We start from the raw sequence: 144,179 nt of genomic DNA on the forward strand, positions 1-144,179 counted from the left end.
TGAATGTCTCTTCACATCGCCTTTGGTTTTTAATGATTTTCCACATGTAGAGCACTTGTAAGGTCTCTCCCCTGTATGAACCAATGAATGTCTCTTCACATCGCCTTTGGTTTTTAATGATTTTCCACATGTAGAGCACTTGTAAGGTCTCTCCCCTGTATGAACCAATGAATGTCTCTTCATATCGCCTTTGGTTTTAAATGATTTTTCACATGTAGTGCACTGGTAAGGTCTCTCCCTTGTATGAACCAATGAATGTATCTTCAATTCACCTTTGGTTTTTAATGGTTTTCCACATGTAGAGCACTTGTAAGGTCTCTCCCCTGTATGAACCATTGAATGTCTCTTCAATTCACCTTTGGTTTTTAATGATTTTTCGCATAATGTGCACTTATAAGGTCTCTCTCCTGTATGAAACAAGGTATGTTTTTTCAAATCCCCTTTGGTTATAAAGGATTTTCTACATGTAGTGCACTTGTAAGGTCTCTCCCCTGTATGAACCAATGAGTGCCTCTCTACTTGCTGCTGTCTGAAAAAAGTTTTTTCACATACCAAACATTTGAAGGGACGCTCTCCTGTGTGATATAATATATGAGCCTTCATTTCGGATATAAATGAACAGCATTGCCCACATATTGGACACTTGAGAGGAAAATGTTTAGTCTGAGTTAACATTTCTACTCTTGCACTTTTTATTTCCGTGTAACTTATCACATAAATCTAGTAACTTATCAATAAACTCAACAAATCAGATGGATTTGAATGCATTCTATAAAGTAATCTTGTTTGAAGGACTTGTTAAATGTATAGCAGTTAGGCAGTTACATGATAGACTTCATCTCTCATTCAACATTGTATCGTCTTGTAGTCAAATCTTGCTATGCACAGGGATTTTCCTTTTTTCTTGTCTTTCTATATTCTTCTATTATATTATATTAATTCGTAAATCAATATAATCTGCTGTTTTAATTCCTTTTACTGTTTCAACCTACAACAAAAATGTTCAATGTAATTTCAGTTCTAGTATAAACAAATCTATATAAATAAAATTAGAGTTTTGTCTGTACATTGCTCGGAATCATAAACTTTTAGGTTATTTTTACGTTTTATTCATTAAAGAAACCGAAACAAGTCTCATCTAAATTTCTGTCTGTCTGTCTGTCTTCCTGTCTGTCACGACCCAAGAGCCATTTTACGCAGGCTTTTTCTGAAAACAAAGAGTACCTATCAAGTTCCAAATCATTTTAAGGTATTTAATGGATTGGCGAGATTGTCTTTAGCCATTAAAATGTGGCGTCACTACTTTGTGAATAAAATGACGGACATTTAAAACCCAATTTTGTGCGATTTTTTGTAGTTTTCTCCCAACGTTTATCACATTCATCTATGAAATAAGGTACAGCTGTTCCAATCAAGATTATTTCTTCTAGCTGTCACTGATATGTTTACATTGAATGTTGTTTACAAACACCGCAACCATTTCCGATCACGTTTTGAAGGCAAATCCAAACCAAGTAAGATTAAAAACGTTTTTCCTTACATAACGGATTTAATTAATTGCAAGTACAATAATTTGTAGGGTAACCGTAAATGAAAATAGAGATTCTTTGTGTAATTGTTTTAAGTTTTGATAACCGGGAAAAAGACCTTGAATCAGTGATGTATATGGCTGGGAAACTTACATTTTTTAAATGAGCGTTTTCAGTCGAGACTCGGCACATGACCGACACGCGTCTACATGTCCATAGTAAAAATAAAAGTAGGCCTACCGTGTATTTATGTTTTATTCGTCATGTGTTCAAGTGTACAGTTTGTGTATGTGTTTCAAAAACTCCAAGACGCACCTAATGGGGAAGCTCAAGACCTTATATTAGGACTGATAATGGCGATTTAATTTTGCCGAAATGCATCTCCTGTAATAGGATACATTAGGATCGAACGGCGGACACAGGTAATTTAACCTTTTATTGATTGTCATACTGATCCGGAACAACAACAAACAACATAAAATGAAGTTATGTATAATAGTTTGGCCAGGATATCTGAAAATATGCAAGCCGACTGCTGTTCTTTATAGGTTTCAAATGAATACTATAAGATCCCTGGACGTAGAACGGGTACACAGCTAGTAAATTACTAAATTTAATTTGTGATTGGGGAACACATGTTAAGAGTGATCCGTCAAATTATTACTTCAGGGATAACCTTAATTAGTATTCTTACGGTAACCAAGAAGCTTGGCACCCGCTCTCCACCTTCCGTTAGGGACGGGGTCTCTATGGAGAGGATTTTAAAGTCCCTTTTCATGACTCACACGCTGCGCCAATTGTGGGAGTTCGCAAGTTGATCCGTTCCCGACTGAATTCAGCCGTGGTTGCTGCAGGAAATCTGTCCCCTCGTCAGTACGGTTTCAGGAAGGGACGGTCAACGGTTGACGCTATTGAGGAGGTAAAGCGTCAAAGCGAGCCGTAATGAGAGCTGAGGAGTTTAACAACTATTCTCGTCGGGTTGTGCTGCTTGTAACGCTCGATGTGCGAAATGCATTTAACTCCGCGAGGTGGTGCGATATGCTGTACGCTCTGGAGAACACTTTCCACTTCCCGGCATACCTCATGATAGAGGACTACCTCTGGTACTGCCTCATCATTTATGACACTACAGAAGGCCCCAGGACAATGGATGTAACTACTGGTGCTGCTCAAGGATCCATACTGGGCCCGAACCTCTGGAACGTCGCCTACGACAGCCTCTTGAGATCCGAGATGCCTGAGGAAACTGTCTTAGCTGGGTATGCAGATGACGTTGCGGCTTTAATAGCTGCACGTAGCATTGAGCTTGCCCAGCTGAAACTAAATTGAGTCATGCGCACCATCCATTAACGCATGAATGGCAGAACATGGTCTCTCGTAATGTGACAAACAATCCCAGGTCTGTGTCCAACAGAGCAGAGGGGGTTTTTTAGTGAGTAGTCTGATAAATTCAGGAGTCTCACACTACAGGCTGGCTACCTGTGTGGGTAAAAGCATTTTCCCTCCTCACCCCAAAGAAAAAGTATTCTTACACTTAAATTAGATTCTCTTTTCTTTTCGGACGAGTTCGTGAACCATTATGATCGGACTATGGGAACAGGGGTTTATGGGGGGTTCTATGGGGCATAAACTGGTTTTTTCCCATTTTTTACAATAAAAACTTAAAATTTAGTATTTCCTTTCCAAACCATTTTGTAGAGCTTAAAAAAATAAATAATTTAGTATATTGAAGCGTTATTATGTGCCTAATGGTTACGGAGAAAATTCCAAAAAACTATAAATTTAAAATTCCCATGTTATTCTTATGGTGAATAAGTAAACTGTTGTAGTTTGCTTGTTTAAGATCATATTGGAAAATGCATTCATTCCATACTAAAATATTACATTTTACAAAAAACACCTTTTTACCCTCCCTAAGCAGCAAACGTAAGTACTCGTTAAACTAATGTTATTTAAATAGGGAATAAATGTGATATTTTTAAGGAGACGTTTTTAGGGTAAATCCAATCAGGCAAATGGAAATTCACTTAGTTTGCAGGTTTGCTGCGGCGGGTGTATTTTTTTCTCTGTAACTGTCACACATACAGCGAATGCTTTAATAAACTAAATTATTTGTTTTTTTTTATGCTCTACAAAATGGTTTGGATAGATAATGCAAAATTTTATGTTTTTAGGGTCAAAATCGGGAAAACCAATTTTTACTCCCATAAACCCCTGTTTCAATAGTCCGATTATGCTACTGTAGTTTGCAAACTCGTTCGAATAAACATAGGATTACATGTTTGTGCCAGATTTAATCAAAATCGGATCATTTTAGCTCGAGTTATTGTGCTAACGGACGTATATATGAATTCGGACAAATGGTGTTTTTGGCTTCTATCACAACACCTCCTTCATATTTAAATTAATTTGTCACATTTCAAAATGGCGGATCCAAGATGGCCACCGAAAAAAATACATCCGTCATAACCAAGTGAAAATGGGTCGACAATGAATGGTGGTGTATATTTATCTTTATCTAGCACTATTTTGAGATTATGGTCTTAGTTTTGTAAATGCATAATGTTAAAATGGGCTAAAAAAAAGTTATAAAAAGTCCTTATAACTTTAGAACCGATCAAGATTTTTAAAAACTATTTGCGGCATTGTAATCAGCGTAAAATTTTAGTTTGGAATAATGGGTCACAACTCTACCTTTGAAAACAACACTTACATTTGAAAAAAAAAACTTTGTATCCAATATGGAGGATCCAAGATGGCGGCCACAAATTTATACCCAGTCAAAATGAAGTACTTACTACTTTACAATGATCTGACGTGGACCGGAGTTGATATCTTAAGAAATGTAGAAAAAAGTATGGGGGGGAACTCATTTAAAACTCACCCTGTATGTTAAACTGCATGTTTGTCAAAAACTAAAATTCAATACAGTAAACAAACCTACTATTTCATAGCTATAATATCTACAAAAAATTTATATTGAATTCAAAAACATAAATTAGAGCTGTAAAAACCCTGGCAGAGCTGGAACAACTTATTATATTTCATCCCTTCAAAAATTAAAATCACAGACAAAATTGATATTCTAAAAAATATTTAAGTAATACCTTATAGATTTCTTCCTTTAATCTCTGAAGGATTTAAAAATGTGTTTGAAATTAAGTGAGAATAAAATTCTTATAACTATTTTCTTGTAGGTCACTCAGATAAATTAAAATGTATATCAAAATGATTTTGAATGCTAAATATTTGTCCTTAATGTTCCTTAATTTAGTTTTTCATGAAAAGGATTTTCACATGTATATTTTTGTAGTGCACTTACAAGGTCTATCTTCAGTATCCAAACCGTATGTACTGTACCTTCATATGTTTTTGGAAGAAAAAGGTTGCTGCAAAAACCTACTACACTTTATAGAGTCTCTGAGTCTCTCTACTGTGTGAACCCTTGTAATATGTGTTCTGATACAGCTTTTTAATGCAAAAGATTTTTCACATGTTGGGCACTTTTAAAGTCTCTTCCCTGTATGAACCAATGAATGTCTCTTCAATTTGTCTTTGGTAGTAAAGGACTTTTCACATGTAGTGCACTTAAAAGGTCTCTCTCCTATATGCACTAATGAATGTATCTTCACATAGCTTTTAGATGTAAAGGATTTTTCACATGAAGTGCACTTATAAGGCTTCTCTCCTGTATGAACCAATGTGTGTTTCTTCAGATGACTTTTTGTTGCAAAGAACTTTCCACATGTAGCACACTCGTAAGGTCTCTCCCCTGTATGAACCATTGCAATATGTTTCATCATAACAGTATTACGTGAAAAGGATTTTTCACAAAAAGTGCACTTAAAAGGCTTCTCTCCTGTATGAATCAAAGTATGTCTCTTCACATCCCCTTTGGTTTTTAATGATTTTCCACATGTAGAGCACTTGTAAGGTCTCTCCCCTGTATGAACCAATGAATGTCTCTTCAATTTACCTTTGGTTTTAAATGATTTTTCACATGTAGTGCACTGGTAAGGTCTCTCCCTTGTATGAACCAATGAATGTATCTTCAATTCACCTTTGGTTTTTAATGATTTTCCACATGTAGAGCACTTGTAAGGTCTCTCCCCTGTATGAACCATTGAATGTCTCTTCAATTCACCTTTGTTTTTAAATGATTTTTCACATATAGAGCACTTGTAAGGCCTCTCCCCTGTATGAACCAATGAATGTGTCTTTACTTGCTGTTGTTTGAAAAAAGTTTTTCCACATTTCAAACATTTGAAGGGACGCTCTCCTGTGTGATATAATATATGAACCTTCATTGCGGATAAAGTTGAACAGCATTGCTCACATATTGGACATTTGAGAGGAAAATGTTTAGTCTGAGTTAACATTTCTACTCTTGCACTTTTTATTTCCGTGTAACTTATCACATAAATCTAGTAACTAATCAATAAACTCAACAAATCAGATGGATTTGAATACATTCTATAAAGTAACCTTGTTTGTAGGACTTGTTAAATGTATAGCAGTTACATGATAGACTTCATCTCTCATTCAACATTGTATTGTCTTGTAGTCAAATCTTGCTAAGCACAGGGATTTTCCTTTTTTCTTGTCTTTCTATATTCTTCTATTGTATTATATTAATTCTTAAATCAATATAGTCTGTTGTTTTAATTCCTTTTACTGTTTCAACCTACAACAAAAATGTTCAATATAATTTTAGTTCTAGCATAAACAAATAAATTACTAAATTTAATTTGTGATTGGGAAACACATGTTAAGAGTGATCCGTCAAATTATTACTTCAGGGATAACCTTAATTAGTATTATTACGCTTAAATTAGATTCTCTTTTCTTGTGTGTGATCTACGGGGAAGTATCACCTTTCAGCAAGACCTTTCATTCAAGTATGCAGTTTATAGGTGTGGCTTATGGTTTTCTCAAAAGTTCAGATTCTTCTTAGCTTTATTTAGCCTAGATGAGTAACTATTTAGGTTTGCTGCTACAGGGAAGGAAATGATGATAGTGTAGTATAAAATAAACAAATTTGCAAATTTAATTAAAATCTTACTAATTATACTACTAATTACTAATTATAAATGTGAAAGTTTGTGTGTTTGTTTGAAGTTCAATCACGCATTAACTACTGGACGGATTGGTCTGAGATTTTGCATGATGATAGCTCACATTCCCGATTAACATATAGGCATATTCTTATCTCAAAAATCCTTTCCGGCTCCGCCCCTGTGGCTCTGTAATTCCCCATGTTAACCTTATGAGTATCTATACTTATTTAATACGCAAGCAGATTTTTTGTGACAATTACTCCTCCGAAACTACTGAACCGATTGACATGTTTTTGGTGTCATTGGAAAGAGCGTAACGTGAAGTTGTGCAGGAAACTTCCTTTTCATGGAAATAATATAGAGAGTGAAGCCCTGGGGCCCTTTAAAGTTTTGTATTTCTCCATAAGATTAACATGGGAAACAAACATTGTTATGAAACTCCAGCTGTTGTCAGAAATGCTGTTCTGCTATTTAATTTAATTTGTTTACAAGGAGAATTGTTTCTTGGTGCCATGTTGTCAATAAGTTATACTTTTGCATATATTTTAAATGATATACACTATATAAAATGATGGTACTGTAATACATTAAGAGATATTCATTTAAATAATCAATAGGTACGATTGAGCCTTTGCCTATATATGTTTCCTGGTAAGTGTGTTTTAACTGTTCCTTATACGGTAGTATATTATAGTATCTTAAAGTAAAACCAAATTATTCTTTTCTGCATTTTTACCCCGTAGCGAAGCACGGGCAGAGCAACTAGTTCATATTTAAAGGGAATTAAGGGGATACGCCACTATCTGTAGGCCATATTTTAAATTTTTTTTACATTTTCCAAAAGTTCCATTTTTAGATAGGTCATTTAAATGTGAACATTTAGCTAAAATTGTTTGCCAATCTGACAACTCCTTCTAGTATAAAAAAATAAAATATAAAACGCCGCAACCAGCAATTTAACAAAATTTTGAACTATTTTTTTTTGTTTCTGATATGTACACTTTTAATTGTGTATCATAATTATGTATTATGAAGGTATAAAGTAGGGTACATTTATGTAAAACAAAATAAGTACTTTGCTATTTTTATATATAATATAAAATAATAAATTAGTGTAGTTATGGGAATTTTTCTCCTGCCAACCACCTGTTACATCACCTGCGATTATCTCAATACCGTGTTTTTTAGGTTATTATTGTACAAAAGTTTGAATAACTCCGTTAGTACTATACTTATAGTATTCAAATTTTCACCAGACCTTCTTTATATAGTAATAAAGGATTGTGTGTATAGTAAGCCCTATAGCATTACATTTACTAAAAATATTTATGTTTACGCAAAAATTTTAAATATTTTTTTCAGCTTTTTTATATTTTGAATAAAATGTGTCCTAAAAATTTGGTTTTTTTAGTTACCATAACGATTATACACAGAATTACTCATTATTTCATCCTGAATCAGGAAATAAATAGAATATGTCATTCTGATCAGTAGTTGAAAAGTTATTCTCAATAACGAATTCTTAAAAATTTTGGTGAAAAAAACTAAAAACGCATATAAATTTAGTAAATAAGTTATAAATTCAATATTTTTGTACCTAAATCTTCTAACTAAGTCTAGTATAAACAAAATATACTAACTAGGTTGACAAAAATAAAATAATAAAAAAAAAGTTGGAGATAGTGGCGTATCCCCTTAAAGAATTTAGTCAGCTGTTTCAACTTCAAAAGTTGGTTCTATGATATGCAAAAGCATTAAAAAGTTATAAGATTTACTAACAGGGTGCACCACTATATTTTTTTGCATTTATGAAAACAGCTAATTTGAACCAAGCAGCAATACAAAACTGTGATAAGCAATGAGAACTAGCTGTCAAAGTATGATTGTTTACAGTTATGTTTATGTTTTTAATTTTATGAATAATTTGTGATATTTTGCGAATTTTTGATAATTTATTCTTCTCTATTGTTTAGGTGAAGTGGTAGAACATTATGGTTATGGTAGATGTGTAATACTATAGAATACTGTAAATTTAAAGAAGCAAATGTTATCAAACTATTTGTCCTCCCTCATTGCAAACGCAAAGCTCGAGTATAACTACAATAAGCATTTTATACTTATATGCCAACCCCGTACGAAGGACGGGTACTCTGCTAGTATATACATAAAAAATCAAAATACAAAATTTTTATTTTCTCCACAAGAATAAAATGGGAATTTTAATTTGCCCTTTTTTATTTTCATTTTACCTGTCAATCATACAACAATGCTTTAATAAACTAAATTATTTGTTTTTTTAATGCTCTAAATGCTCTACAAAATGGTTTGGATGGATAATGCAAAATTTTATGTTATTAGGGTCAAAAATGGGAAAACCCAATTTTTACTCCCATAAACCCCTGTTTCCATAGTCGGATTATGCTAGTTTGCAAACTCGTTCGAATAAACATAGGATTACATGTATGTACCAGATTTAATCAAAATTGAATCATTTTACCTCGACAGTGCTAACGGACGTATATGAATTTGAACAAATGGTGTTTTTGGCTTCTATCAATGACCTCAAAACGAAAAAGTAAATCGGTCCCAGGCCCAGATCTTTCTATGAAACCTAAGGTAATAGCTTATTCCCTAAGTGAAATTTGCGAAATACCCCTGCCGCAGCAAACCTGCAGACTAAGCAAATTTCAACTTTTCTGATTCGAGTTTTACTAACATATTTCCATATGGAACATTTAATGTGCACTGATGTTGATTGAATATTGTACTAGCAAAAGAAATAATTTAATCCTACTAATATTATAATTGAGAAAAGTTTCAGGGTGTCCACAGAAATTTTGTCATTAATTTCCCTGAATTTCCATGACTATCCATGACCATTAACCATTGATTTCCATGACCCACGAACTTTACTAGAAAATTATAATATACCGTAAACACACGAATAATACTGCCTATAGACAGAAAATATTGAAATACTATTAACAGATAACAATGGCGTACAACAGGTACAACATTGAACTAAATACAAACTCAAAACCCATAAACTAAGACAACTGCATAAATTGAATTGTCGTATATTTGTGAAAAATCCGGAAAAATGCTACAATAGTCGGGGTTACGGCCGACTAGATCATTGAAAGGACCCCTGAAATCCATCCATCATTGGTGATTTCCATGACTTTTTGTCTATTTCCATGACTTTCAATGACCAGAATTTTTTTCCATGACTTTCCATGACTATCCCTGACTTTCCAGAATGTGGACACCCTGAGTTTGGATGTATGGATGTATGTTTGTGACAAGTGAACGTGAAAAATACTGGTCGGATTGGGCTGAAATTTGGCATGATGATAGCTCACATTCCCGATTAACATATAGGCATATTCTTATTTCAAAAATCCTTTCGGGCTCCGCCCCAGTGGCTGTGGAGTTTCCCATGTTAACCTTATGAGAAATGGAATTATTGAATCTTAACAGCTGTTTCAACTAAACAAGTTGGTTCTGTTCTATGATGTTCAATAGCATTGAAGTTACAAGGATTACCAACAGGGTGCAGCACTATTATTTCTTTTACATTTATTACAACAGCTAATTTGCAACCAAAAGGTGAGTGAGAGTAGCGAACGAACTTCAACCTGGAGGCGAGTTAGCGTAGCGAAATTTGCCAAGTTTGATCAAAATATATTCATAAAAAAACAAACATTTTACAATATTCTCTATGAAAATAACATGGAAATTTTAAATATACAATTTATTGAAATTTCTTCATTACCAATAACAAAATCACTTTGATATACTAAATTATTTGTTTATGTAAAAATTGTTATGTAAAAACAGCAATGATCTGTAGTCCGAACTACCCACAGTCCCAATTAGTTTGGATTTAAGAGGTTCTACATACATTTAATATAAGGATAAAACTAAAATGTAAAATAATACAATATTTAAAGCCACAATTCATGGAGGGTTCATGACTCCAGGCTCCATGTCAAATGTTTCAAAATGTTTGCAGAAATGAGCAGTGTAGTAAAGCGCGGAAAAGTAAAATACTTCTCTGTGACAAAAATAAGATTGCATAATAATCAAAGACCCACGATATAAAACTTTAAATTTGTTACCTTAGTTTGTTATCGACGTTATCACTGAATAGGCCAAACAAAATCAAATGTTAATAACATATTATTAATACCATTAATGTTATTACTTGTTCAATACAATTTTTGAATGATTGATAATACATTTCAATAAGAATGAACTCCAATTTTTCCGCCCCAATCGTCTCACAGGCCTCTCTGCACACCAGTTTCCGCTTGCTGTTTCCTGCTCACCGGTTTGTGGGCCTCCTCCCCCCCCCCCCCCCCCCCAACAGTGTTGCTGGCCCTGTAAAGCCTTTTGTTACGCTACTGAAATCTTTGTCAAAATAACCCTGGAAAGTTTGGCTTCAAAGTTTGAACCTGCACCACTACAACATCCATCATGGCTCCAAATTTGACCTACCAGTCCACCGAAGAACTCTTGGGAGAAAAAACCTTCCTACACCGGCCGCAAACTGAGGAACCATCTACCTGACTTCCTGAGAGACCTGACTGGCAAAAAGGTACACCGGGAGTTAAAGAAGTGGCTGATTGCAAGACCTTTCTACTCAATAAAGGAATTTTATTAACATTCTGGAAATTAACAAGCACAATTTACTATTGTATTGACACTATTGTAATTCTTGACAAATTAACAATAAAGAATATTGTATAAGTATTGTATTGTATTCAATATTTTTAGCCATTATTGAGTGGTTTAGTTACATAGTTTTGCATTAGGTCTGATCTCAGACCTTCACTCGCTCCGCTCAACTAAGAAGCTTTATATACAAAAGGATCTTGTATATAAAGCAACTTAAAAAAAATCCAAACAATTTTTTTTTAATACGGAAGCAAGCTATCAGAACTAATAAACTAGAATGATTCAGGGAAAAAAATGATGCAAACAAATACAAATACCGGTCGCTTTTGTATGTTAAACTTAATGTTTGTCAAAAACTAACATTCAATACAGTCAACAAACCTACTATTTCATAGCTATAATATCTACAAAAAATTATATTTTATTCAAAACCATAAAATCACAGACAAAATTAATATTCTAAAACAATCTAAGAAATACCTTATAGATTTCTTCCTATAATCTCTAGAGGATTTTAAAATGTGTTTAAAATTAAGTGAGAATAAAAATTCTTATAACTATTTACTTGTAGGTCACTCAAGATTGATTAAAATGTATATTATAAAATGATTTTGAATGCTAAATATTTGTCCTTAATGTTCCTTAATTTAGTTTTTCATGGAAATGATTTTTACATGTATATTTTTAGTGCACTTAGAAGGTATATCATCAGTATCCAAACCGTATGTACTGTACCTTGATATGTTTTTTGAAGGAAAAAGGTTTTTACCTACTGCACTTTAAAGTATCTGAGTGTATCTACTGTATGAACCCTTGTAATATGTGTTCTGATACGGCTTTTTAATGCAAACAATTTTTCGCATGTAATGCACTTAAAAGGTCTCTCTCCTGTGTGAACCAAGGTGTGTTTCTTCATATTGCTTTTTGTTGAAAAGAACTTTCCGCATGTAGCACACTCGTAAGGTCTCTCCCCTGTATGAACCAATAATGTCTCTTCACATCGCCTTTGGTTTTTCATGATTTTCCACATGTAGTGCACTTGTAATGTCTCTCTCCTGTATAAACGAATGAAAATGATTTTTTACATGTAGTGCGCTTGTAATGTCTTTCCCCTGTATATACAAATGAATGTCTCTATATATCGCCTTTGGTTTTTAATGATTTTTCACATGTAGAGCACTTAAAATGTCTCTTTCCTATATAAACCAATGAATGTCTCTTCAATTTGTCTTTGGTTGTAAAGGATTATTCACATGTAGTGCACTTAAAATGTCTCTTTCCTATACAAACCAATGAATGTCTCTTCAATTTGTCTTTGGTTGTACAGGATTTTTCACATGTAGTGCACTTAAAAGGTCTCTCTCCTATATGCACTAATGAATGTCTCATCATGTTGCCTTTAGATGTAAAGGATTTTTCACATGAAGTGCACTTATAAGGTCTATCCCCTGTGTGAACCAAGGTGTGTATCTTCATATGGCTTTTTGTTGAAAAAAACTTTCCACATGTAGTGCACTTGTAAGGTCTCTTTCCTGTATGAACCAATGAATGTCTCTTCAAATCGCCTTTAGTTTTTAATGATTGTCCACATGTAGAGCACTTGTGAGGTCTCTCCCCTGTATGAACCAATGAATGTCTCTTCAAATCGCCTTTAGTTTTTAATGATTGTCCACATGTAGAGCACTTGTGAGGTCTCTCCCCTGTATGAACCAATGAATGTCTCTTCATATCGCCTTTGATTTTAAATGATTTTTCGCATGTAGTGCACTGGTAAGGTCTCTCCCTTGTATGAACCAATGAATGTATCTTCAATTCACCTTTGGTTTTTAATGATTTGCCACATGTAGAGCACTTGTAAGGTCTCTCCCCTGTATGAACTAATGAATGTCTCTTCATATCGCCTTTGGTTTTAAATGATTTATCACATGTACTGCACTGGTAAGGTCTCTCCCTTGTATGAACCAATGAATGTTTCTTCAATTCACCTTTGGTTTTTAATGATTTTCCACATGTAGAGCACTTGTAAGGTCTCTCCCCTGTATGAACCAATGAATGTCTCTTCATATCGCCTTTGGTTTTAAATGATTTTTCACATGTAGAGCACTTGTAAGTCCTCTCTCCTGTATGAACCAATGAATGCCTCTTTACGTGATTTTGTTGGAAAAAGGTTTTTTCACATATCAAACATTTGAAGGGACGCTCTCCTGTGTGATATAATATATGAACCTTCATTGTAGATAGAGTTGAACAGCATTGCACACATATTGGACACTTGAGAGGAAAATGTTTAGTCTGAGTTAACATTTCCACTCTTACACTTTTTATTTCCGTGTAACTTATCACATAAATCTAGTAACTTATCAATAAACTCAACAAATCAGATGGATTTGAATGCATTCTATAAAGTAATCTTGTTTGAAGGACTTGTTAAATGTATAGCAGTTACATGATAGACTTCATCTCTCATTCAACATTGTATCGTCTTGTAGTCAAATCTTGCTATGCACAGGGATTTTCCTTTTTTCTTGTCTTTCTATATTCTTCTATTGTATTATATTAATTCGTAAATCAATAGAATCTGCTGTTTTAATTCCTTTTACTGTTTCAACCTACAACAAAAATGTTCAATGTAATTTCAGTTCTAGTATAAACAAATCTATATACTGTAAATAAAATTAGAGTTTTGTCTGTACATTGCTCGGAATCATAAACTTTTAGGTTATTTTTACGTTTTATTCATTCAAGAAACCGAAACAAGTCTCATCTAAATTTCTGTCTGTCTGTCTGTCTTCCTGTCTGTCACGGCCCAAGAGCCATTTTACGCGGGCTTTTTCTGAAAACAAAGAGTACCTATCAAGTTCCAAGTCATTTTAATGTATTTACTGGATTGGCGAGATTGTCTTTAGCCATTAAAATATGGTGTCACCACTTTGTAAATAAAATGACGTTTAAAAACCCAATTTTGTGCGATTTTTGTAAAGTTTTCTCCCAATGTTTAGCACATATTCTTCTATGAAATAACGAACAGTTGTTCAAATCAAGATTATTTCTTCTAGCTGTCACTTATATGTTTACATTGAATGTTGTTTACAAACACCGCAACCATTTCCGATCACGTTTTGAAAGCAAATCCAAACCAAGTAAGATTAAAAACGTTTTTCCTTACATAACAAATTTAATTAATTGCAAGTGCAATAATTTGTAGGGTAACCGTAAATGAAAATAGAGATTCTTTCTGTATAAAATTAATTGTTTTAAGTTTTGATAACCGGGAAAAAGACCTTGAATCAGTGATGTATATGGCTGGGAAACTTACATTTTTTAAATGAGCGTTTTCAGTCAAGACTCGGCACATGACCGACACGCGTCTACATGTCCATAGTAAAAATAAAAGTAGGCCTACCGTGTATTTATGATTTATTCGTCATGTGTTCAAGTGTACAGTTTGTGTATGTGTTTCAAAAACTCCAAGACGCACCTAATGGGGAAGCTCAAGACCTTATATTAGGACTGATAATGGAGATTTAATTTCGCCGAAATGCATCTCCTGTAATAGGATACATTAGGATTGAACGGCGGACACAGGTAATTTAACCTTTTATTGATTGTCATACTGATCCGGAACAACAACAAACAACATAAAATGAAGTTATGTATAATAGTTTGGCCAGGATATCTGAAAATATGCAAGCCGACTGCTGTTCTTTATAGGTTTCAAATGAATACTATAAGATCCCTGGACGTAGAACGGGTACACAGCTAGTAAATTACTAAATTTAATTTGTGATTGGGGAACACATGTTAAGAGTGATCCGTCAAATTATTACTTCAGGGATAACCTTAATTAGTATTCTTACGCTAACCAAGAAGCTTGGCACCCGCTCTCCACCTTCCGTTAGGGACGGGGCCTCTATGGAGAGGATTTTAAAGTCCCTTTTCATGACTCACACGCTGCGCCAATTGCGGGAGTTCGCAAGTTGATCCGTTCCCGACTGAATTCAGCCGTGGTTGCTGCAGGAAATCTGTCCCCTCGTCAGTACGGTTTCAGGAAGGGACGGTCAACGGTTGACGCTATTGAGGAGGTAAAGCGTCAAAGCGAGCCGTAATGAGAGCTGAGGAGTTTAACAACTATTCTCGTGGGGTTGTGCTGCTTGTAACGCTCGATGTGCGAAATGCATTTAACTCCGCGAGGTGGTGCGATATGCTGGACGCTCTGGAGAACACTTTCCACTTCCCGGCATACCTCATGATAGAGGACTACCTCTGGTACCGCTTCATCATTTATGACACTACAGAAGGCCCCAGGACAATGGATGTAACTACTGGTGCTGCTCAAGGATCCATACTGGGCCCGAACCTCTGGAACGTCGCCTACGACAGCCTCTTGAGATCCGAGATGCCTGAGGAAACTGTCTTAGCTGGGTATGCAGATGACGTTGCGGCTTTAATAGCTGCACGTAGCATTGAACTTGCCCAGCTAAAACTAAATTGAGTCATGCGCACCATTAACGCATGGATGGCAGAACATGGTCTCTCGTAATGTGACAAACAATCCCAGGTCTGTGTCCAACAGAGCAGAGGGGGTTTTTTAGTGAGTAGTCTGATAAATTCAGGAGTCTCACACTACAGGCTGGCTACCTGTGTGGGTAAAAGCATTTTCCCTCCTCACCCTAAAAAAAAAGTATTCTTACACTTAAATTAGATTATCTTTTCTTGTGTGTGATCTACGGGGAAGTATCACCTTTCAGAAAGACCTTTCATTCAAGTATGCAGTTTATAGGTGTGGCTTATGGTTTTCTCAAAAGTTCAGATTCTTCTTGGCTTTATTTAGCCTAGATGAGTATTTTAAGTTTGCTGTTACAGGGAAGGTAAAAAGGTGTTTTTTTATTGAAATGTTGATAGTGTTGTATAAAATAAACAACAAATTTGCAAATTTAATTAAAATATATACATATAAAAGGAAAATACATTTTTATTTTTCTCCATAAGAATAACTTGGGAATTTTAATTTACCCTTTTAGCGAATTTCCCATATAGGGAATATTACAAAAGCGAAATCCAATACATAAAAAAATCAGACAAATCAGGGAAGAATCTTGCTCATTTACATGATAAAAAATACACCGAACCATTTAATCAAAATTTTATATGAATTCAAAACATATGTTATTAACTATTTATTTATATTTTATTTGTTTACATACTTTTATATAGCTCATACTGTGATCATGGCCTTAGTGCCGAAATACGTATCAGTTTAAATAAAAATGAATTTCAGGGTACTCTGGTTTTTATTATTTCGCTTATTAATTGAAAAAGTAGCCCTAAAAAGTAAACAGAACTATAAAAAAATATATTTATATATGTGTCCATTAGCGCGATAACTCGAGCAAAAATGATCTTGATGATCATCTGATTTTGATGTAATTTGGTACAAACGTGTAAACCTACGTTTATTCGGACGAGTTCGTGAACCATTATGATCGGACTATGGGAACAGGGGTTTATGGGGGGTTTTATGGGGCAAAAACTGGTTTTTCCCATTTTTGACAATAAAAACTTAAAATTTAGCATTTCCTTTCCAAACCATTTTGTAGAGCTTAAAAAAAGAAATAATTTAGTATATTGAAGCGTTATTATGAGCCTAATGGTTACGGAGAAAATAAAAAAAAACGATAAATTTAAAATTCCCATGTTATTCTTATGGTGAATAAGAAAACTGTTGTAGTTTGCTTGTTTAAGATCATATTGGAAAATGCATTCATTCCATACTAAAATATTAACATTTTACAAAAAAAACACCTTTTTACCCTCCCTAAGCAGCAAACGTAAGTACTCGTTAAACTAATGTTATTTAAATAGGGAATAAATGTGATATTTTTAAGGAGACGTTTTTAGGGTAAATCCAATCAGGCAAATGGAAATTCGCTTAGTTTGCAGGTTTGCTGCGGCGGGGGTATTTTTTCCCTCTGTAACTGTCACACATACAGCGAATGCTTTAATAAACTAAATTATTTGTTTTTTTTTATGCTCTACAAAATGGTTTGGATAGATAAGTTAATGCAAAATTTTATGTTTTTAGGGTCAAAATCGGGAAAACCAATTTTTATTCCCATAAACCCCTGTTTCCATAGTCCGATTATAATACTGTAGTTTGCAAACTCGTTTGAATAAACATAGGATTACCTACATGTTTGTGCCAGATTTAATCAAAATCGGATCATTCTAGCTCGAGTTATTGTGCTAACGGACGTATATATGAATTCGGACAAATGGTGTTTTTGGCTTCTATCACAAAACCTCCTTCATATTTAAATTAATTTGTCACATTTCAAAATGGCGGATCCAAGATGGCCACCGAAAAAAAGACATCCATCAACCAAGTGAAAATGGGTCGACAATGAATGGTGGTGTATATTTATCTTTATCTAGCACTATTTTGAGATTATGGTCTTAGTTTGTAAATGCACAATGTTAAAATGGGCTAAAAATAAAGTTATAAAAAGTCCTTATAGCTTTAGAACCGATCAAGATTTTTAAAAACTATTTGCAGCATTGTAATCAGCGTAAAATTTTAGTTTGGAATAATGGGTCACAACTCTACCTTTGAAAACAACTCTTACATTTGAAAAAAAAAACTTTGTATCCAATATGGCGGATCCAAGATGGCGGCCACAAATTTATACCCAGTCAAAATGAAGTACTTACTACTTTACAATGATCTGACGTGGTCCGGAGTTGATATCTTAAGAAATGTAGAAAAAAGTAGGGGGGGGGGAACTCATACAATTCAATATAGTAAACGAACCTACTATATTCATAGATATATTATCTACAAAAATATTTATATTGAATTCAAAAACATAAATTAAGTTTAGAGCTGTAAAAACCATGGCAGATCTGGAACAACTTATTATATTTTATCCCTTCAAAAATTAAAATCACAGACAAAATTAATATTCTAAAAAATATTTAAGTAATACCTTATAGATTTCTTCCTTTAATCTCTGGAGGATTTGAAAATGTGTTTAAAATTAAGTGAGAATAAAATTCTTATAACTATTTTCTTGTAGGTCACTCAGATAAATTAAAATTTATATTAAAATGATTTTGAATGCTAAATATTTGTCCTTAATGTTCCTTAATTTAGTTTTTCATGAAAAGGATTTCCACATGTATATTTTTGTAGTGCACTTACAAGGTCTATCTTCAGTATCCAAATTGTATGTACTGTACCTTCATATGTTTTTGGAAGAAAAAGGTTGCTGCAAACACCTACTGCACTTTAGAGTCTCTGAGTCTCTCTACTGTGTGAACCCCTGTAATATGTGTTCTGATACAGCTTTTTAATGCAAAAGATTTTTCACATGTAGGGCACTTTTAAAGTCTCTCCCCTGTATGAACAAATGAATGTCTCTTCAATATGTCTTTGGTTGTAAAGGATTTTCCACATGTAGAGCACTTGTAAGGCCTCTGCCCTGTATGAACCAATGAATGTGTCTTCATGTTGATTTTGTTTGCAAAGGATTTTCCACATGTAGAGCACTTATAAGGTTTCTCTCCTGTATGAACCAATGAATGTGTCTTCATGTTGATTTTGTTTGCAAAGGATTTTCCACATGTAGAGCACTTATAAGGTTTCTCTCCTGTATGAACCAATGAATGTGTCTTCATGTTGATTTTGTTTGCAAAGGATTTTCCACATGTAGAGCACTTTTAAGGTCTCTTCCCTGTATGAACCAATGAATGTCTCTTCAATTTGTCTTTGGTTGTAAAGGATTTTTCACATGTAGTGCACTTAAAATGTCTCTCTTCTATATGAACCAATGAATGTCTCTTTAATTTGTCTTTGGTTGTAAAGGATTTTTCACATATAGTGCACTTAAAAGGTCTCTCTCCTACATGCACTAATGAATGTCTCATCATGTTGCTTTTAGATGTAAAGGATTTTTCACAAGAAGTGCACTTATAAGGTCTATCCCCTGTATGAACCAATGTGTGTTTCTTCATATTGCTTTTTGTTGAAAAGAACTTTCCACATGTAGCACACTCGTAAGGACTCTTTCCTATATGAACCAATGAATGTCTCTGCAATTTCTTTTTGGTTGTAAAGGATTTTTCACATGAAGTGCACTTATAAGGTCTCTCTCCTGTATGAATCAATGAATGTGTCTTCATGTTGATTTTGTTTGCAAAGGATTTTCCACATGTAGAGCACTTGTAAGGCCTCTCCCCTGTATGAACCAATAAATGCCTCTTTACTTGCTGCTGTTTGAGAAAAGTTTTTCCACATATCAAACATTTGAAGGGACGCTCTCCTGTGTGATATAATACATGAACCTTCATTGCGTATAGAGTTGAACAGCGTTGCTCACATATTGGACACTTGAGGGGAAAATGTTTAGTCTGTGTTAACATTTCTACTCTTGCACTTTTTATTTCCGTTTAACTTATCACATAAATCTAGTAACTAATCAATAAACTCAACAAATCAGATGGATTTGAATGCATTCTATAAAGTAATCTTGTTTGTAGGTAGGACTTGTTAAATGTATAGCAATTACATGATAGACTTCATCTCTCATTCAACATTGAATCGTCTTGTAGTCAAATCTTACTATGCACAGGGCTTTACCTTTTTCTTTGTCTTTGTCTTTCTATATTTTTCTATTGTATTATATTAATTCTTAAATCAACATAATCTGTTGCTTCAATTCCTTTTACTGTCTCAACCTACAACAAAAATGTTCAATATAATTTAAATTCTAGTATAAACAAATGAATTACTAAATTTAATTTGTGAGGGAGAAAAACATCGTTAAGAGTGATTCCTCAAATTATTACTTCAGGGATAACATTAATTAGTTTTCTTATGCTTAAATTAAATTATCTTTTCTTATGTCTGAAGTCATATATCTTCACTCCTGAAAAATATCATACCTTATTAAACACTCGTAACCTATTAATCTATTAAGGCCATTCTTTTGCAATAAAGGAATTTTATGAACATTCTGGAAATTAATATGTACAATTTCCTATGTATTGATACTATTGTAATAATTGAGGAATTAACAATAAAGAATATTCTATTGTATTGTATTCAATATGTTCAGCCGTTATTGAGTGGTTTAATTACATAGTTTTGCATTAGGTCCGATCTCAGAAATTCGCTCGCTCCACTCAACTAACATGCTTTATATACAAAAGGCCCTCGTGTATAAAGCAACCTTAAAAAAAATCCAAACAAAATTGTTTGAATACAGAAGCAAGCCATCAGAACTATATCACAAATAAACTAGAATGATTCAGGGGAAAATATTATGCAAACAAATAAAAATCCTCACAGTTTATGGCTTTTATATGTTAAACTTTGACTTTTGTATGTATTTCAAAAACCAAAATTCAATACAGTAAACGAACCTACTAGATATATTATCTACAAAAATATTTGAATTGAATTCAAAAACATAAATTAGAGCTGTAAAAAACGTCGGAGCTGGAAACAACTTCTTATAATTTGGTTCCTATTTGGTTCCTACATTGTTTAATAGTTTGCCACAATGTATGAAAGAAATAAAAACATACAAATTATTGAAGGTAAAACTGAAAAAATGGTATATGACCAAGTAGTTAACGTTTTTAGAAAACTCTTATTTATTGTTATTGTTAAGTCATAGTATAATACAAGTTGTGTCTTTTGTTGATTTAAGTTGCTGTTATTCTTTACAGAATTTTACATATCTATCTATAATATTAAAACGAAACAGTGTTTTTTTATTTCACGATTCTGAATCAACCACTCGACGGATTTTCGTGATTTTTGTGTTGAAAGAAAGATAATTTTGGGAACTAGGGAATGTCGAAGCCATAATTTTAGTTTAGAGTCCCAGTTTTTTAGAAATTGTGTTTTAATTTTTAAAAAGTCTAGCAGCCGACGCTAAGATTCAAAACTAGCTTTTGGCATAAAATAATTTGCTTAACATAACAGCTGTAAACATTCAGCTTTTGTGTCACAAATTCGGCATATGGATAAAAATGTAAAGACATACTTAGGGTTGACTTATTTATACTATGTGTAATGCTAATCATTGATACGTTTAATTCTTCTGTAAGAGGATGACAGATCAATTAAGTATACATAGTAGGATGTTCAAATTATTTTTAAAGCAATCTTTGTAATCTTCGATTTGTTTTAGAGCAATATAATTTTTTTTAACTAACAGCTGGTTAAATTATAAACTATGGAACTATGAGGTTATTTTATTTACTCTTATTTTGTCATTGATTATAGTAAATAAGTAAGATTAGTAAAGATAATTAGACCACAGTTTAAAATAGTTTACACCAAAATTAATTAAACCACAGTACACATCGAGGCTTACACGAGTCTTAAATAAAAAAGGATAAATGCAAATTATTTTACTGCTCCACTTTTCAAGGAAAGATTAGAAAAATAACAATGTTTACCTGTTTTAATTCTTCATGGTAGCTTTTTGTTTACAATGTTTGTCTGCTTAAACATTGTTTGGATTAGGCCCGCAAATATTGATGTCACAAAAAGAAGATCAAGAATAATCAGGAATCACGATTTTAAATTACCACCACAACCTTAGTCGGGTTTTATACAAAGATAAACAGATGGATGACATAGATTGAACACAACGCCTATATCAGCGCCCCCAAACGTGAAAATACTTTTATTTTAACTATAATTATATTGTAGTCTAAATTAACTAATATGGGAAAGTACGATGTACATTCAATGAGGGTAGATAATTATCAAGGATAGAACTGATAACGGTATGGATAATAAACATTGACAATTACGTCATTAGCTTTATTAACATTTTACAAAAAAAAAAAAAAACAGTTTTACCCTCCCTGATGCAGCAAACCTAAGTACCTGTTAAACTAATTCTATTTAAATAGGAAATAAATGTTAATTTGTAAGTAGACATTTTAGTGTAAATCCAATTAGACATATGGAAATTCGCTTAGTCTGCAGGTTTGCTGCGGCGGGGGTATTTATATTACTGCTACATGTGACCAGTTTTTATTCAAATGAATGTTTTTTGAACCAAACAGCTGTTTCAAAACAAACTGTTATTGTTTTTACTTTTATTTGTTTACACTTATTTATTTAGCAATTATTGCAGTGAAATTGAGGATAGTTGTTACGATTAGTTTTGATGTTAGGACACCAAAGTTAAATTATGTGTACTGTGAATTTTATTGGATATTATCGTTTTATTTTAGGTCGTTTATATTCAGACCTACTGGAAATTGTGTATAGTAGTTGTATTGTGGTGATAATAATGAAGAGGCAGGTATGCTATGGAAGGTAGTATCGTTGACTAGGTCTATAGACTTCTCAATTGACTATTACCATAGATCAAACATACTCCCCTATTACTCTCTCTACTGTAGCACAGAAAACATACTACTATTCTGTGACTGTAGGCTACTTATAATCAGTGTGCGTCTGTGCGAATCGGCTGCCTCACTTAACCCTCCCAGTGTTACTTGACGAAAATTCGACAAGCAGCACACTTTGTGTAGTGTTACTTGTCGATTTTTCGACACGCAGACATCGTTTACGGCGAAGGCTCTATGACTGACTGAATCGGATTGAACTGGATCGAGTTAGGTATCGTTCTTTCCGTAATATTCTAAGCTTTCTCCAGAGGTCTGTCTCTAAGCGCTATTCATTTTAGTTCTGAAAATATTGTAGCAGACAGCTGACGCTGCTGACGTGCGTGTATTTGTAAACAGCTAGGTTACCCTCGGACCGATGACTGATGTGTTTTATTACGTTTATCATTGTTTTAGTGTTAAAAATCAAAAGTAGTGATATACGTGGTGCATTATAAGAAGATTTAAGTGATTTTGAAGTGCTGGTTGATGATCCTGAAGAAGTAGGTAGTGATATTGATGTAAATTATCAGCCAGATTCCTAGCTATGGTTAGGCTATGCATTCTTAGCTAAACGCTATGTACTGAAATCAGTTTTTTGCCCATAACTTATTTATTTGCAAATCTACTTCCTTATATTATTATATATTTGTAATCCTCATAAAATTTAGAACAAAGTGGCTATTTTCAAATATTTATAGGCCTATAATTTATACAATTTCATTGAGCGCAAACTTATTTTTTTTTTTCAATTTTTCCAAAATAATTTTTTTTTACCTAAATAAATTTTTTGAAACAAATATTCCTTATGTTTTATGTATGATATTGAAGCCCATGATTTTCCAAACAAAATGGTATATAGAACATTAGAATTAACATTGTTTTAAGCTTCTCAGATCTGTTTTAATAAAACCTTGCAAATGCGCCAAAAATAGGTGGACATTAAGGCCTAAACTATGGACACTTGGAGGGTTAAACGCTTTTCACATCGTAAAAATTGCAGAATTGCTGTTTTATTGTAAAATTATCGGATTTAAAATGCATATCGTATAGGCCGTATCAGGTATATATATTGATGGAATAAAAACATATTTGGTCACACAACATTTGTTTACAAGATGATTTTTCACATTAAAACTGTAAGAAACTTTGTCTTTATGTGTAAACTAGCTGATCTGAATTGTACACGGTTTTAACTGACTACTGAATTCCCGTACGTAGGACGGGCTAACACCTCGTATCTATAAAAGAGGAACTATGTATGTATATATATGTGTATATATGTTATGGACTCCAAAACCGCTCGACAGATTGTAATGAAACTTTCAGGCATTATTAAGCATCTTTCAAGGATGGTTCGAGTGAAGTTTGGTGCAGATCCGTCAAAAGGGCTCTGCCCCAGAGGGTTTTAGGTGGGCCAATGTCAGACTTTTTGATCTAGAATATTTACAAATAAACTAGCTGTTACCCACGGGCTCCACCCCGTTTTACTACATTAGTATTAATAAAACTATTGATTGGTTAAGTTAAGATCAAATAAACAAAACAGAATACAGTAATGGTAATGCAAACAAATAATAACAGCTGAGGTATTTTTAACATTAGGTAAATGGAAAGTTCCCTTTGGAAAGCAATTACGACCTTATAGGGCAGTTTATGAAATAATGAATAATTTTGCACAAGGTTTCTCGTCATGACGAACATTTTAAGTATATGGTTTATGGGGGTGTGACTTGTAGTTTTCTCAAAAGTTCATGGGTACTTTTGACTTTATATATAGATATAATTTAAAAGCAGATGTTTACTTTCACCAACTGTTTTGTACGTTTGAATAACTACAACATTCTGTATTAGCATTAGTCATGATTTGAAATAGTGCCACAGTGTTTCTACAGATTGCAGCACAGAAAACTATTTTACTTTTGAATAAGTCCAAATGTATTAAACCCCAATCGCAGCACACCTGTGCACTTAACAACGTTTAAATTCTCCAATGTTAAACAATATTAAAACATAAAAACCTTTGTCAAAGTATTATAACAATAAAAGGGATGACTTTTTAAAATTTATGACAACAGCTAATTTGCAACCAAAAGGTGAGTGAGCGTAGCGAACGAACATCAACCTGGAGGCGAGTAAGCGTAGCGAACGAGCTAACCTGAAAACAAGTGAGCGCAGCGAACGATTTCCAACCTGAAGGTGAGTGAGCGTAGCGAACGAACTTCTACCAGGACGTGATTGAGCCATGCGAATACTTATGAAGTTAAGCGGGGCAAAGCCCGCGGGTACAGCTAGTATATATATATATCTTTTATCAACTGTTAAAAATATAGTTCCTGTTTTATTGTATGTTATAAAGTTTGTTTCAGCTGTTATTATTCCTTGTTAGAAATCTATTTGTTTGTTAAATGTTTGTAATCTGAAAGTATATACCCATGTTAAATAATTTTAAGAAGATTCCTTGCATATTTACACTTGTTCTTATTTTTTTACATTTAATTTATTTTTCTACAGTTTTTTTTTGCCCCTTCAATATTTAAATTGTTTGTAATCATGTAAAAATGTTATAAGCCAAATTTATTACTGTTTAAGAAGTAGGAAATATATTTTTGTACAGTTAATAGTTCACACTGACTCAAGACCAAGATAAAGATGTAAAAGACAATTAGTATTAAAAGAAACGCTGCGGACAAGCCTTTTTTTAAGGCTTATGCAGTTTGGTATTGTAAATTCATTGTATATGTGCTGTACTAAGTAATAAATAAAAAAAAATGTATCCCTTTGAAAATAAAAATTACAGACAAAATTAATATTCTAAAAAATATCTAAGCAATAACTTATAGATTTCTTCCTATAATCTCTGGAGGATTTATTTATTTTTGTAAAAAAACGACTTCAAACTCTCTAAAAAGAATGAAATAATTTTAATAAAGTATTAATAATTTTTTAAAGCAAACTTTTGTAATATTTAAGCTCACGTATTTCAAGTCGGCGTCTCTCGCACTTCAATATGAATGAAAAAAAAATAGGGAGCATATTTTGAAACCAAAAACATAGCTGGATAATATAAATAAAAAAAAACATATACTGTTTTGATTAGATATCAAAGGAAGTATGTACTTATATTTTATGTTTACTTCTGAATTAAAGCATTATGAAACTATTCACCAAATTTTTATTTGAATATGAAAAAAAGTTTTATATTATGATAGTTAAAAGAAGCTACTTTAGTATTAAAACGTAACTTTTTGAAATTAAGAACATTTAAATGCACTATCATTTTTTAAAAGATGGGTACTCGTTAATACCACTGTTAGATTATAGTCTTATCTATATCTATATCTATACTATTATATAAAAATCTAATGGTGTCTGTCTGTTTGTGTGTTACTAATAGGTGCAAAAACTACTGAACCAACTGGGCTTAAATTTTACAAAAATATAGCTACCATACCAAGGACCATTATAGGACTATTCACATTTGGTTACTGACCGTAGGCTTTGCCCCTTTGGCTTTAAAAGTTCTGAGGTGAACATTTTAAAAGTAAATATTGATTGGTCTCCATGAGAACACTAACAATGTTTGTTTACATTTGCTTTGGCATTTAAATGTAAACAAAAAGAACTGCTAAATTGCATATTTTACAATTTCAGACAGCTGATACAAAGAAATCTATATCTATAAAAGAGGAACTATGTATGTGTGTGTATATATATATATGTATATACGTTATGGACTCCGAAACCGCTCGACAGATTGTAATTAAACTGTCAGGCATTATTAAGCATCTTTCAAGGATGGTTCGAGTGAAGTTTGGTGATGATCTGTCAAAAGGGCTCTGCCCCAGAGGGTTAAGTGGGCCAATGTCAGACTTTTTTATCTACAATGTTTACAAATAAATATAATTTAAAAGCAGATGTTTACTTTCACCAACTGTTTTGTAGGTTTGAATAATTACAACATTCTGTATTAGCATTAGTCATGATTTTAAATAGTGCCACAGTGTTTCTACAGAGTGCAGCACAGAAAACTATTTTACTTTTGAATAAGTCCAAATGTATCAAACCCCAATCACAGCTTACCTGTGCACTTAACAACGTTTAAATTCTCCAATGTTAAACAATATTAAAACATAAAAACCTTTGTCAAAGTATTATAACAATAAAAGGGATGACTTTTTAAAATTTATGACAACAGCTAATTTGCAATCAAAAGGTGAGTGAGCGTAGCGAACGAACATCAACCTGGAGGCGAGTTAGCGTTGGTGTTTGCCTACATACAATTTCACTTTAAAATGTAGTTTTTCCCTACCGTGAAGGATCTGTGTTATCAGGGAATGTGTTATTTTGAACTAAAAATCTCAAACACTTGCGTTTAATCAAGGGTTGTCGCAAATGCAGTCTGTGTAAGTATTTAGTATATGCTTTGGGAATTTCAACTCATATTTGGGAAATATTTTCTCAGAAGTTTATCACTTAACTGTTTAAGATATAAGTGGTTTACGTTTTGATACTTTTTTTCTGTATGTTTGAGTGAGTATGTCGGCAAACTAAAATTTTGAGAGCGTCAATCGGTGTAGTAGGTCTCTATAAAACTGTCCAATAAGCTACAGCGCGCAGTAGAAACCAAAGTCGACTCATACCATACCATAACTATCCCTGTAGTACTGATGATTCAGAAACATGGGCACTGACCAAAGAACCGAAACCCCTTAATGCTGGGTTAGAGAATGAAGTGCAGAGAAAATATACAGACCCGTTCAAGATGACGAAGGTCGAAATAAAAAAAAACAGAGAGCTAAGAGAAATGTGTTAACACCCAAATATAGTGGTGCTTTACAGAAGTAAAAGGCTTGGATGGGCAGGCTATGCATAAACTTTTAAAAGTATATTCCAAGGAGTACCACACGATAGACGGGAAATACCAAGTTATGACATGCATCCTCAGACTAGCATCTAAATTTTGAAGAGGCAGGGGATAGAAGAGAATGGGAGGCAAGAATCTCATAAGGTTTCAGTGGTCACGGAGGTAAGATAAGGTACGGTAAGTACAAAAGTAGTAGCCTATATGCAATTGGAGGTGGCATGTAGCTACTATACTACACTATCAATCTTAACTCAACTCTCCTGTAAAATGGCGTTTGCCAAGTATGCAATAAATAAATAAATAAATAAAAACCAGTGTGAATCGGTCGCCAATCTCACTTCAAGATTTTTCAAATCGACACAAATGCTGTTTTATGGTAAAATTATCGGATTTAAAATTCATATCGCTATATTATAGGTCTATATTCGGATGGAAGAAATAGGTGGTCTGTTACATTTGTTTATAAGGTAATCGTACCCATTAAACCTGCCAGAATTTTTTCTCTATGTGTGTAAACTAAATGTTCTAAATAATTCCGTTTCAATTGGCAACTCGATTCTCGTACGTAGGACGGGCCACCAGCTCGATATTATTATTTATTGCCTTCTCTGCAAAAATATAAACAAAATAGATGTTGAATATTTGAGGTTTTTAGCATTTTTAACCGATACAAATATTAGACATAAACATAATGTTATATATGGTACCAAAAAGAAACTCTCCTGGTTATATTGGTTGTGGAACCACGCTGATTGATAAAAGAATCACAGAGAAATTGGTGAACATACATATAAAAAAACAACATGCCACAAACAAATTGAGAACCTCCTCCTTTGGGGTTTGGGTTGGTAGTGGGGAAGTTGGTTAAAAAAGTGTTTAATATTAACAGGGCCGTCGCGTGGGTGGGGCGACCAGGGCGACCGCCCTGGGCGCCGCGGTCAGGGGGGCGCTGCGGCAAAAGTAATGCAACAAAATTTAAAAAGTTAGATGCACATAACGTATTTTGGAAAGTTATGTATAACCACGAATACTAGTTCTGTTATTCGTGTGTGTAACTGAATGTTGAATATTACGTTGTATGCCTTTTAGTCCAGGCAAACTAAACAAACTTACATAGGGACCGTTAAAAAAATTGCAAGAAAACGTTTTATGGTTTTATTTTGTAGAGTTGGGTTTGCAGAATGACATACTAAAAGTTGCCAAAAATCGGTGCACGAGAAAACCACTAAAATCACAATTTAAAATGGCGGCTTTTTTCAACATTGGACAAATTAAAAAACATATTTCACATGCATTTGTTATGCACATTTTTCGAGATATTGACTTGGGACCACCGCCTGTATTTATTGAGTGGTTAGTACTTCATTTTGATAGGGAACATGTTTTTGGCCGCCATCTTGGATCCGCCATATTGGACATAGATAATCTTTTTTCAATGTAATGATAGTGTTGTGACGCATCATTACCAACTACATTTTTACACTGATTTCAATGCCGAAATCCGTTTTTAAATATCTTTATTCATTTAGAAGATATATTCAAACGAAAACTCTCCACCATACATTTCTTATGGACGTTTCGTAGTTTGATAATTTTTTTAAAACTATTTTTCTTATATCTCCAGTTCTTATTGACGCTTGTAGTTCGTTCTAGGCTTAAAATATTCAGTAATGTAAGGGCTTTCATTTGAGCTCTTGATCATTAAAATCAGACGAGTTAAAGACCAGCTACAAACCTCAGAACAATATTAAATTTAACTTTTTATAAATATATTTTTATTAAAAGATTTATAACTCGGGTTGTTAATACGTCACCGAGTTCTTTCTGGTCTCAAATTACTCAGTAAATGTTTGGCTTTAATTTTATTGATCATTAAACAAAATCTGACAATTTTAAAATGAGTCATGGGCCATAATTTAACATTAAAATGTATTTATTTTGAAATTTGTCTTTAGTTAAGGACATATACCCCAAACCCTAATAACTCCCGGAAAGTAATCCATAGCTAAAATAAAAGTCAATAATTTGGCGAATTATTTAAGACTATAAAGAGTTTTGGGAGTTATTTATAATTGGGGATATACGTCTTTAACTAAAGACAAATTTCAATATAAATACATTTTAATGTTAAATTATGGTCCATGACTCATTTTAAAATTGTCAGATTTTGCTTAATGATCAATTAAACTAAAGCAAATTATTTACTGAGTAATTTGAGACCAGAAATAACTTAGTGACGTACTAACAACCCGAGTTATAAATCTTTTAATAAAAATATATTTCTAAAAAGTAAAATTTAATATTGTTCTGAGGTTCGTAGCTAGTCTTTAACTCGTCTGATTTTAATGATCAAGAGCTCAAATGAAAGCCCTAACATTACTGAATATTTTAAGCCTAGAACGAACTACAAGCGTCAATAAGAACTGGAGATATAAGAAAAATAGTTTTAAAAAAATTATCAAAACTACGAAACGTCCATAAGAAATGTATGGTGGAGAATTTTCGTTTGAATATATCTTCTAAATGAATAAAGATATTTAAAAACGGATTTCGGCATTGAAATCAGTGTAAAAATGTAGTTGGTAATGATGCGTCACAACACTATCATTACATTGAAAAAAGATTATCTATGTCCAATATGGCGGATCCAAGATGGCGTCCAAAAACATGTTCCCTATCAAAATGAAGTACTAACCACTCAATAAATACAGGCGGTGGTCCCAAGTCAATATCTCGAAAAATGTGCATAACAAATGCATGTGAAATATGTTTTTTTAATTTGTCCAATGTTGAAAAAAGCCGCCATTTTAAATTGTGATTTTAGTGGTTTTCTCGTGCACCGATTTTCGGCAACTTTTAGTATGTCATTCTGCAAACCCAACTCTACAAAATAAAACCATAAAACGTTTTCTTGCAATTTTTGTAAGGTCATATCCTATATTTACCCGACTATTTATTGAACAAATACATATTATTTGATACCAATCACTTTATAATTTGCAATGTTTTCCAAATTAATTATCAATATAGTATTGAATTAAATTTAGTAATAATAGCTTAAACAATCAACTCCACTGTGGAGTTGAAGGCTCTGTCCCAACTTAATTATCTTAATACATTGCAATGTCTTAATAATTAAGATATAGCAACATTGCAATATTAAGATAATTATTATCTTAACATTGCAATATTAAGATAATTATTATCTTAATATTGCAATGTTGCAGTTTGCGGTGTTGCTCTGTACACGTAGCTGCCGTATTCTATTTTTATTTCGCCCGACCAGCCGACGGTCGACCTTGGGAACCACCCCTACCCCAATCACTCCTTTCTCCTACAGCAGTCTCAGCTGAGCTGCCAGCTTAGTTTGATGAATGATTAAGAGCTATTTACATTTAATGTTTAGGATCTCATATCTAAATGTGATAACGTGGTTTTCTTTTATTCTGTATAAAAGTTCTATTCAGAGTAGGTTTGGTTTGAGGTTTTGCATACATTGCATCAATTTCAATTTGCTCTGTATTAATCAATAACATATACAATGTAGTACTTTTTATACATTTTAACATTTTCAGCAACATTAATTGGGATTTGGTTATCATCAATTAAAACAGATTTTCATACAAAATTAAATAGGTAGGTAATTTATCCCTAATAATCAATCGCTGATTCCTGACTCTAAAATTTTTGAATTGTTTGGTGATTCAATTCCTTTAGGTATTTGTTTTTGGGGATTAAAACAAAGATTACGACATCATCACTCATTGTGTGTTGGGGGGGGGGGGGGGCTGGCAACACCCCGCCCCGGGCGCCAAAAAACCACGCGACGGCCCTGAGTATTAAGTGAGAATAAAAATTCTTATAACTATTTACTTGTAAGTCACTCAGATACAAAACAACATACTGTATTAAAATTATTTTAAATGCTAAATATTTTTTCTTCATGTACCTTAATTTGGTTTTGCGTGGAAAGGATTTTCACATGTATATTTGTAGTGCACTTACAAGGTCTATCTTCAATATCCAAACCGTATGTACTGTACCTTGATGTTTTTTTTGTAGTGCACTTTTAAGTTCTCCCCCCGGTATGAACCAATGAATGTCTCTTCAATTCCCATTCAGTTGTAAAGTGTTTTTCACATATAGTGCACTTATAACGTATCTCCCCTGGGTGAACCCTTGCAATATGATTTATCATAACATAATTACGTGCAAAGGATTTTTCACAAAAAGTGCACTTAAAAGGCTTCTCTCTTGTATGAATCAAAGTATGTTTCTTCAAATGGCCTTTGGTGTTCAATGATTTTTCACAAAAAGTGCACTTAAAAGGCTTCTCTCTTGTATGAATCAAAGTATGTTTCTTCAAATGGCCTTTGGTGTTCAATGATTTTTCACATAAAGTGCACTTATAAGGTCTCTCCCCTGTATGAACCAATGAATGTTGCTTCAATTCCCATTTGGTTGTAAAGTTTTTTTCACAAATAGTGCACTTATAACGTCTCTCCCCTGTATGAACCCTCGAAATATGTTTCATCATAAGAGTATTATATGCAAAGGATTTTTCACAAAAAGTGCACTTGTGAGGTCTATCCCCTGTATGAACCAATGTGTGTTTCTTCATATTTCCTTTTAATGAAAAGAACTTTCCGCATGTAGCACACTCGTAAGGTCTCTTTCCTGTATGAACCAATGAATGTCTCTGCAATTTATTTTTGGTTGTAAAGGATTTTTCACATGAAGTGCACTTATAAGGTCTCTCTCCTGTATGAACCAATGAATGTGTCTTCATGTTGATTTTGTTTGCAAAGGATTTTCCACATGTAGAGCACTTGTAAGGTCTCTCTCCTGTATGAACCAATAAATGCCTCTTTACATGCTGCTGTCTGAAAAAAGTTTTTTCACATATCAAACATTTGAAGGGACGCTCTCCTGTGTGATATAATATATGAACCTTCATTGCGGATAGAGTTGAACAGCATTGCACACATATTGGACACTTGAGAGGAAAATGTTTAGTCTGAGTTAACATTTCTACTCCTGCACTTTTTATTTCCGTGTAACTTATCACATAAATCTAGTAACTAATCAATAAACTCAACAAATCAGATGGATTTGAATACATTCTATAAAGTAACCTTGTTTGAAGGACTTGTTAAATGTATAGCAATTACATGATAGACTTCATCTCTCATTCAACATTGTATCGTCTTGTAGTCAAATCTTGCTATGCACAGGGATTTGCCTTTTCTCTTATTTTTCTATATTCTTCTATTGTATTATATTAATTCTTAAATCAATATAATCTGTTTTAATTCCTTTTACTGTCTCAACCTACAAAAAAAAAATGGTATATATAATTTATATTCTAGTATAAACAAATTAATTACTAAATTTAATTTGTGAGGGAGAAAAACATCGTTAAGAGTGATTCCTCAAATTATTACTTCAGGGATAGCCTTAATTAGTTTTCTTTTGCTTAAATTAGATTATCTTTTCTTATGTCTGTAGTCATATATCTTCAATTCTGAAAAATATCATACCTTATTAAAAACACGTAACCTATTAATCTGTTGATGCCATTCTTTTGCAATATTTTGTACTCTCGAACAAAGAATATATGACTATGAGTATCACTATGAAATATTACAATAATTTCTACGAGTTCAAGAATATCATAATGATAAAAAATCAGGGAACCCTCCACCCCACCCCTCTAGAGTAAATAGATTTATCTTAGGCTGCCAAGCACAAGATTGAAAATAAAATTCCGCTAATAAATAGAAACCCCTCAAATCCAAACAACCTGTTGCGGGAATAACTTTGCTGTATTTAAAACTAGCAGAATGCCTGTCTTTTGTTCGAGGTTGGCGTATAAGTATAAAATGCTTATTGCAGTTATACTCGTGCTTTGCATTTGCAATGGGAGAGGACACGGTTTGAGAAAATTTGGTTCTTTTAATTTACGGTACTGTATGCTATAACCTACAGACCTCTTGACTATTAATACGACTTCAGTATCCAATAGTCAATGGTACAACACATCTACCATAGCCATAATGTTCTACTACTACACCTTAACAATAAAAAAGTAAATTATAGAATATTCACATAATATAACAAAAATATTAATAAATTAAATACTCTCGCCGCAGAAAACCTGCAGACTAAGCGAATTTCCATTTACCTGGCTGGATTCCTACTAAAATATTCCCTAAAAATTTACAGATTTATTTCCTATTTAATTGACATTAGTTTTGGTGAGTACTGTACTTAGGTTTTCTGCTACAGGGAAGATATTGAAATGTGTTTTTTTTTATTGCAATGTTGATAGCTTAGTATTAAATAAACAAAATTTCAAAATTTGCTTTAAATATATCCATAAACAAGCAAACTATAACAGTTTATTTATTCTACATAAGAATAACATGAGAATTTTAAATTTACAATTTTTTAAATTATCTCCGTAACCGTTGGGCATACAACAACGCTTCAATATACAATATTTCTTTTTAAGCTCTACAAAATGGTTTGGAGAGGTATTATAAAATTTTGTGTTTTTAGGATGGAAAACGGGAAAATATTAATTTTTACCCAATAAACCCCCCCATAAACCCCCGTTACCATAGTCCGATTATGCTGGTTCGCAAACTCGTTCGAATAAATGTAGGTTTACACGTTTATACCAAATTTCATCAAAATCGGATGATTTTTGCTTGAGTTATTGCGCTAACGGACACACACACACACACATTATAAATATGAATTTGAACGGATGGTGTTTTTGGCCTCTGGGAACCTTAAAACGAAAAAGTAAATCGGTCCCGGGTCTAGGCCTTACCATGAGACCTGCGGTAATAATAGCTTATTCCCTATATAGGAAATTCGCTAAAACATAAACTTAACTGTAAACAATCCTACTTTGACGGTTATTACAGTAGACTCCCAATTATCCGGACTCCTAGGGACCGAGGCCAGTCCGGATAATGTTTTTCCGGTTAAACCGACATCCCCAAAAACTAGTTAAAATGGACCATTTAAATGCATACTGTATACATTTTTTTTACTTAAATTTAGGAGAGCATTGTATTTAGACAAGTCTCAAACCTTTAACTGGTCCTTTAACCTTTAACTTTTAACTGGTCTCAAATCTTTCCCACGAGAACAGTCATTTCAATACTGCCCATATCTTGACAATCTAGTCCAGTTAAACTGATGTGCTGATAAAAATTGTCCGGTTAAAGAGATGTCATTTCCGCCGAGTGTAGTCTGGTTAAACCGTTGTCCGGTTAAAAGGTGTTCGGATAAGAGGGAGTCTACTGTATTGTATATTACAGCTTTTTGTTGCTGCTTGGTTCAAATTAGCTGTTGTCAAAAATGCAAAAAAATTCATGGTGCTGCAACCATTTGATAAACCTTATTAGACCACTAGTTCACCGGTGCTTGGTGATCGGTAGCACCACCGCTCCAAAACAATTATGACAAAAATATGCTTAGCGTATTAAATATATAGATATTTTACACAACTAAGTGGTAGGTTTATTTATGTCATTGATTATAAAAATAAAGAAAGATTCTATAACTGTAAGTTATGAAAATTATGTTATTGATATATATATTAATGTAAACAGTAGGACAATTACAAAGTAGATCATACTTTTTTTGTAAATTTGGTGGCTTTTTGTTTATAAATTCGAACTAATTAACAAGTGTTTGGATTAGGCGGTATAGTACATCTTCCCGTTGCGAAGCACAGGTTCAGCAGCTAGTTTGAAATAAAGTTAAAACGGGTGATACAAAGGATAAATTGGGAAAATTAGTTTATATGAAAAATAATCCTTAGAATTTTGAATATATTACAATATTGTTCTTGATGTAGCCTAATTAGTTTCAGTAATTCAGAGTTAATAATGGGACCGTCTCTATTATTTAGCAAAATAATTTTGGTCACTTTTTTCCATAAAATAAAATTCTTACGCATTAGTCTTCCAAACCACAACCTTAGACCATAGATAAAACCTACTCCACTAGTAGATTTCTCATACTTATGGAACAGCTGAATGGCCAAAGACAATTTTATTGTTAGTTCTTTACGGTGTACTGCTAAGGTTGTGTTTTGTTTGCAATTTGTTTCTTGTTATTTCAGTAATTTAAAACCTTGTTTAACCAAATAATAGATCTAATCATAAACTATAACTCCTCCCCTAGTTATATAACCAAACAGTAAAGCACAAATCAAGAAATTAACCTTAAAAAAATAGAAACAAAATTTTGTCAACACTAGTGCCCAGTGTACATGAACTAGACACGAAAAACGAGCTTCAAAATTTACAATGGAAAGAGAAGTCTCCTTGTGTTAGTCTATGTTTAGTTAGACTGGCTGGTTGAAAATCCTCTAGACCCCTATAGGCTACACAAATTTAATGATTTCTTTGAAACTGTTGTTAGCTAAGTAAGCCTTCAACTTGAATGGGCTGTGTGTTTCCTGATTTTGCATAGTGCATGCAATTTTGTGTGAACTGCATGGTTTGCTTTGTATTATTTTGTGCATGGGTTTTCTTCATTTTTTGTAGATGGTTTGTTACGATTGACTTTTGCTTGGTTTGATTATTTAAGACTTAATTCATTTTATGCTTGCAAGTACACTGCACGATATAGCCTATAACAATGTATTGTTGATAGCGTTAGTAGGCTCACGAAGTATTCAATCACCAAGTTTAATCCTGATAAAACTCAGAAGCCTTTTTATGGCTTGAAACTGAAATCAATGTCCTTATAGGCCTAACCATTGGGCTTTTAACAAAATGGTCCTGGCTAAAGAACCGGCTCATGGCTGATCTTACTCAATACAAAGCTACACAGATCCGTTCTTACCTCACCCTGCATATTCAGCTTAAACACGTAGGCTAAACAAAGTAGGTCTCTATTTTGTAGAGTGATTAAATGATCAAATGCAAACTAACCGATAAAAGATCCACCTGATCTCGAACAGCAACAAAGCAGTTGTTTAACTACAGTATCCAATAATCTTTAACAGCCCTTCAATTATTTTACCTTAGCCTCAAAACATGTCTCTTTGTATGTCTAGGGGATGTTTGGATATAATAAAGCCTAGGCTACTTACCAATTGAATAAGTCTACATAGCTTTTGTGACTGTTGCAGGTACCGTACAGAATATTCTATATTCCTACCTCTGCTTCTTTCAGCCTTGTTAGCAGTGTGATAGCCACTTGGTTTGGTACCTCTACCTCTATCTCTATCTTCACTGGTGCAGTCATTAACTTAAGAGTATTTCCATACGCAGGATTATTACTTATACTGGAAACAGGAGTTTTAGACCATCAGCGGCATTTTAGTAACGGTAGGTAGACTTCCGTATCTGTTGGCACAAACAACCGAATGAAAATTTCAATTGATATATCGAACGAAACAATCAAATAATCAATATTCTCATTCAGTTGTTTGTGCCAACAGATATAAAAGTCTACCCGAAACGGCCCACACAGGATGCAGAATAAAACGGGATTTTCAGCTCTTAACGTCTGTTTTTATTGGTAGCGGTAACTAAGTTAAAGAACTAACTTAGCACGATATATCAAATTAAGGCCGTTTGGCCGCCAGGCTAGTCTGAAGGTGAGGAGGTGTAGTTCTACAAGTCGCCGCCGCTCGCGCTTGGATGTCCGTTTGGTGGTAGCGTTACATGTGTGTGTTTCGTTTGAGCTGTCGGGGGAGGGGTTTTGCGAGCGTGCCCATCCTCACACAACACACTTCATTCATCACTGTATATCGAGTTTTCGTATACGAGAGGCTCGACACGGCCCGTTGTAACCGCGGTCCAGGCTAGCAAGGCACTCACTGTTACAGTAAAACATATGTAATAGAATTGAGTAGTAGTAGTAAAGTATCATTACCTAATTAATTTTTGCTTTGACACGCAATTTGTAACAGCTAAGAGTAATCATCATACTTCCTACTAATATTATAAATGATAAAGTTTATATGTATCCATGTTTGCGACAAGTATAAGTGAAAAATACTGGTTGGATTGTTATTTATTTACCCAAATATATGTATCACACTGAGTTTATTATTATGTCGTTGGTAAAAAATTATTTATCTCCAGAATAATGTCGATGAAATATTACATAGCCATTACTTAAAACAAAGGAATAACATTATTGTTGCCTTTTGAAAATAAATATACTAAGTTATCGTACCTTCGTCAACCAGCTCCTAGAAGTAACAAATGTTTTTTTAGCTGTGTTATAACCTATATGTTACACTACCAAGAGCTGATTGGCGAAGGTAACTGTAGATTTTGGATTAGTCACAAGATCGGTCCAGGGCCTAAACATATGCATTGTAATAGTAACTGAGCCGTGACTATTTCCACCGGGCGAATGTCACGACTCATGATCAATGGTTCAAGTGTTTTTTTTATAGTAGGCTAGTTCAGTGTTTCGTTGTCACTCCACGACCCCGAAAAAGGCTGTGGGTTTTTGTTCTTATTACTCCCACCGCCAAGCACTTCAGAGGTTGCGTGACAATCAACTAGTTAACCTCGCAGACATTTTTCCATCGTTTTACATCGCCCTTTTGGCACATGTTTTTGCAAAGTCAATTGTTTTTTAATTTGTGCTTAGTCTGCGAGGTTATGGAGTAATTCAAGTGCGCCACGCGCGCCTTTTGGGTGAGTTTTGCACATTTTTCTAAAGTTAGGTTAGCTGCACATGGTTGCACTAGGTCTGGAACCTAGTCTTGGGGTCGTGGAAGACTTTTGATAGTTAGTTTCCCTGTTCTCTGTTGTTTTGTATAATTCAGGGCTTTGCCCGAAATGCTAGGCCTAGAATTGACTGAGAAATGTTTGTTGGAAAGCCGCTATTTGAGAGAAACTGCCAAGTCAGTTTTGGGTCCTTCTGACTGTTTTGTGGTAGGCCTAGGCTTACAATTTTTGCTCAGTAAATGTAATTGTCTTAGGCTACTACTCTGGTAGTCTTTTGTTTCTGTGTCCCGTACAATTTTTAGTGTTGTTTTGTCTTGTAAAATGTTCAGTTTGTGTTACCCAGTCAAGTAAGGTTAAAGTCTTTTATTTTGCTTTGTCCTTGCCAAACTAGTTAAATTAAGTTGAATTAACTGCTCTTAAAGTTCCCCAGAAAGTTTGAGTCATTTTACTCAAGTTTTAAGAAAGTTACAGTAATTTTTAGTTTGGCAATTCTCCATTCAGGTTTGAACTGGGTAACCAAAAGGCCTACTGGTTTCAGCCTTTGAGTTAAGGTTTGGAATGGTCTGGAAAAGCTGCTGGAACATTTCCCCCAGCTTTTAAGACCATTCCGAACAAATTCGGATCACAACTTTTGGAGAAATTAGCAAAAATACATGAGTCGTTGCGTTGGGCCTAAATTTTTGTATGGAACGTTTTTTGTCAATTTTAAAGTATTTTTCTGTGTTTTAGTGTCTATTGTTCTTTGTTAACTTGTTCTTCTGGCCACTTTGGACCAGACAATTTAAATATTTTCTCTCTATTGGTGAAATTTACCACTGTCACATACCTGTCTGGCCTGCTGACGGTTTTACCGCAAATATTAATGTTACCATTCTTGTACTGTTTAACCTGTTAATTGTTATGTTTAAAATATTGTTATTGTTTGAAATGTTTTATATTGATAGAGAGCTGTGATAGAGAGACAAACCTTTTAAAAATTTAGAAACTTTTGCAATATGCAATTGTTAGGCCTAAGTAGTGAAATTTTGGAACTCAGTGATACATTGGAACTATATGTAAATGGTGAAAGATGTGACAGTGAACCTTGCGGATATGGACTCAGTCTATCTTTCTTACTACTGTTTCCTGGGTTTTGTCACTCAGGGCCCGTGAGGAGGACTATGCACTGGACCGTTTCGACCTTGGCGGAGGAAATTTGTAACACATGGCTGCCTCGTAGACCTTGGCCCCCTCTCCGCCCTGCTTGGTTCCCCCTCCGGTGCTGAACATCTAGACCTGGCCCAAAACCCAACCGCACTACCGCAAGTTACCCACTGTCGTTATGTTTTTTGATTTTATTTATAAAAAAGAGCAACCCAAGAGACTATTTGAAATTATTATTGTTATAGGCCTATACATAGTTTATTAATTGTTATTCTTTTTAAATTTTAAATTCTTTAGGCTACTTGTTGATCTTTTTTAAATTTTATAATTTTATTAAATATTCTATTGAATTCTAATTTGGGGCCCCTAAAGTTTCTATAGTTACCAGATGAAATGAATTTATTAAAAGAGTCCTTATATATATCATTGTTGTAATTTGTTAATTTAAAAGTTTTTTTTTGAAAGGTAAAAGCTAGTAAGATTTATTTTTGAAATTTAGCCTATTTGAAAATGATTAATGAAATAATTGTAAGTTAGTAGGGTAAACGGGTATCAAAATTTTTTAAAGTTTAATTGAGAGTATTTAATTCATGTATTATTGTTAATTATTGTTGTTGTGTTATTCTTTTAAATGGTTAATTACAGCTCGTTTCTCTCAAATGGCGTGTTGTTCTTGAACCTCCATCCATGGTTCTCATTTTGTTAAGTAAAGTTTTGTGAGCCGCTCCTCGGGCCTGCGCATGGATCACGCTTCCATTTGGTTAGTCTGGGTGCAGGCGCGAGGGCATGGTTCAAACATCAACATTGACAATAAAATAGAGATATAACCATTACATAAAAACATAGCTTATTTGATATTCTATCCTTTGTTGGGGTTGTCTTCGTCCCTAACTACCCAATCAAAAGCATTATGTCATCTATCGTCACGACATATTGCACAGCAGCTTAGCAGGCAGGGAAGGAGCAGCCAGCAGACGACTACTCTCAGTGCCAGTGTATAGCTTGACCATGAATCTATCGCGATATTTCTTGGTTATGCTTCCGTTTTATATTGTCAAATAAAATGTGATTATAAACAATAACGTGGGAAACTCCTATTACAGTAATAGTACAAAATAGTTAAATATATAATGCATTTCAACCCATATTATTAATCGTAATACTAAACCTCTTTTTGGGTATATTTATAAAGTCACAATTAAATTAATTTGTAGTCTAAACAATTGTAAATGAGAAATAAGCAAAATAGCAATATTGGAAATGGTGTAAACTGTTAAAAATTCTGTTATATTGTCAGAAAATCTTCTTAACTTAACACATTTTCTTACCACTTTATTAGCGTAGTTAAAATTTCATGAATACCTAAATCTCTAGTTGTGTACATAAAGGTTACAAATGAAAATGAAAATGCAGGTTTTTAAAGGGGATTTAAATCACAACAAACAAACTGCCGTACGCAACTCGTACACGTGGCCGGTGACAGGTAGACAGTGTTGAGAAGAGCGCGCGGGAACGAGGTGAGAGTGGTGTAGGTGCGGGGGAACGGGGAGGGATGGGCGTGCGCCCGCGCGCCGTTGGTGCGCGTCTGGGCACTGTACACACACGCAACGCCTCGCCACCGTATTTTGCCAACATTTTGTTTTCCATTACACTCCTAAACTGTTTGAGTTTCTTAATGTAATTAATTTTTTATTTATACTTCAATTAGTTGCCTGTCTTATGAGCTAATTTTTGTTGCAATACCACAAACCGCATAATTGTAGTGATTTTTTAAAAAATGTCACATTTTTTATTTATAGCTTTTATGAAAATTGAAATAGCTCATGAAGTTAAGGGGCATTAAACAATGGTTTTTGTAATAGTTGGTGTCTCAGTCTACATACGTTCTTGAGTTTAACGATCAAAGGAGAGTACACTTTAAAGCACTATATCTCACTTGGTAAATGGGGGAAAAAATTTTAAATCCCTTTTTTTCCATTCTTATTAATAGCTTAATGAATTGGTAAGAAAAAAAAATTAAAAAAAAATATTTTTAAAAATGGACCAAACACCCTTAAATGGGTGAATGAACGAAAAAAATTGTGCAGGACAAAACAGGATTTTTCATTATTCAAAAGCAGGATAAAATGGGACTTTCTCAACCCGGTGAGCAGGATTATTTTTTTGGTCGTGTGGATACACTGCAACCATTACTCTTACTCTACTGACTGACTCACAAACAAGTTAGCACCAACAATCCAATAATCATCTCAAACAAACTATAGGCCCTAACCTCAACTAAGTTTACAAAGACTGATATTTCATTCGTAAGAAAGTACTATCAATCAAAACATAGTTTTTAGTTCTCTAAAGATAATAGGCTAGAAAGCCAATTTAATAAGTGTTGACTATTTAACCTTCTCTTTCCTAGTGATTTTAAACCTCACAGCAGCACAGGTGGTTTTTTAGCAATAAGTTATAAGTTACCATTGACTTTTTGAAGGGAGAATATACTTTAAGCTTAGGTAAAACATACTCCCTTGTGTTAACTTACTTAGGCCCGATTTCAGCAAATTCTCGCTAACGATGGTTTAGTTCAATAAAATGGTTTATATTACCTGTCCGTCAGTGATCCTATTGTTGTCGTCTTAGGCGACCGGTTTCAGGATAAAAATCCCATCATCAGGCTGTCAAAAATGTCATGTCACTCAAATTGAGGTCGTCGGTAAACATATAAACACACACATACAACACGAAACACGAAAATACGGATTAACATTGCTAGCTACTGGCCAGTACAGGACACTACGACGCGGCACGGGTAGTTGCGTGGTCATGACTGAGGTGTCCTTGCTCCTCTCCCGTTATCTATGGAATGCCGGTGGTATTGTTGTCCTATTCTAATCGCTGCGTCATAGATAATGTTGGATTTGAAAGAAGTCTGTTCATTTAAAATGTGTTGTGGCTCAATCTTGATGGATTTGTATATCTCGCTCGAATTCCTCTAAACAATCCAAAAACCGTCCTTTTTTAGGGTAACTATGTAAAATGTGTAGGTTATGGTCAAGGCTAGAATAATTATGGTTACTGTCTGCGAGGTGGTTGGCGAAAGCGGATTTTTGCTGGGCTATTGTTTTGGATGGAATGTGCTCTTTAAATCGTTGCTTAAATGAGCGAGTAGTCTGGCCTATATAATATTTAGGGCAATCATTACAATTGATCTTATATACTCCAGTCTTATTGGCTTTATCAAGACTGTTCCTTTTACGCTCTTTGAATATGGAGTTAAGTCTATTGTTGGCCCTGAATGATACACAAACGTCATTTTTTGCTAGTTCTTTCTTTATGGTGTTGTTAAGAATATTGTCATAATTAGCAGAGGCGTACAATTCACGAGGTTTATCAGGTGGTTGGGGTCTGGTGAGTGGTTTGTTTTTATGCTTATGTATTAGTTTATCAATCATACTGCTTTTGTATCCGTTAGCCACAGCTGTGTGTTTGATGATGAGGACTTCTTGTTGATAATCAGTTGGGCTTAGAGGCAGAGACAATAACCTGTGCACGAAACTATTGTAGGCAGCCATTTTTTGGTTGTGAGGGTGGTGAGAAGTAAAATGAATGGTCTGGTCGGTGGCGGTAGGTTTTCTGTAAATGGCAAACTTTAACCTGGATTCACATTTTTCAATCTTTAGATCTAGGAAATTGATGGAATTGTTACATTCAGTTTCAAGCGTGAAAGTGACGTTCTTATGGATTTTATTCAGGGAATTGGTCATCAGGTTGAGTTGCCTGTTGTTACCATTAAATAGTAGCAAAATATCGTCAACATATCTATGGAAAAATATTATGTTTTTACTGTAACGATTTTTATCAGAAAGGATGTGTTCATTTTCAAACTTGTTTAAGAATATTTCCGCTAAAATTCCAGATAGGGGGGATCCCATTGCTAGACCTTCATGCTGAATGTAGTAATCGCCATTGAAATGAAAATAGTTTTGTTTAAGGACCGTTCTGGTTAGGTTCACCAGTTCATTCACAGCTTGTTCTGAAAGTTTGGAGTTGGTTCTCAGATTTTCATTAAGCAAATCAATAGTTTCGGATACTGGAATGTTCGTGTACAAGTTTACTATATCTAATGATGCTAATTTGTGGCTATTATTTATGTGGATGTTCTCAATTTGGCGTACTAATTCAATACTATTTTTTAGGCTATGGTTATTTGTGATGACAATTTCATTCCTAATTATTCTTTCAAGTTTCTTGGCGATGTTATACGCAGGTGAAGGGGTGAAATTAACCAATGGGCGTATTGGAACTTGGTCTTTATGAACCTTGGGCAAACCACGCAGTTCAGGGGCTTTAGGATTGGTGATTTTGCAAAACATGATTTCATGTGGTGACAGTAATTCAGTGCTGTTGTTGATTACTTTGTTTATTTCTTTGGAATATTTAGATGTGGGGTCATTGGGTAATTTGTCGATATTGTTGGTGGAGATGAAGCTGAAAACTTTGTCCAAGTAGTCCTGCTTGTACATAATGACGACAGAGTTGCCCTTATCTGCCTTCGTTATCAGCGCTCCATTGTGTGCTAGCTTCACCTGTATGCTTGTGGCGACTTGTCGACAATATCGACAAATTACCCAATGACCCCACATCTAAATATTCCAAAGAAATAAACAAAGTAATCCACAACAGCACTGAATTACTGTCACCACATGAAATCATGTTTTGCAAAATCACCAATCCTAAAGCCCCTGAACTGCGTGGTTTGCCCAAGGTTCATAAAGACCAAGTTCCAATACGCCCATTGGTTAATTTCACCCCTTCACCTGCGTATAACATCGCCAAGAAACTTGAAAGAATAATTAGGAATGAAATTGTCATCACAAATAACCATAGCCTAAAAAATAGTATTGAATTAGTACGCCAAATTGAGAACATCCACATAAATAATAGCCACAAATTAGCATCATTAGATATAGTAAACTTGTACACGAACATTCCAGTATCCGAAACTATTGATTTGCTTAATGAAAATCTGAGAACCAACTCCAAACTTTCAGAACAAGCTGTGAATGAACTGGTGAACCTAACCAGAACGGTCCTTAAACAAAACTATTTTCATTTCAATGGCGATTACTACATTCAGCATGAAGGTCTAGCAATGGGATCCCCCCTATCTGGAATTTTAGCGGAAATATTCTTAAACAAGTTTGAAAATGAACACATCCTTTCTGATAAAAATCGTTACAGTAAAAACATAATATTTTTCCATAGATATGTTGACGATATTTTGCTACTATTTAATGGTAACAACAGGCAACTCAACCTGATGACCAATTCCCTGAATAAAATCCATAAGAACGTCACTTTCACGCTTGAAACTGAATGTAACAATTCCATCAATTTCCTAGATCTAAAGATTGAAAAATGTGAATCCAGGTTAAAGTTTGCCATTTACAGAAAACCTACCGCCACCGACCAGACCATTCATTTTACTTCTCACCACCCTCACAACCAAAAAATGGCTGCCTACAATAGTTTCGTGCACAGGTTATTGTCTCTGCCTCTAAGCCCAACTGATTATCAACAAGAAGTCCTCATCATCAAACACACAGCTGTGGCTAACGGATACAAAAGCAGTATGATTGATAAACTAATACATAAGCATAAAAACAAACCACTCACCAGACCCCAACCACCTGATAAACCTCGTGAATTGTACGCCTCTGCTAATTATGGCAATATTCTTAACAACACCATAAAGAAAGAACTAGCAAAAAATGACGTTTGTGTATCATTCAGGGCCAACAATAGACTTAACTCCATATTCAAAGAGCGTAAAAGGAACAGTCTTTATAAAGCCAATAAGACTGGAGTATATAAGATCAATTGTAATGATTGCCCTAAATATTATATAGGCCAGACTACTCGCTCATTTAAGCAACGATTTAAAGAGCACATTCCATCCAAAACAATAGCCCAGCAAAAATCCGCTTTCGCCAACCACCTCGCAGACAGTAACCATAATTATTCTAGCCTTGACCATAACCTACACATTTTACATAGTTACCCTAAAAAAGGACGGTTTTTGGATTGTTTAGAGGAATTCGAGATATACAAATCCATCAAGATTGAGCCACAACACATTTTAAATGAACAGACTTCTTTCAAATCCAACATTATCTATGACGCAGCGATTAGAATAGGACAACAATACCACCGGCATTCCATAGATAACGGGAGAGGAGCAAGGACACCTCAGTCATGACCACGCAACTACCCGTGCCGCGTCGTAGTGTCCTGTACTGGCCAGTAGCTAGCAATGTTAATCCGTATTTTCGTGTTTCGTGTTGTATGTGTGTGTTTATATGTTTACCGACGACCTCAATTTGAGTGACATGACATTTTTGACAGCCTGATGATGGGATTTTTATCCTGAAACCGGTCGCCTAAGACGACAACAATAGGATCACTGACGGACAGGTAATATAAACCATTTTATTCTATAAGTGATCCTGGGCCACTAAGCATAATGAGTTTAGTTCAACTTCGGTTAAAACTAACCGATGATTTAAACCACAGTTAAGGAAATCTGGTTTCACCAACGAAAACGCGTCAAAACTAACGCTGGTTTTATAAACGAGAGTTTAGAGTAAAATCCAGGTGGCAGTGGCAGTGAACTGTCATAATACCGGGCTGTTACGGGAGCAAGTAAACATAACCTAGAAAATAAATCAGTGTTTATGAGGTAGTGAAAACAAAACTGGAGACAGCAAGCTTACAGGAATACAATAGATTCTGAGCAAAATAACAACAGAAAGCAAGAATAAATACCTAAACAATTAACATAAGTAATTAAAGGCAAATCAATGTTGATGAAACATATTCGAGGAACAAATTGGTTGAGTTTTGCGGTCGAGTCAAGACTCACCAATCCAACTTTTTACAGGGATGTTCAATATTCTGTTTGTTCGCTAACCAGTTTGGTACATTTGAAGTAGTGAAAAAAAACTGGAGTCAAAAGAATTACAAGAACGAGACACAATGTAGATAACACCAAAATAATTATTTTCTATCAAATACTAGCAGAATAATGACAATTTAGGTTTAGATTTTGGTTTACTTACGTCTGACCGAACGCAAAACAATTGTTTGATTGTTGGGTTAGGGTTACCCAAAGCCGGGAGAAGGAAAAGGGAGCCTATTTTTTCAAACAATGAAATAATAAATTTGATAATGTAGGTCGAAGAGCCGGGACACTCTTTTTAGCCGGGATAAAAGAGTACAGCTCTTGATCGCCAATCAGTTCAATGCGGTCGCTGATCACAGATATACGCTTTAACTAAAAGCCTTGGGGGATAACCTAAAGCAATGCACTATGTGGGATAGCCTAAACACAAACCACTACAGTGGTTTGTATTCATTTCCTAAAGAAAAAGGCTAAACGTTTTGATTGTTCATATCTAATAATAAAATCAATTTCATCTTTGTTATTAAAATCATTAACCCTTTCTCTTATCCACCTAGTTAGGCGAACAACATAGGCTACTATTCATTGCCATCACATCACTTACTTTCAAAAGCTAATTCGTACCGTATTCTCTTCTACCATTTCGCCTTTCCATATACACTTTTAACTTAAAACCAGCTGATATTTACTTAACGAAAGATTAAAGAAGTTAACCGGTCAAAATTGGGCAGTTAATTATCTAACGACGGTTTAGTCTAAACTAGCGCTAACGGCGAGTGGTGAAATCCGATTTCGTCAGTTAAGAGCTAACTGCAGTTAGAGCAAGGCTTAACGGCGGTTTAAAAGTTTGGTGAAATCGGGCCTTAGTCTATGCTTTAGGCCAGGTTAAGTTGTAGCATAGACAAAAAGAATTAAATATAGACCGTCAGCTGTGCTGCGGTTACCATAGGTTCTGGCGCACACCGCTTGGAGCACCACGGTAGTTACGGCGTACGCGCTACGTAAACTACAGCGGTGTGCGCCGGAACCTATGGTAACCATGGCAACCGCAGCAGGGCTGACAGTCTATATTTCATTCTTTTTGTCTATGGTTGTAGTCTCTATTACCATTAAAACTAATTTAATTTAAGAGATATTATTTTAAGATATTTACCTCTGGGGCTACCACGATAAATACAAAATTATTTTCAAACTGCTTTTAAACAAAACAGGTATTACCAATCTGATCCCGACGTGAATGGTCGCAAAAGTGAGATTTTTTTCCATATTGACCTAAATTTTAAGATGAACCCGAAAATGACGTTTTGGTAGGCTATTTATTGCGACGAAAAATAACATTGCCAGGTTCACACAAGTGAACAACTCAAATAAACAAGTTAAATTTGCGTATTAACCGGCAGCTGATCTTAATATCAAGGATATTAGAAATCATCACAGGAACCTGTAGATTTTTATATCACTTAAACAAGATTTTTAGCTGAAAATAACGGTGCAAAAATTTTCCCCCGCTCAATATTAACGGAGTTACGGTTGTTTTAAGTTTGATTTACTTTGTTTTATTGACCTAACCTACTTGTAAGCATCGGCGTGATTTTTAAGCCTACGAAATTTTCTCTCCAGGTACTTTGATATATTACGTTAATTGTAAGTAATTAAAGTAGAAGACTCACTTTTTACCTGGAAATAACGGTGCAAAAATATCTCCGAGTTCCTTGTTTTATCTACCTTCTATTCAATGTCTTCTACTGCTGCAGTGCTGCTTGCCGTTGCCGGTTGCCGCATTACGGTCATTACGGAATTACGGACTAGCCACTCACTAGCCAGCCTTGTAGAAATAGAACTGTACGACTGTACTGACTGAACTCTTCTGAACTGAACTGAATCTTTCACCTTTCACCTTTCTGAATCTGACTGAACTGGACTGAAATGATTTTTTGTTTAACATCTATCTATATATTTAATACGCGACATGAAACTTTGTGAACAATAAGGCTTTTTTGTTTTAAGATTTAACCCCACATATTATATACCAAAATGTTCGTCTATGTTTGTAGATGTGCAAACAAGCTTTAGATTTACGAAATATATCTTTTTAAGGGCATGGCCTGCCCTCAACGTTCCTTTCATAAGGATAACATTGTGACTGATTTGAATGTTATTATATTCTGAAAAACAGATGTCAATAAATTAGTTTAAAGAAAAATAAATCCCAGCTGTTATGTTTGGTTTTGAAATGTAAACAGTTTGCATGTTTTTAAAAACTAGTGAACCTGTGCGGCTCAATGCCCCGCAAAATAACATTTAGAAAACAGATAGATTAGATTAGATAGATTAGAATTTAGAAAACAAATGCATCGTATTAGGCCTATATATTGACTCGACGTCGAAAATTACATACAGTAATAATGAAGCCTTGGAAGGGAAGCTGTCCAGCCATTTTCTAGCTGTATGTGTATTATATTTAGTAAATTAATAAGTGTTCAAGTTCAAGTATGTTATAGGCAGCAAGCAAGGTTGTAGGGTAGTTATTTTTTAAAGATTTTCAAAACACATTTAACAAAACATTTTATCATATCAAACCAATAAGCCTATGTAGCATATTTTGAGGGTCATATAAATGCTGCTTGAAGAAAACACACTTTTAAAAATAAACACTAAAAAAACAATATTTTTATCACAAAAACACTTCCATGAATACTACGATTTTAACCTTAAAGTTACCTTCAGGAAGATTACCCTGGTCAGAGTTTTCCGTAACGAATATGCGTATCCTATTAAAAGATGTAGCCTTACTTAAAACAACATATAATAGCGCTGCAAATGCCAAAGGTAACAGAAATTAGCATCTTTCCATTTTAAAAGGTAAGTTTGTTTCAGACGGTTAATTTTTATCCTCGAAATCAAAATATGTCCCCACTCACTTGTTCCAGTTAAGACTTTACATTCTATTAAGTTGTTAACCATTCTGATCACATGAAGCCTTGTGCTATTAAAGAAGCCCTTTTCGATGTATTAATATTCCTCACCAATAAAACCACTGCCCCCTTTTATTAGTCTAATCTGTGTCTTGGCAATCCACTGACCTCTATATTTAAAAACTCAGTTGGATTTTCTAGATGGGTGTCTCTGCCTTCGTCTGTTTTCAAGGACCCACTCTTCTTCCCCTTGGCATACTGACAATTAATTACCTGACTTGTCAAGTTCATGTAGTAATTCATTAATACTGTTAGTTTATAAAGAAAATTAGATAAAAGTTACTTGGCTTGGTGCTTTCATAACTGCAAAATCAAAATACACCCACAAGTAAAAAAGAATCAAGATATTGGTAAAAAAAAACTATGTTTGTGTAATAACATTATTCACATGAAGTAGATGATTTGTTTGATTTGTCGATCAGCTGTTTAGTTTCAAATGATTTAATAATGTCAACGATTTGTGATTTAAATACCGGTACATAAATTATTATAGTAAAGTTTTCTAAATCATGGTAAAAAATTTTACTATTCCCAGCATTAAAATAAAGTAGTAAGATCCATTATGGGTAAACTTTAAGGTACACAATCCTCGGTGGGGCACACGGGAGGGACTAAGGCTAACATATCTTGTAGTGTCAGCGTTCGCCGCTAGAACTGCTAAGTTGAAATAATTTAAATTATTTTTTTTTTAGTTATAAAATTAACTTTTTAATTATAAAATATTGTTTTAAAATTATAAAATAAATTTTTAATTTTTAAAATTAAACTGTCATAACATAACCTAACCAACCAGACTTGCTGATAATATAAATACTATATAAGATAAAAATCTAATTAATAATTACTTATAATTTTTAATTAATTATAAAATTAATTTTAAAATGTAGTATTATAAAATTAAACTGTCATAACCTAACCTGACCAACCAAACTTGCTGATATGAAAAATTTGTTGACAAAAAGTTAGTGCTACCAGCGGGATTCGAACCCGGGACCTCCTGCACACCAATCCGAAACGCTACCAACTATGCCACGAACGCCGCTGAAATCACATCGTTTCGTAACGGTAATCGTGTCGCCTCAAGAGAAGACATTACCCACTAGAGATATGACGTCACTACACCTTTAGCCTTAGTCCCTTCCGTGTGCCCATTCCCACAATCCTTGATTGAAATGTAGTAGGTATACACATTGAGAGTCATAATACACATAAATTATTATGTAGTAGTCTTTGACTATTTTCAAGTAACAAACATATGTTTTTGTAAACAAAAATTATCTCCCATGTTATCCTTATGGAGAAATACGAAACTTTAAAGGGCTCTAGGGCCTCACTCTCTAATTATTTCCCTAAAAAGAAAGTTTCCTGCACAACTTCACGTTACCCTCTTTCCAATGACACCAAAAACATATCAATCGGTTCAGTAGTTTCGGAGGAGTAATTGTCACAAAAAACCTGCTTGCGTATTAAATAAGTATTAATATATAGATATAGATAATAGATTATAAACCCTGCAAAGAAATTTTACCTATAGGACACGACGGGAGAAATTTGTTATATTATAGTTTCTATTATACATGCCAAGGATCCGACGGAAAAGAAATATTGCCGGTCGGACACGGCGAGTCAACATACGGCAATCAATGCAAAACGTAAGGAGCCCAGACGAGGAGCTGGAACAGTTAGTGGCAACGTGTACTTACAAAATTGTACTGACTAATACAAGAATTCAGCAGCATTCGCTTGGCGAGATGAAGAAATGTGGTGCGCTAAATTTTAAAGAAAAAAAAAGAGGACGAGGCGAAGGATTTTCATCCTGCTGTCATAAAGGAAAAGTGCATCTACCACCATACCGAGAAAGCCGGTATATCCAGACAGGGTGTCCACCAGGCCAACCAAAAAAAAATTCATGAGTAATTCAAGAGAAAAAAAATCCAGTACCGGTAGTACAGACATAGACTAACCTGTTTTATCTATGGTACAGAGTTCGTACTTTTCAAACTAAAATTTCCAACGTGTTCTGCGCCAACTCTCGCATTGCTGTTTTAGCGCTAACACAGCTCGCTATTTTAGTTATCGGATAGAGCATTCTCAGTTAAAGAAACAAAATTTATGATTACTGTAATATTGCCAGACACAAGTATTCAATTTTTACTAGTTTTATTTAATTTACAATCTGTTCAATAAAAATAGAACAATAAGCAAATATGATAAAATTTAAACACAGTAGTTAGTCTTTATCCAACAATAAAGCTAACACACAAACTTTGCATATTGGTACGAAGTTTAAAGTCCATAAATCTCTAAACACGACTACTCAGGTCCAAAACATGGCATCTTTTCAATCTATACAGTTGCTGTTGTCCAACAAATTCAAAGCAAGGTAGTTGGGATGGTACTCTAATTTCTTTAAGTATTTGGCACTTAACCTTGAAATTTCTTCTTTGGCCGTTGGGGTTCGACTCCGACTGTCTCTATGGAGCACTTCGTTGAACCATTCACCATTTACCAGACACGTTCGAACCATGGTGCCTGGAGAATGTGCCTTAGAACCTTGGATTGGAATCTTTGGATGATGTTCAGATTTGATTCACTGGATGTCCCCCACAGTTGGATACCATACGTCCATACTGGTTGTAAAATAGTTTTATATAAAAGTAATTTATTTTCTGTTGTTAATTTAGAATTTTGATTTAATAGCCAAGAAAGATTTTTAAATTTTAAATTTAACGAAATTCTCTTGTTCCAGATGTGGCTTTTCCAAGTGAGTCTTCTATCAAGAACCAAGCCCAAGTATTTAACCTCATTGCACTGTGGGATTTGATTTGAACGTTGTTTAGGGTAACTGGAGGACACGTGTCTAATCTTGTTGTAAAGGTTGTATGGACCTTTCCCAGTGCACGTTCCCAATAAACAGAGATATCATATTCTTTTGGTGGTCATGAAATCTTAGCAAGAAGTTTCATTTTACGATTTTTAAATGTCCCACAAAAAGAGGGGGATTTTGGTGGCAGCATAAATTTGACATAATACTCCTATCAAAAGGGTTAAGGCTTGTTAGATTCATTTACGCTTGGGCGCGTTGGGCTATAGGCGGCCGTGGCTATAGTTTATATTTTATTTTATGCAGTAATGATGTATATGGAGTAGGAGAACTTTTACTTTCTATTCAAACGTCTATGACTCATAATAGGTAATTTTATGCAAATGTCAAAAACCATGTGTGAAATGTACCTTGACAGCTACAGCGCTACAGCCCATTTCCGGAATATTCTTCCTGCTGCTGGTCGATTCTCGACTGTCGATTTAAGATTCTCTAGGTTACGTTACGTTGTTCGTTGTTGCAATAATTCTAGTTTCAGTCGCAAGTCCTTTTTTGAACATAATATCGTAATACGTCATTAAAACTTCAGGAAGTTGTAGGTTGTAGTAGTTTAGTTTGAGTTTCTGTCTACACTCTACTCTGGACTGAGGTTGTCGTTGTAATCTAAACTAAATCTATCTATCAAACATCTACATCACACATCTATCTTGTTGGTTGTAGAACGTTTCTGTAAACTTTTAAAATCAATTTTTTTGTATTCTTTGTTGAAATAGTGCCTTAAATATGGAATTCAATTACAACTTAAATGAAATCTTCCAAAATTATATTTCCAAAGTATGTAACACTCTGCTACCAGCGGATTTCAACGGTGACAGAAAAAGAGCATCGTAAGTCTTAATCTCATATTAGCATTAAGTTATGTTTTAAACTTTCCTATTCTAGGTCAATCATCTTGCCATAGGTCATTTTATATTTTGGCCATTTGTAGGCTAGTGGTTTCATATATTTCGCCACAGAACAGTTGTTTGTGAATACCCACGATTACTAGAAAAAACTTTATTAGATGGTTTTTTCTAGTAATCGTGTGAATACCTATAGGCCTAGTCCTACACACATATAAGTTAGAGGCCTATAGGCCAAGGCCTAGCTGTTTTTGTAGTAAGGTGATTAAAACTTTCCACTGCCAAAATCTGTTTTGAACTCTCTAGTTTTTCAAACAAGCCAATTTCTCTCGCTACATAGGCTAATACTCGCTGAAAATTTTTTTATACATGAAAATGAATCCTCAGAATCTCATATTTCTAATGGTAGCCTATAAGATTTATTGCGATTTAAAACGGTTTTCATAAGTTAATTGATTATAGAAAACCCTGAACCATGTCGTCTTGGTCGATAATCGACTAACGCCACTGAGGACTCACGTTTTAGTGGTCGATTATCAACCAGCGCCAGATCTAGGGTTAAGTTAAACCTACTGGTTGATGAAATACCCACTGTAACTTAGGCCTAAGTTCAGTTGGCCTACCATTAGAACAGCACAATGATAAACATATGAGTCCAGTTTAAGTTACTTAGTAATGTGGTAACTACAGAGACAAATGAATCTTTTGATGATGCAATCATGTGAATCTTGAGTAGGTTGTGCACATTTGAACGTCAATTCAAGGTAAGGTTTAACCCTTTGCGGTCTGTCCTAATGGTGTCTCGCTAATGTTCTTTTAGGTAGCCTATCTTAGGCCACTCATAACTTGGTGCCCAGAATCATTCCTCAGTCAAGTATGGTTACACGCCAAGTATGGACAGACGCAGTTACGCCCCGCGTCTGTCCCTCAGATACGTTAGGCCACTCAGTGTGCCCACTAGCGATATGATCAAACGGTCTCTAGGCCACTCATAGTGCCCAAGTTATGAATTTTTGTCTTTTAAAAACTGTAATTGTGTCTAGCTCCCTTGAAGATGCTGCACTCTGTTCAACGTTTAGCCTATTTAACCATATTACAAATGTGCCATTAAAGCTAGTGTCTAGCCGTCTGTTTAGAAATCACAGTCAACAAGCAGTGGTTCTCATTGGGCCCAACTTATACTATATTAGGATATAGGCCTATATTTTCATTTTCGTGCAGTTAGGATATTGTATGTTTAGTTTGATTTTTATGTGAGTTGTGAAGTTACCTAATTAATAATTTAAGTATGAATTCTGACAATAAAAGGGATTTACTGGATGACGTTTTGGGATTTTATATCAAGTACTTTTTTATTTGTGTTTCAAACTTTTATAGTAGTAGAAACATAGCCTACATTTTATTTTAAACGTAGGCTATATGTTCACTTCACTTCAGCAAACAAGTTTCCAGAAATAGCTAGCCTATACTTACTGAGGACAGCTGTTCAATATGGCATCACACCTGACGCCAGAACAACAGTGGGTACTATAAGAGGTCTAGTGTATCTCTGAATACAACAGGGTAAATTTGATGCCATATCTAGCTTGAAATGGACAGTGGGCACTTTTAAGTGGCCTATAGACCGCAAAGGTTTAAAAATAGCCCCTAAGTAATATGCCTAATTTATTGACCCCCATTCATGAAAGGTGAAACACTTTTTTGCTTACCTTTACAATTATTTGAATCATTGTACAGTCTTACTTAGCGACTTATAATTTCTGACCTTTATCAGACATGTAGCAAGCCAAGTGGCGGATATAGTAGACTCCATGGGACTGGCCTCAGCCAAAGCACAAGGCCTACACCATCCTATCACCAGTGCAGAGAAATCAAGAAACTGTGATCACACTCTCTATATCATGATTGACCCTAGGGAAAACCAGTAAGTACGCTGTATTAGCCTAGTGTTATCTTTCGATATTCTCTTGCCAAAGGTAAAAGATTTGGAATAGTCCTAATAACTTGACAATGTGTCAGATCCTATGTAAAGACAGTGGTGACATCTAGGCCTAACTTAGCTTTAAGTTAATTAACTGTTTTTGTGTTAATTAACTGTAAATGTTTCTAAATGAAATACAGCAGAAACTTGACTACCTCCTCAATATTATAGGTACAGTATAGTCCTGCAAACTCAGGACTCGATAACCCGGCAGTCTGGATAACTCGGCCATCATCTGGCTCAGAAAATTTGTGATTTTTTGAGTCCGAGTTAAACATGGACACAAGCCAGCTTAAGTATAATCATTTGCAACTCATACTAAGGATTTGTTGTACTATATCTGATGACTTAATACTGACTTGTAATACTAATTAAAAAAAGGTGTTTAAAAAGCTTAATAACTGTATTGTTCTTATTTTTAACTCTAGTTCCCAATAACCCGGCATGTCACAAACTCGGCACCCCTCCATTACGCCAAGTACATTACGCCGAGTTTGCTGGACTCTACTGTAATCATATTTTAAATAGAAACTTCTTTAAAATCTATCCATACAAGGTACAGTAGGTTAAATTAGGCAGTAATTTAAATCTACTATCCGGTCCTCAGTTTTAAAGGTAGGCCTATAACTATTCCTGGTATGGTCCATTTCAAGCCAATCATATGTAGGTCTACACTATTTTTAAAGCCCCTATTTTATTTTTTACCTTGAATAAATTACCGGCAACTATTTAGTATGACTACATTGGGATATGATGTAATTTTTATATGTCTTCTTAGCAAACAGATTACAGCAATACAGTGACAGTATCAATTTGGTATTGGTGATGCGCTCATCTTATTGTAGAGACATAGACTCTACTCCTTGTATTTTATGAGAATAAATTAGGCTACATTTACTGATGACTAGCTGGCCCGACAGACGTCGTCATGTCCTAATGTGGTTTTATGTCAAATGTTTGTTTGTTTTCAAGATGAGCTCATTCGCATTGCCTAATCACGTCCTGGTTGAAGTTCGTTTGCTACACTTGCTCACCTTTAGGTTGGAGCTCGTTCGCTGCTCTCACTTGCCTTCAGGTTTAGCTTGTTCGCTACGCTAACTAGCCTCCAGGTTGAAGTTTGTTCGCTATGCTCACTCACATTTTGGTTGCAAATTAGCTGTTGTCGTAAATTTAAAAAAATAATAGTGCTGCACCCTGCTGGTACACCTATTATCTTTTTAATGCAATTGAACATCACAGAATTAAATTGTTTCGTTGAACCAGCTGTTAAGATTCTATAATTCTATTTAAATATAAGTACTCATAAGGTTAACATGGGAAACCCCAGAACCACTAGGGCGAAGCCCTTTTGACGGATCTGCACCAAACTTCACACAAACCTTTCCGGGGGTGTATACAACAACTTGGCCGGTTTGGTAACACATAAAGGACAAACAAACGGACAAGCATACATTGGATTTTATATATATAAGAAGAAGAAGATTAATGTTGACGTTATTAATAGTTGATGTAAGTTATTGTTTTTGTAATACTGTATTTTCGGAACGCCATAGAAGTCCGTTAACTTTTGCAAATTGACTCGGAACAGCTGTTTCCACTCACAAACCTTCCTCCCCTTTCAGTGTTAGTCTCCGCTAGAACTTTGACTCGTCTAAACCACAAATATCTGAATAACTCAACGAAACTGAACCTTGATATTATAATTGTTTAATTGTACGGCCTCTTAGGAATCTCTCCGACAAAAACTGATTGCATTTTTGGATTCAGCGTGAAAAAACTGTAAGTAGACATCTAAAAATTACATCCTATCCCAATGTAGACTTAGGCTACTAAATAATTACCCAATTTTGTTCTTGGGTAATGTTGAGCTGACATTGAAGTTTGAGATGTTTACATCAGTTTGTACTTGAGGATTATTTTCATATACAACTTCAAAGTTGGTAACTGAAGTTTACTAGCCTCTGTAGGGATTTCTAAATCCACTCTGGTCTTTAGGAATCTTTCATCCTGCTTGGTAAAATTTAGTGAAGGCCAAATATTTAGTTTAAACTTGTAATTTGCAGTGGAAACGGAAGCGTTGTCGGTATTCTGAAGATGGGAGTGAAACATTTGTTCCTGTTTGACGCAACTGGCATGGTCCATGAGAAGGAGACGTTGTGCGTACTTGACTTCTATGTCCATGAATCAAAGCAGAGGACTGGACTAGGAAAGATAATGTTTGACTATATGTTGGAGGTATGTTATAACACTGTCTAACTTACTTTACTTTGTAAACAAATTGGTACCTATTGTACTTTTACGTCTTAAAATGTTAGTATTGATTGTGTTTTTATAGAGAATTCTTGGTCACTAAATAGCTCCATGTGGGTTTGGACTTGCTACAATGCAGCGTTGTTGCCGTGTTTCCATCTACTGGACCCTTATTAATATCACAGAAAATATGTCTGTGATAAACCGTTAATTTCATCGTTAAGTTAGAAAAATCTATCAATCATTGGTCAAATGCCATTTTTTGTGGCCAGACATCAAGAATTAACCCTTAACAGGTTCAGTCCCAGCTGTCACACTCCCCTGTATGAAGAGTCTTCAGATAAACGAGAGTGAGTGTGTTAAAGTAGGAACAATCCTAGTTTCTCAAGAAATATTGTTATTAACCATTGAATCATCTTCAAACCAATTTTATTAATCTGAATGTCCTTTTTTAGCCAAATTTGAATTGGTTTTTTTTTTCAGGATAAAGACACTGTGCCTTGTAAACTAGCGATTGACAAACCATCTCAAACATTCTTGTCCTTCCTGAACAAGCACTATGGGTTAGCAAAGATATACCCTCAGAACAACAACTTTGTTCTGTTTGAAGGCTTCTTCGATGAAAAACGTGGTGAGTGTATTAGATTGTTTTAAACCTTGTATATTATGTGTGTATGGATTATTTGTAACTAAATAATCCCAGCTGATTGTTAAGAATCACAATTCTTAGCAGTTTTCTGTTTTAAGCTCATCTGGGGTTGATTTTTGTTTAGGCCTATGCTTCTAACACACGTATGTTTTACAGATGTTTCTTCCTCTCTGGAATCGCTTGAAAACTCGTATGTATCCGAGAAGTCCAGGCATGAAAAGGAGGTTCGCGACAACAATCAATCTGTAACTGACAGACGGTATGTATGTTCTAAAACACAACTACGTTATTTTTAACAAAAAATTGGCTACAGCTGGTCCATATAGGTGGGACGTCTAGTAGAACCTTCTTTGGAAGCAATCAACTTAAATGAATCATTTTTGGACTGTGGGAGGTTTAATTGTTGGAAGTTTAATGGGGATTGACAATTAATCAATCTTGTGGATGTGTGGGTCGGGTGAGTAGTAGACAATAGACAAAAGACAAATTCTTTATTCCTTCAACAATATACTCATATTGTAATAGACATTGTCAAACTTAACTAGCAATAACAAATAACCAGGCAACAAACATTTGTTCTGTCAGAAGGCAAATATAATACATAAATAAATGCCACAAAAATACAATATCTAATCTGTCTACAATAAGGCCATCTTAACTGCAACAAAAACTCACATTTCATAAATTCATCTATGTCATAAAAAGGATTTTTTACTATCTTTTTTACTAGTACATCTTAAATTAATAATCTTAGTCATTAAGTCCTGCCGTACCGATGAAGAATTGGATGGTCTGCTTTGACACAAATGAGTTACCTCAGATTTTATATTTGTTTATTCAAACAATTTCCAACAGCTAGAATATGGAAAGAGATTATGTACACATGTGTTATTTATTTGTTATCATCCATAGTTTTTCTCCCTTTAAGTTTAATGGTCTTAAGTGTTTAACCATGGTGTATGTAAACATAAAGATGTAGATGTATGTATACATGTAAGATAAAAGTGTATCTTGTTAATTTCACACTAATCCTACACTCATTCTCCCTCAATTACCATTGATCTCTATGACTACAACTGGATCGCAGCATGTTATTTCTTACGGTGTTACCAGGTTTGTGCTCTCAGAAATCCTCTCTCTTAACTTCTGTATTTTAAAGTATTTTTTTGTAATTTTTATTTAACTAAATAAATACCAAACCAGATCTTTTTCTGAGGGGAGCGCCTGATCGATACAAGCCTTGGAGCCTAGTTGTTTTGAGCATGATCTTGCAGTTAAAGTGACTGAAGCCAACTAATATTATTACTTCTGCGAGGATTTATTATGTTGATTAGTTAAGTTTGCTCTTGATTTCAGTGAACGGGAAGACTACTTGCCACACCTGTATGGCCGGCACACTGCATTCAAACCGCATGACACCATGGGAGACGTAAGTCATTGCGGAAATATTCAGTATTGTAGTACATCAGTTAAAAATAATGGGGTCGTAGCTGACAACTTTTTTTTTGTTGCCTATGTTCTTAAATAAGATGTTTGTGTGTCTCTCTATGCAGTTTGCCAGCTTGTGTGGGTTTGCTAAGCTATTTTCTATCACTAACACCATAGTCTATTTATTTACACGTCACTGTTATCGTAGTCAGTTTGAGCGAACATCGTGGCGACGGACATGCTTGAGAGTAGAGACACAACAGGAGGTAAATCTTTCTCCATTTTATTTCTTCGCCGTTTTACTTCTTGTTCGCTTTATCCAACTGCTATATCAGTTACATCTGTAAATAAAGAGACTATAGTTTTAGTGAAAAAAAAGATAGCTTAAGAAGACCTTTAAAAGATGCTACAAAAGCTGGAAAAATGCATAGGGTTACACAAACATATTATTCGAGAACATAGCCAACAAAAAAAGGTAATCTTATATAGTTGAAGTTCTTAAACCTGGAATAGCAAAAAAAAACTTGGTAACATAAAAAAATGTCTTGCCTACAAAATAGTAAAACCCATTGTATTTAGGGTGTTAGAACAAAACGTGGGAGCTTTTTAAAGATTTCAATGTGCTATCAAAGGCACTTCTCTTTTTCCAGAATTGTGAATTAAAATCAAATTTAAATCAAGCCAAAGTTAATTCACTTAATTATAGTATTGTTTACCAAAATAATCACCACTGGATTTTATCTAAGTGATAATGCCGCGCCTTCTAGGCTTACCCTGAAGTAATGTGTTAAACGGTTCCAGACTTAAAAGTCTGACTGTAAATTCTATTTATCTTCTAAGATTTCAAATTTGCGCAGTTGCCTATGTCCCTTATCTGATTACAGATTATTGGGGACGGTTCAACTGGTCACAACCAGTCTCCGACCAGGAATGGGTTGGTATTCTGTTTTGGAATTAGAAGCATTTTGCACCAGGGCACGGGCACTGAGCATGTCTATATAGAGTAGTCAATGTTTTAGCTGATAGAAGTGCTTGTGTACGCCATTGCTTTGGTAGAAACGAGTCGTAGGTGTCTCTGACAATGGGTACCAGTAGATGATTCAATATCGTATGACATGTTTAAAAAATTATGGCTGTTGAACGATCGGTTGAAGTGTGATTATACCACAGCTGTTTTGACCACAAGGAATGGAGCATGTGTTCAAGTCAGAATGTCTATGCTATTGAATTCCTCATGGTGGAGTTTGTCAGAAGTTTTAAATTACAGTATTTATTTATTTATTTCCCACGGTTAAACCAATTTTACAAATTTGTGAACATCAAGATGGTAGCCAAAGATGTTAATACTAAATAGAATATTGACTTACAAACTGTTGATATACAGATCAGCAATAACAGTTACACATAATGGTTCAAAAATAACAATTTAAAATTCTAAAATGCAAAGCAATACAACCATAACAATATAACATTCAATGCAGTAGCAACAAATATAAATAGAATATTAGAAATTACGTAACAAAAACATAACTGAATCAACAAATATAAATAGCAATAACAAATAGCAAATAACAAATATAAATAGAACATTGATAATTTTTCAATACAATAGCAACAGATAATAACGAGAATACTCAAAGATAACATAATTATTTGCAGCATTATATTGCATGATTTAAAAAAAAAACCACAGGGTGGTAGAACCCCTATCCAGCCATGACAGGACCAGAGAATGGTCGGAAAGGTTTAAAGGTCGGATATCGGAAGGAGCATTTTTCGCGATATCGGCGACAACAGTAATCGTCTCCCGCGATCCCAGCAACAGAGGATATCTTGCGATATTGGCAACACAGGTTAATCTTCTCCCGTTATCACGACAACACCCGTGAGGATATCCTTTTTCTTGATGACATTGTTTACGTCTCCTACGATCACGGCAACACTTGGAGCATATACAGTGGAACCTCGATAACAAGACCCTCAATAAAAAGTTACCCTTGATAACAAGTGTCATTTTTAAATCCATTAAAATGTATTTTACCCCTAATCACATGTTATTGCAAACCTTGATAAGAAGACAACCTTGCTAACAAGTCTTATTTTATAATCCCCATGAGAGTCTTGTTATCAAGGTTTTAACTGTATTGTGAATTCGCCGGCACCGGTAATTGTCTCCCTCGATCATTCGTCTGCCTCGATTATTGCAACAACCTTAATCAGCCTTTCGGTTATCCAAACACTCTCAGTGCAATCGCCTATCAGGTAACAAGTAGACAGTTGGACACTGTCGGCTATTCCGAGGAGTCGGTTATGCCGAGGTCGGATATGAGGGTTCAACTGTATATAACTTTTCGTTTACCACACCATGAGGGATTTTAATCATAATAACCTAGAGATTCTGAACTGAAGGTGTGCTTTATTTTCCTCATCACGAAACAACTATAGTAGAATCACAGCAATGGATTGTTGTGACAGCCCAGGTAACCTTTATGGGAATTCTGACAATTTAGAGGCCAATTCATCTGACAAGTTTGACTGTCCATTATAGTGTGCTGCTGTTGACTGCAACACACTCTCGGTTGGAGATTTTAGTGATTTTCATTGGTTTAGAGTCGCAGTGAAGAACACAATATTTATTTTAGTTTTTTTTTTTGCACAATGAGATTAAGAGATAGGCTTAATGTGTTGCAGCTTTGTTTCTAAACCTTAGTAGCTATGTTCCGTCCGTGTTTCAGAGTTTGAACTTTTTAAGGAGTTGAATTTATGTTACTTGTACCCTTAGAACAGCAAAAGATGAAGAGATCAAAATGTGTATTTTTCTTGTGTTGTCAGCTAGACATGTTCTTTGTGGTATAGATTTCGTGCAACCAAATTAAGCTCTGTATAACCTAATATGCATTTAAATTCCGTTTCTTAAAATTTAACTGCAGTGAGATTCATCTTAGTTTTTACTGAAACAGTTGCTTTCCTTGAAACTGAAGCAATTATGGAAACAACAGTTGCTACAATACAAAAGGAGATGAACAGTTGACAGTAGCACACGAATGCAGCTTGAATGCTAGGTTGAGAAATATATTTGAAATCCCAAGTTTAAAAACCCAATATTGGTCCAGTATAGATACAGTAGTTAGTTTGATTAGTAGAGTACCGAGTATAATAGAACAGTGGTGGTGTATTGGGTTGATAAGGCGTACACTACTGGCCACCTGCACTACTACTGCAGTTGCCTGTTGGTTTGTTTATATGACTCTTCACTCTCTTCAGATCACTTTTCACTACATAGACTTGTTAGGCAGTTGAGGTGAGAAAAAGGTTAAGAAAAAGAATTAAAAGTGTTGCTCAATGGATATTGTAACAAAATAAGACCAAATACTACAAAGACCTCAGGAAATTAAATTTATTTATTAAGGATTGTTTGGGAGGTTACCATATTTTTGGGTTGGGTTGAAGCCTGTTGGGGAACTTTGGGTAATCACTATAAAGTATAAATATTCGTGTGGATGTTTTGTTGCTAAAACCAAACTTCGGTGTACAGTCGGTATGGATTGAACTTATACAGCCTGTTACATATTATGTTGGCATGTTTGTTATTTTCTGTGTATATATGTGTTTTATGTATACAGTAGAAACCCTCATATCCGACCCAGTGGTGACTGTCTACTTGTTACCTGATGGTGTTAGCATCGAGAGGTGTTTGATTAACCGAAAGGCCGATCACGCGTGTTTCCGTAATCGCAGCAAACACCGGTGTCACCGAGACAACAACACATTCTTGCGGGTTTCTGTGATCACGGGAGACCATTACCGGTTTTGTCGATAATGCAAGGTAATGCTCACGGTTGTTGTCTTGATCATGCGGGATGATTACCAGTGTTGTCGAGACCGCAAGATATGCTCCTCCCGATATCCGACCTTGCCTCGGTCCCATTAGGGTCGGAAATGAGGTATTATACTGTATTGTATGTTTTAAACAGGGAATTTTGTATGACTTTGTATTGTATGCTTAGTAAAGTGATGGGTATTACATTTCCAAGTATTATGTAGCAGGATTAGCTTATGTATCATGTATTTTAAAAGGGTTTAGTTTTTAGTTTTCTTACAAAAGTTCTGGTTAAAATATACCAAGATATCAAATAAAAAATGTTATTTAATGTAATGTAATAAAGCAATACTTCTCTTTATCGGGTATTGGCCAATGATAAAATTTAAATGAGTACAAGGTAAATTGGTAAACACTTAACATATATTACTTCAGGTGACTAAAAGTTTTTTTGTTAAAAAAAATTATATGAAGTTTATGACTTTTAAAATATTTTCCAATGTTTTCGCTGAACACTTCAGATATATTGTAAGTTTTAGATTACATTATAACCAGAGGGAGTCAAAGTTTTTTTTTTACTTAAATTTTAAGGTGTAAAAAATTTGTATGAAAAAAATCACTTTATTTATCTATACAGCAGCGCCGTGATAATCCTAAATACTAAAGTTTAAAAACAGCTTGACAAAAGTATCTCTTTCAATAATTAATTATGGCTGTGATTTTCTTCAAGATTCGTGTTACATTGCAAAATCTGTAGACCTATCTAAATTATTCTAGCCGCCAGATTTAACTATTTTTTTGAAAACAGATAATTATTTTTATTTTGTAACGATATTAAAATAGTTTTATTTTGATTTCCAATTTAATGTTCACTTTGTAAAGATAAAAACCATAAAATTTGGTCTAAAACCTCTCCTACTATTTCAACTTCAAGTTACTAGTTATCAACCTCTGCAGCGTTACTATGTTAGGACTAATAAACTATTAAAACGTTGTTTTTTCAACACATGCAGTTTATATTTACATAAAAATACTCAAAATGTATCCGAATATATATGAATCTTACTGACTTCCAAACTAGTGTACATGTTGCTCGAATTCGAGCAATTGCAAAGTATTATAGTCACCTACAAGATGAAGATTCCTACAATTGACGAACGAGGTCGTTAGCCGAATTGGTTTCTGTAAAAGTCAAGTGATTTTCAAAGAATATGACAATATTCAAGAAACCTTTACTAAAACTTTCATTAAATGATTCAATTGTTATTCACAATTGAGGGAAACGAAAAATCATATGAACAACATCAGGCCTTTAACTTTGCATTTTCTCACGTTAATATAATGATGTTATTAGAACAATCAACCAAAAGACTTAAAATTGTTCAAATAAAATTGTGACAGACAGGCTATGCAGGAAATCAGGTAGTTCTTAAGTAATGTGAAGATATTTAATCACAGCTTTAAAAAATTACTGAAATTTGTAACATACTGGCGACAATTATGGTACCATGCAGGCGATCAATGACGAAGATACACATGGACATCCTTATGCGGTTATGTGTAAGTAGGGAAACATTTGTAGAACACACTAAAATATATGATCAGTTTTTGAAAAATGATAAAATATTTACAAGACATATTGATAATATTGAACCGGTATGGACAATGTGAGTATTTCCATTAGTTACATAATCTCTGAATTTACTCTTTTAACTCATCGAAAATTATGACTGTTATCGGTTTGCAAATCCTGTAATACTTTGCAATTGTTCGAATTCGAGCAACATATACACTAGTTGTAACTTAAATATTAACAGCAATTAAATTATCCAGCTGATCATAATGTAAACAAATATATTCTTCATAAGGATAACATGGGAACTTTAAAAGCCATTGGGGCAGAACCCAAGGAATTTTTTCAAAAATTTAAGGTCAGTTTGCAAATTTAAGCGACACGCTCTTTCTAATGAGACGTCAATGGTCAAAATAGGTTAATAAATGGCGTAGGAGTTCAAAGGACAAATTTCATGTTGGCGTATTAATTATATAGATTTAGAGTAGTTTGGCAAAGGAAATACAGCTACAGTATGTTTGCAAGTGCCTCTTTTTAATTTTAAAGATTGTAAATGTTTGTATGTGCTTTTGTTTTATTTTTTGTTGGTAATACAGTTTGTGTGTGTTTTTTTAGAGAATAACCTGGCTCACTCCGTCCGACATGAACCAACACTCCGCTCTCTGGTAGAGAGAGTTTTCCTGTAACGTTTATTTATTTTTACGATATTACATTTTCACTTTGTAAATAGCAGTTTTTTTACTTACTTTTAAGTTAAAAGGAATTGGTGCGGTTGTTTATATTCATGCACCCATTATGAATAGTTAGTTTGCAAATTTTGGATAGCAGTCATGTTTAACTTAATTTTAGTGAAGGTAAGGTTAAGTTGGTAATCAACGATTAACTGTTTACTTTTAGTTTATTCATTGACGGCTAGAGTACGCCAATGGTTCACTGTACGCTATATGTGATTTAGACTATATTAACGTATATTTAACAAATTTATTAATTTAATTTGGTTTTGTCTCTTTTTTTATCTGTACTTGTTAATATTTGTACGCACAGTTGAAGGCATTGAGACAAAGTGAATTCCCAAAGGTATTCGTTTGATGTGCTACCTATCTTTTATTATTTGTCTCGCTATCCTTTTTTTAATTTCTATATTTAACTTTGAGTCTGAGAATTTTGCTGAGTTTATAAATATATTTTATGTCAGTAAATGTCTGTAATAACATTTTAACGGTGCGCTTAAACGATGCATAGATAACTTACCATTCTATTTATAACCATTTTGTGGTATTCAAATATAATGTTTTACATCAAGCTTTGCTTTGTGATTCTGACATTTATTGATACAGGGTTTTCCCGTTTTCCCCTATAAGAGGTTTGTGCTAGTTAACACGTTTGCTGCAGCCCACCAACCCCACAGCGTACTGCCCCGCTGCGGTGCAGTGTCAAGCGAACCCGTTTGGCTTTAAAATATTTCTGTCTGACGAATAGCAAATTACGTGCGGTGATGTGCTGCATTACGACGAAAGTCAACGTAGTTTGCTGAAACACTCACAGATAGCAGCACTGTCTACAACTAGCCGGTCCCATTGTATTGGAGGGAGAAAGACGTTACAAAAAGTTCATTTTTAAGCTTGCCAGAAAAGGGATTTTAAGGGGAAATTTACTATTAACCTACACCACAATAAAGCACCCATTCCTAGCTAAACGCAGACATAAAAATACCCGTTCCTCCTGGTATGCTGCTGCGCAGAAATTGAATGAAATGCCGATGCCGACACTCACCGGTGAGCATTCAGCGTGGCAGTAAAGAACTAGAGCACTCACCAGTGAGTGGCCCGCAGCAAACGTGTTAAAAAAACAAAGTTGCAAACAATTCATTCCTTCAGGTTATTGTTTTGCAAGTTTTAATAACCATTGTTACGTTGAAATTAAAAAATATATAATATTTCAATTAAGAGTTTATTGCAATTTATATATTTGTTGAATTTTTTAAATGATTGGTTATTGTGTTAATATGTTAAGTTTTTCAAGTAAAGGGATCCAATTTTTACAGGTGAGAAGTAAGCAAACTTCTTTTGGGTTAGTCTCTTATCTTTGTTGTAATGTGGACAAAATTTGAAATAAAACAGCTGATATAATTATTGTGAAAATGATGTTACTTTATTTAGAGTTGTTTTTCAAAATAAATAAACAACGAATACACAAAGCGTCACTGAATGTGATTGTTTTCTAAATTTCACACATAGAGATGAAAGGATTATAACTGGAGTCGCCACTCTGTTTGAAAAGTGTAGCCGCTGTTTATCGTGTTGTTATGTTGGCCAGCTTGATTTTGGTTGGATAGCTGTCAAATTCATTCCAATAATTCTAATCATTGTAATGACTAACAACAATAGGACGATGCCATCTTGACTTTAATTTGACAGGTCCAACCAAACTGAGACAGTGTGACCAACAAAACACAGCAACAAGCGGCTATCTTGAAGCCTCGCTTTTCATTAAATGTTTAACCAGAGAGTAGTGACTCCAGTTATAATCCAATTATCTCTATGATTTCACGCAAGTTAATTTAAACTAACCTATTGATGTGCTACATGCCACAGCTTAACAAGTTGTGCGTTTTCCAAGAAGCAGGAGTGTAACAAAAAACGTGATCAAATTGTTGGAAGTAAAAGTACTATTTTTTATTGTTTTAATACAAAGTATTCTAATTTTTTAAATATTGGAAAATACACACATAGGTGGTGACCCTATCTCAAATAAAAATTGAATATGAATATATTTATTGATTACATTATTAAAATAACATTGTACTGTAAGTCCACTTAAAAATTATTAAGTCTTGCGCATATGCCGTCCTACAGTTGATAATGTATTTACTATGCCATTGGAACAAATTTAGTTGCTAGTTAATTAAATAAAGAAATAACATATTTTAAGTATTTTACTGACATGTCTTACAATTTTAAAATCTTAAACCTCTTTAAGATAAGTGTTTATCCTCTTATTGTGCCTTTTAGAACCAGACTTAATATAAATTGTTTTTATTAACCATCAGTTGTATTGGGTTATATTTTTATATATATTTGGAATATTATTTTATTGAAAATTATAACAAAATTTATTTTTGGTGGAGTAAAACAAGAATGCTTGCTAGTGCATTTATATATTTTTATATTCCCATTGTTTAGGATTTAAAAGGAGTTGAAAGCTACTTTTTATTAATTTAATAAATGTAATGTTTATAATCGTAGCTTTGTAAACATTATGTGGTGAAGTTGACAAAACCCAGTCGCTTATTCTTTTATTGCCTCCAGTATTGATACAAAGACTAAAACAATAGGTTACTTAGTTTGCCTTGTCAATCCACTAGTTATACCTGATGACAGGGTTCGAAGCTTTATGTTCCATTAAAATCTGAATGTCTAAAATAGGCCTACTCAGAATGAAATAAAAAAAGGTGTTCAAATTATTTAGGTAACAGTGATAACTTTTGGTCCCGCCAAATTAATACAAATCCAGATATGCAAAAGATTACAGCCTGGTTGTCTTATTTGTCAAATAACAACATAATTTAGCCAAAGTCCGCCCAAGATAGTCCTCTGCCTACAATAGCTCTTAGTTTAATCATTTTACATGACCACTTCTGTTTCGGTTCAAAATATAAATGTCCTAATATTTTTTTAAACATATATTAATGGGCTGACAACACCAAAGACGTAACCTACTGTTTTAATAACAAATATAATTTCTATAACCCAACAAAACCTTATTCTTGCCTCGTTACCTTGCAATAAATTATTTATATACTTAACGTCTTAGGTCTGCTTATTGTAATTATTAGTAAGCATGAACAGTATTAACTTGACTGTGATTTCTTTAGTCACCTTTTCTGTTAATGCTATCAGTTAAATAAACACTATTAAAACAAAACTGAGAAGTAGTTAGTATTATTACACACACCCAATTCATCTATTTTTGCATGGATTTTTTTCTTTAGATATAATTTTGGGTAGGGTAGTTGCTAAAATGGTGTTAGATTACACTTCTCTGTGAGTACACTTCACTTCGTGAGTGAAAAACCAGCTTGCGCATGTTTACACAAGTATGTTGTAAACATTGAGTTACCAATGTTTAAAATTGTGTTCAACCAAACGGAGATTTTGCTGTCTACCTGCGCACTAACATATTTTCTACAGCTCATCTTTATGTTTGGTTTTTCACTTGCAAAACAAAGTGTAGACATCCCATCTATATGCACCAGTCAATTTATATCAGTGCAATCTGTTGGTGGCTCACTGTACGCCCATTTTGAATCTGGCGACAACCATAACATTGGGATGGAATGTCTAGTTCTCTTAATAGTCAAATATTTGACTTTGAAGCTATCTTGGTTGGTTGGATTTTTAAAGGAAAGTAAATAAAGAGACGTCTTTATAACACTTAAAACATATATTTACGCTTATACTGTTACTCACAAGACGGTAAATATACAAAATACCCCCGCTGCAGCAAACCTGCAGACTAAGCGAATTTCCATTTGCCTGATTGGATTTACACTAAAACGTCTCCTTAAAAATATCACATTCCTTATTTAAATAGAATCAGTTTAACACATACTTAGGTTTGCTGCAACAGGGAGGGTAAAAGTGTTTTTTTATGTAAAATGTTAATAGTTAGTAAGAAATAAAAACATTTTCCAAATTTGGGCAAAATATGTTGATAAACAAGAACAAGCAAACTACAACAGTTTACTTATTCTCCATAAGAATAACATGGGAATTTTAAATTTACAATTTTTTGGAATTTTCTCCGTAACGATTAGGTGCATTATAACGCTTCAATATACTAAATTATTTGTTTTTTTAAGCTCTACAAAATAGTTTAGAAAGAAATTGCAAAATTTTATGTATTTTGAGTCAAAAATGGGAAAAACCCATTTTTACCCCATAAAACCCCCCATAAACCCCCGATCCCACGGTCCGATCATGCTGGTTCGCGAACTCGTTCGAATAAACGTAGGTTTACACGTTTGTACCGAATTTCATCAAAATCGGATTGTTTTTGCTCGAGTTATCGCGCTAACGGACACATATATAAATATATATATATATATATGAATTTGAACGGATGGTGTTTTTGGCCTCTAGGGACCTCAAAACGAAAAAAAAAATCGGTCCCGGGTCCAGGTCTTACCATGAGTACTACGGTAATAGCTTATTCCCTATATGGGAAATTCGCTAAAAGATGGTAAGTGGTGATTGATTTCGATTGGACACTCCAATTATCATCAGACCCAATAGGTGAATGACCTATTTGGTAATGCGAATGACCCATTCGCCTATTGGGTCTGATGATGATTGGAGTGTCCAATCAAAATCGATCACCACTTACCTACTATCTTTATTGTATATTTAGGCCTACCGTCTTGTGAGTAACAGTAGGCCTATAAGCGTAAATATATGTTTTAAGTGTTATAAGATGTCTCTTTATTTACTTTCCGTAAATTTAGTAACACGTACAATGCTGACCAAGAAGTTATTTAGATGTTTAATTTAAATTTGCATCTATTGAATCAGCTGGTACAATTACTTGCTAGGGAATTTCATAGTTCCTCATTTACTGTCAGCTTGGAATACATTAGAGCCTATAGGTATTTAAAGTGAATGGTTCTTTGTCAACACACTCGTGTACTCGATGGTTCTGAGTTGAGGTAGATCTAGATAGACAAGAAACAAATTCAGTATCCTTCTGATTCAAGTTTTACTATTTTTCTAACCAAGAAACAGTAAAGCAAGTTGTAGTAATGCCCTTTTTTAATTATTCCTGCAAACTTGTAAACATTTAATTGAGAAGAGTCGTAAAATCCATAATTTATGTCAAATATTTCTTAATTAAAGAGGGGTAGTGTAGTTTTAAACTGTTATCAGACGCAACAGTATTTTTCCCGAATTATTTATGTTCATGGAGAAATAACATGATGCCATGTTGCAGGGTACAATTTCACCATAAGATGTTTTACATGGACTACAATTTATAGAGGAGAAATATTCCTCTGTAACGTTGTGGAAAATGTTTTATACTACACACTCACTAGTAGTTTATCTTACAATTCAAGTAACAATGTAACTGTAAACAAACTCAAATAAACACACTTTAATCTGTTGTTTGTCAAGTTCCTTACCCAATAGTAATTTCTTTGCTTACTACGACTCCCAAATATGTGTAACTTCTTCCTGTGCAGTAGCATGTAATCATTTTTCAAATGAGACGTTCGATACATACAAAACAATATTGTACTCGTAAAATATTTTCTTGATTTGACAAATTAAGAAAATACCTTAGTAAATACCTAGTTTCTTCTTTAAAGAAGAAACTAGGTACTGTACACAAAACTAGAAATATACGTTTGAGGAAATCTTAAAAAACAGATCAGAGACAAAACAATTAACATCTACACTGATAGTGGAGCTATCTTAAAAGCACTAAACTCATACGAATTCAAGTCAAGGCTCGTGTGGGATTGTCTTGCTTCTGTGTCTGAATTGGATATTAGGAATGATCTACGCTCTACTGGGTGCCTAGATATTCAGGCATTGAAGGAAATGAAGCTGGGGTCAGATTGGCAAATGCTACCTCATCGGCAACAATGATTGGTCCACAACCTTCTGTGGATGAACTCTCTTTTCGTGATATACTGTACGTATATCACGAAAAGCGAGTGCACCTCTATTGTGTCACGGGACAATGAAAAGCACCGAAAACTTGGGTTGAAACTCCCCTTCTTAGGGTTAGCAAGCTTACTATGTTTAAGCCTTCTAAATGGGTTGCCTCTGACTTTTTGACCCTAGTGAAAATATCAGTTAAGGTCAACTGGTCCCTGAAATCAGTTTATGTCAACTGGGCCAAATACCAGCTGATATTAGTTGTTGATGTCAGCTGATAACTAACTGGTTTTAATGGTATTATGCAAGCAAAAATCTGCTGAATTTAAATAGGTTCCCTTAGAAATTCTAAAAGTCACAAATACAATACCTAACCAATGTAAGGTCAGCAGATTTCCCAAAACAGAATAGAAAACTTAAGTCATTGAACACCAGTTAAAATAAATTAAATATTTGTTTTACTAAAAGGAATTAATAAATTAGATTTTTAAGCATATATTAACAGTTGTTATTTTATTTTAGCTTCAGAAACGCTATACATATCCATTTTTGGCAGAAATAATTCAATTACCATCTGGTTGGTTAGTCGTGTTAAGCAACTCGATTGGGGGTCATAATTTTTTCTGTGATATATTTTGTGATATTCTTCATCCGAAGCCTCGAGGCTAGACTGGCGATGAATTAAATTAACAGTGGAATTGATAACTGGCCATGGGCGATTCAGGAAACATTTACAACGGATGGGCTTGTTAGATGGTGAACCGATCTGTTCTGTAGGCCAGAGGAGACAGCAGATCATCTGCTCTTTGATTGTGAAGGAAGTTATTAGTTCTAAACCGAAATCGACTCATTGCAGAAGCTATTTTTGCAGCATCCATGATTCTCTGACATGAGCACAACAACATCGTAAAGATCACATGGGATCGCAGACACACCGATTTCCCGGCCTGGATGGTACCCAGTCAATGTATTTCATTGTACTTGATCAGTTAAATCCGTTATTTAAGTCAAAATGTTATAAATCTCAATTGGTTCTGGATTTGCTTACAATATGTGATCAGAAATAATTGCACTATTTGTGAACACCTTTTGATGTAAACATAATATCAATGGCAGTTTGAATGAATAAACTTTATTCAAATAAAAACTGTTCATTATTTATTTCATACATTTTCTCTAAACAGATGATTGATATATCAATGGCGTAATGTAGTAAATATTAGGGGGAAATATGACAAAATCACACTTAAGTGGGATTTTGAACGTTTTGTTTTATTTCAAAAGTTGTATTAATAGCCAGGTTTTAATAGTTAAAGACATTTTCACTAATTACCGTACTGTGAAAATACAGTAAATGGATCTGCATCTTTATCGGTAGTCTTCTCGGAGTAGGCTACCTAAATTGGTATTTTGTCGTTACAGACACATAGACAGGCAGACAAATGGAAATAAAGAAAGACAGAAATTAATTGAGATAGCACATGTTTCGGCTTTCTTAGATAACAGCTGTGAAACGTAAAACCATAGACTAAGCAACACAAGGTTTTCTAAGGGAGTATGTTTTATCTATGGTAAAACCAACCAAAAACTGCACGATTCTATGCAATGTTCACAGACAAAACCAATTTTATAGATTTAAATAACATTAATTTCAATGAGTAGGCCGTACTTCTATGTTTGGTGATACAGAGAAGAGGTAATAAGGTGCGTTTTTTACTTTCTCCCCCTATACGGAGAAAATATCGCTGTTTTCGTCAAAATTTTCGAGTTTGAGTTTTGAGTGGCTATATCCGTTTTGGGTCCCCCTGGGCCCAAAAAAGTGGTTTTCGAAGTGATGTCTGTGTGTGTGTGGGTGCGTCTGGATGTGTACATAGCTACAGACCACACCTGTAGTCCGATTTTGATGAAATTTGGTATGTAGGTACTAATCCATGTTATCTCCAGGCGTTTTTTTATTTTTTTGAAATTTTGATTTTTAGTGTCAATTTTCCTATAAAAAACCGGAAAAATCGAATTTTCTCAAAATGGCCCTAACGATTTTGATAAAGATTTAGTATGTTGTAGCCCTTTAAATTCTAGACAAAATTGTACAAATCCCATTTCTGTAAAAATTACGGCTCAAAAGTTATTGCAAATTATGTTATTTTCCCATAAAAAACTCCATAAAATAATGAAAAATAGGATTTTAGAAAAAAATTCTGTTATTTAACATAGTAGGTATGTTATGGTCCTTACAATTTTGATAGTTTTTTCATTTTTTTAGAAATTTTTATTTCTAATGGGGGTTTTCCCATAAAACCCCATAAAATAACGGGAAAATACCCCGTTCACAGAAATGGCCCGAACGATTTTGATAAAAATTTAGTATGTTATAGTCCTTTAAATTCTGATCAAAATTGTACTAATCCCATTTCCATATATTTACTCTCACCACTTACACATGATTATGATAAAGGTTGTTGACAAACTTATGGGAGAAAGTATGTGTCAGAATGCTGATACCGGTTATTTATTGAAATTTTGATAGCTTAGTATGAAATAAATAAATTAGGCAAATTAAATCAAATGTCTATGTCAGTGCATAATAATAATTATCAACTCGAATCTAACTCGACTGTAGCGATCCAATATTGCAGTGGCATTCTGTCAAACTACCGGGACTTTCCTTTTCCGGTATTCCGCGTGCCGCATCACACAAGTAGTTCTCCCGCCTCTATTCAAACGCTTGTAAGCGAAGAAAAAGAAACCGAGGCTACGACTGGGTTTCTCAGAATCTCAGCCTCTCTCTCCGTCTGTCTGTCTAGGGGTGGCAATGGTTATAAAACGCGGAAAGTGAAAGGGAATGGAAGGGACGTTCTGACGCTACGCGGGACCGCTGGACTGGCTGTCGTCTGTCGTCATGGTCTGATGGATTTAGACAAGTTCAATTTTTGTGCTAGACGTAAGGCCTACTATAGGAGAGTGTACGACGTTTCTGTAAACTTTTCAAATCAAGTTCTTATCTTAGCCTAAATTCTTTGTTGAAATAGTGCATTCAATTATAGTGCTTTGAATATGGAGTTTAAATATAACTTAAATGAAATATTTAAATATTATATTTCCAAAGTTTCCAACACTCTGCTACCGGCGGATTTCAACGGTGACATAAGAAAAGCTTCGTAAGTATTTCATGTTAGCATTAGGTTTAAAACTAGCCTAGGTTAGGTTACTAATACATCTTACTCTACCTCAGATAAATGTAAGGTATGTTCTTACAACCCTCAAATAAAACAAAATATATCTCAATCCAATGGTCGCATATTATCTTTACAAAATGATGTTAGACTTCTAGGTTTGAGATAGGATGAATTAAGGCTGTGACGTATATGGTCTAGCCTTTATCACAATGTCAATAACAACTTCTCAACATTCGACTTTGAGCAGTAGTGCAATTACACCTTTAAAGGTCCTTATAAATAGGCCTACCCATGTAGCACAGATGGTTGGGCCAACGTTGGTAAATTGTGGAGCCACACAGTTGGCCAACGGTAGAAAATGTCACCTCTTTAAACTGTTTTCCATCCAACCATTGACCAACCGTTTTATTTCACTCAAAATAATAAAGATTTAGTACGAAAAGCATAATTATTAGTTGAGTAAATTGATTAAATAGTTCATAAAAACAAATTTTGAAAAAAAGCTAGAACAAAATTTTTCGGCCCAGACGGGTCTCGAACCCGGGTCCTTCGACTTATGAGCCTCTTACTTTACCACTGAGCTATCTGTGATTGTTGATATAGAGAGTTTTCAAGTGGTGAAAGAGTAGCCGACAGTTGCAATGGTCGCAATACTTCAAACATTTTTGATACTACACAGTATAATATGATTCTGTTAATCTGTTAAGGCATCATAAGTAGTTTTTTTTTTTTTTTTTAGTTAGAGAGGATACTGGTATTTGAATATATATTAATTAATTACTGTTAGATTATTAATGCTATTATAATTGCCTGTTATATGATTAATTACTCTTTCCCCTTAAATTGTTGCAAATAAGTTAAAGAATATTATTTTAAAAAATATTTGCATTATTATAATGATTAAAATTCATTGTTGTAGCCCCGGAACTGTATAAAATATCTGGTTTTACAATACCTTTATCAGTTCCAAAAACTTTTGGAAACTTTTGGAACTGATAAAGGTATTGTAAAACCAGATATTTTATTATAATTAGCTAGACCCAGAGAATGAAAGTCGTGTAAACTCAACTATGGACCATCGTTGGTCCAACAAAAGTATCTTTTGTTGGTCCAACGGAGTGAAAAACGGTTGGACAACGGTTGGCTTGATGTATGATACCCAGCAATGCATATTAATGTATTTCATTAACAATGAACCAATGTTGGTCCACAGTTGTAAATATTGGTTGGCCCAACTACGAGATATACAGTTGGACAACGGTTGGTTGGTTGTGGAAGCTCCAACCAACCATCGACCAACTGTCCCACAGTTGGCCAACGTTGGCCCAACCATCTGTGCTACATGGGTAGCCTAGGCTATTTTTCTGATCTTACTTGTTGTTGATATCCCTAGGATTACGCAGACACTAAAAGATTCCTTCTAAACTGTAAGCTACTTAGATTACCATATAGAATATGTCATATTCTATATGGTGCTAGCTTTAGCTGAATAACTACCTATGAGTGTAGAATGGTATGTTTGTAACTGATTAACTTAGGTTGTTTCTTCAGCAGGACCATTTAAACTTAACAGCAATAATCATAACAGCTGTGTCCAGTTTAGAGAAGTGTTGCATCTTTTGATGATGCAATCAAGTGCAATGACTACATTTAATATGTTGTATGAAAATAATCTCAAAAGGAAAAATTAATCCCAATATAGAACCTGTTATGCCGGCAAAATGTTACAGGCCCTTTGGTATAAGCTGTGTACTGACTGTCAAGACAAGTTTAGATTAAAAATAGCCCTAGGCCTAATTAGCTTATTATATGGTTAGCCTTTGCAATTATTGTACAGTCTATAGTTCGGCCGCTTAGAAAACGACCTGCGCGCTAATGCTAAACCAATGTTGGAGGAGGTCGCTTTCTAAGCGGCCGAACTATAGTGACTGTTTGTTGTAATTTCTGACCTTGTTATTTATTTATCAGACATGTGGCAAGCCAAGTGTCGGATATAGTAGACACCATGGGACTAGCCTCGGCGAGAGCACAAGGCCTACACCATCCTATCACCAGTGCGGAGAGATTAAGAATCTGTGATCACACGCTCTATATCATGATGGATCCTAGAGACAACCAGTAAGTACGCTGTATTTGGCTATAGTCTGTTCACAATATTTAGGCGGTTTGAGGGGAAGTTCACCCACCACTTTCCGCTTAATGTATGTTGCAGCTGCGATTGATGTTTTCACTAGTCTCAGCTGTTGAGCTATATTTTAATGGTAGGATGAAAACGTGGAGGAGATCTATTCCTTCCCCTAAAACCGCCTAAATTTTGTGAACAGAGTATATAGTGTTGTCATTCAACATTCTTTGGCAAAAGGACAAACATTTTGAATTGTCCTAAAAACGTGACAATCTGGCAGATATGTAAAAACAGTGGTGACATAGGCGTAACTTAGTTCTCATTTTTCAAAATGAAATACAACAGAACCTGGACTATCCTGGCTAATATAGGGGGAAGGAGACCATGTATACTGAAAACTACAGATAATCCAATATGGGATAAAAATCAAACCCATACTTTTAACTGAAATGGCCACCATACAAAGGTAGTTATTTTAAGCCAAGTATGAATGGAGATGAGTGGTGTGATCTTGTAGTCAACTACTGACTAAGTCCGACATGTTCCTTAGACATTACTGTTAATAGTTCAAAGAACCAACTAAGGGACATGCAGTTCATAGTGAAGTCCGAACCACATTTTTGCCTTGTAATTTACGAATTGGTCTAACTATCAGGATAGTACTGAATATTGTTGTAGTACTCACTAATGCACACCAGGGAGTATCACATCCACATATCATGCCTATAAATATATCCACAATTCGTGGCCTCCAAGTAGCTGGATTAGAGGACGACACCACGGTCCGAGTCATTAAAAAAACATACAAAACACTAATACTGCATAAAAAGCCATTAACCCTAGAATTAAAGTACAGGGGTAATTTTATACAGGGACATTTTTGATATGGGAGAAAGCATAACTGTATAAAGGCACCCCAGTGCTTCCAGCGCCTGAGTACCTTCCAGTTGACTCATTTACAACTTGATCTTGAATTCTAGGTTAATATGGTGCCAGTTTTGTAATGGTAGAACTTATATTATTTGGGGGAGGGGGAGTGAGCTGGTCTAGTGGTAGAGCGCGGGACTTCGCTTTTTCAAGTTTGTACCACATTTCTTCAAAATGGGATGATTTTTGCTTAAGTTATCGTGCTAGCAGACACATGTATATAAATTAATATTTTCTTGTATGTTACATATAAATAAATTTGCATAATCAATTATACATAGGAAAAGGACTGAGAAAAGGGTGTTTTAGCTTTTTATGTGGTGTCATTGTGATAGCAGGACCTCCTCAATTATAACTTGCATACCTTTTTTTCTTTAGTAGTGTGATTCAGTTGCCAATGAAGTTATTAATGTTTACATCAGTTCATATAACTGACAGAATTATTTTGTATTTGAGGTTTCTTATCGATTATGACTTAAGAGTTGGTAACTGAGAAGTTTACAATCCTAGACTCTGTAGAGATTTCTAAATCCACTCTGACCTTTGTGAATCTTGAGAAATATTTGCCTGATTGGTAAATTAATCTAGTTTTAACTTGAAATTTGCAGTGGAAAAGGAAGCGTTGTTGGTATTCTGAAGATGGGAGTGAAACATTTGTTCCTGTCTGACCCAACTGGCATGGTCCATGAGAAGGAAACATTGTGCGTACTTGACTTCTATGTCCATGAATCAAAGCAGAGGACTGGAATAGGAAAGAGAATGTTTGACTACATGTTAGAGGTATGTTAACACTGCCCAAGTTTACATTGTAAACAATAGTTGAGTGAAATTGGTCATAGATAGCCTCACGATAGGTGAGAATAAAAATCGCTTCTAAAATGTTTCCCCTGTAAAATTGTTGGCAAAATTTATTTTCCAAAGGAACAAAGATATAAGCGTTTTGATAACATTGGAACACCGTCGCAAATATGCAACGTCAGTCTATTTTAATGTAACTAGCCGTCGCATATATGCGGCAGCCTATGGGTAGAAACCAGCTGTCGCTGGTCCATATGAATGAAAAATGTTGTACTATTGCAGTAGCGAACGTGTTAAAGTAGGAATAATCCTAGTTTCTCAAGAAATGTTTTAATTAACCGTTAAAACATATTCAAATGACTTTTACTAACCTGAATGTGCACTTAAGCTATTTATATACTTAATACAGTAAGTATATACCTCTGTTACTTCCCTTTTGCAGCTGTTCTACTTAACCGATTTTTAAGATTGAGGTGTCATTTTAAAGCTTGATCTAGCACACCTGTGAATGGCAATCAATGTTATTGCCTTTAAGGCTACGCCCCTCATAATTAATTTAATACTACAGTCATTTTCAAAGATACAGTTATGCTGAATAACTTTCTCTATAACAATTTAAATGTGAATTGTAATTTAACCACTGTTCCTCAGGTAGGCAAGTCAGTCTTTAAAGTCTAGTTCTTAAACCATCAATAAATTGTAAATTATATCTTGAAGAGGTATTTTTCACTGGATTAATTTTCTCTCAGAAAAAACCTTTAGGACCCTATTTAACTGCGCTGTTTGCGCACGAGTCCCCTCGTTTAGATAAATTTGAATTTTTATTTTTCAGGACAAAGACATTAAGCCTTGTAAACTAGCGATTGACAGACCATCTCAAAACATCTTGTACTTCTTGAACAAGCACTACGGGTTAGCAAAGATATACCCTCAGAACAACAACTTTGTCCTGTTTGAAGGCTTCTTTGATGAAAAACGTGGTGAGTGTATTAGATTTTCTACTAAACCAAATACAGTAGTTCAGTAGTTGCGTCTTGGCTGATAAGCCTGACATTAAAGATGTTTCCTTAAGGCTGTGGTTTGCTAGGCACGTAATAGATGCGCTACACAAGCATATATGAGCTGCAGAACATTCATCTTACAACGTATCGTCTCTGTGGTTTCCTAGATTGCAAATCAAAGTGCACGTGTAACTAATATGCACGGCCTATTTGCTGCTCCCGTTTGCAATTTGACGGAAATAGGATTTGTTATTACTATTTATTTCAATTAATTATTAGTGATAAATAAAGAATACATTTACTTTATACGAGCTGTTGGCCCGTCCTACGTATAGGAATTGAGTAGTCCATTAAAACTGTATATGGTGTGTATATTACTAACTCAAGCATAGTTTAAGCCGTTCAAAATTTATAGTAAAGATAAAGCTGCCAAGATGAATTCAAACATGTGATCATTGTTATTTTCCCAACCTTTCCTCAAAAAGTTGATTATAAGCTTTTTTTGTAAGACTCGTGAGCTTTGATTCGTATACAGCAATATGGTTATAGAGTCTTACTTATTTCCTATAATCAATGACAAAATGCCAGAATAAATAAACTAACCTCATCTAATATATAAAATTCTCGTGTCACAGTGTTTGTCTGCAAACTCCTCCGGAACGACTTCACCGATCGTTATGAAATTTGGTGTGTAAATTCTGTAGGTATGCGAATCGGACATAAACTATTTCCTGTTTCGAAATTCTTAAAAGGGCTCCGCCCCAGTGGCTCTGGAGTTTCCCATGTTAACCTTATGAGAAATGGAATTAATGAATCTTAACAGCTGTTTCAATTAAACAAGTTGGTTCTGTTCTATGATGTTCAATAGCATTAAAGTTACAAGGATTACCAACAGGGTGCAGCACTATTATTTCTTTTACATTTATGACAACAGCTAATTTGCAACCAAAAGGTGAGTGAGCGTAGCGAACGAACTTCAACCTGGAGGCGAGTGAGCGTAGCGAACGAGCTAACCTGAAGGCAAGTGAGCGCAGCGAACGAGCTCCAACCTGAACGAACTTCAACCTGGAGGCGAGTGAGCATAGCGAACGAGCTAACCTGAACGAGCTCCAACCTAAAGGTGAGTGAGCGTAGCGAACGAGCTCCAACCCAAAGGTGAGTGAGCGTAGCGAACGAACTTCAACCCAAAGGTGAGTGAGCGTAGCGAACGAACTTCAACCAGGACGTGATTGAGCGATGCAAACGAGATCATCTTGAAAATTAAACGTAACGGTACTTTCTTTCCATTGGTCTGTCTTAGGGGAAACCTATAACTTAGGCGATACGAAGTTCGCCGGGTCAGCTAGTAGTTCTATAGAATATCTTTTTATTCAACCAGCTGATAGTTATGACAAATTATATTGCTCTAAAACAAATTGAATATTTTAAAGACTGCTCAAGAAAATAAATTAGAACATCTAGTATTTTACAATGTTAAATAAACTCTCATCCTCTGACCGATTAAATGAATGTATAAATGATTATAGCATTACACATAGTATAAATTAATCAATTATACGTATGTCATTTCATTTTCATCCAATAGCTGAATTATTTGTGTCACAAGCGCTGAATGTTTACTGCTGTTATGTTAAGCAAATTATATTATGCCAAAATATAGTTTAGAATGTTAGCGTCGGTTGCTAGACTTTTAAAAAATTTAAACTTAATTTCTAAAAAACTGGGATTCTAAATTAAAATTATGGCCTCGACATTCCCTAATTCTCAAAATTATCTTTCTTTCAACACAAAAATCATGAAAATCCATTGAGTGGTTGATTCAGAATCCCTGTCACGTTTTAATATTATAGATTCCATGTTATTTACCTAAAACCTAAAAATGTCAATGACTTAAACAAACCATAGATAAAACGGTACTTTCCTGTTAAAGGGAACATTCATTATTATCGGTGATTTTTTTTTCGATACATCGATTTTTTCCTTTACGATACATTACAAATTGACAGCTGATATTTAGGCTAAAATATAGTCTATTATATGGAAAGAAATGAATCCATTCTAAGCTAACTTAACATAACCAACCAAACTTGCTGTACCATTTAAAAATTCAGTTTGATAACAGAAAAGGCGAGTTGAGAATATTAAATGGAGTTTTTAAATGTTACAGCAAGTTTGGTTTGTTTTGTTAGGTTAGTTTGGAAAAGTTTTATTTCAATATTTTTTTAAATTTTCGATTGTCGATTCTGAACAATATTTATTTATCGTAGTTGTCAACTGATATGTTTCAATTTGTTAATATCGATATATCAAAGAAAATCATCGATAATAATGAATGTTCCCTTTAACAGGAAAGTACCGATAAAACATATGTTAACAATTAACATGTGTTTTGTTTTATTTAAATTTTATTTCTAACATTAATGTGTTAAAATCATTATTTTGTTTACTGGTTGAATTGTTTATGTTTACTTACAGATTGTGATAACCAAGATAAAATAAAAACCTACTTTCTATTTCCTTATAGAAAATGTGAACTTTAATTAGTAAAATTAGTGGAATCAACAATGGCGACAAAGGGGACACTGCAATATAAAATCCAAAGACTTCTAATGCAACTGAGGCAATCCTCGAATTCAACTGGTACATCAGCATACCACATAATTTTTGGAAGGAGCGTACGAACAAACATCGCAATCATTGTTCCAACATTAGAACCGTACAAATATCAGAAGAAGGGAGTCCAAGTCGGTATTAAAAGGAAATTCAAAGTTGGAGATAAAGTGCAAGCGCGGGAATATGCCAAGGGTTCGTCGAAGTGGTATTCGGACTATATAACTTTTTAGTTATATAGCCCGAATACCACCTCAAGGAACTTCAGAAAGAATTCTGCTGAATTTCACTGACAAATCGATCACAGTGCTTTCAAGTCGCAGCGCATCTAATACGCATCTTGCAAACCACAGCCTTAGTTATGTTTTTACTACACAGTCATACTTGCTTACCGATATCACCAAGACCAAAACTTCTCAGTCATAAGATTACTGGACCAGTGTAGATTCACAGTTTTGACAGGCAGCCGTGAAAAAATCTTTTTCTACATGACTCTTTTTAATTTCTTGAGATGCATAACTATTTTTGCCATGAGTTGAATACAATTTTTTTTAGGCACTTATAGGTGTTTTCTATGCCTGTTTATATTTTCTGACAATGTAAAATTGGAAAATAAAAAGATGAATTCATGGTATAGGTCGGCCGCTTAGAAAACGACCTCCTCTAGCATTAGTTAGCATTAGCGCGCAGGTCGCTTTCTAAGTGGCCGACCTATAGTTATTTAATGTCAGCTGAAGTATCATCAGTGATTGGTTTTTGTTCTTTCATCTAACGTAGGCCTACATAATATTATGTTTTACAGATGTCAGATCCTCTCTTGAATACTCATATAGATCTGAGAAGTCCAGGCATGAACAGGAGGATCGCGACAACAATCAAGCTGTAACTGACAGGCGGTATGTATGTTCTAAAATTGAAAATACTGAAAATAGTATTTAGCCATGCTTTACAATTTACCATGAATTGGTAATTTAAAGAGGAAATTTAGACATTTAGATCAGTTGGGATAGCTTGATGTTGGATGATACTGCCTAAGTAGCTTGACCTTCCTCGGAAGCAGTCAACTTTACTCAATCATTTTTGGACTGTGGGATATCCTTCCTGATGTTACCATTTATCTCTGGAGCGGAATTCAACCGTAACTGACTTTTTCGCTCAGGGCGTCTGAGGTCATGTCAAGCACAGGACACAGTTACAGCTTTGGCAATGGGGCAGTGGCCTCCCCCAGACAGGCCTCCTCCACAGATTTTCCTTCAAAAGGTAAGCTGTCTTGAGGGTTGTACTTTCATGACGAGTAAAACGGTGAATCCTGCATTTGAATTGAGGAAGTATTATTAAAGATATGTCAGTCTTTATTAATTAAAACACGACAGCCCCGTATGAAGTGTATGGCTGCAGTGTGTATTTCTGAGGATTAAAGCGCATAATCCAGTTAGTTGTAGTTATAGAGACTGATGCCAACTATTCACCCTATGGTGTCAGTAATCAATAATACTCACTTGCTCTGTGAGGATTTTATTGTTAATTAAGTTTCTTTTTTTGATTTCAGTGAACGGGAAGACTACTTGCCCCACCTGTATGGCCGGCACGCTGCCTACAAACTTCCTGACACTATGGGAGACGTAAGTCATTGCGTAAATATTCAGTATTCTTTTACGCCAGTAAAAATAATCGGGTCGTGGCTGAAAACTTGATATTAGATTTTTGTTTTTGCTGCCTATGATCTTGAGTAAGATGTTTTTGTGTAACCCTATGCATTTTGCCAGCTTGTGTGGGATCTTCACATGGCATAAGCTATTTTCTTCACTAACGCTATTGTCTATATATTTACACACGTCACTGTTATCGTGACAGGGTCAAGAAAATAATGTGGCGACGAACATGCGGCAGAGTCACGTCTTTATTCCTCCGTTTCATTTCTTGGACTCGTCATTTCACTTCTTATTCGCTTGATCTTACTGCAATACCAGTAGGCCTAACGTCTGTAAATATGCAGACTATAGCCATTAGTGATAAAAAGATAGCTTAAGAAGACCCCCAAAAGATGTCACACAAGCTGGAAAAGTACTTAGTATGTAGATGTAACTAATTATTTATCTTCTAAGATTTAAAATGTGCGCACTTGCCCATGTGATTTTTAGATTTTTCTGATTACAGATTATTGAGGGACGGTTCAACTGGTCACAACCAGTCTCCGACCAGGAATGGGTTGGTATTTATTGTGTTGATAAGACAGCTTTTTTGAATTTTTCGACTAGAATGTTAAGTTTTGACAGTAAAAGTTTAGTGGAAGAAGATCAGATCGTAGATATTGTTCCACAAACTAAATTCTTGGGTCTCATGGTAAACAGTGCGCTGAACTAGAATGATCATAGATTACCTTAGTACAAAATTATTAAGGTCAGATTTATACTAAGAAGATTTAGTAAAGTATGTTCAATTGAAACTTTGAAAACAATCTACTACTAATTTTTTATTTCAATTTAACGTACTGTATTTAACAATTATATATGTGGATACGGGGATACACTACCAAAACAAACATAAAAAAACTTGTAGTCCTTCAACAGAAAGCTGTGAGGTGTATGGCAGGACTGAGCTTTGGGGAATCTTGTAAGGAAACATTCAAAATCTTGAGATTCTTACCATTCCTTGCACTATTATTTACAGAGTTTTAATATATTTCAAAGCTAATATCTTTAACACTTTCGCTGCTACAGACATTCCGGAACATCAGCCGGGCCACGGCGCCAGGAGCTAGGAACATTCCGGAACGTCACCATTCATTGTTGTTTAACGTTGCTATGGATAAGCCAGCTCGTCACAAGCGTCCTATATTTCTTTGCAAATAATTTAAGACTTTGTCCCTAATGCATGAAGTTTATATTGCTTACTCCAAATCTACCTGAATCTTACTAAAATTGTTGCAAGGGCCTCTTTTACAGAATTTCCCTAAAGGGAAGTAGCTTTTACCGTAGGTACAAAATTAAAAAAATTAAGCAACATTTTAATTTTTATGTTAAATTATTTAGGTAAGACCTAGTCCCAGGACCGATTTACTTTTTTATTTTGATGTCCCCAGAGGCCAAAAACACTATTCGTTCAAATCTATATAATTGATACGCTACATGAAACTTTGTCGGTTGAACTCCTCCACCATTTCTTAACCAATTTTATCCATTAAAGTCTCATTGGAAAGAGCGTGTCGCGTAGATTTGCAAACTGGCCTTACATTCTTGAAAAAGTCCCTTGGGCTCTGCCCCAGTGGCTTTGAAAGTTCCCATGTTATCCTTATGAAGAACATAATTGTTTACATTTTTATCAGCTGTATAATTTAATTGCTGCTATTTATTTTTCGATTCAAAGAAACGGCATTAAGTACATTTATTTACTATTTGAGTTTGTGTAAACATAACCCCCATGACGGATCGTGGTAGTATGGTTGTATCTTAAATTTGTGTATTTATCGTTGTTTTGTGTCGCTATGACGGATCGTGTTAGCATGATTGTAACTTAAATTTGTGCATTTATCGTTGTTTTGTGTAGCTATAATTTGTTTATTTGTTGTTTTTTTTCTTTTAAATGCCTCCGACGCGACGACAACGAAACATAGACAGGAGGCGTAATCGTGATAACGACCGCAGCTGAAGAACAGTGGCGCGTCCTGACCCTGGACAATCTAAACTATTTTTAGGTTTGCTCCCTAACACTACCCCAAAACGACTTTTCGTTCTCAATTGGCCCTCTATCAATGACCTGAGTTGCCTGTACAGCGAGTCATTTTGAGAAGGAGAAAACCGGCCGGAATGCTTTAGGTTTATCAATAACCATTGACTATATAATAACGAAGATAAACATGGTCTGAGTTACACACCGGTAATCTTTGAGTTGACTCTTTTAAACTCATTGTAGCCTAAATATGACTGTTATTTGTTTTGAAATAACTCCTGTAATACATTGCAATTGCTCGAATTCGAGCAACATGTACGCTAGTTTTTATATTCATATAAGATCGTAAATATTTATTTTGTATGTGCTTGTGTTTTACTTTTGGTCAATAATACAGTTTGTTTTTTTAGAGATTAACCTGTCATAACATGCTCACTCCGACCAACGTGAACCACCACTCCACTCTCTGGTACCGTAGATAGAGATTTCCTGTACTGTAACGTTTATTTATTTTTACGATTTTCCATTTTTACTTTGTAAATAGTATGTAAATAGCAGTTTTTTACTTATTCTTAAGTTAAAAGGAATTGGTGGGGTTGTTTATATTCATGCACCCATTATGAATAGTTAGTTTTAGTTTGCAAATTTTGGAAAGCAGAGTTTTAACTTAATTTTAATGAAGATATTTTTAGTTGGTAATGAACTTTTGTTTAGTTTCTGCATTGAAGAGTATTCAATTATTAACTTTATTTTTAGTTTCTTCATGAAAGGTTAGAGTTATCAACGACTAATGTGTACGCACAGTTTAAGGCGTTGTGGCAAAGTAAATTTGTCAAGATTGTCATTTATTGAGATTTTAACTATCCTTCTTTATTTGTCTTGCCATCTGTTTAAACTTCTAGGTTTAACTTTGAGTCTGAGCATATTGCTGAGTTAAAAATCTATCTAAGTCAGTAATTGTATGTAAAATCAGGTTAATGGTGCCCTTAAACAATGCATAGATAACTTACCATTCTATCTATAACTTAAAGAATATTTTGTGGTATTGTTATTTTGCAAGTTTTAATAAACATTGTCACGTTGAAATTATAAATGTATAATGTTGTTTCAACTTACATAGTTTCTTGTGATTTATATATTTGTTGAATTGTTTAAATGGTTATTGTTGGTATGTTTTTCAAGTAAAGGGATCCGATTTTACAGGCATTTAGTAAAAATAAGCAAACATTTTTAGGTTAGTCTCTTATCTTTGTTGTAATGTGAACAAATTTTGAAATAAAACAGTTGATACAATTGTGAAATAATGGTGTTACTTTATTTACAGCTGTTTTTAAATATAAATAAACAATGAATAAACAAAGCATCGTAACTGAATATGATGTTTTTCTAAATTTTACATAAGTTAGGAATTTGAACTTACCCATTGATGGGCTACATGCTGTTGATATGCTACTCATGGTATTAGTATGGATATAGTAGTGTGTAATACATAGATAGTATCTGTGATTCACTTTGACAGTTTGTAACTAAGCCACAGACAGATCACAGCAGTATTCCAAGTCTGGTTTAGATAAATAGAGAATGAATCAATTTTACAGTTCTCACAGTCATTAGAACAGTGGCGGATCTAGAACAGTCACAAGGGGGGGGGGGCGAAACAGGGGTTCGGGGGTACCCCCCCCCCAAAAAAGTTTTTGTAGACTAAGTCTCCAAAATTGTTGTTTTATACAATTTCTTTGTCCAAAGTTAGTGTGACAAATTATTTTACGCAATGTGTATGCACTACTGTACTACATGCAGTAAAAAATATTTGTCTATGTATGCCGAGGGGGGTACTGTGGCCCCCTTCGCCTCTGGATCCGCCACTGCATTAGAATACACATTGCAGATGTTTTTGCCTAATAAGCTGTGTTTTTTCAAGAAGCAGGAGTGTAGCATAAACATGATTGTTGGAAGTATGGTACTATGTTTTATATTTTCCAATGAGTAAGTGTTATGGGTAGACAACATTTTTTTTCATCTATTTAAGTAGTAAAACAAATAAAACTTTGAGCTACTGATAAAAGAATGCCTAAATGTTATGACTACTTTTTGCAAAGCTGTATTTTATGCTAACTGGTCGATTTTCAACTTTGCAACCTCAAATTTGATTTTGTGAGTATACCGTTTGATCCACGTATTTTTGAGTTTGTGTTTCAAAACATAAATTAGTTATAGAGTATTAAATTTGGAAGCTAGGATTAGGTACAGTGACAGTGAAATGTTACAAGATTTTGAACGAGATGGCGAAGATTTGTTGGCAGGGGAATTGAAGACTGGTGGTAGCTTCAAAAGATTTTTAAGAATGCTAAGTGCAGACTGTTGTCTAGGCTACTGAAGGAAGCGTACTTATCTTACTGGTCTAGAGCCCAGATAGCGGAACCAATGTATGCGTTTACACTATACAACTTGTTTTATAAACTTCTGTACAACTAATTATAGTAATAGGTTTACATGATTAAAAATTTTTAAAAAGTTGTACAACAAGCATTAAAGAACCTAAAATCGTGTTTAAAAACAGGTTGCAACTTTCCCGACCCACGTCGGAAAGATCAAAGGAAATTTGTGTTTTATAAACTTTTGTTGTACAACATGTTTGATGTCCACTTTACTTAATGTCAAACTTGTTTAACAAACATTGGATGCGCTGGGCTCCAGATTATTTTACCCATAAGAAGAATCAAGTACGGTACTCAAAGTCTGCACTTTCTTAAGTTGTTGAACCTACATACCACGAGTCCCTCAATTCTCCAGCCAACAAATCTCGTTCAAAATCATGTAAAATTTCACTGCGACTGTACTTGATCCTAGCTTGCAGTGATGAAGGACAGACCCAAAAGCAACGGTTTGTTGTTTTCTTTCTTTCTAGCACAGAAAATCACAAAACAAGCAGCCGCCAACACAGATCCTTGCCTCATCACTTGAAGCAATCATTGTGACTGTAGGTTTTTGGGCAAGCTCTTTTAAACATGTTTAATCCTTTTTGGCGCATACAACTTGTTCTTTGTGGGCGAGGGGGGGGCGTGACGTAAAAAGTTTGAGAACCCCTGATCTAGAGAGACAAGAAACAAATTTATGATCCTTCTGATTCAAGCTGTCTTATCAAGAAACAGTAAAGCAAGTTGTAAAAATGACTTTTTTAAATTATTCCTGCAAACTTTTTAAAATCTAATTGAGAAGAGTTTTAAAAACCATAATCATGTCCAATATTTAATTTTTAAAGAGTGGTACCGGTGGTGTAATTTTTATTTTTAATTAGACAAAAATATTTTGCAGGAACTATTTATCTCTATGGAAAAATAACTCGATTCCATGTTGCAGGGTACAATTTCACCATAAGATGTTTTACATGAACAATTCATAGAGGAGAAATATTCCTCTGTTACTCAATGGAATAATATGGTTTATAAATAGGCCTACTATCTATCTAACAATGCTGTCAGTCACTGTAAACAAACTCAAATAAACACACTCTAATCTGTTGTTTGGTAAGTTCCTTAGCCAATAGTAATTTATTTTTCTACTAAGACTCTCTTGTATAACCTCTTCTCGTAAATATTTACTTGATTTGTCAAAAGTAAGAAACTGGGTACGGTGTACAAAAAACTTAAAAATACATGTTTGAGGATGATAAATATTGATTTATTTTATAAATATATTATATACTAGCTGTGTGCCCGTTCTACGCACGGGGATCTTATAGTAGTCAGTTGAAACCTTCTTAGCCTATATTAAGATTAAGAACAGCAGTTAGTTTGCATATTTGCAGATATGCTGGCAAAACTATTATATATAAACCTTCGCAAATACAGTATCTGACAGTTCAAGCCAAAATAAATGCTTCGCAATTAAATGTCACCCGGATCGTTATGGCCCATATGTCCAATGATTGAACTAAAAAATGTTTTATAGATCCATGAAGCGTAGCCCTAAAGTATGCCTATAATTGAAAGTTACTTTCCACATCGGTTAACTTAAACGTATTTAAAGTACTACCTCAACCTCACCATTTAACACTTTATTCCGGTTGACATTTTCAGTATCAAAGGTGCTCTTGTCCATTCCGTGAAACACTGAGAAATAAGGACATTAATGCGTTACCAACAGACATACACACAACAATCCAAAAAAGGCCACGAACTATTGATACACAAACAATATAAAGGCGTAAACAATTCATGATGGTTTGCCCAACAAATGTTTTAAGATAAATCCGATGAATTAAATTATTTTCTTGGGTATTTATTATATTGAGGAACGCGTACTAGCATTGTACAAGGAAGTAGGATACAGACCTCTGTTCTTGAGGCACGGTCGGCATGGATTTGATTCCCGCTTATCAATATTTTTAGCTCAACTATTCTAGAAGACAAAAACTGATAGGTGCTTCAGGCAAGAAGAATTTTCTCCATGTTGGATGACTCTCTAAATCAGATGCAATAATAAAAAAAAAAAAAACCAGATGCAGATAATTATGAAAGGAAACTGTCAGCTAACGATTGTTATGTTTTGATTTCGATTTAGTGTGTTCGCCCATGATTGCAATCAAAATGAAAACACAATTTTCAAGTTCCAGAGCTACACAAACAATATAAAGGCGTAAACAATTCATGATGGTTTGCCCAACAAATGTTTTACTCAAATAGGTTATCATTTTCTTAGCATACCGGGTAAGCTAAGATTTGGAATCCAGACAGAAAAAGCAAAACTTATACAGAGTTAAGACATCACTTAAATTGAATACGGACGGCTCTAATAAATAAGGTGCAACACCAACGATAACTAATTTGTAAACTACAGTGATGTGTTGGTACCTACGTAAAAATGATTCTAGCAGCTACCAACGGTTCTAAGGAAAAGAACCAGTACCTACGTAAGAACCTACCTAAGAACTATAGTACATCCGACCAATTAAATACATTAATATCTAGTCCCGAGGTTATTGATCTCTTGCTTTTGGATTTTCTCGTAAAAAGTTATAGCGTAAACTTATCGGTGTCAGTTTGAAAAAAAAAAACAACCTTACCCAAACAACTTTTTGTTATTTAATAGATTACGCATTCTCTAAACAATGATTAGTATATCTATTAACATTAGAAGGAAATGTGACGAAAATCACACAATGTTGGGGTTTTGGTCATTTGTATATATTTCTTAAGTAGGTAGGCCATGTATTCTATGGAAAAGTACCGGTATCAAGAAACGTCGTCAAAAAGGTTGTTATGAATAAATATGTAGGCTTACGTACCCAAGATATGAGCTATGGGCCTATTGGCTGTATGGTCCAGCGATTGCATCACACGGTGAGTAGAAACAGAAAGTGACACATTGGAAAAGCGAGTTTAGCACTTCCTCTGTTAAACCTCTGTTACAATCACCCACTGCAGTTGTGATTTTTTACTTTACACTTTACACAACCGCCATTGAAGCGCCGTCAATGAGTGGAAACCTTTTTTGTAAGCTATTGGCGACGATCATTTCAGTGTCCCAGCCCTATACAACACTGATTCAAGGTCTTCTTTCTGGTTGTAAAAACTCAAGAAAAATTTTATACTCAAAGAATTTCTGGTTCCGATTTGGACGATGTCTAGTTATTTAATTTCATTTACGGTTACACTATTAGACTATATTATTGCACTTGCGATTAATTAAATCCGTTATGTAAGAAAAACGTTTTTAATCTCACTTGGTTGGGATTTGCTTTCAAAACGTGATTCGAAATGGTTGCGGTATTTGTAAACAACATTTGTAAACATATCATTGACAGCTAGAAAAAATAATCTTGATCCGAACAGCTGTTCGTTATTTCATAGACGATTATGTGATAAAAATTGAACGAAAATTTGACAAAAATCGCACAAAACTGCATTTTTGAACGTCCGTAATTTTATTTACAAAGTAGTGAGGCTTTATTTAAATCACTAAAGACACTCTCGCCAATCCAGTGAATACATTAAAATGACTTGGATCTTGATAGGTACTCTGGTTTTCACGGAGAAGATTGCGTAAAATGCCATCTTGAGTGTTACAGACAAAGGGAAAGACAGACAGACAGAAATAGAGATAAGACTAGTTTCTGCTTCTTTAATGTATAAAACGTAAAAATAACCTAAAAGTATATAATTCTGAGCAAAGTACAGACAAAACTCTAATTTTATTTATATAGATTTATACATGATTAAAAATCTTGAGAAAGGGTTTGTTGGTGTTTACCTTGATTCTTAATAATAGGAAATATTTAAACAAATTTTAGTTGTTTTCCATTAATCAAATACTACTATTATTTGAATTTCCCTTTTATTCGCCACAATTTTAAAAGTTAGCTTTGGCAAAATACCCCCGCCCCAGCAAACCTGCAAACTTAGTGAATTACCATTACCTTATTGCTGGATTTCTACTTAAAATTATCATATTTATTTCATATTTTAAATAAAAATAATTTTAATGAGTACTTAGGTTTGCTGCTACAGAAAAGATAATACAGTGTTTTTTTTTATCTTGTTAGCTTAGTATGAAGTAAATCAATTTGCCAAATTAAATAATCTGTCTTTGAGGCGGTCGGACAGATATTCTCGTCACTTAAACATGGAACGCACTATAATTCCATGTTTTCTGGTCTATCCGTATTTCAAAAACTTATTCACGCTCTCATAACATTGTAAATGTATGTAGGATTACACAATATAAAAATTGCACTTTTTAAATACAAGCCGAATATAAAATAACTTATTTTTTATACATTTCCCATTTTATGGAATTGCAATACTTTGTCCCAAAATATAAAATGACTGGTGCTGGTGCTATGAACAATCATCGTTTGAACACACCATTTTAAAGAGCATATAAGTATATATTCAATGCCAAAAACTCTTTTTCATGTTAACATTTTGTTTTTTTTTATTTTTTTAAATACCCCCGGCTGAAGCAAATCTGCAGACTAAGCAAATTTTTGTTTGTTTTTGAGGGTCAAAAATGAGAAAAACCAATTTTTACTCCATAAAACCTCCCGTAAACCCATGCTGGTTCGCAAACTCATTGAATTTTATCCCACCTTACACCTTCAAACCAAATTTCATCAAAATCGAACAAAAATTACTCAAGCTATTGCGTTTACGGACCAGCCATAAACGTCTATTCTTGTAAGCTATTATTAATTTTTTATCCCTTAAGGGGGACGGCCCCTTAAGGGATAAACAAGCTTAAAAGAGTAGACATTTATAGTGTTATTATTTATTGATATACCAAGTCTCATTACTTTACCTATAATGGTAAAAAATATAATACACCGTTCCGGGACTTTTCAATCACACTGTATATATACCTATACTGTATAGTGTATACACATATAAAAATTTGAACGAATAGTGTTTTTGGCCTCTAGGGACATCAAAATGAAAAAGTATATCAGCCCCGGTTCCAGGTCTTACCGTGCCACCTACTAGTACGGTAATAGCTACTTCCCAATTGGTAATTTCGCTAAAAAGTTTGCTAATAAACTGTGCTTGCTGACCTTGTACTACAGTACTTAATACTTTAATACTTTATTATTAAATGGCGACCATACAAAGTAGGTATTTTAAGCCAAGTATGAATGGAGATGAGTGTATACACTCATATAGGATGAGTGGCGCGATCTTGTAGTCTTGTTAGTGACTAAGGCCGACATTCCTTAGACACAGCTGTTAATTAATCTTACTAATATTATAAATGTGAAAGTTTGTTTGTTTGTTTGTTTGTTTGAAGTTCAATCACGCATTAACTACTGGACCGATTGAGCTGAAATTTGGCATGATCATAGCTAACATTCCCGATTAATATATAGGAATATTCTTATTTCAAAAATACTTTCGGGCTCCGCCCCAGTGGCTCTGTGGTTCCCCATGTTAACCTTATGAGTATTCATATTTAAAGGGAATAAAATAATTTAGTCAGCTGTTTCAACTTAAAAAGTTGGTTCTATGGTATGCAAAAGCATTAAAAGTTATACGATTTACCAACAGGGTGCAGCACTATTTTTTTTTGCATTTATGGAAACAGTTAATTTTAACTAAGCAACAACAAAAAACTATGATATGCAATGCGAACTGTCAAAGTAGGATTGTTTACACTGTTTACAGTTACTTTTATGTTTTTAATTTCATGAATCATATGTGATATTTTGTGAATCTTTAAAAAATTATTTTTCTCTATTGTTTAGGTGAAGTGGTACAATATTATGGCTATGGTAGATGTGTAATACTATAGTATACCGTAAATTTAAAGAAGCAAATTTTATCAAATCGTGTCCTCCCCCATTGCAAACGCAAGGCTTGAGTATACTGCAATAAGCATTCTATACTTAGATGCCAATCCCGTACGAAGGACGGGTACTCTGCTAGTAGCCCATACAGCTAATGGCAACTAAGGGACCTACAGTTTTAGTGTGGAATCCGAACCACATTTTTTGCCTTGGTATATTACGAATTGGTCTACTTATCAGGAAAGTACTGCGGATAGTCGTAGTACTCACTCGTGCGGACGTTAATCCACACCAGGGAGTATCGCATCCACAGTGCATACCTATAAATATCCACAATTCGTGACCTCCTAGTAGCTGGATTACAGGGCGACGCCTCCGTCCCAGTAGTTCGTGCCGATCGATTAAGCACAGTCGATTGCCGACTACAGACCCTGTTTCCGTTTCGTTATGTCGTTATATCCCTGATGTATTACAAACCAAGCAAGTGATGATATGTATTTCACAGACATCTAAGTCTAAAATTTATCGGACTGATAGTATTTATTTATTAAAACATTACTGATGTCAAAGATTAAAAGTAGTTGCTGTAACCCCCGGTTTGAAACTACTTTTCAGTAGAAAAGGTAGCTTCAGTAGGACGAAAGTCCATACGGTCATACGTTGTGCATGATTTTGAAAACGGTCTTCCATGAACTCTCCGAACCAGCGCTGCCGCTGCGTCGTTGACAATCCGTCTATTGACTCATGGTATCATCGGACATTTTTGTCCTGTTACAGGTCTTGGCTGTATCTTGGCTTATATCTTGGCTAAAATAAAGCCCCAAGTTGCAGTGTGGTGTTCGGTCTCGTTACTTGTTCGTCATACTACACTGGTTTTAACATACCCACGCATGGATTTAGTCTGTAAAACACCTTTTTACTGCCAGCTTTCAAATGGGGTTCATACGTATTGTACTGTAATGAGTTTTTGCCGGACACCAACCAGCTGATTATATTTGGCAATGAGTATAAACAAAAACATAACCTCTCTTAGAGGTGAGTAGTGACGAGTCCTGGTGGGGATAAGGATTTTATTTGTTCAGATTTTTTTATTGTTAAGAGTCTTCCGTAGTGGAAGCCATGTTGGATTTCTTCCCCATAAGAACAATGTTAACTTTGGGTCCAAATATCTCATCAGCAAATTGTCATATAATTATGGTTAAGGAGTTAAATTTAAGGAATTGCGGTCCTCTAGAGATTGACGTTTTTTATTTCACAATTTTTAATTTTTATAATGAATAATTGATTATTAATTAGCTTAAAATTAAGCTAATTATTGAAAGGAAATGAAAATGGATTTTCGAAATTCAAAAACCTCAGTCACGAGTCTATTATGTTAAAAATACAAATTATAAATTTCAAAGCTATATCTTAACAAATAACGCCGTTACGTGTCCACAAATGATGTAATGTTTAACATTGTTCTTATGGGGAAGAAATCCAACATGGCTACCACTAAGGAAGACTCTTAAGTTATCTTAGAGTAGTATGGTGTAAAATACCGTACGTCACTCGTCCCAAATGTGTTTACCAGCAAACACATATTTTCAGGACTATAAACGTAATACTATTTCATCACTGTATTCGAAAATAGCCAATTTCCATACAGCTGAGATCTTCGAAAATCATCAATTTCCATACAAAAAAAATTGATCAGCTGACTTCATAACATAAACATTACTTTCGCTACACAAAGAATACTTTGTTACAACTGAAGTCCCCGGTTAGCTCAAAAGGAGCGATGAAGTCGTTTTTTTCACCATGATAAAAAAGTATCGGTCAATACTCGTCACGAAAGTCCCATTTCGGGGCGAGATAGTACACGCGAGTCTAAAATTTATTGTCGCTATACGCTACATTATGCGGATATGCTATCGTAGTAGTGAATAAGTGAAATGTACTGACTTTATAGGCTTGCCTCCGTCAGCAGTCCGAAATTGTGTCTTAGTCTTATTTCAGCTATATGTATAATGTTGATCAAAGCTGACATGTTTCGTTGCACTGCAAACATCGTCGTGCCGCGTCATGATAACGCTATCGTGTTATTTCGTGTCCGTGTCCCGTGTTGTATGTTATGTTTAAATTATTTGATGTTTTTGACGTAAAGTTCCGACGATGTTGCAGTGCAACGAAACATGTCAGCTTCGATCAACATTAGTTGAAATAAGACATAATTTTGGACTACCGACGTTTTACTATTGACTCAAAAAGATACATTCTGGAAATTTGCGCTTATGTTGATTTTTTTTTCAACAAATGCATATTAATCTATACAAATGGGGATTATAACAAGCGTTTTGAATGAGCCTAGGGTCAAGACAGGGTAAACCAAAAATAAAATTACAACAAGATACATTCCACTATTATAAGCCTGCATACGCAAAACTTGATTATTCCATTCCTTGACCGACTTTTGCATTGCCATTTCAGCTGTTTACATGCTTACATTTGTTTAAAGGGACTGCAATTAAGTACTCGTATTTCACTATGACGAAATACATATATTTGATTTTATTACAAAATGTAGCCTAGTTTAAGAAAATGTTTCGCTGAAGTAGTGATTCGCATTTCCATACCATATTTTACAGCGTATAGCAAATAAGCACATTGTGAACTTGATGTTGGCGAATTGAGGCCGGCTGCGACGCAGAGCAGAGCGCAGAGGGTGAGCAAAGGTTGCAAGCAGTGAAAGTGAAACATGGGGTGGGAAGACAATAGACAAGGGCTAGGGCTAGATACTGGCTGGGGTGGGGGTAGCCGAGTTGTTTTGTCGACGCTTTCTAGTTTCAAGGTCACGCAGGGTAGGTTTGTGTTTGTCAACAATCGTAGCTCCCGCCAACCGCCATTCCCGCCATTCTGCCTGCGCTAGTGTAAGTGTAGTGAGTGGAGTGTAGTGACGCTACGTTGGAACTGGAACTGGAACTGGACTAAGGAACTTTTAAGGAAGGGAAGGTTGTCGTGTAAATCCATCACAAGTTAATTTTTTGGACTACACGTACTGTCGAACGTTGTTAACTTTTCAAATCAAGTTCTTACATTCTTTGTTGTAATAGTGCATTAAATATGGAATTCAAACATAACTTAAATGACATCTTCCAAAATCATATTTCCAAAGTATCCAACACGCTGCTACCGGCGGATTTCAATGGTGACAGAAAAAGAGCTTCGTAAGTATTTCGTTAGCATTAGGTTAAGAGTAGGGTAGGCAACAATTATGTTCAATTACATCACAAAGTTGAGTCGATGATTCAACCTAGTGCAACTTTTAATGATGCAATCCAGTAAAAATTTTAATTATGCAATCCAGTGCATTTTTTGTGATGCAATCCAGCGCATCTTTTAATAATATAGTCCAGTCAATGAATGATCCAAAAGTGGGCGTAGGCCGTAGAGTGTGTGAGCAGGTAACTAAGTGATTCCTTCAGAAACTTGTTCAGGGGGCTTAGGGTGTTAACATACCAAAAGCCCTGACTCCAAGGTGGTAAGCTGGGGCAGCGGAGGGGAAAAGGGGGGGGGGGTGAAAGGTACGCATTTTGGGTTTTTTGATTATATCTCAAAAACTGTCAACTTTTTGTATAGGTACTATACTAAATTATAAAATTGAAGAAGATTAAATTTTCTACAAGAAAATTATATAATGTGTTTATTTTGGTTAAACAGATTACGAGTTATTACTTATTTAATTAATATCTTATTGAAGTACTCCTTCCATAAGAAATACATCTAAATTAGTATGCGAAATGGGGTGAATCCTATCCGCCCTAAGGAAATATATCCGATATTCTGGAAATCTTGACAAAATTTCCAGTAATTTGACACATCTATAATATTAAAACGAAACAGTGGTTTTTTATTTCACGATTCTGAATCAACCACTCGACGGATTTTCATTATTTTTGTGTTGAAAGAAAGATAATTTTGAGAACTAGGGAATGTCGAAGCCATAATTTTAGTTTAGGGCCCCAGTTATTTAGAAATTAAGTTTTAATTTTTGAAAAGTCTAGCAGCCGACGCTAAGATTCTAAACTAGCTTTTGGTGTATTATAATTTGTTTAACATAACATCTGTAAACATTCAGCGTTTGTAACACAAATTCAGCATTTGGATCAAATTAAAAGACATACTAAGGGTTGACTTATTTATACTATGTGTAATGCTAATCATTGATACGTTCAATCCTTCAATAAGAGGATGACAGATTCTTTTAATATATAGAACTATGAGGTTATTTTTTATTTACTCTGATTTGTCATTGATTTTCAGGAAATAAGTAAGATTAGTAGACCACCGAGAAAAGTAACACCATCGATGTATACAAGTCGAGGCTCTGTACACGAGTCTTAAAAAAAGGATATGCAAATTATTATACTGCTCAACTTTTTTAGAAAAGGGTAGGAAAATCCATTTTTACACGTTTTAATTCATCTTGGTTTGTTTACAATCAATGTTTTTGAATGATTAAACTTTGCTTGGATTAGGCCCGGAAATATTGATGTCATAGAGAAGGAGATCAAGAATCCTCAGAAATACAATTTTAAATTACCACCACAACCCAGACGGATTTTATCCAAAGATATACAGATATGAATGACATAGATTGAGCACATCGTCATCATTGACTTAGGATACTGCAATTAGACTAACCATCCTTTTATGAAATCTAAAAAGTTGTTTGGCATGTGTTTAGTTGTGGTTACGTTTGGAGGCGCTGAATATTTTATAGTTGAAATAAATGAATATGGGGAATTACGGTGTACATTGATTCAATTAGGGTGGTTAATTATTAAGGATATTAGAACTGATAACGGAATGGATAATAAACATAGACAATTAATTACGTCACTAGCTTTACTAGCGTGTTTTACGTTTTAAATTCCTTCAACATGTGACCAGTTCTTTTGTTCAAATGAATATTATTTTATTTTTACTCAGCTGTTTACCAAAACAAACTATATGTTGTTGTTTTTACTTTTCATTGTTTACACTTATTTATTTAGCAATTGATGCAGTGAAATTTATATAAAGGATATGTGTGGACGATTCGTTTAATGATGTCAGGACACCAACGTTATAGTTATGTGTACTGTAAATTTTATTGGATGTTTTCGTTTTATTTTAGGGAGTTTCTATTCAGACCTACTGGAAATTGTGTATAGTATGAGTAATTGTATTGTGTTGATATTGATTATGGAAGAGGCAGGTATGCGATGGAATTTGAAGGTGATATCGTTGACTAGGCCTATACACTTTCTCAATTGATAATTACTCTTTCTACTGTAGGCTGCTATAAAATTTGTCTTTATACGTGTAAGCTAGCTGTTCTGATTCATCACAGTTTTAACTGACTACTCCCGTACGTAGGACGGGCTAACACCTCATAAAAATTTATTCAAAATTAAGGCTCTCTCAAAAAACTCTGGCTCTATTCGGAAAGTACCAAAATAAATTTCTGGCACCCAAAGGGTAGGGGTGTGCGAATATTCGAAAGTTCGAATAGTTAAACGAATACTAAGTATTCGAGCCCGACTCGATCTTAATGAGTATATTCGAACATTCGAATAGTAAACAAACCTAGAAATAATCTCTGATTTCAACCAAATAAATCATATGGTAGCCTATTGTGTTGTTTTATTTCATCATGCTTTATATTATAAAGTCACAACGGCAACGTCAGCATTAACTCTAAAGTATACACGACCATTTTCAAGGACGATAATTTTGTTGTGTCATTATTAAGATCTCTCCGCTCAGCTGGCTAGCTTACAATGCTCCAATACGATAGGCTTACTGCAAACTACTGGCAAGGAAACACAAGACTGTCAACCATTCTTATTTGATTAATTAACAATAGCCTATATTTAGCAGCAATTGAGTTTGTATTAGTTTATCAGACATATATCTATTTGTATAACTTTTAAATATATTCTCTTAGCTTAATTAGGATCTACTTTTAGCGAATTTCCCTATAGGGAAGTAGCTATTACCGTAGGTGGCACGGTAAGACCTAGACCCGGGACCGATTTACTTTTTCATTTTGATGTCCCCAGAGGCCAAAAACACTATTCGTTCAAATTTTTATATATGTATATATATGAGGGGTTGAGAGGCCAAGGGAGATAAGTGACTTTTTAAAAAATGTCATTGTATTTTTTTCAGAGTCATAAAAAATAAAATAAAAATAAAAATAAATTCACTTATACCCCTTGGCTTCCAACTCTTAGGTGTTTAGTTTGGAGGCCAAGGGATATAAATGAATTATTTGTTGAAATTCCACCCTTTTTTAACAAAACCCGTTACCATGACAACATTTTTTAAAAAGTCACATATCTCCCTTGGCCTCTCAACCCCTCATATATAGACTTATATATATATATATATATATATATATATATATATATATATACGTCCGTGAACGCGATAACTTGAGTAATTTTTGTCCGATTTTGATGAAATTTGGTTTAAAGGTGTAAAGCGGGATAAACTTGAATGAGTTCGCGAACCAGCACGATCGGAACATGGGAACGGGGCTTTACGGGGGGTTTTATGGGGTAAAAATTGGTTTTTCTCACTTTTGACCCTCAAAACACAAAATTTCCCAATTTCTCTTTAGACCTTTTTAAAGAGCTTTAAAAAACAAATAATTTAGTATATAAAAGTATTTTTGTTCGAATATTAGTAACGGAGAAAATTTAAAAAAATGTAAATTTAAAATTCCCATGTTATTCTTATGGAGAATATTGTCAAATGTTGTAGTTTGCTTGTTTATGAAAATATTTTGATCAAACTTGGCAAATTTATTTATTTTGTACTAAGCTATCAATATTTTACTCAAAAACACACTTTATTAGTTTCCTTGTAGCAGCAAACCTAGGTACTCGTTAAATCTAATGTTATTAAAATATATTTAACTGAAAATAAATTCAGACAAATGGAAATTCGCTTTGTCAGCAGGTTTGCTGCGGCGGGGGTATTTGTAACTGAACTTAAGGTACAGTAGAATGACGAAATAAGAACACCTGTACCACTAAGAACAAATAACATATGTAAGGAAAAAAATTGATTTAAAAAAAATGTTACATTGGTTAAATTCAGAATTATTAACCTTAGTAGAGTTCCAAAGCTGTGATTGAAAAAACTCTTTGGAGTCTATAATAATAAAATATTCGCTCGGTAATATTCAATATTCAAAAATATGAAGTATTCGATTTGATTCGATTCGAACCCAAAAATCACTATTCACACACCCCTACCAAAGGGTTAACTGGGCGACACTGTGTCGCCTAGTGCTGAGATTTTGTCGCCCAGTGACTATGGGTGGTGCAGCATATTTTTTTTATTCTCATTTTAAATGTATCGGAATGTAAAGAATAACATTATGTAAATATTTTAGAGTACGGTATTGAGCTATGATTGAAGAGGTGGTGAAGGGAGCCTTGGCCTGTTACAACGTTCTAGAATAAGAGTAATTAATTGAGATTATGGACTATTTACAAGCAAATATAATTGAAAAATTCATTAAAAGATACGTAGAAATGCGTGATTTTCACTTAAACTTATGCAAAAATTGGCAAATTTGCCCGGATTCCCCTTTTTGATGGGGGGCATTCCAAACCACGCAGTTAGTCTGGCACCTCTGTCACCCAGTGGAAATCCCTTAAAATATGCTATGGTACAGTCTACTTACGATGATAATTTCTGACCTTGGTTGTTATTCGTCAGACATGTGGCAAATCAAGTGGCGGAAATAGTAGACTCCATGGGACAGGCCTCGTCCAAAGCACAAGGCCTACATCATCCCATCACCAGTGCCGAGAAATTGAGAAACTGCGATCACACATTCTATATCATGATTGATCCGAGGGAAAACCAGTAAGTACGCTGTATTAGGCTAGTGTTGCCTTTCAATGTTTTCTTTGAAAAAAAAAAAATTTTGATTAAGCTTTGCAGGGGCGGCTCCAGGATTATTTTTTTTGGTAGGCCTGACAAGGATCGAGAAAGAGTTTGATCGGGGGACGAGAGGTTTGAGGGGCTTTGTGGAGCAAAAAGGGGGGAATTTCAAAATTAAAATGCAAAATAATGAGGTTTAATGCTTTCACTTTATTTACATATAATTATTTTTTTTTTCATAATTTTGAAATATCTACCAAAATTTTGGGTAGGCCTGGGCCTACCCTCTGGAGCCGCATCTGAAGCTTTGATGCTACCATAGATGAAAATCATATTAACAACAATAAAATATTTGATAACTTAAAAAGTACAGTAGACGCCCTCTTATCCAGACACCTTTTAACCGGACATCGGTTTAACCGGACTACACTCGGCGGAAATGACATCTCTGTAACCGGACAATTTTCATCAGCACATTGGTTTAACCGGACTAGATCGGCAGGTAGTGGGCAGTAATGAAACGACTGTTCTCGTGTGAAAGATTTGAGACCAGTGACCACGTCACGTGTCTAAATACAATGCTCTCCTAAATTTAAGTCGAACATCACAGTAAACAGTCCGTTTTAACGAGTTCTTACGGACGTCGGTTTAACAGGAAAACCCGTTATCCGGACTGGCCTCAGTCCCAAGGTGTCCGAATAAGAGGGAGTCTACTGTATATACCCCCGCCACAGCAAACCTGAAGACTAAGAGAATTTCCATTTACGTGGCTAGATTTCCATACTAAAATCATCCCTCAAAATTGTCATATTTATTTCCTATTTAAATAACATTAATTTTATTTTTTACTAGTTGTTCTGCCCGTGTCTTGCCACTGGGAGAGAACAAAGAGAAGATATGGTAATTCTTCACTGCCTCTCCAATGAAAACTGTTGGATTATTAACCCTAGGACTGCCCTGACCTGATATATGCTAAAATGCTCGGTGCCCTGGCAATTTTGGCCATTTTGCAGAGGTTTTTTTTAGTGATGGGACAACCGACTGGAAAAAACAATCGACTAGTCAATCGGTTGTTTTTCAAACCGACGTTTCACATCAAACGCAAGGCAGTCCTAGGGTTTAGTGCTTGTTCAAAGTCTCTCGAGTCTTTCTCATTTACCAAAAAGGACCAACCTCAGAGCATGGTGATAGACGAGTTTCAATTATACCTGTTGTGGGAAAACTAATAGAAATAATTAACAATCAAACAATCAATAGATAACAATCAAAACAGAAATTATTTTGAAGAATATCTTGAACAAAAATCAAGGGTTTTAGAAAGAGAAAATCCATTCTTAATGCATTAGACGATCTGGTCAGGCAAGTTCATCTCTCTTTTGAAAATAAAACTTGTGCTCAAGCCACCTTCTGTGACTCCGTTGACAGCCATATCCTCCATATCTCTAAATTACAGTATTATGGATTTGATGGTCCTCCATTATATTTTATAAAAAGCTACATACAAATTTGAAAACGAAGTTTGTATAAAAGGAAGATGGTCAGATGAAATGGCAGTTGAGTGGGGAGTGCCACAAGGTTCAGTCCTTGGCTCCATTCTTTTCTTAATCTATATAAATGATCTACCCTCTGCTGTTAATTGTAATTCCATAAGACCCTTGTTAAATTTTTGAAAGTTTGTCTGTACTTTATGGCATTAATGATTTTCCCTGACTATAGACACTGGTCTAGAACTTATTTTTTGACACAGGACTTAGTTGTAACGTAAGTATAAAGGTGTTTTTTGGTGCCGATTCCAAGATCAGAGTAACAAGTATTCAAACTTTTCTCATGTTACATATAGGATACCGATATAGGATTTACCGCTGTTTATATTAAATTTTGTAAGCAATCTGACAACCCAAATTAGTTTAGTTTTAACTTGTAATTTGCAGTGGGAAAGGAAGCGTTGTTGGTATTCTGAAGATGGGAATGAAGCATTTGTCCCTGTGTGATGACGCAACTGGCATGGTCCATGAGAAGGAGACGTTGTGCGTACTTGATTTCTATATCCATGAATCAAAGCAGAGGACTGGAGCGGGAAGGAAAATGTTTGACTACATGTTGGAGGTATGTTAACAGTTAATATATTGTATGTGAAGTTTATATATCGTTTAAACAATATTTAAGTGAAATTGGTCATAGGGTAGCCTAATTCTTGCCTACAGTAGGTACACATAATGTGATATAAAATTATTTTAGGTGACTGTGGGCTTTCAGTATTAACCCTGGAACTGCCGCGTTAGGTTTGTTAACCCAAAATTTGCCACATTTTGGTGCAGTTTGCATAGTTTATTAAAATAAAAATAAAAAATATTATATCATAAGTTATCAAAAAAAGTTATAAGCCTACTATATTTGTTTCAGGAAGAAACAGAGTATTATTATGTTATTTGTATATAGGGATAAAACTTGAAAACAGTTAATCAACTAATGGCCTCTTTATTTAGGGATAGGTTGTACAAAAAAATGTAATATTATATACTGTATTTTTTATGGGTTATATAAAAAATAATCTCAACCCTGATCGCAGAAGACCTTGGTAACGTTTCTGTGACCACTGAGCTATATATAGGATTTTGCTGAGACCGTGGAAGACGGTGATATTCGGGATTTTGCAGTCATCACAGAAGATGACGATGATGTCTCCTCGACTGTGGGAGGTTATAGGATGATCTTGATATTACCTTGAATTTAGCTTGAAATCTCAGGCTGGCACACCTCCAGTTAAAAGATTTTATTTTTTTTATTTGAAGATTGTTTTGTAATACCTTCATTTACCATCACTTCATATGTTCATCTTCAATATGACATTTCATGTGTTTAGGAAAGTTTTCACTGAATTTGGCACATTGGAATTTTTTATTGCTGCTTTTTCTTTTATTCAAACAAACACCCCATCATAAAGACATAACGTAGTATAATCAATATGTAGTATAATCAATTCTTTCAGAACATGTGATAAAAAAAGAATTATATCGGTATCAACAAAACACTAGTAAAAAATATTAGTTTGAGCACCATAAACTATTTTTAACATAATGAAATCAATGGAATCTAGAATGGATAATCAGTTTGAAAGAATAGAAACCGGAATAAGAGTAGAACATTTCTGGGATCGATTTCACTAATGAAAATGTATTTCAAATAGGCTACTTTTTTGAGTGACCTGATTTATTTAAAGTTAGTAGTCACTGCTCTGATAAACATAATCTTGAAAAGGTAATATAATGAATGGGTATTGCACTGGATTCATTTTGCCTCGGAAAAAACTTATATGGAGCCTAACACTGTGCAATTTGCGCACAAGTCCCCTTGTTGAGCTAAATTTGGATTTTTTTATTTTTCAGGACAAAGACACTGTGCCTTATAAACTAGCGATTGACAAACCAACTCAAAGCTTCTTGTCCTTCATGAACAAGCACTACAAGTTATCAAAGATTCACCCTCAGAACAACAACTTTGTCCTGTTCGAAGGCTTCTTTGATAAAAAAAGTGGTGAGTATATTAGATTGTATATTACATCAAATACAGTAGCTCGGTGGTAGCGTCTTGGCTGATAAGCCAGACAAGATCAAGACACCAGTTCAAGACGCTCCTTATAAGGCTGTGGTTTGCTAAACGAGTAGTAGATGCGCTTCATAAGCGTATCCAAGCCACTTTTCTTACAAAGTTTGGTCTTTGCGTTTTCCTATAATCCGAATCAAAGGCGCGTGAAACTAATATGTGCGCACTATTTGCTGCTATTGTTTGTATTTTTACGGAAATGGGATTTGTTATTGGTTCCATTGGTTATTTGGCAGGATTTGAACTCGGGGACCTCAGGAACCGAAGTCCCGCACTCTAACCACTAAAAAAAAAACATAAATGTGATAGACATTTTTTCTAGAAAAAAAATCTTGTATTTTGTATATTTGTGTGTATTTTTTGTAGCAGACTAAGCCTGGCTGATTCTTAAGAATTACAAATCTGAGCATTTTCGAGATTTCCACGTTTAAGCTCATCAGTGGTTTATGTTTGTTGTTTCGTCTAACACACATATGTTTTACAGATGGCAGTTCCTCTCAAGAACCACTAGAATACTCGTATAGATCTGAGAAGTCCAAGCATGAGCAGGAGGTTCGCGACAACACTCAATCTGTATCTGACAGGCGGTATGTATGTTCTAGAATAATTAAAAATAGTAAATAGCCAGCTTTACAATGTATCATAAATTGAAAACTTCAAGAGGAAAACTAAACATAGAGATGAGTTGAGATCTTCTTAATTGATATTGGATGCTACTGCTAAAGTATCTAGAACCTTCCTCGGAAGCAATAAACTTTTACTCAATAATTTTTGGTCCTAGGGAGGTTAAATTAAACACTTGCAAGACAAAGGGGCGTAAGTATATATGCTAAGCCTTATATACTACGTATGTCCCTTTGTTGTGCAAGCCAAGAATTGTTGAAAGTTTAAAGGGGATTGACAATTAATCAATCTTGAGGGTGGGGAGTAATATCTTAGATTAATAAACATAATAATTGAGTGCTGTTGAACTGCTGAAGAATTGGATGGTCTGTAGTGTATGAAGTGTATGGTTGTAGCGGTGAGTTTCACAATTGGGTGGTGGGGGAACGCTGGGCCGAGTCGAGCCTATTTCTGAGCATTACTACGCATAATCCAGTTGCAGTACAGAGACTGAAGCCAACTAATACTTACTCGTTGTTCTTTAGGTATTTGTACTGTTTAGTTCAGTTTTCACTTTGTTTTCAGTGAACGGGAAGACTACTTGCCCCACCTGCATGGCCGGCACGCTGCCTACAAACTTCCTGACACTATGGGAGACGTAAGTCATTACGTAAATATTCAGTATTCTAGTACCAGTAAAAATAATTGGGTTGTAGCTGAAAACATGATTAGATCATCTTTGTATTGTTGCCTATATTCTTGAGTAAGACGTTGTGTGACAACCTATGCATTTCACCAGCTTGTGTGGTATCTTCACAGGGTCTTCTTAAGCTATTTTCTTATCACTAAAACTAATAGTCTATATTTACAAACGTCACTGTTAATGGGGCCAGGTCAAGAGAATAATTTGGCGACGGAAACGCGGCAGAATCACGGCCAGAGGTCTTTCTTCCTCCATTTCATTTCTTGGACTCGTCGTTTCACTTCTTATTCGCTCAATCTGATTGAAATACCAGTATTGTCAGCAAATGTGGAGACTAATGTGTTAGTGATAAAAAGATACCGTAGCTGAAGAAGACCCCCAAAAGATATCACACAAGCTGGCAAAATATATAGGGTGACACACAAACATCTTACTCAAGAACATAAGCAATAATAAAAAAAAGTCTAATAATATAATTTGAGTTCGTTAAATGTGGGATGCCAAAAAAATGTGAAAACATGCAAAGTTTTTAGTAATAAAACCATATGTATTTAGGGAGTCAGAACAAAACAGGGTAGCTTTTATATGTAGTTTTGAATGTGCTATGATTCAAAGGCACTTTTGTTTTTCTAGCATTGTGAATCAAAGCCAAACTTAACACTTAAGTTATGGTAGTTATAACCAAAACAATGTTAACTTATGATAAAATATAAGTGATGAGAAAGTTTAAGTTCACCCCAACATTAATTTTCACTTACAAACACACACAAACACTGGAAACTAAAATGTCTACACTCACTGAAAACACTTCCATGTTGGCTATTCAGGAGTGAACTGGTCTAGTGGTAGAGAGCGAGCCTTTGGCCCCCCGAGGTATTGGGTTAAAATCCCAGCAATCACCAATGGATTTCATCTAAGTGATAATGCCGCAACCTCTAGTCTTAGGCTGAAGTAATGTGTAAAACGGTATCAAAAATAAAACCTGGGGTCCTAAGATGTGAAGATGGGACTAAAAGATAATGTAACTGTAATTATTTATCTTCTAATTACAGATTATTGGGGGCGGTGCAACTGGTCACAACCAGTCTCCAACCAGGAATGGGTTGGTATTGTGTTTTGGAATAATAAGCATTTTGCACCAGGGCACGGGCACTGAGCATGTCTATACAGTTGTCAATCTTTTAGCTGATAAAAGTGTTTGTGTATACCAATGCTTTTGTTGAAAACAAGTTGTAGGTGCCTCTGCCAACGGGTAACAGTGGATGTTTCACCATCGTATGACATGTTTAGCAAATAAAGGTTATTGTCGGACAGATAGGTTTTTATGTGTTTTAACTACCTACAGCTGTTTTCGCCACAAGGAATGGAGCACATGTTCACGACAGAATGTCCGTGTTATTGAATCCCTCATGGTGGAGTTTGTTAGAAATTTTAATTTATATAACTTTTGATAAACAACCATCAGGGATCCTAATATTATTTATCTAGAGATTCTGACCTTAAAGGTGTGGTTCATTTTTTACAGCTGTAGTTAAATCATAGCAATGGATTGTTCTGACAACTCAGGTAACCTAAACCTTTATGGTAATTCTGACAATCCAGAGGCCAAATCCATCTGATAGGTTTGATGTATCCTAATAGTGCGCTGCTATCGACTGTAACACACAGTGGTGTGAGATTTTCATTGGTTTAGAGTATAGGTGAAGAAGGAATTTCATTTAAGTTACGTGCACCCTTAGAACAGCAAAAGATGGAGAGATCAAAATATATATTTCTCTTGTGTAGTCAACTACACATGTTCGCAGTATAGATTTGGTATAACACCTAAAGTAAATTTAATTCACTTTACTTACAATTTTACTACATTCAGATTCATTTGGATTTTTACTGAAACTCAATTGCATAATAATTTGGCTCAAATGTGAGTGCAAATTATACTGGAAGCGATTGGGGTTTAGAAACAATAGTTACAACAATACCAACAGAGCTTAACAGTTGACAGAAGCACAAACATGCAGGTCTTAAGTGGTACCGAGTGTCCAGAGGTGGTGTATTGGGTTGATACGCCGTCCATCGTACATCACTTGCCTCCTGCACTTTCTTTCATTGCATTCACCATTCAATTGGCTTATATGACTGTCTTCACTCTCTTCAGATCACCACATAGACTTGTTTGGTTAGGCAGTTGAGGTGAGGATGAAGTCTAAAAAAAGAAAGTGTATAAATTCAGTATTCACTTGGATGTTTTGTTGCTTCCGTGGATGAAGAAAAAACTTCCATCTGATCATAACTGTCTGTCTGTATGGATTGAACTATACAGCTTATTGCATATTATATTGGTACTTTTGTTTATTTTCTGAGTATGTATTTTATGTATATTGTATGATTTAACATGGTACGTTTTATGCTGGGTAAAGTGATGTGTATTACATTTTCAAGTATTACGTAGTAGTATTAGCGTATGTATCATGTATTTTAAAAGGTTTCATTGAATTAGTTTCCTTCTAAAACTTTTAGTTAAAATGTACAGTAGAACCCTTCTAATCCAACCTTGTCTAGTCCAACTCTTGCTTAATCTGAACATTTTCGCCTATCAGTGAAAATGTTATCGTGATTATGTTTGTAACTATTTGTTATGGTCGTGTTGATATCATCATTGTTTCCCGCAATCACGTCAAAATCTTATTCATCTCCCGATATCACAGAAACATTTATCGTCATCCTCTACGATCGTGGAAAATATTGAACACTTCCCATGGTCACAAAAACCATGGGCATAGTCGCCTTCCAGGATTGTGGAAAATTCCTAAAAAAATCCCACAGTCATGGAATAAATCATCATTATACTCAGCGATTGTGGCAAAATCCTAAACGCTTCCACGGTCGTATGGACATCATTGTCTTCTGCGATTTTAGAAAAATATTAATCATCTCCTGAACTTGGTGGGGCATAATTATCGTCTCCAGCAATGACAGAAACTTTGTTGTTGTTAGGGGTCTGTCTGGGGTCAAGACAAACCCCTGAATACCTCCTGCGGTTAAGTATAAACATCATCATCATCTCCTGCGATCACAGAAACTAACCATCGTTGCTATCTGCGATCACAGCAAACTTCTGAGGTAAAGAAAACATCATCGTCGTCTTCCCCGATCGTGACAAAATATTGAACGTCTTCCGCAATCACTGAAACATCATCATTGTCTCCCGCGATTGTTTTAAAATATTAAATGTCTCCTGCGGTCACGGGGACATCCGCGATCACACACGATCAAAATGTCAGTAAGAAATTAATGTGGTCATTAAATAATACGCTCTTCAGATAGTCCGACCATGGTCCCGGTCCCGTAGGTGACGGATTAGCGGGGTTGTACTGTACCAAAAATATCAAATACTTTATGACTCTTAAGGTTATGTTTTTAGGAAAAAGCATTTAGCTTGGATTAAATAAATATGGCCGGATGGAGAGGTCACAGCTAACTCACCTGGGGAAATGTTGCAGACGAGTCAAAGAACACATAAAAAGTATAATTATGTGTGTGTTTTCATGTGTTCTTTGACTCGTCTGCAACCTTTCATCAGGTGAGTTAGCTGTGTCCTCTCCATCCTATATATTTATTTAATCCAAATACTTTATGAGGCATTTTTAAGGTGTAAATTTATCGATACAGCAGTGCCACGATGATCCGACATTCTACAGTTCAACAACAGCTTGACAAAAGTATCTCCTTCTATAAAAATGGTTGTGATTTTGTTCAAGATTTGTGTGGTATCGCATAATCTGTAAGCACCGACTAAATTATTCTAGTCGCAAAATTTTCTGTTGAGAACAGATACTTGTGTTTGAAACGATATCCAAATGGTTATAATTGGATTTTTGGTAAGAAACATGTTCACTGTGTAAATAAAAGTCATAAATTAGGTTTAAAACCTCTTTTACCATTTTAACTTCAAGTAACTATTCATCAACTAGTGCACCATATGGGTTCGATCCAGCCAATAAAAAGTTGTTGATCAATTTAAGACCCAACACATGAAGTTTATATTGGTTAAAAATACTCCAAATATGTCTGAATCTTACTCAATAATTGAGTAATTATTACTTCCAAACTTAGAGTAACTTATCAAAGGAAATACAACTACGATGCAAGTGCCTCTTTTTAAAAGATCGCAAATGGTTATTTTGTATGTGCTTGTGCTTTATTTTTGTTGGTAATACAATGTGTGTTTTTTTTCAGAGAATAACCAAGCTCACTCCATCCAACGTGAACCACTGCTCTCTGGTAGATCGAGCATTCCTGTATCGTTTATTTATTTTAACGATATTACATTTTCACTTTGTAAATAGCAGTTTTTTACTTACTTTTAAGTTAAAAGGAATTGGTGCGGTTAATTATATTTATGCACCATTAAGAGTAGGTAGTTAGTTTGCAAATTTTGGATAGCATACTCATAATTTCATTTGATTAATGAAGATAGTTTCAGTTTCTTCATTCAAGAGAGTAATCAACAACAAACATTTTTTGTTTTTTCATTGGAGTCTAGAGTAGGCAATGGTTCACTATAAACTATGTTACTTAGCCTATATTAACGTATATTTAACGATTTGATTAATTTTATTTGGTTTCTCTCTTTTTTATCTATACAGGTTAATATTTGTACGCATAGTTTAAGGCATTGAGACAAAGTATTCCTTAAGGTAATTTTTTAATGTGTTTAACTATTTTTTATTTTTGCCTCGCTATTCTTTATGTTTTTTGTAAAATTTCTAGGTTTAACTTTGAGTCTGAGCATTTTGCTGAGTTCAAAAATCTATTTTAAGTTAGTAAATGTCTGTAAAATCAGCTTAATGATGCCCTTAAACAATGCAAACATACCATTTTATCCATAACCTTTGACTATTAATACAACTAAACATTCCATCCCCATGTTGTGGCCAGTAAAAAAAAAATCAATATAGTCATCGTTATTGATGTGAGCCACTAACAGATTGTGCTGATGAAAATACTAATTTCTGTCAAATATACCAATTTTTTCACAAGTCTAATTGATGAAAGGGCATAATTGTGAGCTAAAGCAACGCTGTTAAGACTCATCAACTATGTCAGAAACCAAAAATAAGGTAGAAAATAGAATTTTTTACACTAACGCATTCTGTGACTGGCTCACACAACTATGTGCTTAAAAAAACAGCGACAGCTGGTCTATATAGATGGGATGTCTACTTCAGTATCCAATAGTCAATGCTATAACTTAAGAGTCGGTAGGAAAGCCGGCCATCTTGGATTTTCTGCCCATAAAGGCATTGTTAATGGTTGAAGCATATTATGACATTGTTTGTTAAAATAAAAAGTTGCATAATATCTAATTTTAAAGCTATTGAAACCGTGGATGTGATTTGCTCTCTATTTTTAAATTTTAATTGTTATTATTTTGTCAAACTTTATAAATGTGTTATCTTAAAAAAACAAAAGTTTTAAAAATGTGAAAAGCAATTCACACAGAAATTAAGAACCACATAAAATTTTCTGCTTGGTAATCAAGCTTACGGTGCATGATTAATATGCTTCAACGTGAACGCATGTTTTTGCTGATCGGGGCTCGGACAACCACTGTTTTGCACTACGGCCGCGCGTAGTAGTACTGCAGCTGCGATGGTATTTCCTGGAGTTACCACAGGCTTTGGAGCGCTGTAGTCAACAGAGATAAAATTATTGACTCCTGCTGACTCTTAAATAATATTTTGTGATCTTCAAATATAACGTTTTACGTCAAGCTGTGTTATTTGATACAGGATTTTCATCTTTCCTGAGGTTTATACCAGTTATAGAAACAAAGCTGTAAACAATTTATTCCCGCATATTGTTGTTTTATAATAACCATTGTTACGTTGAAATTAAATGTATAATGTTTCAATTTACATAGTTTATTGTAATTTATATATTTGTTGATTTGTGTAAATGGTTATTGTTGGTATGTTTTTTCAATTATAGGGATCTGATTTTTACAGGCATCTAGTAGGAATAAGCAAACTTTTTAGGTTAGTCTCTTTTCTTTGTTGTAATGTGGAAAATAATTTGAAATAAAACACTGATAAAATTGTGAAAATGATGTTACTTTATTTACAGCTGTTTTTCAATATAAATAAACAATGAATAAACAAAGCCTCGTAACTGAATGTGCTGTTTTTCTAAATTTCACACAAGTTAGGAGTTTGAACTACCATTGATTGATATGTTACATGCTACAGTCTTAATTTCGTTCACAATATTTAGGCGGTTTTAGGTGAAGAAATCTATCCCCTCCACTTGACCCGTACCTTTTAAAATAGCTCAATCTGATCAAGCAACATACATTAAATACGAAAAAGTTGTGGGGGAACTTTCCCTCAAACCGTCTAAATATTGTAAACGAAGAAGTATTATAAGTTGTGGGCTTTTCCAAGAAGCAGGAGTGTAGCAAAAACGAGATTGAATTGTTGGAAGTAAAAGTACTATTTTTTATTTGTATTTTAAAATGAGTCTTTAAATTTTATGAGTACCGGCAGCTTGAATTGAGTTCTTAAAAATCTCAAATCTGTTTAGTAATAAAACATATACTATGTTAAGCTCCTGATAAAAAAAAAAATGCTTAAATTAAATGTTATAACTCCTTGTTTTCAGAGTTGTACCGGTTATTCTAACAGGTAGATTTTCAACGTAATCTCACATTTGGTTTTGTGGGTATACCATTTTGATTAATGTATTTCAAAACATAAATTAGAGATTATATTTTTAGAATATTGTTTTATTGAATATCATAACACAAATTATTTTCACTGAAAACAAGAATGCTTGCTGGTGCATCTATATTTTTGTAATTCAATTGTTTAGGATTTAAAAAGAGTTGAAAGCTTCTTTTTATAAATGTAATGAATCGTCATAGCTTTGTAAACATTATGTGTTGAAGTTGACAAAACCCGGTCCATCATTCTTTTACTGCCTCTAGGGTTGATACAATGCAATGACTAAAACAATAGGCTACTTGGTTTGCCCTGTCAATCCATTAGTCCAAATGACAAGTTTGATTGACAAATCTGAATGTCTAAAATAGGTCTTCTCAGAATAAAAACAAGGAATGTGTTCTAATCAGTGATTAATTTTGGTCTTGGCCAAAACAATACAAGTCCAGACATGCAAAAGATTGTGGCCTGGCTGTGTAGCATATACTTGCCTGATGTTGCACCAGGAAAAGAATAATCAGCTGATTGCTGTTATCTATGATTACTCAAAGATTTTACTTATCAAAATATGTTAGCCAAAGTCCTTGCATGATAAGTCCTCTGTCTACAAGATCTCTAGTTTAATCATTTTACGTGACCACTTGTTTCCGTTAAAAATATATTCTTTTTTGCTTGGCCTATTTTTAAACAATGTATAGCGTATAATTTATAAAGTACCACTAGGTATTTCTTTCTTACCATGTTGATCATTTAATTGAAAACTTGTTTAATTCATAATTAGTTTTTCTCACTTTGTGTTATTTTTGCAAATTTCCCTATTGGAAAGTAGCTATTGCCATATGTAGCACGGTAAGACTTAGAGGCAGGATCAATGTACTTTTTCATTTTGATGTCCCTAGAGGCCAAAACACTATTTGTTTTAAATTTGTATAAATAGGTATAGAAAATGTAGGGCGGGATAAACTTGAATTAGTTTACGAACCATTATGAACGGGGTTTTATGTAGTAAAAATTGGGTTTTCTCATTTTGACTCCCAAAACATAAAATTTCCTTATTTCTCTCTAACCATTCTAAAGAATTAAAAAAACCAAATGATTTAGTATATTGAAGTGTTTTTGCGGTTATTTATTACGGAGAAAATACCAAAAATTTTAAATTTCAAATTCCCATGTTATTCTTATGGAGGATAAGTAAACTGTTATAGTTTGCTTGTTTATGGATGTATTTTGATCAAAATTGGCAAATTTATTTATTTTATACTAAGCTATTAATATTTTACTAAAAACACACACTTAATTACCCTCCCTGTAGCAGCAAACCTAGGTACTTGTTAAACCTAATGTTAATTAAATAGATTTAATTAAAAATCCAATCAGTCAAATGGGGATTTGCTTAGTCTGCAGGTTTGTTGCAGCGGAGGGTATTATTAAAGAAGTGTTTGTATTTTTTTAAACATATTTAATGGGCTGACATCATCAAATTATGTATCCTATTGTTTTTGGTGACAAATCTAATTTCTATAACCCAACATAAACATTATTTTTGCCTTGCAATAAATTATCCGTAGGCCTATATATACTAGACTAAGGTTTGCTTATTGTAATAGTAAGCATAACCAGTATTAACTTGACTATGATTTTTGTAGTGACTTTTCCGTTATAGTCCGTTTACAAAATTAAGGCGGTTTGAGGGGAAGTTCCCCCACCACTTTCTTCTGCTCAATACATGTTGCAGCTGATTCACGTTTTAAGGATTTTTTTTAGCTATAAAAGACGTGGAGGTGATAGATTTATTTTAAAACCGCCTAAATTTTGCAGAGTATAGTTTAATTTTTTAGTAAACTCGATTGAAACTGACAATCTAACTAGTATTATTAAAAACACCACCCTGGTAATCTATTTTTGAATGATTTCTTTTTGTGGTATAATTTGGTCTAGTAAGATGGAAAAAATTATGTTAATTAACTTAAAAATTATAAATTGACAATTGCTATTCAATTCTGAGGTAAAACCTGGAAGATTTTACTCCAAAGCTGCCTTTGTTGGTTAAAGATTTTAAATAAAAATTTCCTTTACCTTAGTAAATTAAAAATTCTTTTCTTGAATCAAAATTAAAAATACTTCTATTACTTGCTAAGGAATTCCATCATTCTTCATTTTACTGCCGGCTTGGAACACATTAAAGCCTCCAGGTCTTAAACGTTAATGGTTCATTGTCAACACATTCTTGAACTTCTGACTTGAAGGTTGACTATGGAGACAAGAAACAAATTTATGATCCTTCTGATTCTGTTATATTATTTTCTGAATAAGAAACACTAAAGAAAGTTCGAAAGTTGTAAGAATTACTTTTCCTAATTATTCCTCATACTTTTTAAAATGTATGTTCATCATGGAAAAATAACTTGATGCCATGTTGCAGGGTACAATTTCATCATAAGATGTTTTACATGAACAATTTATAGAGGAAGAGGAGAATATTCCTCTGTTACATTGTGGAAAATGTTTTATACTGCACCCTCACTAGTAGTTTATCTTACAATTCAAGTAACAATGTACTGTAACTGTAAACAAACTCAAATAAACACACTTTTATCTGTTGTTTGGCAAGTTCCTAACCATCAATAGTAATTAATTTTCCTACTAAAACTACCAAAATTGTACAACCTCTTCTGTGTATTTAATAATTTCTCAAAGGAGTCATACCATACAACACAGAAACAGTATTATAAGCCTACTCTTAAAACACCTACTTGATATGCCAAAAGTAGAAAAGTAGGTACTGAACAGAAAACTTGAAAACATTTTGTGTGAGGATAATAAATATTGATTTATTTATCAAATTAATTTATACTGAGTGTCCCGTAAGTATGTAGAATATATGTAGTGAATAGGTTTCATGTTTCTTGGAATTTTTTCATAAGCTAGGCAATTTTTTAGTAATTGAAAAAAATAAATAAAAAATAAAAGAGTTAAAAATTATTATTAATCATTAACAAAAATTAAAATGGTCACAATTTTAAAACCGAAAGATTTTTTATTATTATATTTTCTAAAATAGATTATGACTAGATAAAATTGTATACAAAATTTCATAAAGATATCTTCGATAGTTTCCAAGATATAAATTTGAAACAAAAACAAAACAAAGTGGTAGATATCTTGCTAATGTGGCATTTTTAGAAAAATATGTTGTTGTTGTTTTTCCGTTTTACTTTGAGCCACTAAATATATTCCTAAACTTTTTGTTTTTGTACTTACGAAAGTCCTTTATATTTACGCAGGATTTTAAAGCTTGATAAAGGTTTGTTAGCCTTTTACCCTTACGCTGAATAATAGGAAATATTTATGTTTTTTTCATAGGTTCATAACAAATTTATTACATTGGTTTCCATTAATTAAACACTACTAGTATTTGGATTTCCGTTTATTCGCAACCATTTTAAATGCTAGCTACTAGTAAAACCACATATTCTGTATACCTTATGTTTGGTAATACCTCTAGAATTCTCCGAACCATTCTTATGGCTTGATATGCGATAAACTGAATGGCATGATAAGCCAACAGTCAGTTTAAATGAATGCAGATCATAAAATCGTAGCATAAGTTTTTTAGAATCAAGGTATTGTGTCCAAACCAAGATTACATAACGACCACAATGAAAATATTTATGGCTAAGTGACTCAAGATTGTAACCTAACCTGAATTAAAGAAACAATTCTTGAAAATTAATGAAAATGGTGTTAAAAGAGTATTGCAATATTTAAAAAATATGTTAAGCAAAATATACAAATTGGAAAAGAACTTAACAAGGTTACAAACAAAGAATAAATAAAAGATCAAACATTCTTTAATTGCACAAAATCACAAATACTAATACTTATAAGCATGAGGAACTAATAAAATAAAACTACAAAATTTTTTATTTAAAATGGGCGCACAAAATATGAATGCAACAAGACAAACAAAATAGTGGTTTTTTCAGTCCTTCAAAGCTAGAATAGAAAACCTTATTTTACATCAGATAGTTTATAATTAATACTTCTTAAAGTTCACTGTACAGGGTAATAATATTTTAATAATTAATACATGGTAATAAATATTTTTGGGTATGTCGATCTGAATAAGTAAAAAATCAAAATAATAATCCTAAACCAACAATTAAATTGTTTAAAACTGTACACAACTCTTTAACAATCAATATTTTCTGAACATCACAACTTAAACTTTCTGTGATCTATTTATAAAACTAACTCTATGAAATGTGATTAAGTACAATAAATATTAAATTAAAAATATTTTACAATAAAAATATATAGCCTGATAATTATTAATATGACTAAGGAACATTTAAAATAAGTTAGTAGTTCAAATTCACAGTAATTTATTCTTTGGTAAAGAACGTCAAGTGAAATATATTTTTTGCGTTGGACTAAATTGATGAAGTATCTATGTTTTGGTTTTTACCATTGTGTGATCTCTGATTATTTGGTTGAACTGGAGGATTACTCGAAAAAACACACAAACACAAACCAATGGTTAGAAACACAAATAAATTAAAATGTCCAAATACAAGTAAAATTGAAAAGACTAACACAAATAAATGTATAAAGGCAAAGATATACATTTTTGTGTACGGTACAAAAAAGTACAAATGTGTAACAATAAACAAAATAATTCAACATTAAAATGTAGAGTTTCTTTATAAAGTAAGAGCAAATTAAAAAATAGGCCTAATTAATTTGATGTATTATGAAAATAATGCTTTGATATTACACTGTTTTAGTGATCTAATGAAACCAACTTTAATTCAAAGAATTCTATAAAAACTTGTATCATGTCACAGAAAACATACTACTATAACCCAGAATGCCAACCGCATGGTAAAAAGCATTAAGTGTTTTGAGAGAGCTTTGCCTGTCAATCGTAGGCAGCGCCACCAGCGTTGCTATGCTGAGTGCATGGCAACGCTGGTGGCGCTGCCTACGATTGACAGGCAAAGCTCTCTCAAAACACTTAATGCTTTTCACCATGCGGTTGGCATTCTGGGTTATAGTAATATGTTTTCTGTGATCATGTATAGATGAAGTATTTTTTATAATACCATGTCCATAACTATTTTAATTTTTGCACATCCAAGTGATTTAACAATCACAACAACGTGAACATTTTAACAATACGGACAACACTTTCAAAATGACTCAACCTCATTATAAAAGTACAAAAAGCTCTGTTAAGATATGAAAATATTTTCTATACATTATCTTTTTAACAAACATAATATGGCAAAAATACAACCTTTTCAAACATCATACTCACTACCTTCGATTCTTTCGTCAGAAATAAAGGAAACAATATAAACAGCAGTGTTTTCACTGAGCCAGATCAGCGAAATCAGCAAAGCGTTGACAATACCGAGGAGAACGCCAGCAAAAACATCAAGCAAGTGGTGACGCCGCAACAAAATCCTACTGGCGCTTACGGAGAACACCCAAGCGAGCAGAGGCAATCGGAAAATGAAATGAATGGGATACAGAATCAAGAAGAAGTAGGCAATGAAGCACGCGCGGGAAACGTGTCCGGATGGGAATGAATAAACATCCGGGCCGATTGAGCCCAACATGTCAGGTTGGTTACCGGCGGGTCTTCGTCTTCTGAAAACCGCCTTCAACACTCCCACTAAGATGATGTCTGTGATAAGACCTGAAAAGTGAATTAAACTCAGATATCTATTAGGCCCTAATATAAACGAGTATGGTACGAGTAAACAATCACATCAGATGTAAGAATCCTATATGATAATATTTTCACAACAGGTTCTTTAAATGCTAAATGTTTCTTGTATTGATTTGAATACGTTAATTGAAGACTCTCTTTTGGGGTCCAAATACTTTAATAAGACCTAAACAAGGATTAGAGTTTTCCAATTTTATTCTACAATCGTTTTAAAGATATTTCAGGAAGTAAAGTCATAACCAAATTTGAAGTAAATTGGAAGAAAATTTACGACTTCTATAATTTAAAAACACAAAAGTAAATGTGTGAAATCCAATTTTAAAGAAAAACTCTATGACGTAGAGGCTTAAGTTTCACAGATGAAGGTTGGAAACGTAAACTTTTACTTACTTAAAAAAAAATTCTATATGAGGTACCTACAAACTCACCAATGAAAAAGTTGACTTGCATTTCCATGAGTTCTTTTTTCCATACGATCCACAATAGCATGATCCATACAGGCAACCAAACGTATCCGGCACATGATACCTGTAAAAATCATCTTCGTTATAATATTTTAAAACCTATAAAACCTTATTTATTGCACTGATACACTATTGCAGTTGGAAATAAGCAATCACTTCAAATAAAGAACCATTTTGACAATGGAGACATCCTATTCTCAAGTCGATGTTGGAGTTTTACAATGAAAAAGCACGTTGTTGAATTGAGCCAATCAATTATCAATCATGAGATGGGAACGCTACCTAGGTGCGTATTTTACCCCAAATATAAGTGAAGGATGAGTGTTGGATCTCCCAATAAAATATTTTTAACAGTATCTTTGAAGTCCAACAAAGTGGTACAAATGAACAAAAAACAAGTACCGTAGTTATTCTTTACCCAAGTTTACTTATTAAGTAGCAGGGTTTTACTGTGTAATTAAATGACCATAGAACAGATTCTCTTTATTATACAATATGCTGATAACCAACAGTCAACTGTGCAGTATCCACAGTATTAAAAAAAATCATATTTGATTGAAATATGCCTAACACTTATTTTAGGTTCACTATATAACCATACTCGGTTATTGTGTAAAGTTACAAATCTGACAAAGCAAGACTACCTATATGCTAAAAATAGTTGGTATTTTGTATTTTATACTGTTAGGCCTACTTGCAACATAAAATATCCCCTGACAACTTACCTCTAACAACTTGTAATGGATCTTGAGGGATCGAAATGGTAAAAATTTGTTCATTAAATTACACAGAGAGTTAGTGAGGTAGACATCGGTTTTTAGAATCTTTTCTAGAGCAGGAGGCACTTTGCGCTTTTCGTGATGTCCAGTCATTGTTGTTTAGGTACCGTAGTTCTGAAAAGAATAAACATGTTAGGTAACTTAGGGTTCAATTACACCGTTGATTGTGAATACCAAAGTAGATGAGCTGAAGCTACTTGTTTGTGTAAGAGGTCGCAGAAGGGGTGTCTTTTAGGGAGGGAGGAAATTGCATTTACGCATTTTCAGACACTTTTATTTTTATGTTTGCATGTTTGTTGGCACAGGGGGCTGCCAGCCTGTAAAGTGTAAGACTCCAACATGTTTAAGACCCAAAGACTGCCCACCAAATACCTCCTCTAAGTTACTCTTTGGACACTAGCCTGGAAACACTTGTCGTACTTCATCAGAACTTAGCAACTATCTCCAGAGGGCACACTTTGTTGGTCCACAGTGGAATGAGTACTGTATGCCTCTCGTTTAATCTCTATTCTTGCAGTTTTAATTTCTCTCTTTGGAATTTCATACCATAAAGACGCTAGAATTTACAATTTGCCCCTCCAGCTTCGTTACGAACAAAAATCTGTTATAAGAGATAAACGTTAAGTACAAAAGCTAAGAGTTGGTGATGGTGACATAATTGAACATAGTTATTTTTATTTGAATAACTGGCTATAACTTTAAAACCGTAATGGAAAATGTCTACATCACCGTATTATGTTTACTGTATGGTAAAAAATTACAAATTTTTTTTTTTGGTACCGGTAGTAACTTATATGTCTACATCTCCCTGACCTAGAATGTGTTAAGGTTTGGTGGAGGAAATATTGTACTTTCACCCCAAATGTACCTACATACCTTTCTCTCCAAATTCAAAACAGATGTCCGATAATATGAGTGGTAGCATTTCTGTTTATAGAGAAAGTAAAGTGGAAGTGGTACATACACCTCATATTTGTGTGGATAAGTTGGGGATCGAAACAGTCCCTCTCGCGTGAGTTTGATAAATGACAATCCTATAGTAATAAGCTACCAAACTACTTACCAACCAAAATATACTATGAAATAAAGAGATAACAATTAAAAGTTGGCACAGTGTAGGCTAGGTTATCTTTGCAACATAGCTTGATTTATAAATTAAACAGGGTAAGTTACTAAATTGTCTTGATCTTATGTATCACTTGCCTTGTATCACTTGATGTGTGAATTTTATCCTTCTTAATGCCAATAAGTTTAATGGTGTTATCACTCTACACTGTGTAAGTTTACAGTTTTAGAAGTAGCCTAAACTAAGTGACACAGCAATCAATATAAGTTAAAGTATACAACTTTATCACAACAAACAGTTTGAGATGTTTATTTATCTCAGCCACTGCAGATATGAGTCACCTCTTTATGTTTTAAGACTGAGTAAGTTAGTAGCCAAAGGCTATCAGCGTGTTTTTAGTCTGCTACTAACTATTTAGGTAGATAGGCTACAATGAAAATCAATAAGTCTAATTTTCACAAACCGGGAAATGTATAAATTCATGAAGTAAGTTATTTACTGCTTCCATGATTTTTTTGGAGTACCTATTATACTTTTGTAAAATTCAAAATAGCCTAATAGGCCTATTTGTTTGTAATAAAAACTGGTTTGGTACGATTTTCCCCTCTTCATCACTATTAATTAGGCTATTACTTTTCATCATGAAAAAATTAAGGGTCCAAACAATTTTCAAAATAGTTAAAGGATATGGTAGGATCATAAAATGTACGTAACAATATGAGAAAATCAATAGAAGTTAGATAAGTTTTAAGTTATGTCTAAAGTTTAAAGAGCTTTAAGTTAAATACCAACAATTTTTGTATACACCCATTTTTATTTGGCGCGCTCCATCATAAAAAAGCGAGCATGCGCACTTAAGGGTTAACAGCCATGAGCTAATAACTCAGGAGTTAACTTAGCCTTAAGTTTAATATTTCTTTCCCATGTGGAGTTTAAGTTTTCATTAAGTAGGCCTATTTTGAAATAAAAACATATTGAATAAATTTAAGTTTTAATTAAAAAGTCTATGAACGAACAGTAGGTAAGCAGTTGACTTTTGTGAGTATTTATTCAGCAGGGTTTAGGTAGTTTTTTTTAAGGCTGATATTTTTAGGTTTTACACATCCAGACAGAAGTAAGATCAACTTTCCAAAAATCATAAATGTAGCCCACTGTTTACAATATACATACCAAGGTAATTTGAGTACAAAGAATGTAAAGAGAAAGATGACTAATGCTATGAAGGTTTTGCATACATTACATAGATTGTTTATCAAGATTTTAGTTGACAAGGCTATACAGAAAATAATATAGCCTAGGCTATTACAGCTAGGCTGTAAATTTATTTTCAATTCGGCGTAGTCTTGCTTATAAATGTTTTACAGGCCATAATTTTTGCTAGGATTAAACGCAATTAGCCTAACATAACATTGCAAATAAAACGTCAAAGTACACAAAACAAAATTTAACCTTACCTCAAACACAAAGTATAACTAAGTTAACACTGCAGCATTCAGCAAGAAGAGATGGCGAAACACACCAGGCGCAGGCGGCATAAAAAACTAAAAACAACAAACATCTCACAGCCACCACAACAGCCGAATAGTCAGCTGATTTATCTCTTATCACAAACAAAGCATATGTTTTGATTAGACATAGCATAAGCAAAAGCAAGTTTAGTTTGGCTTAGCCGTTGAATATGGAACCATATTGAGTTATTTCAATCACTGATTTAGCAAATACTAACAATATTAACTAGAAAATATAATGAGATGCTATCAAGTCAACTGAAATGATTGGGCATATGATCATAATATGACTGTTTTTATTTAAACGTAAATTCATTTAGCATATCGAACTGAGCCTGAAACCGAGTTGATGGTTATTGTAGTACGTTTTCTGTAACACAACGGACAACCTGAACCTGCCAACAGATTAGTGAGCAGCAGCTTAAATGCAACTGCCAAAACATATGTTCAATGCTATTAGTATAGGATTCGGGCCAACAACGTCATTTGTTTATGTTTATGATCCATGGGTATTTTTCTAGTAATCGTGGCAGCAGCAGAGGATAAGAAGAATCTAAACAAAAAATAATATTTTTATTTACACAACACAGTGTTGTTAACCAAACCTCAAACCAATACGCCTAATTTTCATTTGTGAACTCTAGGTTGGTTCTATTTAATAACTAGTCAAATTTAATAGTCTTGTACTTGTTTGTATATAAAATGATGGCATATAAGCTGAAGTAGCGCGTTTGCGGTAAATATTTATTTACTAAATATCAAACGACGACCATTGATTTTCTAGGTTAGGCCGTCCTTTATCTCACAGAAAATTGATGTATGTGGGCAGTTTTGCATCCATACAAAATTGTGGTCCCAATTTTAAGGGTTTACTAATTCTATAATTTGTTTACGGATTTCGTTTTTTATCTTTAACCTACTTATACCTAGAAATTCTAGGTTTATAATATAGATTTTTTCAAGACTTGGTAGGCCTAGGCCTAGCTGTGTCATTAAAATACTTAGGTCCTCCCAGTTTACTGCTTTATTTCTCTAATGATTGTTTTATGTAATAAAGGAGCCAAATAGTAATATGGTTTAAGCTGTCTTGCTGTTTGTTAATCGCAATTAATTTTAAGTTCCAAAACTGTATGATGAATAGGTTTACATACCTTATAAATCCGAGAAACAGCTCAATTTTATAGAAGGTCACTTACATGTTTCGGCTTGTATACGCCAGTGTCAAAACATCGCAGTTGGATGGTGAAATCCTTGTCATTGTTTGTTACTAAAAGTACATACACATACACAGATGGGACAAAGACATTACAAAAACGATTAAAAAGTTTTAATAGGCCTATTACAATGTCTATTAGGCGAACGTGAGTTTGCATCCTGACCATTACCACGGTGTGCGTCCTGCCCATGTATTTATTGTAATAAGCAGGCCTATTACAACTTATTATTCATTTTCGTAATGTCTTTGTCCCGCTCGTGTATGTGCATATGTGAATGTATCGGGTACACTTCCATATCTGTTGGCACAAACAACCGAGTGAGTAATAATGATTATTCGATTGTTTAATTCGATATATCATTTGGTTAGTTAGGTTAGGTTAATCTTACCTAACTAACCAAACGATATATTGAATAATCGATATATTGATCGATATTTTCATTAGGTTGTTTGTGCCAACAGATGGAAGTGTACCCTATGTAACTTTTAGTAACAAATGATGACAATGATTACAACGTCCAACTGTGATGTTTTTACAATGGTGGGTACAAGCTGATACATGTAAATGACATTCTATAACATTGAGCTGTTTGTCGGATTTATAAGGTATGTAGGCCTAAACCTCATATTGAAAAAGTATAACTTAACAGCTCAGGAGCTAGAATGGAAATAAATTTTAATTCCAAAACTGTACTGAAATTAAGCTATTTCAACCTAACATGGCTATGTAGAATGCAAGTTATTTTTGTGATAGGCTATCCCAGTTTCATGAATTACAGTAGTGTACTCAGGCTACCTAAATTTACCTCAACTTACATTTAACACAGGTATTTTTTCATCAATTAAGTTAAACTTGCTGTTGATTAAGTTACTGTTTGTTGCAGATACAGTAGATTTAAAATTAAATGTATTTGAAGCCCTACCACCGCTTCAACACAAAACCTACAATGCCACAAGGAAGCTCTAACTAGCTAATGATGGACAAGATCACCAGTTCGTCAGAGTTACCAATCACGACTGATGCATTCATAAATGTATCTCACAGTACTTGTACCAAGTTTGAAGGAAATTTAAGTCCACCAAGTACCCAAGGAAAAGTTCTGGTATGTCGCCTTTGCAAACACCTGTAAGAATTCTTGTTATCATTCATCAACAAAATAAAATATTCTAAGTTATTAAATATAATTTTTGAAAATATTTATATAATTTTATTAATAATGGTTTACCAACATTCAGCCGTCCAGTTTTAATAAGGTATTTTTTTTGCAATCTAGGTTTTAGCACGTTGTTGTACTATCATCAGGCTCCAAGGTGAAATTTGTTCAGTCCATTGGACTTCGTTGGGTTATAAGTTACGTATATAGTTCACATGACACAAACAGGGAAACATAAATAAACACAAAGGCCTACCCATCGGTATTTACAAGACAAAGACGCACACGTTTGAGTTCACTGGTCGCAGAAAAACAACTGGTTATTATTTTATTACTTTATTTGAACTAGACGGCTGAAGGTATTTAACAAACGACATGATTAGCTCCTAACCAGTTCAGGGTAATTTCCACATCTCGATGTCAAAAATAATATATCATTATTGTTACTTTAACTGCAGCATCTCTAAGCCTTAATGATAGAAAATACATATTTTATTTCAGCGTAAAATGTTCATTAACTTAACTTATATGGTATAGGCCTATTAGAATATTAAAATCAGCAAAGTCGTCATACAAGTTTTGTGGAGACCACTACAGCTTCACAGTTGGGTCTGACTTAGGGGAGGTACGATTGAGGCATTAGTTCAAAATTCCTCCGTGAACAGCGCTGTAGTAGAGAGCATTTTGGCAATGAAGGTTTACTAATCACAAAAAGAGTTCTGTTCATAAAATAAAATTATAAATGCCTCAAATTCAATTTTATAAATTTTTTATTATAAAATTACTATCATAACCTAACCGAACTAACCAAACTTGCTGATAATGAAATACTTAATGTACAAAAGTTTATTAATAGAAAAATAATTCTGTTCATTAAATAAAACTAAAAATTGCTCAATTAAAATTTTATAATGACTTAATAATAAAATTAAACTGTCATAACTGAACCAAACCAGCCAAACTTGCTGATAATGAAAAAATCTTAGTCAAAAAGTTTATGCCACCAGCGGGATTCGAACCCGGGACTCTCAGCATATCAATCCGGCACGCTAACCACTAGACCACCGAGGCCGATGGTTGAAAGCCGTGTTGTTAAGGTAATGATGTTCCCTCTGCTAATAAGAAGCCCACAGCTGTCATCGTAACCTCTTCTATACCTCCCCTAAGTAAATACCTTCACAGTTCAAGTTGCATATTTTTTTATGACTGACTAGCTGTAACCCGCGGGCTTATCTCGTTCGCATCGCTCAATCACGTCCTGGTTGAAGTTTGTTCGCTACGCTCACTCACCTTTAGGTTGGAGCTCGTTCGCTGCGCTCACTTGCCTTCAGGTTAGCTCGTTCAACCTGAAGGCAAGGTTATTTTCAGTTGTAAGCAAAGTTTTTCCGTCTGCTACCTTACAAGTGCTATGACTGTGTTATAAAGTTTCATAGAGATTTATTTATTAAAAGTTGGTTTATTGAAAGCATAAGATCAACCAGTAACAATATAGTGTAACAGTGAGTGTTTCGGAACATATTGAAGCAAGTAAAACAATTTATTATTCATTTTCCATTGATATAAAACGATAAATACTTGCTACTTACCATAGTGAGGTTATGCATGCTTGATTTTTAATTTGAACAAACATCATGATTTATCACTTTTTCAGCACTATTGAACGATTGCTAACTACACTTTGATATAAATCTTACTTAAATATTGCACTTAAAAGTCTTAATTATTGATATTAAACGTAAATTAAACTAAATCTGGGTTTGAGACTAGCTCTTGCTTATTCCTGTTTGTTTATGTTTTTGAGTTATGATTTGGCGGCAAGAAGAAGTTTAAGTTGTCTGCACTTGCAGACGATGCACAGCAACTTTAGTTTCCATGAAGCTTTAACATCCTTGTTGGAAGACTAACTCAGAGCATATTTGTTTTTCCTACAAGATAGATACGGATGACTCTTGATTTTTCTTATTGCAGTATATATGTACAGGTTATTTACAGTTTTATTTTCTCTACTCTAGTATTTAGTATACATAATTAAAATCACTAATGGCCGTTAATAATGAAAAGCTTGCTCCTATTGGTTGGACAAGACGAGAAGTTGAAAGAAAAAAAGGGGCAAGCAAAGGAAAATTTGATGTATACTTCTATTCTCCTAGAGGAAAGCTATTTCGATCCAAGAAACAAATTCAAGAATATATAGAAATAAATAATCCGTCTTTTAGTATTGATGATTTCAAATTTAGGTCTTTGACTGTTCAATCTGATTCTCAAAATTCCCTATGTCAGCAATCCGACTGCTCTACTGACTTTGATAACTCGCTGTCACTAGAAGATGAAATGAGCAGATCTCTTTTAGAAGAAAATGAGAATTTAAAGCAAGATTTGTACAATTTCAGACTCCAAAAATCTAAGGTGGAATTTGAATTAGAAGACAGGTTATTGGCCAAAGAAGAGCAAATAAAGAATCTCTTGGAGCAATCAGAAAAAAGAGAGGAAGAACTGGCTCAAAACATACAATTTCTAGAAGGTAAACTTAGAGACAGTGAGAAACTAGTTGAAACTATCTCCACTGAAGCCAGCCAAGAGAGAGAAGATTTAATTCGCAAGTTGGAAAATTTAAAAGAACAGTACAACACAAGCAAAAATATGAAAGCCAAAGAAACAATTGAAAATAAAATAGAAACTGTAAATGCCTCAACACAATGTCTGGTGTCCTGTAACCTGGAAAACAAAGCTACCTCAACTATACAAACAGATTTTGATTTAATCCACACCACACTAAGCAATGACTGGCTAGGTGATGAAGCTTTAGAGTTGTATTTTGGTGCTCTATCTGATAAAATGGTGATTGACTCTAAAACCTGTTTTATCAGCCCCTCTGTAGTTCAGGCAATTAAGTGTCTTAATAATTATGATTCCTACACAAAATCAATGAATTTAGAGGACAAATCTTACATTTTCGCCCCTGTAAACAATGCTGACCCTGCCTTGAGTGTTCCAGGCTCACATTGGAGTCTTCTGTTTTATTCAAAGATAAGCAATATGTTTTATTACTTTGATTCAATGGGCCAACATAACCTGCAGCATGCTAAAGATCTCTACAATAAACTAGCCAAGTATACTGGCTCTCAAACAACTCCCGCCTTCAAAGTAGTACAGAGCCCACAGCAACAAAACAGTTACGATTGTGGTATATATGTACTGTTAATGGTGGACTGCCTTATTGCAACCATTGAACAGGGCGAAAATGAAAATTGTATTGAGAGCTGTTCTGCAAGCCTTGATTTCAGCCAAACGGATGCCATTTCAAAACGCTCTCTTTTGGCTTATCTTAGCTACAACCAACAGTACAAGAAAATCAAGACTGAAGTGTTTAAGTCCTTGATGAAAAATGTCCATGATATAGACAAAAAATCAAAATATGGACAAAAAATCAGCAATGCTTTGCAAAACAATGACCTGCACGACAACACTGAGTTTCGCTCATCATCCCAGCAACTAAGTGGAACTACAGCACCTGAAATTTCTTCTGCTTCTCCTAGATTTACCTGCAATGCATGCTCCTTAGTTCAATCCGAAACTCAAAACCAAAATAAACATAAAAAATGTAAAAATGGCTTAAAAAGTTCTGTCACTAACCAAAATAGTTCTCAGTCTGACCAACAACCTGATGAAGATATTTTCCCCCAGCCAAGCCAAGAAAATAAGAAAGAATATTTCAACAACCCAAGGAAACAAACAAATTTGAAGGTCCAACCAAAAAAATGTTATAACAATAGTAAAACTAGAAGTTATCGTCAAAAAACACCTTTTACCGTTAGCCAAGGTAGCAACTTAGATACTAGTGGTAGGTCAAAACACCAGATATCATCTATTTCCACAAAATTTCTCAAAACTGAGGCTACAATTTGTACCGATAGCCAAGGAAAAAATCTAGCATGGAAGGTGGAAGAGCTAAGTCAAGGGAATGTGAAGTCTTTTGGCTACGTCAGACCCAACACGACATTAATGCAAGTCATCAGCTCAGCTAAGGAAGACAGAAATACTAGACCTACTCCATTACTGATTCTTGGTGGTACAAACGATAGTTTAAATGCAGACTTTAAAGATATCTACAAAAATCTTGAGAAAGACCTCCGATCACTCACTAAAATTAGACCAGTGTTCTTATGCACAATTCCTACAAGATACGATAAGAATCTACATGGTATAGAAAATAAGGAGATAAATATGATGAACAACTACATAAGGGAGATTGCAGTGAGAATACCCCGAGTTGTATTAATCAATCTACAACATCTAACAAGACGCTATTACACTACCCATGGCTTACACCTCAACATGGAAGGCACTACCAAACTTGCTCGTATATTCCTTAAGGCCTTAACTTGGTGGGAGGCTCAAGACTTGCAACCGCAGAGCAAGGTAAAGCAATCTCCAATCAATGTGGTTGAAACTAATATGAACAATATGATTGAAAAATACAAAAATAAAAAAAACACTGCATTTGCCCACTGTATATCAGCTGACTTTGGAGCAGACAGGCAAATGACAGCTGGTGTAGCTGTCATCTTCAAGAAACAGTTCGGGAAGCCAAAATCCTCCGACTGTGTGACAAAACATCTGGCCTATCAACAAGTCCAGGATGGAGCTGGAGTGTATGCACTTGTCACCAAGGACAAATTTAATCAAAAACCAACTATGTCCAACTATGATGCTGCTTTTGAAGATTTCATTGCCGATTTCAAAAGAAGAGGATTTCAGAAACTAATCTGTTCAGCAATGGGATGTGTCCGGGACAAAGTTTCTACAGAACACTTTGCCTCTAAAATAATTACCTTCCAACACCTTACTGGAGCTACTGTGGATATTGTGACTTACAATCAGCAGTCTTCACGCACACTGTGGAATGGTCTCACATACAGCGAGTTCAACACCAACCTGAGGTTAATTATTTCATCTGAGTCCCAGCAGCCCTCTTCATCTTCATCTTCATCTTCAAATCAAGAAAGTGCAAACAAAGTTCCACATGAAGCTGTGTCTGGTGGTAGTGAAAAAAATCATGGGCAATCTAGTGTTGGTGAAATGTGCATGCCTACAGCGGTTTTAGATTTAAACTAGATTATTATGACAATGAAATTAGTTCAGCATTAAAAAATTACTTTACCCATATAAATAGTGAGGAAAAGAAAATCAATAGTTACATTTCACATTCTTCAACCAAAACCCAATTGGAAAATTCTCAAAAAGAATTGCAACTACAAAATTGTCAAACTAAATCTAAATCAAAACATTCTCAGGCTCAATTAGATCTCCATAATTTACAACCCCCAAATAACATTCAACCTCCTAATCTAAAAATATTTCACCAAAACGTACAACATCTGTCATCACGTTTAAATATCTTAAAAATTAACTTGGAAGAATTAAAGCCAGATATAATAGCCTTATCTGAGCATAAAATGAATCAGTCCGAAATTCTCTCTCTAAATATCGAGGGATACAAAAGATGCTCCTCTTTTACAAGAAATTGTTCCCTAGGAGGGGGGGTCTTAATACTAGTTAGAAATGATATTATAAACATTAAAAGTAAACATCTTAAAATTCCTGCTATTCAAAACCTCGTCATGGAAAAGGAGTTTGAATGTTGTTTATCTGAGATAAATGTTACTAACTTTACATTTGTACTGGTTTGTATTTATAGATCCCCAATACAATGCTTGACTGAAAGTTTTCTGGATAAGCTTGATTCTATGTGTAGTATTTTAACTAGTAAATTTAAGAATATTGTTATTGTAGGCGATTTTAATATCAATGTATTAAAAAAAGATAAAATTTATTCTGCTTTTACTAATGTTTTAAGATCATATAACTTGAAATATAAAGTTGATTTCCCTACTAGAGTGGCGTCAGAGTCAGAAACTGCCATTGACAACATTATTACAAATATAACTGATAAAAAAACAAATATATCTGGTATTATAACATGTATTTCAGATCATGATGGACAGATGTTTGAAATTCTAGGTGTAAATGATAAACCCAAATGTGTAAATAAAGTTAATAGGAGGTGTTACTCAGACACTAATGTGGATATATTTTTAACTTTGTTAGCCAATGAAAACTGGTTGGAGGTGTACCAAGCCCCAGTAGATGCTAAATATGATGCCTTTCATTCTGTGTTTTCTTATGCATTTGAAACAACTTTTCCTAAATTATTAAGGGCTGAAAAAATTAATAACAATAAAAATGCTTGGATTTCCTATGATATAAAACATAAAAAAGGATATATAGCGGATTTGGAAAAGCAATACAGAAATCTAAAAACGGATTCCCTAAAACATAGAGTCAAACAGTTAAAAAAAGAACTGAAATTCCAAATATTAAACGAGAAAAAGCAATATTTTGATAGAAAAATATCTGATTCAACCAACAAGTCTAAATCAACTTGGAAAATTGTCAATTCTGAGATTAACAACAAAACAAAACAAGAAAAAAACATTAAAGTAGTATTAAATGGCAAGTGTGAATCGGACCCCACATGTGTAGGAAACATATTTAATGATTTCTTCACAAACCTTGTGGAAGATCAAGTTCTTCCTAATATTAACATAAATACAACTTCACAATCAAACTTAATAAATTTACAAAAGCCTAAGAGTAGTTTCAAATTTAAAGAAGTCAATGAAAAAGATATTGAAAAGATAGTTAAATTACTCAAAAATAAATTTTCAACAGGAGTAGATGATATTCCAATTACCCTTGTTAAGCGTGTTTTCCCAATTATTTCAAGACCATTAACACACATTATTAATTCATCTTTAATTAGCGGTATCTTTCCTTCTAAACTAAAAATTGCTAAAATAATACCGGTCTTTAAAAAGGGGGATGCCAATGATCCTTCTAGTTACAGACCAATATCATTGCTACCAGTTTTTTCAAAAATCCTTGAAAAAGTTGTATACAACCAGTTGTTGGATTTTTTGGAATCAAACCAGTTGCTGGATCAAGAGCAATATGGTTTTCGACCAGGAAGATCCACAACCACTGCTAGCATTAACTTCATTGAATCAGTTATCAACTCAATTAACAACAATGAAAAAGTTGTTGGAATATTTTTGGATTTTTCTAAAGCTTTTGATAGTGTCTCACATGATAAATTACTTGAAATTCTTCATGGCCTAAACATAAATAATAAAGAATATAATTGGTTCAGATCATATTTAAACAATCGGAAACAATGTGTTCAAATTCGACATACCTCATACTATCCAAATTGCAAATATGCATACACCCAAAATGTCTTGTCCAACATTAAAACAGTAAAGTATGGTGTCCCACAGGGATCTATACTGGGTCCCTTGTTGTTTCTTTGCTACATAAGGGGTTTTCCAGGAGTTGTAAATGCTGGAGGATCTGTATGTCTGTATGCAGATGATACAAACATAACAATTACAGGCAAATCTCAAGAAGAAGTGGAACTAAAGTCTTTTTTAAATTTATTGTCAGTAAATGAATTCACAAATAACAAAAATCTACTAATAAATTCAAATAAATCTAATATTTTATCTTTCTCCACAAGGCAATCAAGATTAAAATTACAACCAGATATATATCTTAATGGTTCAAAATTAAATCAAGTGGAGCACACTAAATTTCTTGGTCTAATATTAGACCAGCATTTAACCTGGGATGAGCATGTGAAACATGTGGTAAAAAAATCTACAGCTGGTATTTATGCTTTGCGACAAATGTCCCGTGTCTCAAGCATTGAAACTCTTAAAACTATTTATTTTGCTTTGATAAATTCACATATAGCTTATGGAATAGCTTTATATGGTGGTACCACAAAAAAAAACCTAGACAAAATTCTACGTCAACAGGAAAAAGCTCTTAGAATTATCTTTAGTATAAAAAACAGAGAATCAGTTAAAAAATATTTTTCTAAATTGGGTATAATGACCATCTATGATTTATACATTTTTGAAACTATTCTACATGTAAAAAGTTCAGATTATCAAACTAAAAATTTCCACAGTTACAATTTACGAAACACCAGGCATGTAGAACAACACAGATTGAAGTTATTTGAGAAAAAAACCAGTTTCATTGGCAAAAAATTTTTATTTAGCCTACCCAAAAATATTTTCAATGAACATAATTACAGTAGCTTTAAAAAACTACTGAAAAACTATTTGCAATCTAAATCATTATATTCAATTGAAGAGTTTTGGAATTTAAATGATTAGAAATATGTTATGTTAAGATTTATGTTTGTAATCTATTATTTAGGATACTTGTATACCTAATTTTTTGCTTATCTTTTCCTTTCTGTGACGCAATTCATGTATTTGCTGTAAAATACTTGATGAATAAAGATGATTTGTATTGTATTGTATTGTATTGTATTGTCGTTCGCTACGCTAACTCGCCTCCAGGTTGAAGTTCGTTCGCTACGCTCACTCACCTTTTGGTTGCAAATTAGCTGTTGTCATAAATGTAAAAGAAATAATAGTGCTGCACCCTGTTGGCAAATCCTTGTAACTTTAATGCTATTGAACATCACAGAACAGAACCAACTTGTTTAATTGAAACAGCTGTTAAGATTCAATAATTCCATTTCTCATAAGGTTAACATGGGAAACTCCAGAGCCACTGGGGCGGAGCCCGAAAGGATTTTTGAAATAATAATATGCCTATATGTTAATCGGGAATGTGAGCTATCATCATGCCAAATTTCAGCCCAATCCGACCAGTATTTTTCGCGCTCACTTGTCACAAACATACATCCATACATCCATACATCCATACATCCAAACTTTCTCATTTATAATATTAGTAGGATTAGTAGGATAACATTTTTCATTTTTTGGTCAAGTTTATATTTACCTAGCTAAATATTAAAATGCCACAACATTGACTAAACGAGGCAACGATTAGACATGCCAGATCTTGGGTTAAAGGATTGCTGCGACTGGTGAAAGTTGCTTTTTATTTATTTCTTTATTTGTTTACAGGCTAATTTGGATCAAGCCAAGCAAAGTGTTCACCCTGAAATACCTCCATGGCTGCTTCATCCTACATTTCTAAATCATTCATATGCAACGGTAGACGTTCCGACATACTGTGGAACCAGGTTAGTAGGCCTGTTAAAACTGATAGTTTTTGGGTTTTCCGATGTTACGGTGTTGTCCCAATACTTATTTAACTTTGGGACAAACAAGTATAGAAACTATATCCTTGCAGTTTAGGGCTTTGCTTGGATTTTACTGTCAGAATTGTTGGTTTATTGAGCCAATTCAAAACATAATTGCAAAATAATAGTTACAGTAGAACTCCAATCATTCAAAATCCAACCATCTGAACTATCCGAATCACTTACGGAAAGAATTTTAAAACCTAAAACTACAGTAACTAGATGCACAAAATAACAAAGAATCATTATTAAAGAAGGCAGATGCCGTGATCGCATCAAAATCCTGATCATCTCCTGCGATTATGTAGAAATTATTATTGTCTCTCCACAGTCACGTAAACATCATTGTCTTCTGTGATTGAGGCAAAATTCTGAACAACTCAATCGGTCAAGTAGACATCATCATTGTCTCCCGCGGTTACATTTAAAATCATCATTGCCTTCTGCAGTCACAGAAACGTCATCAAAAGCATGATTTTCTATCACAAACTCTTCGCTCAAGTATTTTGCAATTGTGATAATATCACAATAAGAAAAGTTCCACATGAGCTCAATTTCGAATACTTGGTTCCTCATGTCTCAATCTTTTAGGCTTGGCTCAAAAATCTAGCCGTTTGCATACCACTACTAAACCCTTACATCACTTCTAGTATGTGCACTATATTCTGGACAAATGTTCTTTTTTGTTCATTTTTATAACACTTAGACCTACATCACCAAAAATGAACTATTTTTGATCAAATTCGCTGAATTTCTGTACAGTTCCAATAATTTGAATGTGGTACAGTACCAATTGATTCAGTTAGGCCTACCGATAGTTAACGATTTCTACTGAAGTAGCAGATTGGCTTGATTTAAAACAAATCAGGAGATATTTGAAAACTAAAATAGTAAATTAGCAAGATCAAATGTTCAACATTGTTGAATGTCAACAAAACAGTTAACGGTTATCTTTGTTCTTATAATCCCTCAAACACTTAAAATGCTCAGTCACTAATTTAGAAATAATTTACAGGTTAAAGTCTTGTGTTGAGGTGAGTGAGCCGACCAGTTTAAACGAGCTACAACCTGTCCCTGTGAGTCAGGACACGCAACATCATGTTGAACACCCTGTGAGTCCTCAGACTAAAGTGTGGTGGCCTGAACCTCAAGTCCACATAGAAGTGGAAATCGAGGATGCGCCGAAAGATGTAAGTGAAATTGATCTGTCTTCTCACAATTTTTCTACAAGATAGATTGTGACTTTATCAGATTACTGAAAACCGTGGAAGAGGAACCTAGTAGTGAGAAAGTACAGTAGGCCACCTAAAACATAACAAGATTAGATAAAATCTAACTAAAGATGGAATATCAAATTTCCAAAAGTAGGTATCACAAACACTTTTCGGTCTTAAGTTGTCTAAACCCTATTTTTGTTATGTCAGTCTGATCTCAGTCAAGTCTGAGACGCTAACCACTGGGCAACAACAACAACACCCCAGCACAATTTACCCCAGTTGTTGGTTGAGTTCATCAACTTTTAGGTATTAAAGAAGTGTTGTCTCTAGATCGTTGTGTTTTCACAGAAGGATGTGACTGCCAGGTTCCATTGCCAAACTTGCGGCAAAGGTTTTCCTTCCGCTTCCTCTCTCCTCGGCCACGAACACAACCATGTGACGCAGCAGCGGCCGTACGAGTGTGAGACGTGTTTTAAGAAGTTCGCCACCAACTCCCATCTGACCACTCACAAACGTACACACACTGGGGAGCGCCCTTATATTTGTCAGGTAAGACGGGATGTCACTCAAAAGCTGACTTGCTAACTCGAACCTTAAATAACTATCTCTAGCTATTTTTACATACTCAATCAAAGAATTATACAGAATGGTAAAAACATGTTACGATAGAATGTTGATAGTGATTTTTACAAGGATTTATCTAATTTGTTAAATAGATTCCCACATGTTCGTAAAAACCTGGAAACTTAAAAATCCTTGAAATCGATAGACCTCAATTTGTTTTATGTTCCTCTTTCACATCCTTGGACGCTAGAGTCTAGCCCGGAACTGTGTTACACACTACTTCAGGTTAGTCCTAGAAGGTCGCTGGCATTATCACTTAGATAAGATATACCTAACCAGCTTGATCACCAACCTCAGTATTGTCCTGAAGTTATATTTTTGTACTGTAACTTTTGTTAGATATCCTAATTTACTGTATTTTATCTGGAAATTTTGATGTCAATCTTTTGGAAGGTTTTAGATCGCAATTAGTTGACAGTTGTTTTTGGACACATGACATCAAATTTGTTACACAAGGGGGGGGGGGGGGGAATCCTTTAGGATTACTTTGACAGGGCTGTTTTAGTTATTCTAAAAAAAATAATGTCTTTATGACATCTCCTTTACAGGTGTGCAGAAGATCATTTTCCGACAGGTCAGCGTTCGTGAAGCACGAGAGGACTCACGGCCCTGACGGCACGGTCATAAAAAGGTACAAGTGTGACATTTGCGGAAGTCAGTTCACGGACAACTGCGGATTAAAGAAACACATCAGGATCCACACAGGCGAGCGACCGTACCAGTGCGACGTCTGTGAAAAAGCCTTCTCCACCAGCTCTACGTTTGTTGCACATCGAAGGATACACACCGGTAATATTGATTTTGAGCTAACATATTTACAGTAGAAGTGATGTTGGTTAATATCCCAAATTCTAACATTATTTTGTTAATAGAATACTGTACCCTATTACAGCTGTTGCCACTTTGGGAATAAAAATAAACGTTGTTGTTGTTTATTTTGAGTACACTGACTTTAACCCAAGCTGAACTAAATGGACAACTTATCAAATATTTTTAAGGAGAAATTACAATCTAGACAGAAGCACACTCTGAGAGGTGCATTAAACTATGCTCTTTAAATAAAAGTTTGACTACAGCTGATTAAAGTAGAACTTATCAAATATTTTTAAGGAGAAATTACAATTTAGACAGACGCACACTCTGAGAGGTGCATTAAACTATGCTCTTTAAATAAAAGTTTGACTACAGCTGATTAAAATAGAAGATGTTTACTTTATTTATCAAAGAGGATTCAAGCTAATAGCCAAGTACACAATACATTAATCTTGATATTTCGCCCCTCCAAGAATACTTCTTTAGAAAATGTAACTGCTTTAGTGATTGGTTCATCTCTTAATTGATAGGTACCAGATCAATTATTTGCGTTTTCACCATCATGTGTAGGCACTGTATAGTACATGATGATACCAACTCTGCCTCCTTCTTTAAACTCCATTCCACCATCGATAACCATGAATCTTACGATTCTTTTTCTCTAACAGTGATTTATTTTTCTAGGCGAGAGACCCTACAAGTGTGATCAGTGCGGTAAAATGTTTGTGACAAAATCTCATCTGTTGACCCACGGACGAGTGCACAGTGGGGAGAAGCCGTTTGTTTGTTCCGTCTGCAACCGCAAGTTTGCCGACGGCTCGAGTTTTCGACGGCACGAGAGACTTCACACAGGCGAACAACGACACAACTGCCAAGTCTGCGGAAAGGGTTTCCCAGTCAGCGCTTCACTAGAAAAACACATGCAGCAGAGCCATACGTACTCGTAGCAGATGTTGTAGTTAACTTGGTAAATAATATTTGTTTAAGCTATTTTATTCAGATTGAATGCACTGATATTGAAGATTGTTCATTTGGAATATAAAATTTGTAAGGAAATATTTTATTGTGAAGTCAATCAGGAAAATGGAAATTCGCTTAGTCAGTATGTTTTCTGTGGCGGGGTCATTTCCCCTTTATGTTAAGATTTTTACCCATAATGCTACTTACTGTATTCCAAATTAGCATTACATGAACTTACTCATAAAAAAAAAAAAAAATTCTTGGGATGAGCTGTTCCCATTCATGTATAGTGTGCAAAGTCTTTGGTAAGGCCACTTGAACAATTAAAAGCGAGCTTAATATTTCATTTATATTTTGAAGTTATGAGAAGAGGTATAATAAATTAAAATTAAACGTATTATGAAGCTTTAAATATGGCGCACGCACAGAGATATAAGACTAGTGTCTTTGTGCAGCAACTTAATACGTGTGGTTAAAATACGCATATAAGCGGTGTCCCCATCTAAATGATGGATGATTGATTATAATAATAAACCGGAGATTAATATTTATCTTCAAAAATGTAGAAAGAAAAGGCAGACGGAAAGTGAAATCTAAAATAGGTGATCAACATCTGGCGAGCAAACAAAAAATAGTGTAACTAACCTATGCTCTAGCATGTTAAACCTGGGAGAAAGGGGATTTTTATTTCCTCTTCTCTATAATTTGATATGGCCTGGGCCTATGTTTTATTTAAGAAGGTTAGTCAAAAAATAACATTGAAAACTGAAGTACCTGATTTGTTAGATATTTACCTACAAAGTTATAGCATCACATTACAGATCTTTTAATTTTTTCCGAAACTAGCCTGAACGCTTTTATTATAAATGTGGACTATCTATCAATAATTTTTGTTTATAAGATATATTATTTACAATGCTATTGAATTACTCTACTACAGTATAACTCCAATTATCCTAACTCCAACTATCCAAATCGCTTACTAAACAAATTTAAACAACTTTTAAACTACAGTAAAGAAGGCTGAAGCCGTGATCGTGGCAATACGAAAATCTTCTGCGGTTGACAACTTAATTGTTGTTTCTCGCGGTCATGGGGAAAACCACACTGACTTCCGTGATCGCTGCAAAAACTTGTCTCCTGCGGTCTTGAAGACATCATGATCGTCTCATATGATCTTGGAAACATCATCATTGTCCTCCGCGGTCACGGAAAAAGCGTGAAATTTGTTATTGTGAAATATTCGCAGAAACATTATGCGATGGCGAGATAGTAAAAGCTCGGGTCGATTTGATCTATTCCTGTCAAATACTCCAAATTTTCCCAATGTTGATCGGTTCGATTTTGGTACGGTTCCAATTAATTTGGAGGGTTGGAGTTATACAGTACTTGTGATGTTTTAAATTAAAGAAGAATGTATTAAAATTTCTGCCACAGCAATAGAATTCAGGGTTAAAAACTTGTTTTAAATTAATATTTTATTTAGAATTTTATTCTTATTTTACCTTGTTGTTGTGTTTATATGATGTAAATATCAATGTGTATGTATGTACATATACACAATTATTACGATTTATTAACGACAATTGAATGAACCACTACCATAATGTTTAGTCACTAGGTTATATTTTTTATTTAGATTTAATTGATTTTTGAGTATATTTTGTTTTTAATGTGAAAACCCTATTTTATACTTGTTGTATCCAATTAAATGTCTGTTTTTAGTAACACTCTTTGTTTTTAATATTTTCCAAATCTCAAATAGGCATTGCTTCAGAGAAAATGATCAGCAAAAGCCATTCAGGCAAATGGAATTTTGCTTAATCTGCAGGTTTGCTGCACTGTAGGCATGTTATTTTTAGTATAAAGACTCTGGAAACAATCTCTTACCTAAGTAGTTAAAACTAGCAACAAATATTGGAAAGTAAATTAAAATGAGTCAAAAGGTTTAAATTTTTGTTTATTGCACTTATAATATAACAATAAATATTAGTAATAATGACTATACAATCCTTTACACTTTCAATTTGACATTACATGCATTTTTTATAAAGTAGAATATACAAAAACCTACTTTATCTCAAATAAACCCTCTTATATACAATTCCTTTTCTCTTCTCGTTTATAAAACTAACGTGACTTTACTTTTACATAGTTAACAACCTGATCACCAATTTTAATCCACAATCTATTCCTTTCATAGTTAAGGTTCAACTCATACGAGAGATATATACAAGATAAAAAGTTTCATGCCGAGAGGAAATTCCCGAAAAACATTAATTTTAAATCACATTAGTAAGGCATCTAATTTTAGCAAATTATTAAAATAATTATTTACACTACAGATAAAATATTGATATAAAACAGTTCATAAAACGAGCAAAACAACAATAACGATCCTGTCTAAAATCTTCACAATTGGATAGGACATTTTATTTCAGTAATGAGAATATTACTTAGTAATAAGCCCTAAGTATTAAGCCAGTGTCAATTTTCGGGTTAAATAACATGGTAGTTTATTTGTTTTGTTACTAACAATTATTCAAAATATATCAATTTTTTTAAAGTCTGAGATTCTAAATTACTAGTGATGTAAAATTATATTCACAATACATAACTCATAATATTTAAATATACTTCTTAGATTACAATTTAATTTAAAGATGCAATTTGTTGTGAAAATTGTCAAAAAATATCTTTGAAGTTTATTGATAGGTATTCATGTTTATAGAAAAAGAGATGCTACACCCAAAATCAATTTTCAGAAAAACTAAATTTGTGGCAATAAATCTTTATGGTATGCATTACAGATTTAACCAGATTTGATAATGTGGATGAAATATTACTGTCCAAAATTAAAAAACTAATTGTACCTCATTTCGTAGCCACAAACCTAAGACAAATCCATTCCTTCAATAAAAAAATGTTACAAAATATAGTAGCCTTCCATAATAATGTTCATTCCTGGAAGGAACAATGAAAAAATATGATTTAATCAACTGATACCTCTTTTATATGCATCCATAAATATAACAAGTTGTCACATAAAATCGTGATTGAAAACGGCACACATTTGGTGATAAACGTAATTCATAAAGCTTAGAGCTGCCCAGAAATCTTTAACAATATTTAAAACAAAAACTTAACCTAAGACTATTCAATCTACTCTTAACTCTAAAGGCTTATTTCATTTGGTCCGAACCAAGATCTGATCAAAACTGATCAAACTAAACCTGACGTACCTTCTGTACAATGATTTTAAAAACAAAACTAGCTTTAAAATAAAGTTGGATTTAAATTATCCAACTAATTCTTAAATGTAGGCATAATAAACATTTTCAACAACATACACATTTGATTTAAAAAATTTGATTTGAAGAATGATTATTTAGCTTCAATATATGTAGTCTAATTAATAATAAATTTTCCTCTTCTAATCAAATTTTTAATTGAACAATAAAGAGGTGCACTGGTTTAACCTTATACTTATAAACATATGGTAAAGAGTTAATGTATGCAATATTTGTGATCAATATTTAACATATGGTAACTAGAATACTAAATATTTTACAAATGGCTTAAAGCTGTAAATAAGAAAGTAACGGGAAATAATCGATAGTATTTTTAACCTAAAAATAGCAAATTTAAATAAATTTACCTGTACAGTAGTTTTTATCCCTCTTAATGAGATTATGAAGGCAATTCATATTAGAACGGACATTGTTAACACGTTCGCGGCGGCATGGGAGCAATCGCTCCCATACGGAACCCTAATGCCATCCTGGTGGGTGCGATCACTCCCAAGCTGCAATGCAGTACGAGATGATTTTTCTTTAAGCTAGGATTAGAGCTAGAAACTTGAAACCTCGCACAGCACTACTCAGTAGTATACTGTATTTTTTGTGGTGTAGGTTGGTAGTAAATTTCCCCGTAAAATCCCCGTCTGGCAATCTCAAAAATGTACTTTTTGTCCCGTTTTTTTCCCTTCATTTGGCAATACAATTCCAATGAGACCGGCTACGTTCCAAGCAGTGCTGCTATCTGTGGGTGTTTAGCGAACTACGTCGACGTAAAGCAGGACATCCTCGCACGTTATTTGCTATACGTCAGACCGAAATTGGAAAGCCAATCACACGCGGCAATCGGGTTTGTTCGACGCTGAGGGCTGCGCCGCACTGGGGATAAGCCCGCCATTTGACGTGCCGCCGCGAACGTGTTAAAGCATTGAAGTCATTATATCAATAGAAAATGTTTTCTGTACAGATTTATCATTAAAATAAGGTTGATTGACGATAATATTGAATTTTGAAAGATAAAATTGTTAGTAAACAAAACCAGTATGAGAACATGGAATTTTACACACGAAAACGTTTTTGCAATAGGCCTACTGCCAAAACTTGTTGCTCTTCTACAATCTAAACAATGTTGTAATATTAATCTCTTCATGTTACTTTCTTCTTCCCGAATTCTCGACAAATCTGCTTTAAAGCAGAGGCTTAGACATATTGAGAACGCTAGTTCACTCACTATAGTTTGACTGACTATAAAATACGAGTTTAAAAACTAATCCAGGGATGAAATATTTTCTCTGAGCACCTAGCGAGTTTTAAAAACGGGTTGACTTAAAACCCAGTTGAGAAATACACCCTACCCTTGTTCCATGATCCTAAAGACGAGTTCCAGCACGCACGGATTGTCTTGTGACGCCAGCGCTGCCTGATGGACTACTGCAATCAACTCTTCGTCCAGACTCTTCATGTAGAGCGGGGGAAGTTTCTCACCATTGCTACCAGCCTCATAACCGACCTGCACAAAAACAGAAGAAAACTTTTGTTAAAAGTTGGCACTCAAAAACAGCTGATAGTCTGACGCTGTAATCTGACACCCATATGAGTGATTTACTAATGTGTAGACAGTACTAGACTTTCATTTTTGCTATGACCGGTAATCAGCGTCTTTCAGGTTGTGGTCTTTATTTAGCCCAATGGCTAAATGATCTGTGGTTTAATGATGATGATGAGTAGATTACATACTGTGATTGATTTTTTGTCAGTTAAACCATAGACTAAGCACCACAAGTAGACTTCTCATCCCATTGTAAATTTTGAAGCTTGTATTTTTGTGTTTAGCCCTACTTCATGTGCATCGACACTGATCGCTAGTGTAGACAAAATTTTATTAATATTATTGTAGGGATATTTTCATGATTTGTGCTCTACTGTTTGGTTATATAACTAAGAGACCAGTCATTGTTTATGATTAGATTGTTTTGGTTTAACGATGTTTTAAATTACGGTACTGAAATTACAAGAAACAAATTGTAAACAAAACACAACCTCTACAGTGCGAAGTGCGACGTACAGAACTAACAATCAAATTGGCTTCAGCTGATCCATAAGGTTGACAAATCTACCAAGAGTTATTATCTAGCCTATCCATAGTTTTATTCATGGTTAAACTAAATAAGTACAAGTTTGGGCTACAGTTAATTGCAGGCCTAATTGAATTTAATTTTTTTTTTATTTAAGCCAGTTTTATAAAAAATTGTTGATAACCCTCTCTCACAGAGTGTGTTAGTGAGAGTTTTTCAGTTTGGTAAAAAATTTGGCATATTCGACAAATGTCAGTAGTTCTAATCAACACAATCGGTGGCTCCACTTTCTTTTCAAACTGGCAACAACTTTTAACACTGGATTCAAGCCTTCTAACGATATGACTGCAAGACTTACATTGTCTGGATGTATTGTTGTCCGTACAGCTAATGTAGAAAACGAAGCGGCAGACAACAGGTCCAGAAGCGGCACGAGGGCAAGGCAGGTGGCTCGGGCGATGGACTCGGACAGTCTACTGATGTCTAGAGGCTCGCTCGAGTGTTCAGAGTCATCACACTGAAA

At 34.3% G+C, this 144,179-nt stretch overlaps 7 protein-coding genes and 1 pseudogene across 13 annotated transcripts in view; 4 read left to right on the forward strand and 4 right to left on the reverse strand.

The window, feature by feature from the left end:
- Positions 1-4,891: 4,891 nt before the first annotated feature.
- On the reverse strand, positions 4,892-6,153 carry LOC128995733 (gastrula zinc finger protein xLCGF3.1-like; annotated as a pseudogene).
- Positions 6,154-11,238: 5,085 nt separating this feature from the next.
- On the reverse strand, positions 11,239-48,103 carry LOC128994970 (gastrula zinc finger protein xLCGF3.1-like). 4 transcript variants are annotated; one of them, XM_054419831.1, is made up of 3 exons: positions 48,032-48,098; positions 19,902-19,999; positions 11,239-13,875 (listed from the first exon to the last, which is right to left on the reverse strand). In XM_054419831.1, the coding sequence occupies exon 3, from the start codon at positions 13,568-13,570 to the stop codon at positions 12,512-12,514; it is 1,059 nt and encodes a 352-aa protein (XP_054275806.1). In that variant the 5' UTR covers positions 13,571-13,875; positions 19,902-19,999; positions 48,032-48,098; the 3' UTR covers positions 11,239-12,511. The 4 variants fall into 4 exon arrangements, 3 of the variants coding, with proteins under 3 accessions (XP_054275806.1, XP_054275805.1, XP_054275807.1); XM_054419830.1 differs by lacking the exon at positions 48,032-48,098 and adding an exon at positions 31,495-32,733; XR_008490935.1 differs by lacking the exon at positions 48,032-48,098 and adding an exon at positions 31,495-32,733 and having other exon boundaries at positions 13,576-13,875.
- A 4,531-nt stretch (positions 48,104-52,634) lies between these two features.
- Positions 52,635-66,065, forward strand: LOC128994330 (alpha-tubulin N-acetyltransferase-like). Of its 2 annotated transcripts, XM_054418789.1 has the most exons (8): positions 52,635-53,047; positions 54,837-54,986; positions 57,107-57,278; positions 57,777-57,924; positions 58,099-58,201; positions 59,299-59,371; positions 60,255-60,304; positions 65,379-66,065. In XM_054418789.1, exons 1-8 carry the CDS (start codon positions 52,944-52,946, stop codon positions 65,383-65,385), a joined length of 807 nt encoding a protein of 268 aa, XP_054274764.1. In that variant the 5' UTR covers positions 52,635-52,943; the 3' UTR covers positions 65,386-66,065. The 2 variants fall into 2 exon arrangements, with proteins under 2 accessions (XP_054274764.1, XP_054274766.1); XM_054418791.1 differs by lacking the exon at positions 60,255-60,304.
- Positions 66,066-74,366: 8,301 nt separating this feature from the next.
- On the forward strand, positions 74,367-86,334 carry LOC128995734 (alpha-tubulin N-acetyltransferase-like). Its single transcript, XM_054420751.1, has 8 exons — positions 74,367-74,577; positions 76,564-76,713; positions 78,256-78,427; positions 79,278-79,425; positions 82,859-82,952; positions 83,606-83,678; positions 84,214-84,264; positions 86,136-86,334. Exons 1-8 carry the CDS (start codon positions 74,474-74,476, stop codon positions 86,205-86,207), a joined length of 864 nt encoding a protein of 287 aa, XP_054276726.1. The 5' UTR covers positions 74,367-74,473; the 3' UTR covers positions 86,208-86,334.
- Positions 86,335-97,014: 10,680 nt separating this feature from the next.
- Positions 97,015-112,620, forward strand: LOC128995878 (alpha-tubulin N-acetyltransferase-like). Of its 2 annotated transcripts, XM_054420906.1 has the most exons (8): positions 97,015-97,209; positions 101,762-101,911; positions 103,861-104,035; positions 105,316-105,463; positions 106,017-106,119; positions 106,721-106,793; positions 107,891-107,940; positions 111,075-111,181. In XM_054420906.1, exons 1-8 carry the CDS (start codon positions 97,106-97,108, stop codon positions 111,079-111,081), a joined length of 810 nt encoding a protein of 269 aa, XP_054276881.1. In that variant the 5' UTR covers positions 97,015-97,105; the 3' UTR covers positions 111,082-111,181. The 2 variants fall into 2 exon arrangements, with proteins under 2 accessions (XP_054276881.1, XP_054276880.1); XM_054420905.1 differs by lacking the exon at positions 107,891-107,940 and having other exon boundaries at positions 111,075-112,620.
- Positions 112,621-118,598: 5,978 nt separating this feature from the next.
- Positions 118,599-123,193, reverse strand: LOC128995291 (polyisoprenoid diphosphate/phosphate phosphohydrolase PLPP6-like). Its single transcript, XM_054420265.1, has 4 exons — positions 123,058-123,193; positions 120,484-120,651; positions 119,723-119,822; positions 118,599-119,261 (listed from the first exon to the last, which is right to left on the reverse strand). Exons 2-4 carry the CDS (start codon positions 120,628-120,630, stop codon positions 118,861-118,863), a joined length of 648 nt encoding a protein of 215 aa, XP_054276240.1. The 5' UTR covers positions 120,631-120,651; positions 123,058-123,193; the 3' UTR covers positions 118,599-118,860.
- Positions 123,194-123,704: 511 nt separating this feature from the next.
- LOC128994916 (zinc finger protein 664-like) lies at positions 123,705-138,325 on the forward strand. Of its 2 annotated transcripts, none has more exons than XM_054419746.1 (7): positions 123,705-123,755; positions 125,212-125,430; positions 134,493-134,611; positions 135,687-135,861; positions 136,237-136,437; positions 137,061-137,301; positions 138,010-138,325. In XM_054419746.1, exons 2-7 carry the CDS (start codon positions 125,302-125,304, stop codon positions 138,270-138,272), a joined length of 1,128 nt encoding a protein of 375 aa, XP_054275721.1. In that variant the 5' UTR covers positions 123,705-123,755; positions 125,212-125,301; the 3' UTR covers positions 138,273-138,325. The 2 variants fall into 2 exon arrangements, with proteins under 2 accessions (XP_054275721.1, XP_054275722.1); XM_054419747.1 differs by lacking the exon at positions 123,705-123,755 and adding an exon at positions 123,760-123,847.
- A 1,912-nt stretch (positions 138,326-140,237) lies between these two features.
- LOC128993855 (zinc finger FYVE domain-containing protein 9-like) overlaps positions 140,238-144,179 on the reverse strand; it is a 25,145-nt gene continuing 21,203 nt past the window's right edge. The window contains exons 16-17 of the mRNA XM_054417914.1: positions 144,015-144,173; positions 140,238-143,091 (exon numbers count right to left, since the gene is read on the reverse strand). Of these exons, the coding sequence (XP_054273889.1) occupies positions 142,933-143,091; positions 144,015-144,173 (318 nt within the window). The 3' untranslated portion in view covers positions 140,238-142,932. The remainder of the gene's footprint in view (positions 143,092-144,014; positions 144,174-144,179) is intronic.

This window comes from Macrosteles quadrilineatus, unplaced genomic scaffold, assembly GCF_028750875.1.
Source record: "Macrosteles quadrilineatus isolate MER2022 unplaced genomic scaffold, UCM_ALF_1.0 Scaffold_5__1_contigs__length_97177068, whole genome shotgun sequence".
In the NCBI taxonomy this organism is placed as follows: Eukaryota; Metazoa; Arthropoda; class Insecta; order Hemiptera; family Cicadellidae; genus Macrosteles; species Macrosteles quadrilineatus.

Excerpts from the sequence above, each read along its gene's own strand:
- LOC128995291 (XM_054420265.1), bottom strand. The coding sequence starts at position 120,630 with ATGACTGGACATCACGAAAAGCGCAAAGTGCCTCCTGCTCTAGAAAAG. Across the intron at positions 119,823-120,483 it reads TCCATTACAAGTTGTTAGAG|GTATCATGTGCCGGATACGT; the intron begins GTAAGTTGTCAG and ends TGATTTTTACAG. Across the intron at positions 119,262-119,722 it reads GCAAGTCAACTTTTTCATTG|GTCTTATCACAGACATCATC; the intron begins GTGAGTTTGTAG and ends TTCACTTTTCAG.
- LOC128994916 (XM_054419746.1), top strand. The coding sequence starts at position 125,302 with ATGATGGACAAGATCACCAGTTCGTCAGAGTTACCAATCACGACTGAT. Across the intron at positions 125,431-134,492 it reads GTACCCAAGGAAAAGTTCTG|GCTAATTTGGATCAAGCCAA; the intron begins GTATGTCGCCTT and ends ATTTGTTTACAG. Across the intron at positions 137,302-138,009 it reads ACATCGAAGGATACACACCG|GCGAGAGACCCTACAAGTGT; the intron begins GTAATATTGATT and ends TTATTTTTCTAG.
- LOC128995734 (XM_054420751.1), top strand. The coding sequence starts at position 74,474 with ATGGAGTTTAAATATAACTTAAATGAAATATTTAAATATTATATTTCC. Across the intron at positions 83,679-84,213 it reads TTCCTGACACTATGGGAGAC|ATTATTGAGGGACGGTTCAA; the intron begins GTAAGTCATTGC and ends TTCTGATTACAG. Across the intron at positions 84,265-86,135 it reads CAGTCTCCGACCAGGAATGG|AGATTAACCTGTCATAACAT; the intron begins GTTGGTATTTAT and ends TTGTTTTTTTAG.
- LOC128994970 (XM_054419832.1), bottom strand. The coding sequence starts at position 13,570 with ATGTTAACTCAGACTAAACATTTTCCTCTCAAGTGTCCAATATGTGTG.
- LOC128995878 (XM_054420905.1), top strand. The coding sequence starts at position 97,106 with ATGGAATTCAAACATAACTTAAATGACATCTTCCAAAATCATATTTCC. Across the intron at positions 101,912-103,860 it reads ATTGATCCGAGGGAAAACCA|TGGGAAAGGAAGCGTTGTTG; the intron begins GTAAGTACGCTG and ends TGTAATTTGCAG. Across the intron at positions 106,794-111,074 it reads TTCCTGACACTATGGGAGAC|AGAATAACCAAGCTCACTCC; the intron begins GTAAGTCATTAC and ends GTTTTTTTTCAG.
- LOC128994330 (XM_054418789.1), top strand. The coding sequence starts at position 52,944 with ATGGAATTCAATTACAACTTAAATGAAATCTTCCAAAATTATATTTCC. Across the intron at positions 57,279-57,776 it reads TGTTTGACTATATGTTGGAG|GATAAAGACACTGTGCCTTG; the intron begins GTATGTTATAAC and ends TTTTTTTTTCAG. Across the intron at positions 57,925-58,098 it reads CTTCTTCGATGAAAAACGTG|ATGTTTCTTCCTCTCTGGAA; the intron begins GTGAGTGTATTA and ends TATGTTTTACAG.